Genomic DNA, 144,179 nt, shown 5'->3' with positions numbered 1-144,179 from the left:
CTGAAACCAGGACCCACCAGCCATCCTAATGTGGCGGTGGGTCTTTGGTGGGTCCGCAGAGGATTTTCCGCATCCTCCGGGCCGGCGGTGACTTCCGCCGGCCCAGAGGGTGCGGAAAATCCTCCATCGTAATCAGCCCCTTAATAGGGTACTGAGGAATAAGGGTGCGATTAAAGAGTGTGAGGCCCATTATAAGAAAATGTTGGCACAAAGGAAGCAGCAGTTCAGGGAAAACGCCTGGGAAAGTCTAAAAGGAGAAAGTGTGCAATCTAATATTGTGACATTTCTGAAAATTATCAACACTCCTTTTTTTTGGAGGAGTCTAGTCCAACTTTTGAATCTGTCAACCCTCCTGAGGAGTGGATTGCTAATTTTTCTGCATTTTTTTCTTTAGAGCTGGACAATCTGGCTTTCAGGTTGGCAAAGAACTGTGAAAGTTTTAGAGGAAACAAGGATGGTGGTATTGATTTGACCTTGATGAAGTTATCATTGCACTTTATGGGTGCCGGCAGATGAGGTACTATTATATTTGCTTTTGGGATGTACTCACGTATGCCCCCTCGCTTACTAATATTTTAAATGCAGTCTCGAAAATGGACCCTCCTGTATCCTGGAAGAAGTCAGTCATTGTCACTATATTTAAGAAAGGGCATAAAGCTGACCCATCCTGTTACAGGCCATTTTCGCTCATAGATTGTTTCCTTAAGGTAGAAGGAAGGGTACGCTTGTCTCGACTAGTAGATCGGGCAATGGAACATAATGTACTATGCAATGTTCAAAATGGTTTTAGAAAGGGCATTGGCACTGTAGAACAATGACTCCACCTAGCACTTCTTTTAGCAAGTATACACTGGCCAAAGACAAGACACTACCTCTATCTTTCACGGACCTCTTCTGTGCATTTGTTTCAAATAATCCCTCCCTGCTGGGGGATCTTTTATCAGATTTGGGAGTGGATGTGGATAGATCATTTATTTCTTCTGGCAATTTTATTCTGATACTGAGGCTTCTGCTCAGTATGGCCATAGAGGAGACTGCACCGAGCACTTTAGAGTCGGAAGGGGGGTTAGACAAGGGTGTATATTGGCAACATTTCTTTTTACTCTGCTTGTGAATGGTATTGATACATTTCTGGTTGACAGGCCATAAATGTGCCACAGAGAGGTTCGGACCCCATTGTTATATTGCTCTGTGCTGACTATGCTGTGCTGATCGCTCGCATAAGCAATACATTACAATCACTTTTAGACATTTTTCTGACCTGTATGGAGACCTTGGAGTTTAAAATTAGTAGGCGAAAAAGATATGATATGATTGTGGGGCCAGTCAAGAAAAAGGCCTTCCGTTTTTTATACAGATGTAAAACATCCTGGATACAAATAATTTTTCATATATTGGTAACATTTTTAATTCCTTTAACTCAGAGTCTAAGCATTCGGCCAACAAAAAATGGTATTTTGAAAAATCAATACTTGCGGTGGATAGATTCAATCGGAAGTTAGGACGGATGCCATTATTAGACATTTTGAATATATATAACAGTAAAGCTGTGTCCGGGGTATGTTATGGGGCAGGGGTGTAGGGACACACCAGTGCTGTCTGGTTACAGGTAATGGAAAACAGGTTTCTAGAAAGATTATTAGATGCCCTATGAAGCGGTGTCAAATTACATTTACCATTCAAAGCTTGGTATGCATTTTATTGAGAACTCAATTTACATAGCTTCATTATTCTTATGTCATGTGGTATGGTCTAAACTGGCCGCTGAGCTGAATCAAGAATTACTTAGTGATTGTTTGCTCTTGGATGTAGTTAGCTGCATTTCATGGCTTAGATATATCAAGCCCTGATCTGTTGACTGGGTAGGAGTGTTCTGATTAACTCAGATACTCTGTCCATCACCACCCCCCTTTTTGAAATTATTTTGGCCACTATGAGTGTGGAAGAGTATGCTCAGACATGAGTCCCTTGCTCACTGCACCATCAGGATTCAAGCAAGCCGGGCCGAAGACGGCTGTAATGCCAGAAACCGGTCCCCGGAAGCTTGTTTCCTTTCCAGTGAAGAATTGGCTTGGTAGTTTGGTCTGCCCTGTTCCCATGATGCACTGGGCCAGGGACAGACTAATTTGCATATAGCCAGGTTCTGAACTGGGATGGTGCAGTGAGCTAAAAAACAGTGATGGATCAAGCCCTGATCTGTTGACTGGGTAGGAGTGTTCTGATTAACTCAGATACTCTGTCCATCACCACCCCCCTTTTTGAAATTATTTTGGCCACTATGAGTGTGGAAGGGTATGCTCAGACATGAGTCCCTTGCTCACTGCACCATCAGGATTCAAGCAAGCCGGGCCGAAGACGGCTGTAATGCCAGAAACCAGTCCCCGGAAGCTTGTTTCCTTTCCAGTGAAGAATTGGCTTGGTAGTTTGGTCTGCCCTGTTCCCATGATGCACTGGGCCAGGGACAGACTAATTTGCATATAGCCAGGTTCTGAACTGGGAATGGTGCAGTGAGCTAAAAAACGGTGATGGATCAAGCCCTGATCTGTTGACTGGGTAGGAGTGTTCTGATTAACTCAGATACTCTGTCCATCACCACCCCCCTTTTTGAAATTATTTTGGCCACTATGAGTGTGGAAAGGTATGCTCAGACATGAGTCCCCTGCTCACTGCACCATCAGGATTCAAGCAAGCCGGGCCGAAGACGGCTGTAATGCCAGAAACCGGTCCCCGGAAGCTTGTTTCCTTTCCAGTGAAGAATTAGCTTGGTAGTTTGGTCTGCCCTGTTCCCATGATGCACTGGGCCAGGGACAGACTAATTTGCATATAGCCAGGTTCTGAACTGGGATGGTGCAGTGAGCTAAAAAACGGTGACGGATCAAGCCCTGATCTGTTGACTGGGTAGGAGTGTTCTGATTAACTCAGATACTCTGTCCATCACCACCCCCCTTTTTGAAATTATTTTGGCCACTATGAGTGTGGAAGGGTATGCTCAGACATGAGTCCCTTGCTCACTGCACCATCAGGATTCAAGCAAGCCGGGCCGAAGACGGCTGTAATGCCAGAAACCGGTCCCCGGAAGCTTGTTTCCTTTCCAGTGAAGAATTGGCTTGGTAGTTTGGTCTGCCCTGTTCACATGATGCACTGGGCCAGGGACAGACTAATTTGCATATAGCCAGGTTCTGAACTGGGATGGTGCAGTGAGCTAAAAAACGGTGATGGATCAAGCCCTGATCTGTTGACTGGGTAGGAGTGTTCTGAACAACTCAGATACTCTGTCCATCACCACCCCCCTTTTTGAAATTATTTTGGCCACTATGAGTGTGGAAGGGTATGCTCAGACATGAGTCCCTTGCTCACTGCACCATCAGGATTCAAGCAAGCCGGGCCGAAGACGGCTGTAATGCCAGAAACCGGTCCCCGGAAGCTTGTTTCCTTTCCAGTGAAGAATTGGCTTGGTAGTTTGGTCTGCCCTGTTCCCATGATGCACTGGGCCAGGGACAGACTAATTTGCATATAGCCAGGTTCTGAACTGGGATGGTGCAGTGAACTAAAAAACGGTGATGGATCAAGCCCTGATCTGTTGACTGGGTAGGAGTGTTCTGATTAACTCAGATACTCTGTCCATCACCACCCCCCTTTTTGAAATTAGATATATCAAGAGCATATGTAAAAAGATGGGTAAGATTACTTATTTTACGGACCCCAAAGTACTGCTGAACATCAGTAGAAAAGACTTCAAGATGGCCGTAATTGAGTATAGGAAGAATGAGCGTGCTGCTGTAGAATTTAAAAAAGACTCTGGACTAACACCCTCACTTAGCCTGGGATTCAAACATACAGCGGCTTGGTAGACTACATGCAACATTGTTTTCTGTTGACAAGATTTTGTTTAAATATGGTTCATTTGCTTGTAGCTGTTAGGGACCAGGCCAATGACTTGTTACAGCTACCAGTATATCCACCTGATGATTTCACAGAACAATCTACTTCACATCTTGCATTTTTTGTCATTTTTATTATATCTTGCGAAAGAAGTATATCTTACCTCAAGTGAAGGATTTATCTTCTGTACAATGTAGACCTGCTTCATTGTATTTATAGCTGTTGTATGTTTCTCCAAGTTAACGTTTGATTGTGTGTTGTAAAAATAAGGAAACCTCTATCTGAGATTTTCCCTGTCAATGTGTCGTAGTGATGTGGTGCCCCCGTCTTCTCCTTCTGGACGTGGTGTTTATTTAGGTTTTTAAATATATCTTATTGTAAATTATTAACATGTCTGGATTATGTAGCTCAGTTAATATTATTGTGAATCATTTGTACGAAGTGTATGCATTTTTATTGATGTACTGTTTTAATTGGGGTTCTTTATTGCATCTTTTATGGAGTGGTATTGGCTCCGATTAAAGAGCAATAATATATTGGTATAAAGGAAACAATTTATTTAAATTGGAACATGATAAGGAGTTTCGCAATAGTGAGTATATCTCCACCTCTGTATTTGGAGAATCTTAATAAAATAATGCTCAAACTGTAAAAATCTAACTGGATGTCGGAAGGAGAAGATTATGTAGAAGGAGTGGAAAATCCCTGGCTGTAAATCAGCAATTGGGAGGATGCGAACAATATCAGTGCTTTAGATGCAATTTAAACATGTGAGCATTGAGGGTCAGATGTACAACCATGTCATTTAGCGACTAGCAAATTGCGTTCAATTGCGAGTCGCAATTTGCGAGTCACTAAATGCAATGTACAACAGTGTCTGAGACGCTGTTAGCGATTCCTAATGGGGTCGCAAATTGCATGCCTCATGCATATTTGAAGCACTCCCAATTTGCAACCCCATTAGGAATGGCTGGCCCTCCCAGGTTTGGTGGCCTTCTGGGCTCAGCTGACCTCCATGTCTGGGACTGCTTTTAAATAAAGCAGTAATGCAGCCCGTTTTCTTTAAAGGAAAACGGGATGCATTTAAAAAATGAAATGTTTTCATTTCATCTTTTAAGTGGCAGGTAGTGGTCCCTGGGAGCACTGCCTGCCCCTAAAAAATATTTTCCCTGCATTCGCAAAGGGCAAGGGGTTCCCTGGGGACCCCTTACTATTTGTGAATGCTTTACCACTATCTTGAAGAGGGTGGTAAATTGCGAGTGTTTTGCAACCGCAATAGTGGTCGCAAAACATTCTTTCTTTGGAACGTCCCTTCCTAATAGTGACTCGCAATTCCTATTTAATGAGTCACAAAAAAATTGCGACTCGCTGAATAGGGATTGTACATGGCTCTATTAGATTTTGCATGCGCAAACGGGTCACAAACCCATTTGCGCATGCAAAATAGGGCCAAACATCTGGTCCTAAAATTCTTCCTGAAGGTGATGGCATTTGGGTTGAGTGTGATAGTTTCAGTGGTCAGATTCTAGAGAATGATGGGCTAAGCAGGAGAAGGCCATTGTTCGAAACTGTCCTACTATTGGTTTTTGGAATTTCTAATAGGAGGTGAGGCCAACAGCGGCTGCTACAAGGCAGTATTGCTGGGGTGGGGAGGGAGGAGGGAGTTAAGAAAAGCAAAAAAAGAACAGGGGAAAGACCAACAAAAAGGTACTTACCTTCGCGTCGGCTGCCTTTCCAACGTCCTCGTCCTCTTCGATTGACAAAACAGGAAACACCCAAGCTTCCAACTCCCCTGAGCAATCACATTGCTGCCTTACAGCAGCATTGTGATTGGTCTGAAAGCTGTTGTTCGGTTCTCAGAGAGGGACTCGGAGGCAGGCTTTATAACACAGCCTGGTGGAGAACATGCCAAGTGTGTATGCCAGTTTGCCCAGCCGAAGATGGCTAGCCAATCCGCCATGCACACTTAGGAGAGTGCCAAAACTTCTCCCCCTGCTCTGCGGGTATCAGCCCCACCCGCACCTTAACATAAGCAATAATGAAAAATAAAGTGATAACATTTTTATTATCATTTTATTTTTCCTGTGGGGCGATACTCCCACACCTTAGCGAAAGAGCCGCCCCTGGATGAGACTTTTTTTTCATCATTCATTTGTCTTCTGTGGTTTGGTGGGAGTCCATAGTGGAGCATAGTATGGGTTGTACATGCTATTTTGAAGTTAATGTGTACTTCTAGTTGTAGGCAATTTAGCTGCTCTACTAAAGGAACGATATGCACTGATTTTATTGTGTAAGAGGTCAGGCATTCTGCTTTAGAGAGAGTGCCCTTGAGTGGTTTGTCTATGGATTTGGGAAGACCTGCTCACTCAGCATTACCTCTGCTGGTTTTGCAACAAAGCTTCAACTTTAGTTCAGAAGTCTGTAGAGGGTATAGAGGATATTATTTTCCTTATGAGGTGAAGTTGGCAGGATTCAACTTTCACTAGTGTGTTTATGTGCTCATACTGATTGAAATGCACACATCATTCATAAGATGAAAAGGTACATTAGCGTGCCAAACCTATATTGCATTGAGCTAAATTACATTGCATTAATTTGCATAACAATCCTAATAATACATGAAAAGTGTGCTTGGGCGACAATAACACAAATGTTTTCATCATTAACTCTAATGGAAAATGATTACTATTATGCTATGTGGTGCTATTTAGTGTAGGTGCATTTAGTACCAAATCCTAGTGCCAACCAAAAACAGAAACAAGCAATAGGTAGTAGTTAGGCATGTATATTTGATATCACATAGACATCACCTTTGTCTCCAACAGTCCAGAATGAGCTACAAAGAAGTTAGTAGTATATCAACACCGATATTGACTAGTGCAATGGCCGACAATTAAAACCAGGAGAAGGATGCATAGAGAATAAAACATGTTTCAACTGAGGCTTATATTCTTTGACTTGTTAGAAGACATAAAAAGCAAATGTTCATTCAAATTAGGCCTCAAATGACTCCAACAAGATCCAAGAGGGCTTTCAAGATTTTTACGCACCTCTCTACTCAGAAGGAAATAAACAGTCTGCTGATCTGGTAGAGTTAGAAATTACTAGTTACTTACAAGATATAGAGACAGGCAGCTTAACCTAGGCGATTGTGCACAGCTTGAGATTATTCCAACATGGGACGACATTTTAGTGGCCCTATCTAGTCTGCCTGATGGCAAAGCACAGGTATAGACGGTATTCCTGTGGAATTTTATAAAGTCTATGCACCCCAAATAAAAGACATATTTCTTGATATGGTTACCGCTATATTTAATGGAGGAACACCTCCTGCGTCCTGGTCCAATGCAAAAATCTCCATTTTCCATAAGAAAGATAAATCACCCTTAGAAATGGGCTCTTACAGGCCTATCACTCTGATAAACTGTTACTCCAATGTTTATTCCAAATTGCTGGCAATCAGACTACCTGCTGTAATAGAATCCCTTGTCTCAGAATGGCAACATGGATTTATTCCAAAAAAGGAACTACAGAACACATACGGAGGGCTATTACTCTTTACGATGCTGCAAAAGTGGCGGGAGACCCGATGTCCCTGATTTTACTAGACGCCGAAAAGGCTTTTGATCGGGTCTCCTGGCAATTTCTGTGGAGCATCATGAAAAGGATGGGCTTTGGTTTGAAATTCACGCAGGCAGTGCAAGCTCTGTACCATCATCGGAAGGCCTGTCTAGTAATAAACGGGAGGTTTTCTGAGAGCTCTAATATATCACGGGGTACCAGGCAAGGCAGCCCCTGCTCCCCTTTACTCTTTGCTCTCTACATAGACCCCTTAATTAAGATGATTGAAAAAGAAACGGCAATTCTAGCTATGAGAACACATGGACTAAACACCAAGATCCTAGCATATGCAAATGACCTGGCCATCTCTACCCTCGACACTGAAAATGCTATACTTGCACTAGAGTCAGAGGCACGCACTAAACAGCTCCAAAACACAGATAATAACCAATAGTGAAGTCCAATGGAGTAACAGCCGGATAGTGACAAAAGCTAAATACTTGGGGGATGATATTAACAGCAAACCTGGATAATATAGTTACGGAGAATTTAGCCCCTTTGGCCACTGAAACAAAAAAATCCCTTAAAGCAATTGCCAACTTACATTTAACACTTGTAGGAAGATGTAATGTGGTCAAGATGACGTATTTCCCAAAACTCCTTTATTATTTTCGCTCTATTCCGCTAGAATTCAGTAGGACACAGCTATCAAAATTCCAACAGATATTCACTCAGTTCATTTGGGCTTATGTGCAACCTAGACGGGCCTTAAGGCAACTGACACTACCTAAAGAGCAGGGGGATGGGCCCTACCAAATATAATATTTTATTATTGGGCATCAGTTCTGCAATATAGCTCCGACTTAATTACGGAGCATGCTCATACCCCTGCAACAGGTCTGCCATCTCCATTCCTGTTAATACTGGGGGAAGAGGCGCGAGGCTGTCTTTTCAGACAAATATCATATGGATATTACAAGCGGGTCCGGTTTAAGACACTGATGAACTCCTTTAAGTGTTTTGTGATATACGTAGGATATATGGTCTCGGAAGACTCAATCACTACACCCCCCTCAACCTAAACCGTGACCTGCCTGGCATTTTTGATCGAAGCTACTTAGCAGAGTGGTACAAAGCTGGGATTTCAAAACTAGGGGATTTGATTACCAATGGGAGAATAAGTACTTTCACAGAATTACAGAACAAATATGGCTTAAAACAACAAGAAGGCTTTGTGATGTATTCCTATAGGTTCTGTATAGATCCCCCTATTCCTGACCCTATTCTGGTTAACAAATTAACTAGCAGCCATCCCATGATGCAGAAACCGTTATCTGATTAAGCCAGACCACGGCACAGGAGCGCGTTATCTGATTAGGTCATAACGCTTGCCATCTAATTAGGCAAGCAATATTCCTCCAGCCCCTGATAAGGCATACGGAGTTCTCAAAACAAATCAAACCTATGACAACCTGGGAAAATCCCTGCGGCCATTGTTTTGATTTCTCAAAGAACTTCAGTAAAAGAATGTGCTAACGACCAGCTCGTATGACATCCTTATTGACGTATCTATGTCCATCCTTACGTCAATCTCGGCACCTTACAGGTATAAATATTACCGATATTGCCTTAAGCAAACACACGCGGTGGTGACGAGATCGGAGCAGCGAGACTTGCCGAAGCCCAGCAGAGAGCGAAGCCCACTGGCGCTGCCCCGCCTTCCTGACGCGCTGAGAATGAGACGCTGCTTTCTCCTGCCGAGAAATCCAGCTCCGGCGCTTCCGAGCAGCCCTCGCAGGCAGCTTGGAATATCGAGACCACAGAGGAGAGATACCATCCCTCAACCATCCTAGATTCAAGGTACCGAACTGAATAACCCTTTGCAGAGAATTCTTGAGTCAGGCACTTGGCAAAACAAACTTAACTTAAACTGCTACTTTCTATCCCCGCCCACGTATTAGGCTTAGGTCAGGTACACTGGGGTAGGCGTAGTTAGAAGCACCAGTTGAGTACGATTAGTCAAATGATTTATATGTATGTATCTATTTTATCCATTTTAAAACACCATATGGCTTAGAAACCATATAAATGTTTTTACAGTATTATTTTATACTTCTGCTTTTATTGTATGCACTTTACTTAACCATAAGTATTGCAATAATATCGATTCATTTCTCTTGTACGAGAAAAGAGACTGATCAATAAATAACATCTTTTATTGAACACGCCCGTCTCTTCCTTTTCTCTACAATCTGGTGAAACTAAGAATGCACGTACTGACTGAGTAAAATAAGTTGTCTTTTGTTTTCACACGACTCTAGAGATATACTCTTGATTAGGGGAGAGCAAAGTTGTCATGTTCTATGGTTGTCAGAAACTAAATCCCTTCTTGTCTATCCAGGGAGGTTCAACTCCTCCTTGCCTATTCGAGAAAGTTTCTAGTGAACTCTGAGCGAGCTGGCAAACCCAAAACTTTAAGTCTAATATCGACAGTAGAAGACCTAGTTAACGTCTGGTCTAGGTCTATACTATTGGAGGTATTATTCCAATGCGCAGAGCCTATTGGGATAATAGGAACTACACTACATGGCGCCCAACGTGTTTGGAAAGGCGATAAAACTAACGCAAGACTTTAGAGTAACTCAGTCGTGCTTTTTCACTCAGACCCCTTTTTCCCATAATACTCCAAAGACGTCTGGAGTGGGTGAGAGGTAAAATCCGCCAAACCTCGCAGGAGGGAACTCCTATGTATGGTTCTTGGTTCAATCAACGTTGAAGGATACACTGTTCCAAAATATTGTGCATCTAATCTTTGTTTCCATAAGGAACCTGATCTGCAAACAAACAGAATAACCTTCCTGACAGTAAAATGCCAGAAAGTGATGACGAAAGAGAGAGAGCTAGATTAGCAGCTGAACTAATAGAAGCTGATAATACTATGCAAGAAGCAGACCCGGATATAAAACTCATCCCGGTCAACATAAGAAGATCTATAACGTTAAAACTTATAGACAATGGCCTGACACCAAGAGGTGGTACAGTCATATTCGTAATTGAGGCACACGAATATCGGCAGACAGAGGTATTCTATTCATGGATAAACTTTCCAGCAGCAAATGCTGTAACAAAGGAGTTCCACTATTATAAAATAGAGGAACCTCCTAATGAGTACACTCCTTTCGAGGAAGTGGAAGTACCACTCAAATTCCAAGAGCACCTGCTCTTGTTTAATGGCGCCCTAAAACATAATAATCACATCACCAGGCTCGGTCCACTAGGTAGACCAGGAGCAACGTGGCCGGTCCTAGCCGGATACACACCACATCCAGACATCGAAAGAATGTCTGCAGCAGATGTTTTAGTACAACTAAAACAATTAATTAAAATATATAGACAACTAGTCCAATATGTAATGAGGACTTCAACTATCCAACCAGTAATTAAAATTCCACAGCTGACCCCACATCAGGGGAACACAAATAAAATTACACCACAGAACATACAGTCCTGCCTAGGTAAAGTACCAGCTAAACGGGAACAAATACCATTCTGGTTAGCACAAAAAATCCCCCAAATAGAGGCGGTGTTTCCAGACACCACCCCTGTGGATAAACACAGGATTCTGACTATCTGTCTTCCAATGGGAATCGCACCACACGTGGAGGACTGTGACACTTGGGGTACAGTCTTTGCTTCCATTTACACAAAAACACATGGAGTTCCATCCATGTCAGTAATACCAGATGTGCTAAAACAAATTCAAGACGAATACGGTCCAGAACCCGCTTTAACTCTCGGTATGAAATTACTAAAAGACTTCAAGCAGGTCTCGGCAATATTACTAGCCAACATAAAAGGAGAAGCAGCGAATGTGGCGATTCGCCAGAGGTTAAAAGAGACAGATATAGCAGACCAACCAGCTGAAATTGCCAGAATTATAGAAAAATCCTATGAAGAACTAGGTAGAGATAGTTTGGGTGGAATACCAGTGAAGCCCCAACTAATTGAAAGTCCTGAAAAAATATTTATTAAAAATAATCTAAACAGTTAAAAGAAGAACTGGGATGGAAACAAACAATCCAATCCAAAAGAAAAGAGATTCCAGTCCAGAGGAAGGTCTCCTCGGCGGAGAGAAAGATCTCCGGACCAAGGACCCAAGTCTCCCCAAAGGGAGCCCTCTGTGAAAAGATACAACCTTAGAAATAGGGATAACATAAAGAAACCGGATAGATATCAAGATTTTGATACACGTCCCTCTCAATCTTTTCAGACTTCCTCGCAGAAATCGGAAAGAAGAGGACGATCGGAACCCAGGGAAGGGAACGTCAAGTCCAAAGACAAGGAACCTGCTCATCCAAATAAAAAATTACAGTTTCCAAAGAAGAAGGTAGCCAGTATTAAAGTATTCAACAATGCCGAGAATACTGAGGACACAGCTGAAAAACGGAGAGTGGGCTCAGACAATGCTAGACAGCGCAGCAGAAGTGAGCATAGCACGCAAAGTCCTTATGAATCATCTGGAGACAGTGGACACGAATGAATACATTCAAGTGGAAACTGCAGACACCAGAGTTAGCAACCCTCACAAAATATATGAAATAACTTTACGTATAGAAGGGGATAAGACTAGAAAAATAAGGGGCCTTTTTTGGGATAATCTCTCCAAGGGCTATGACATCCTTCTAGCTGAAAAAGATTGGCCACCAGAGTTTGTCAGGGAGTGCCCACATGGCGATGAAATAATTATGCCTGCCTTCTCAAATCATATTCCAATTCATAAAAAATATACACTTGCAAGAAAGTGGGCAGTAGCTCAAGCTCCTGCTTTATATAAAAATCATGTGGGATGGGATGAGGAATCTCCTCCACACAAAATCCAGTTAAAATCACAACCTACTGCACAAAGGCAGTATCCAATCAAGCAAGAAGCTAAAAAACAGGTAAAAGAAATTCTAGATCAACTAGAATACCAGGGGGTGATTGAAACTTGCACCTCACAAATGAACAACCCTTTGTTTCCTGTCTCCAAACCAGACAATTCATATCGTCTAGTTTTGGATTACAGACACCTTAACTCATGTTGCAAAACTTTTGCAGTACAAAACTCGCATAGTGCTGCACTAATGAATAACATAGTACGCAAAAAATATAAAACAACATTAGACATCTCTAATGGATTCTTTTGTCAAAATATAGCACCAGAGAGCAGATACTTATCAGCGTTCTCAATAAATGGCGCTCAAAAAGAATTCTGTCGGTTACCCCAGGGGTACAAGAACAGCCCAGGATTATTCTCAGCGAGAGTAACAGAGTTACTACAAACATATGATGACGAAGCATTATCTTATGTCGATGACATATACCTAACAGAGGTTTACTTGGATACTCACTTGAAGAGAGTGAACACCATAATACTTGGGTTCGCAGCAGAGGGTTACAAATTCATCTTTAAAAAATCTAGAATTGCCCATCTAACAGTCCTGTTCTTAGGATATGAATTATCAAGTGAAGGCAAAAGCCTGGCTGACAATTTCCTAGAGAAATGTGCCAAACTCCAAGCACCTAGAACACTAAAAAACCTACAGTCAATTCTAGGTTTCCTAAATTTCGGAAGAACATACATTGCAAATTACGCAGAAAGGGTCAAACCCCTTTATGATCTAATAAAACCAGATTTTAAAAAAACCAATTGGACTCAAAAACACACAGAAATTCTGAGATCCTTACAAACAGATATGTTAATTAAAACAAAATTAGAAACACGTGATAACACACGCCACCTTGTGATTCGAGTCATCCCAGGAAGATGCGGATTCACATACCTGACCTCTAACGAGGGAGAAAAGGTACCAATTGCATTCAAATCACACTTGTACACAGAAGCTGAAAAGAAATTCAGCATTAAAGAAAACATTGTTCATGCAGTTCAAACCGCAATAGCTAGAGAAAAAGATACAGCTGACGGTTGACACATCACAGTCAGAACAGCAGAATCAGCCTTTGAGGCATTAACAACCCCGGGTAATTTACCAACAACAGCATTGAATCCGGAATGGATACAATGGGTGAATTCCATTACAATGGACAAAGTAAAATACTACTTTGATCCAGAACTAGAGGAACTAAAATATCTAGAATATGAAAGAATATTCCCTCTGCCAATCGACATTCTGCCATTACGACAGTACGCTTGTGTAATCTATACAGACGGACATGCTCAACCATCCGTTTGGGGAGAACAAGCATACAACCCCACATGTGGGATTACAAAAGAAGTGTGGCGCGGAGGTATACTAAGACCTCTATTAACAAAAACACACTCAGTAGAAACTAATTCAGAACAGCAAACTGAAATAATAGCATTGAAAATGGCGCTAGATAATGCAGATCGCGAATTCCCGACACTCATAGTGTCCGATTCGTATTACTGCGTCAAATCATATAACAACGATTTACAGAAATGGATTCAAAACGGTTACAAAGATGACACAGGTGCAATAATAAAGCAAAAACTGCTTTGGGAACAAATAGTTCTTTTACAGAAAGAACTACCAAGGACTCACGTGATACACTCACTGAGTCATCAGCGTGATGGCGTTCACGTTGCAGGGAATTCATTGGCTGAGAAAGCCACAGCGGTAGCAACTGAATCGGCTTCCGTAGCTAGAAAAAAGCGTGCAGTAAAATACATTGACGGTGAAACAATGCTGGCGGTGAAAACGTCATCAAAAGGCGACTGCTCAGCGTTACCGATCAGTTACCCACTCAAATATACATACATAATCGATGCGAACTCCGTTCCTTTTGCTCGAATCCCTGGAGTGGGGGATAGAGTAATTCCAAACATGGACAGGAGAGGCTTGTTAATAGCAGACGCACATATGGGCGAGGGTCTCAGACACCTCAAACTAAAAGATTCTCTGGAAGAATTACAATCAGTGTACTGGTGGCCAGGCATGAGCCTGCATCATACCATTTTTGTAAAAAACTGCCCAAACTGTAACAGAAATCGCAGTGGTGAAAGAAACGGTATATTACCTTGGAGTTTCACACCAGAAAGGATCAACAATAAAAAATAAATCCCAATATGAAAAATGCGTCGTATTAACATACAGAGACTAGTTTTCACTTATAATGTAGACCCCAACTTTCGGCTGATGCCAGAACTGTTATATCAAGATTTGCAAGTCTATAATGGCATATACGCTAGAAGCATGATACGTACTGACCAATATCTTCCCATTTGCCCCTCGGGTTTGTGAGGAGTGCTTGGCCAGAATGAGCATTGCATTTGCGGAAATCTTCTCACTTCCTTCCTGAGGGATACGGGATGGTGTAAAGAAAAAACCAAAGGCATAGAGCGATCTATAACAGCTAAGGTATTAGGTTCGGGAGCTGGGTGGGTCAAACATCTAATAAGTGTCCAACGTAGTCTAAATAACTTGCCAAGAAATTCTCTGAAGGGATTCAGTCCGTACGAATTATTGTTTGGAACTAGGATGTTAGTCTTAGATCTTGACAGTCAGACTTCAGTGGTGAAAGAAAAAAGCTTTGATATCAAAGATCGTTTGGCTATTTTACAGGACTTAAACGAAACAAGAAAAGACCTGAGCAACATAAAGTTGAAACAACAGCCAATAACCACTGAAGAAACACCGCCTGTCCCAGCAAGACCTATCTGGATTCCAAAAATCGGGGATCTAGTCAGAGAAAAGATCGCGGTAAAGAAGGAATTTGGGCCTTCTTACAGAAAAGCAGTTCCTGTCTTGTCTATCAACGGGACAAGATCAGTTGTACTACCGCCACTTGCTGGTAAAAAGGAGAACCGAGTTGTATCCATCGACCTGGTAAAACCACAATCATGTGGCCGATAACAAACAGTAGGCCAAGTGGACTCCCGATAAGTAGCAGAACACCGAGGTTTGCTACAAATACAGAGGTGCTAACTAAAAGGCTAATCACATTCGAAACACCTACAGAACAACAACAAGGACTATGCAACAATGCAATGGAACTCACACCTCTGAATACCCAAATAAAGACATTTAGTAGAGACACATCAACCTACAATGAAGTGACAAATGAAGCTAAGGAGCTTTTGAAACAGCTGAAAGAAACCTATCTGATTTCTCCATGGATTGAATTTTGGGTGTCCTTTGGTGTATTTATCCTCATACTTTGGCTCATCATGATACTATGCTTGGGACGCTTCATTGAGGGAAAATATGCAAAAATGGACACAGCAAGCCAGAAAATCAACTTGATCCTCAAGCCACACTCGTCTTCACACGTCAAGAAAAGAGAACTTTCTTCAGTCAACTTCACAGCCAATCCTATACCGGGTGGGGTAGCATGGGACAATACTGACTATGAAATTTATGGTCCGGTTGAAATCCTCAAATATCCACACCAAATCAAGATCTCGTTGAGTGACTTTGTAAAACCAAACTCATTTGCTGATTATTGGGACTTTGAAAGTATTAATGACATGATGTCTGATCTAGTGATGTCTGCTAAATTTACCAAACATGATTATTTGCAGGGTTCGTCTAATTATGATAGTATGTACTGCTACAACCACTATGGTAACCATTTTCTACATAAATCTGCACAACCTAGAAATGTTTTAAATTATAATCAATGGGAACATTGTGCAACCCCTCCAAAAGGAAGCTCAAGAACCGTTTATGACAAATATTCATATTTTTCAGGGTTCAATACAAGTAAAGCTGAAACATTTTATTTTAAATTGTCAAATAAGACAGGAACAAAAACCATGCTTACAAACACAAAATTGATATATTCGGACTCATTTTTTGAACAGATGAATACATTTGGTTTTGATTATTGGGATAAAAATGTGGAAGTAAAAAGTGTTTGGGGTACAAAAGAATGGCAAGTACAAGGTATAGAATCATTGTTTAGAGCCTGCATGATCCCAGAACAAATTATATTCTTGAATGAAACTATTCAACAAACTACCTGTCTTGGCCTAGCCAAAATCAAAGACTTAAATAAACCGTCTATTCCAAAACCAACAATGAACAGCAATAACTCTGCAGATGAAGAGATAGACGTAAACTATGTATTAAACCAAAACAGAACAAATCCTGATTGGAAACAATGGTTAATCTGGCCCACAGATACTAATAACTGTCAAGACAGATTCCTGAACAAAACACAGGGGTTCACATTGACCAGGCCAGACCCTAGATATTCCCAAAGACAACACCCAGGGATAATCACCACCTACAGTGTGGGCAAACTCTGCCTTCAATGGCTACAAACTTCCACACTGACAGAGATTAAGCAACACCTAACTTTACTTACTGATGGTGCTGACTTGCGTGATTTCATTATGGGACCGCGCAAACAGCGTCAAAAACGCTTCATAGCAGCCTCTATATATGCAGCTTACAACGAGGCCTGGAAGATAACTCAAATTGAGACAGCAGAAAGTATACGGGAAATTGACCGTATCAATTTGGAAAAATCGCTTTCTGTAGTGGAAAATGGGTTAATGACTCTGTCCTCCAGAATCTTTTCATTGGACAGTATTGTGTCTTCAGCAATCGACATAATATCGCAAGACTTACTGTTGTTACAACACGGTCAGTCTCAATTGCGTTCTATTGTACAGCTTGGCTGGACGTTACAAAATCTGCGTTCAGGCTATGTGCCTTGGCGTTTAATCAACACAACGTCACTATTCAATATCTTTAACCTTACTGATAAACAAATCAGTATGGCACAGAAGGGTGCTGATTATACAATCCTGAGCATTGAGAAACTCGAGAGATTACCATTGACAATGTCAGAACGACCTGTCATTGAATGGATAATACATGGGATAATTAATATTCCGATATCTACTTTCAGGTTTCAATACTGCCAAAAATATATACAGGCTGGCATGTATGAAAAATTGGGAAAAGGGTACATTAAGACAACATGGAACTTGCCCTATTCACATGCATGTGTCAGTAATAAAGGACAGAAAGTGTTTCTTAGTGGCAATAATTGTGCAATGTCACTAAGCGGTACACTTCTGTGTAATGGAATTAGTTTGCATGAAGCCTGTGAAGGGAACTCAAATAACCTTTCATGTCACCAGCTAGGCGCACCTGCAACAGAGATAGAACCATTCTTTACAAGACTCTATAACGGGAGTTACATTCTAATTGTGGATCACAGATGTTGTAGTCTACTGCCCGGGGTTCCTTATCTCGTAAGTACGACTGCGAAGGTCATGTGCTGTGGACGCTTATTGTTCCCCAGCTCCTTTCCAGACAGGGAGGCAAGGGCATGGCCTAACTTGAAAATTACTTCTATTCGAGTTGATACTTTAAGCAGAATGAAAACAGTGCTTCTTCAGACGCCGACCAGGCTCACGTCATCAAAAGAAACGTATGATCTCCTAGTCGCAAGGACGACTGCAGAGACTCATTCATTGTTATCAACTAATTCCCCCATACATTTCGCAGAAATCCTGAATGAAATCTTAAATATTTCTGATACCAGTGGAGTCTCAAATGTATTTAAGACAGTATTTTCGATGGCATTAACACCATTCAAAGCCATACTGGGTATTTTTCCAGACCTCGTCCATTCGATTTTTGGAGGAGTTCCCCTCATTTTGGGACTAATTGCAGGAATCCTATTCTTGGTCCTTATATTTCGTTATGGCAAACCATGTCACAGACAAAACACCCGCGACAAGGGAAGAAACAATCCGAGCCATTGGATACCGGGACCGGATATCAAAAATCCTGGGACTAACCCGGCTTAGAGACCTGAACATGACTTGGTTTCTTTCATTTCGGCCGATATGGCAAAGATGTGTTTTACCTGTATTAAGGTGCATGCTGTGCGGAGAAGAATGCGTGTTGGACACCTGTCTGACGCTACAATCGGATGCGCCAATGGATGCAGAAACATTGTTGGGTCCGGTAAAGGCTCATGCATTGTGCTGCCCTCAACAGCTGCCAATCCTGATGACGGCATTCGTGGAAACTTCACCACTACGATTAAGGGGTAGTGAAGATCAAGATGAAAGCAGCATCGATCAGGTACAACCTTCTGTCAGCAATACTACTCAAAACGTCAATGGAGACAATCATGCAAATGAATGCATGGTTACATCCTTTTCCGAGTTAGTGGAACTCTCACAGGAAGCTGTTGACAGCTTTTTCAGCAGTCTCAATGATATGATGTTCTCACCAGAGCAGAAATAACGACTCTTGAACAAGCTAGCACACGGCGTTCCCGACACCTTGAATTTGGCCTTCAACTTTAATAATAAAGTAGCAAGATCAACTTTTCCTCCAGTCCACGGACAGCAATTTTTTTAGCAGCCCCAAAATATTTTTTATAATTTTTCGGGACACTTATCTTCTGCTTAAAGTAAGAACTATTCTTAGAGAACTAATTTCTGGTTTTAGAAACTTCATAGACATTAGCTGCCCGTTGGTATGTTCATAAATATTATTTTTTGAACTGTGATGAAGTGGACTCGAACTTTTCTTCTGTATTAAGAGCCATTTCATGTGTAATTCTCATATTCGATTACTAATAATGTATACATATGCGTGATCAATTTAGCATTATTCTACTGCTTGAGTGCATATAGTACATGTGACTATTTTTTTCCCGTATATTACATAATTTCGAAATGCATTATGTGTATTTTGGGGTGGTAAGGTATACACGATACTCTACAGTATGTTTTACTATGCCTAGATTCGTAAATATGGCCATAGTTAGCGTGGAGTGGGTGTGATGTATTCCTATAGGTTCTGTATAGATCCCCCTATTCCTGACCCTATTCTGGTTAACAAATTAACTAGCAGCCATCCCATGATGCAGAAACCGTTATCTGATTAAGCCAGACCACGGCACAGGAGCGCGTTATCTGATTAGGTCATAACGCTTGCCATCTAATTAGGCAAGCAATATTCCTCCAGCCCCTGATAAGGCATACAGAGTTCTCAAAACAAATCAAACCTATGACAACCTGGGAAAATCCCTGCGGCCATTGTTTTGATTTCTCAAAGAACTTCAGTAAAAGAATGTGCTAACGACCAGCTCGTATGACATCCTTATAGACGTATCTATGTCCATCCTTACGTCAATCTCGGCACCTTACAGGTATAAATATTACCGATATTGCCTTAAGCAAACACACGCGGTGGTGACGAGATCGGAGCAGCGAGACTTGCCGAAGCCCAGCAGAGAGCGAAGCCCACTGGCGCTGCCACGCCTTCCTGACGCGCTGAGAACGAGACGCTGCTTTCTCCTGCCGAGAAATCCAGCTCCGGCGCTTCCGAGCAGCCCTCGCAGGCAGCTTGGAATATCGAGACCACAGACGAGAGATACCATCCCTCAACCATCCTAGATTCAAGGTACCGAACTGAATAACCCTTTGCAGAGAATTCTTGAGTCAGGCACTTGGCAAAACAAACTTAACTTAAACTGCTACTTTCTATCCCCGCCCACGTATTAGGCTTAGGTCAGGTACACTGGGGTAGGCGTAGTTAGAAGCACCAGTTGAGTACGATTAGTCAAATGATTTATATGTATGTATCTATTTTATCCATTTTAAAACACCATATGGCTTAGAAACCATATAAATGTTTTTACAGTATTATTTTATACTTCTGCTTTTATTGTATGCACTTTACTTAACCATAAGTATTGCAATAATATCGATTCATTTCTCTTGTACGAGAAAAGAGACTGATCAATAAATAACATCTTTTATTGAACACGCCCGTCTCTTCCTTTTCTCTACAATCTGGTGAAACTAAGAATGCACGTACTGACTGAGTAAAATAAGTTGTCTTTTGTTTTCACACGACTCTAGAGATATACTCTTGATTAGGGGAGAGCAAAGTTGTCATGTTCTATGGTTGTCAGAAACTAAATCCCTTCTTGTCTATCCAGGGAGGTTCAACTCCTCCTTGCCTATTCGAGAAAGTTTCTAGTGAACTCTGAGCTAGCTGGCAAACCCAAAACTTTAAGTCTAATATCGACAGTAGAAGACCTAGTTAACGTCTGGTCTAGGTCTATACTATTGGAGGTATTATTCCAATGCGCAGAGCCTATTGGGATAATAGGAACTACACTACAGCTTTAAGTACTTAGCAATTTACAACTTTCTCTCCTGAAAGGAGGGGGGAGCGGCGGGGTTCTTAGAAGTCAAATTCATTAGCATGCTACGAAACCCTATAGCGCCACGAATAGGATTCATATACGCAGCTTTAAACACAAACACACCGGATGACCTTCCTAGAATAGCTGATAAGTGGTAATCAAAGCTAAAGGCACCACATACCTTGGTTTTCAAATCGCTAGAACTCTCGCAGAATGACCTCCTGTCGGCTAAACTAGGGGTGCAACATTTCAAAAACATTTTCTTCCTGTACATAACTCCTAGCAGAATTGCCAAGTGGGGAACAGGCGAGGGGACTTCCTGCCCACGGTGCTCCGAGTTCGGCGCCGACTCTATTCACATGTTTGCCACCTGTCAAAAACTAGCCCCTACTGGTTTTACAATACGGGAATTTTTGGGAAAAGTTGTATCTCACGAATATGCACAAACTCCCACTACAATTATGCTAGGGACATGTGAAACACTTAGTCGGACCAAAGGAGGGGCACTGGTGTTTGTAGCTATGACAGTATGGAGGATCTGTGTAGCTTCAGAATGGAAAGCGGCAGACCCACCACCATTTTCTCAGTGGCTAGCCAGACTAATGGGGACGTATCATGTAGAGAAAGCTCTATACGCTAGAAAAGGGCCGCAGAGGAAAGAAAAAGGGCCTGGATATATGGGGACCTATCACCACCTGGCTTGATCGCTGTGAATAACTCGTTTTCTAACTCCTCTCTATCTCGTCCATCTCCCTCTTTATCTCTCTCTTTCTCTTCATTCGTTTTCCTTCTGCATTATTAGACTCTTTTTTGTTCTTATCTTTATACTCTCTTACTTGTTCCTTTGTATACAATTTAGATGTCCCTGATCAACTTTTGTAAACTTGTTTTTGTTTTGGACAAATAGGGGTGGGGGAGGGGGAGGGACACTACGATGTGATACAATGTATACTATGCAAATATTGAAAAATAAAAAAATATTAATAATAAAGAAAAATTAGGCCTCCTGGAAAAGAATGTATCATCCTTGAGCCAACAACAGGGAAGTCACATGCAAAGCCAGCACATGTGAAACTTCTTGCTGAACTGCCTCTGTTGACCTCTGGTCCTTTCAAGAGTTCCCTGGCACTAGGGCTTGTGTTTTTAACCTGTATTTACTCAATATGTTTTGAAAGCACCTATGATTTTCAAATGCCAGCACTCAAAGTCTTCTAAAGAAGGTCCCACAATAACGCTAGTAAAGACCAGCCTCTTTGCCATCGCCAGTTTACTAGACTTCAATGGTGCCTCAGATTGTGTCATGTCACATGTGTACCACCTGTTGACATAGCAGACATACAAAGGAACAGGGAGCACACACACTTTTTAATGAACGGGCAATATGAGATGAAAACCACTGCTTCACAAATGTTGTAGCCACATTACAACTAAGGACACCTGTGAGAGGCTTGCCTGGTATATGATGAACACTTATGTAAGTGGACACCTTGCACCAGTCCAGACAACCCTTATGGTGATTTAGGAGATTTAGACAACGTTAGAAAGCTCTCTAAGTGGTAGATGCGGAGAGCAACCTTCAGGTTTAGCCCAGAAGGAGTGTAAAGCAGCTTGTTTTATCAGAATGCAATCCTATAGGTATAGATTAAATGAAAAAGAACCACACAATGTATTTATATTTTTTTTATTTATTATATAATACTTACTAACACATAAAGATATCTCCTACCCGGATGTATGCACAATGCACACAATACTTTGCTTAGAAATCACGTAAATAGCACAGAATTCACAGTGCACCCCAGGGGGGACCTAACCATATATGATGAAAGTAGTATAAGAACCACGACTCGAGTCAAGACAATGCCCATACGGTGTAAAAGTGCCGGGGACCCAAGGAACCACCCAAGGAGAGTGACTAGGAACCCCACGGAGATCGTGTCCAGTGCGGGAACACGACTACGTTCTCCGCACAAATCAATGTTGAAGTCGCAGTTTCAATATTAAAGATTAAGGACCCTTCCCAGTGGACCCTGAAGAAACCCTGTGGAAGACAAAAGGTTGGAGAGCCACCCCACCAGTGGATACCCTAATACCCATGTTACCTACCCCAGGGAAGCCGGGTGCATAGGTGTGAAGTGGTGTCAGAAACCGCTGTTGAACCCAATGGAGGACTTCAGGAAAATGCCACTGCTGGAGAAAGTGTCTGGTGGAATCAGAAGGTGGATTCAAATTGAGAAGTACCTGCAAGCAGAGCGGACAAAGTCTATGTCACTCAGCAGTGATCCGAAGACCTGGAAGGCGAATGGCCACGGATGTCGGGCGTTGCAGGAGGGTTGACAGTGACATCGACTCTGCAGCTGTGAGGACCAGGAGATGCTGAGGAAGACCAGGAACCAATGCACAAGCTGCCCCACGTTGGATATCGAATGTTCAGGGGTGGGTGTCCGTCGGGAGCACCAACAAGTCTTGGCAACTGCAAACAACATTGAAGTAGAAGGTGGTGCAGTGTCGGGACAAGCAAGGTCCAGGGGACTCACCAAAAGCAGGGGAGTCAGGGCAGGCCTGAGCAATCAGGGGAGCCTAAAAGAAACAAAGATGACCCTCAACAGGACCAACAGTCTGGAGGCACTGGAGTCGCAAGAGGACCTCGAGCAGCTCACCAGAAGATGCAGGCCACGGTGCAAACGATGCAATGTGCACAGCATTTTTTTCCACTGGAGATGCTTGAGGGTGGGGTACTTAAAGCCTGAAGATCTTACTGAAAGGAAGCCAACAAGCCTTTGCAACTGCAAGTCAACACGGTGCAATGGGGTTCAGTACCTGCGGCTCCTTACGAGGGATACTGGCTTCAAACTTGGTGAAAGGGCAGAGCAGGTCTCGAGAGAGATGTGGAGAACTACCACCTGTGTTTCTCAGCCTTTCTGAATCAGTGTGAGCTTGGGATCAGCAGACCGGTCAGCTTAGTTGTGGTGCCTGCAGATGCAGGGAAATGACTCCTTCACTCCAAGGGAGATTCCTTCAGGTGCCTTGAATGCCCACAGGCCTTGGAAGGTTCCTGTATGGTGCACAGGCACAGACGATGCAGCAGACTGGAAGGGTGACGAAGTTGAGCCCAAACAAAGTCCAGCGAAGTCCAGAGTGCCCAGATGGTAGAAGTTGAAGAGTTGTCTGAATTGAATCGTGTCCCATAATGAATGTAGGGAATTACACCCAGGTAAGCCCTTAAGTATCCTAAGGAAAAGGTTAGGATGATTCGAGGGACCCTCCCGGGAGGGGGAGATTTAGACAGGGTGGAGTATACTCCCATGTCTTTTGTCAAGTTTCGTGCCCGAGCGGGAGCCAACGGCTCCCAGAGCTGGTTTGAACAGGACTATTCAAGGAGGCACTGAATGGGCCCTTCATGCAGAATGTGTGGTGCTGGCAAGCACACCCACCTGGCCCCAATGTACTAAATCCTGTCTGGGAGGTGGTCACACCTCCCTGTGACAGGATGCCTATTGTTCTGCCTTCCCCTGCTCGAGCTTGGCTCAGTAGCAAGAGGGCAGAATCATGTTTCTGGTCGGCAGCAGCCATGTTGTGCTGTTCGGGTCTAGAAGACTGACACCAGGAGCACTGGGAGTCAGAGGCCCGTTCCAGTGCTTGGAATCATACTCCCGCACCATTTACAGTGTGGGAGTATGATTCCAACATGTGTGATACAAACATAATAGGATTAGTTTCAGCCAATTTCGAGATGGTCATCACGTAATTACGAGGTACCTGCTATATGGTGTATGGCTGTCTCACTTACAACCCGAGATAATGAACTCCGAAGGCTGTAGGGGTGCCATGATCATGCAGGGGCAGCCCAGACTTAGAAGCAAGCACCCTGTCTATCAGACACCGCCACCCATATTAGGATTTGCCCTGGGACATGCCTTTCCGCGGCGGCAATGCCACCACGAAAAGGCATACGGTCATTTCTTTGGGGGCCCGTTGCAGGCCCCCAGGGTGAAGGTGGGGTGGGGGTGCACATACGGGGTACCTATGGTACCCCCCGGCATTTGCATGCACGAAGCGGCAGGCACCGCGTGGTGCCTGCCGCTTTGTGCATGCAAATGCACTGCTTGCAGTTTTAACATTGCGGCGGGTGCTGCTTCAAGCAGCACCCGCCGCAATGTTAAAAGTACAGGATGTGACCGCCAGGGTGGAGGTCACATCCTAATTTGCACGGAGGGACCGCCGCTGCCCCTGCGGACGATCCCTCCACCTCTGGGGGGCCGACGGACGCAGGTCCATCCGCCATCTGGGCGACAGAGATTAAAAAATATTTCAAAAATATTTTCTAATTCAGAAAGCAAATCAATACAAGAACTCTCAAAAGTATTATTAAACAAATTGATTATAATAACCCGCCGCCCCTTTCCCAGTCATAATAGATCATTTGAACAGTTGTTGGCTTAAGACTTTTATGACTCAATCTGCCTTGCATTCTGTTCGAAATAAGAATTGCCAGGCCACCCTTTGCCCTCCCTTTCCTGGATTAACTAGCATGAGTAAAAATGGTACTATATCCATCAAAATAAAAGGGAATAGTCGTCCAAAGTTCTTGGAGGCATACTATAGGAAAATGGTGGATGAAGTTGTTCCAATCCTACATTATTATTAGTTCACTTCTCACCCAGTGACATTCCAGTTCAATAACCTTAACCTTCTGTTGTTGAGATATATGATGGGTGCAGAGCAGGAATATCGACGGAGAAATATCTTGGGACCTAAATATCGCCGCCAAAATATTGTGGGGAAGAAACATAGACAACAAAAATATAGTTGACAAGAATATCAACTGACAGGTAAGTAATATCGATTACAAAAATATCTTTGTAATAAATATTGTTTACAAAAATATTGTTAACAAAAATATCGATATATTAATGTTATGTATTTTCCAGGGCCGGACTGGCTACCGGGCAGTTGTGTGTGCTGCCGAGCAGGGGGATGATTTCTCCGTGCTATGGGCGTATTTCGTTGATGGGGACCTGCGTGCACTTTGAAAAAAAAAAAGCAAAACGAATTTCGTTTTGCACACACAGGTCCCCATCAACAAAAGCATCCCCCTGCCAGGGCCGGACTGGCTACCGGGCAGTTGTGTGTGCTGCCGAGCAGGGGGATGATTTCTCCGTGCTATGGGCGTATTTCATTGATGGGGACCTGCGTGCGCTTTGAAAAAAAAAATAGCAAAACGAATTTCGTTTTGCACACACAGGTCCCCATCAACGAAAGCATCCCCCTGCTCGGCAGCACACACAACTGCCCGGTAGCCAGTCCGGCCCTGCTTTTGTTGATGGGGACCTGTGTGTGCAAAACTAAATTTGTTTTGCTTTTTTTCTTTTCAAAGCGCACGCAGGTCCCCATCAACGAAATACGCCCGTGATGTCAAGTCATGCTTTGATTTGGCCATCGAGAAGCAAAAAAGGCTATTTACGGCTATACAAGTGTCCAATATAATATAACTGTCATATCTTGGTGCATGCATGTGGATGACTGAATGTCAGATTGTCTATGTGCTTAAGTTCTTGTAGGTCTGTGTAGATGGGTGCCTGCTTGTTGGTTGTTGCATCTGTGGCTGCACGTGTGTTGGTGTGTGTGTGCATGGATGTTAGTTGGTATGTTGTTGTATTGGCAAACGTGTCTGATTGTGTCACGTATGTCAACATGCTTGTGGATATTATGCATTTGAGTATATGCATTATTTAAAAGTCAGACATTTGTATGTAAATATTATAGTATCTAGTTGCATTTTCGGTTCTCATAACAAATATATATTATTAGAACTAAAACCGCACAGCAGTTATAGCATGGCCACCAGATTCATGTGGACTACAAAAGAGCTTCCTAGAAAGTCAACAAAAACAAGAACCGCATATGCAATTCTATGAGGGTGTTGGGGGAGAAACACCGGACAGTGAGACTCTGTACAATAATGTGTGAGGCGTGAACATGTAATTTAAGCCCAATCAAATATTCTCTATAAAAAATTGTACTCTTTACCTGAGACATTTTTTAAACCATCGTGTGCACACAATGAAATAAGCCATACTTGATCAAAAAAAATCATGCAACACTTTGGAATACAATGTGTCTAAAGGATTTGGTGATTTCTAAACATAACTCTGTACTTGACTTGAGCAGCGTTTAGCTTTATAACTGGGTTCATGTGCCATATTGGCTTTTTAACCAATTCTAACTCATTGATTGTCTCCACTGGCCTTATTCTTTTACCCTTGAGAATTGCAAAATGTTCATCTTACGTTTGTTTTTACAATTTTCGATTTCCAGGTTTCTTTATTTTTTTCTTCTTACTTTTCTTTTTTTATATTTAAGTGTTCTTGCTCTTTGCTGTTTCCAAATACCAGGTTATGTTTTAAGCCTTTGCATGATTGTATATAAAGTTCTTCTGATAAAAACAAAGACAATGATGTTAACTATGAGCCAAGAAAAATGAGGTGGAGAAAGGGCTTACGATGCTAATGCAAAGCTATACATCTGTTCACAGCAGCGAAAACGATGTCGTGTGACATGTTAGACAAGAATTGAAATACAATTTCATCTCTTCAGTATCTGCTGGTCAGAGTGTCTAAGAATTGAGGGCACTGACTGATCCTTTTCAATACCAATAAATCTGTAAAATAGCGAGGCCGGATCAGCAATGGATGAAGAGCTGTCAGAGCTCATCCATCTTTTTATTGAAGAAATGTTGGCTGATTTTGTAAAGATTGGAACAGTTTAAGGAAACTGAATCCAATCTGAAGAAAGAAATTGAGTGCCTAAAAGCGCGGACAAGCACAACCAGTAAAGGGCATGCTAAAAATAACCTAGGTCTGCTCAAATCAGCAGCTTGTCTCCTGGCAGCTGGCAGGAACATCATTTCTTTGTGCAGGTTGAGCATGAAAGGTTTGCCGTGAACATGATAAGTCTGAAGACTCCATTTTTAGAACTCCTAATTGGGAAGCCAAACATAACTAAACCGAAATGAAAGAAAGCTGTCATGGTACAAATTAGACAGTGAGGCGAAAGAGCAGGCATGTGTGCAAAATTAGCTTTCACATTACTGGTAGATGGAATATGGCTTCCAACAACTGTCGAATGTGACTTGTGATGCGTGAACTTAACTGCAAAGCAATGGAGGATTATAAAGAGTTTTACAGTGGGTAGTGAAGTGCAGTAGAAGGTGCAGAGGAGAGCTGGGATACAGAATCTCAATTAAACTGCCCAGATCTCCAGTGCTAAAAACTCCCAGGCTATTACTAGTGTACAGTGCTACCGGTAGCATTATTTTATCTAACTTAGAACAAGCTGCCTGTATACACATTCAAAAATTCTCATAATATTTTGAGCATAATGTCCTTGTCCAAAGTACTGAACATCTGCCCCTTGGGCCTGCCACCTATCAACTCCAGGGAGGTGGCTGAATTAGTTATAGGTAGGGAAAGGCTCAGATCGCGGTCTGGTTGGCTACACTACCCCCTACAAAAGAAGGTCTCAAAGCAAATAGACAACAGAATCCTACACCACTGTACCCAGCAGGCTGAAGTATTTAAAAAAAAAGCTTTGCTTGGGCTTTTGAAGTCACATTACTATCCTAGAAGAGATCAAATTGATCTCTAAACAAACTGTTGTCACTTTCAGACTCGCAAGTGGCTATTCAATGGACGTGAATTCTGAAATGAAACAATTCATGGATAACACAATTGTGGGATTTCTTTTTGCTGTTCTCCGATCAAAGGGGCAGATTTACAAGCCCCTTGTGACACTTTTGCGCTGCCATTGCGTCACGTTGCAACACATTTACAACGTGACACATATAGGGTGATGTGTCATGTTGTAAAGCCCTGCGCCACATTATACCTGCGTCAGGTATAATGTATGCAGGGTGAGCGTTCTGACGCAAGAAAGCCTCGTAAAAGTGACACAGTGAAATCCACAAGATTTCACTGTGTCACGTTTAAACGCCACTGCGTTAAAACCTTATGCCTGCAGGCATGAGGAGTGATGCAGCACAATTGGTATAGGCCTTCCTGAGCATTGCTGGAGTTGCGTCGTGCTTGCGACATGACTCCAGCAATGCGGGATCTTTGCGCCAACAGATGCATGACGCATCTGTCAATCCTTGTAAATTCGACGTATCCATGGTGGCGCAAGGGTTTTTTGTGCAAAGCAAGTAAACTGATGCATCTCTGCTATAACTCAGAGATGAGTCAGTTTCTTGTAAATCTGCCCCATAGTCTTTAGTATGGTTTCTTCGTGAGTTTTCTTCACAAGAGCCCTATAGAAAGTGTCCAATTGTACATTCTGTGCTCAGCAGAGGATGATCAGTGAACAGGAAACCATAATATGGAATTTTTCAACCATTATTAGACTCAACAGGCACTGCGGACTATTGGAAGCATTTAAGTAGCTCACCACTATGGGCAACTGTCCATAATCTAGTAGGGGAGCTACTAAACGACTCAAAAATCTAAGGTCTCAAGTACAAAGGTGTAGTATGGCTGCAAGGGATGTGATTAAAAGTACAGGGTTTGTGACTACAAATTCATTTTTCTTAAAGTTTCAAAGCCCTTTGATAGTCAGAAAATTATTTCCAGGTCGTACAAGGGTTTTTGCAAATCACATCACACAATTCGAGGGGCCATGAAGGAGGCATACACTCCTATTTAGTATTTGCAATGAAATGCAGGCTGGGTTGAAACACTGTTGATTAAAATTACATGTGAAACACGAGTTATATTGGAGGAGACAACCTGATCCACCCAGCGCAGTGTGGTTTTCGTGCCGCTTACAGCTTGAAATGTCGAGTGTCTGGATGCCGGCGGGAGAGCGGCACTGATCATGCTAGATCTCTCCACGGCATTCGACAACGTACCTCATGTCAAACTCCTTAAACGCCTCTCCGACATTGGTATTGCTGGGTCAGCCTGGAACTGGATCAGCTCTTTTCTTGAAATTCGACATCAGCAAGTCTGGCTCCCGCCGTGTTCCTCTGCAGTCTTGCAGGTGCCCACTGGGGTCCCACAGGGGTCATCACTTAGCCCTCTGCTGTTTAACATCTATCTGACTCCGCTGGTTTTTCTGGCGGAGTCCTTGGGGGCGAAGGTGATGGCCTATGCGGATGACACCCAGTTGCTCTTCACCTGGTCAAAAGATGATCACGCGGTTGATTTAGATGAACACTGTCTGGCGGATGTATGACGTAACAACGCATACTTTTACAACGCCTACCTTTACATCGCAAGTTTTACAACGCATACCATTACAACGCATAATGCTTTTGGGCGCTGGATAGTGAATAGTTTAATTTACTATTCCAACTCCAGTCCCCGTGGATAGTAGGGAAGGTGTTGGATAGTACATTAAACCTATTCCCTATCCTAGAGCGCCCCCCAGTGCTATGCGTTGTAATGGTTTGCGTTGTAAAAGTTGCGTTGTAATGATAGTTCGTTGTAAAAGTTTCGTTGTAAAGGCTGTATACCCTGTCTGGCCTCGGTATTTGGCTGGCTGGCCGATGCCCACCTCAAATGTAATGAATGAAAGTCGGAGATGCTTCTCTTTGGTGCTTTTCCGGACAACTTTAGGGAGAAACTATGGCCCTCCGATTTCACCTGCCCATCTGCCAAGAAAGGGGCAGCAGAAAAACCTTGGCGTATGGTTCGATGAAGACCTCAATTTTAAAACCCATATTAGGAAATTGGCAGGCACCTGCTTTGGTCTACTTAAGATCATGAGGAAATTTCTTCCTTATCTCCCGGACAGCACAAGGGAAACGGTAGTCCGTTCCCTGATCCTCTCGAGATTGGATTACGCCAATGCTGTCCTGGCCGGCTGCCCAGGCTTTCTAGTGAAGAAATTACAGGTAATACAGAATTCTGCAGCCAGACTTCTAGTCGGTGTTTCGGCCCATCAGCCTGTGCGGCGTTACCTTCGCGCTCTACACTGGCTCCCTGTGGAGGCCCGTCTTATATTCAAAACACTCATGATAACCTACAGAGCCCTCTACGGTTCGGGCCCAAAATACCTACAGAAACGACTAGCTTTTTACTCGCCTGGGAGACAACTACGCTCTTCCAGCCAGCAGCTGATGCTGACTCCCAGGTTCTCCCGCCATCGGTTGGGCGGCAACTCCCTTTTACGCCGCTCCAGTCTGGCGTGGAACAAGTTACCCTTGGCACTGCGTAACACGCAAGATCCCTTGGTGTTTAAAAAGAAACTAAAAACATTCTTTTTCTAGTGCCTTGCTTTACAGCATTGTCTCTGTCAGTCTTCTTTCTGGATGCAAGCGCCGGGACACTCATGAGAAGCTGAGCGCTATACAAATTTAAATAACATAACATATTGGATTTACTTGTGTTATTGCTATGTATTACCAATTGTGGAGACAAACTTTTTTATGCCATTGGTCACATGTTGCTTTATTCTCATACTTGTTTATGAATTTTTATATCCCTTGTCAATCACCCCTTTGGAGCACCAAGTACATTACACATATTTACATTTTTGGTATCTGTTGGACGTGGCCCTCTCTGCAGGGTCATCCCCAAACATTTTGGCTTCACTCCTATCTTTATTGAATTTGTTTTTGTTGATCTTAGGATTCTGTTCACTTCACCACTGCTAACCAGTACAAAAGTGCTTGTGCTCTCTCCTTTAAATATGGCAAAATTGGCTTACACCCAGTTGACACATTTAATTCACTTGTAAGTTCCCAGTAAAGTGGTGCTACTTGTAAGTCCCTAGTAAGGAGCTTGTGCTCCCTCCTTTAAATTCGGTAAAATTGCTTACACCCAGATAGCACATTTAATTTACTAGTAAGTCCCTAGCAAAGTGGTACTACATGTACCCAGGGCCTGAAAATCAAATACTACTAGTGGACCTCCATCATTTATTATGTCACCCACTTAAGTATCCTTTTTGAACCTGTTCCAGGTCTGCCATTGCAGCCTGTGTGTAGTTTAAACTGGCATTTCAACTTAGCAAAATAAACCTTTCGCCTGGCCTAAACCTTCCTTTTTTAACACATATAAGCCAACTCTATTCCAGACCTTAAACATACCACGGGGCATGGTGCAATGTGTTAAATAAATACTGGACATGTATTCTTAATTTTTATATGTCCTGGTGGTGAAAAAATCTCAAATTCGTTTCTCACTATAGCAAGGTCCAGCTCTCCTATGGAATGGCATTGTGTTACCTTACCTATTACATTTAGTGAGTGATAACGTTTGATTGGAATAAGTAGGAAAGTCATCTTTGATATCTGAGGAGATGAAATTTGAAACCCTCTTTAATGGTAAAGTCGGATTCAAAGTCACAGTTCTGAAAATGTCACTTTAAGAAAGCTACAGAGAATGTGTTCCCGGAGAAATTATATCTGTACTGCTGAACAATATATTGGTCACAAAATGATTCAGCGGCAAATAGCCCATCCCGAACCAAACGGCGTACTGTTTTTACAAAATTAATTTGATATACTTATGGATTTAGGATATTCAGTGTAAAGTACATCAAATTCAGAGACTCATACATCTTGTGCATAATTAACAAATATATACATAAATCAATAAAACAACACATTAAGATCTGAATAACATTAGTTGAATACATCTAGTCCAAGGATCTTACAGAGGTGCAAATTAACCTCAACTATAAAGGTTGTTTAATTCCGCAGTCCTATGAGGCTATTCTCTTCCGCTTCAGCAAATGAGTGGACCGATGCATCAATTAGTGTGATAAATGGAGTTATAGGGAAAGAATGGATCTGATTATATTTGTTTATTATGTACAAGATGTATGTGTCTCTGAATTTGCAATGTACTGCATAACTACTTTAAACATTGCCCTAAAATCAGCCTGTCTGCTTTGTTACAATAGCTACCAGGAGGTTTGAGCTCAGGTTAATTTAGTGACTTTGAAAGACCAACCTGTCAAGGGTTGTGATTGTTCCTTGAGATGGGTAGTCACCCACCCAAATAATAATCCAACTTCTTACACGTGTCAAATGTACCACTGAACGGCCACACCACACTCTCGCTCGTGCAGTATCAGACTCTGGAGTCAATGTTGTAGAATTCCTTGGATGTGGCATGGTCTCCAGGTGCGTCACTTCATCTGTACCTCCTCAGTGACGTAGAGTCACAACACAGGTGTACAGTACAATTGATAAAACTGGGTTTTCACATGTGTCTGGAGAAAAGCAGAGCCCCATATGCGCCTCCCCTGAGTCTCAGAGGGTCTTAAAAAGTGTACTCCAGTGGTGATTTGGAACTCACAGGACTAAAGTCTGAAGGTGAAATATTGGACCAGGACGAACCTGGTTGGTGTATCTGACCCGCGCTTCAGCGGGGTCTGCATGAAATCGTGCTTAGGTTCCAGTTTACCAAAACCATTAACTATCATTGGCACTGTATGCTTCTTGGAGCTAGTCCTACTTAAAACTTTACAAATTCATATCTCTGGTTGCCCTTATTTCAATTTTTTCATTTTTTTGTAATTTTGTTTATTGCGTTTTACTCTATCCTTCTAACTCACTTTACATTTTAACGTTATCAACGTTATGGTACAGCATAATTACTTTACACATTGCCCTAAATTAAGCCTGTCTACTCTGTGCCATAGCTACCAGGGGGTTGAGCTCAGATAATTTAGTGACTTTTAAACATCAACCTGGCAAGGGTTGTGATAGTTATTTAAAATGGGTAGCCAGGGGCGGCCAAGATGGCGACGAGAGCGTTGGAGTAAATCCTCAGCTCCCGCCGACGGCCGATTTCTAGCACCGGTTCTGGCATACCGGGACCCATGAGACGGGGCCCCAGAGCTGTCGGAACTGCGGACAGCACTTACGGGACCGGAGAACCCGTCGGAGGCGAGGCAGCAACGAGATACCGCGAGCGGCGAGCGGCTTGGGCTCGGAGGCCGCGGGACGCCCATCCCCCACGGCGCTTGGGAAGCGGCCTGATCCGCGTGGAGGTGCAACGACCCAGTGCGCCCAGCGATGGCAGATGAGCGAGCCTTGGGTGCCCCGTCCCTTCCGAGACTGCAGCGCACCACCACAAGTGGCGGACCGCCCGGGGTACGGAGTCCGCGTGGAGCCCTTCCCCCGTGGCGTCGGGACAGCTGCCGTGCCCGCGCGAGGGCGTTGAAGACAGCCTAGACCCTAGAGAGCTTGGAGACGCGGCCCTTGGGACAGACGACACCCCGCCTCTCAGTGACAAGGAGGTGAGCAGCAACCACGCTTGCGGCGGTGTCCCGGAGAAGTCGAGAGGGGTCCCTATGAGCTCTGGGGAACGGAGGTCCTGCCCGGGCACCCAGCGTAGCCGACCCGCGAGGCGCAGCAAGTGGCGTGAAGCGCCGCCGACCAGGAGGGAGCCCTGAGAGACTTGAGGTGTTGTGAAAGGGGGCGCTGGGGTGACAGGGCCTGACCTGGAGTGGCGGAGGAGAGCTGTGCTCACTGGGAGAGGGGGCCCAACGCAGGAACTGAGAACGCGGTGCTCACCCGAGGTCGAGGCAGGAGGAAGTGCCTCCCGACAACGAGCTACGGTGCCCAGCCCTTGATGTGGCCTGCGACGCAATTCAGTGGCATACCTGCCCGGGGCCCAGCTGCTCGTGCATTGCTTTCGATGGTCGGCAGTGTGCAGCGACGCCGGGTGGGAGCCATCAGGGGCACGGAGACTCTCAAACCTCAGGGTGCTCAACCCTCGCGGTCCGGGCATTGAAGGAGGCTTAGCACGGGTTAGGACGCAGAGGGAAGGAGAGACACACAGAAGCGGAGCTGGGGCGTCCTCTGACTTGTTATCGGACCGGACACGCGGCGGCGTGCTTCCACGTACATCAAAGAGCTACAGAGGGGCTTTCGTGCGTGAGGATCCCGAGAGAGCACGCTGGCCCCATTGAGACCCGACACCAACCAACTGGCACGCTGAGGGTCGGGAACTATTGGACTGGACAACGAGACCTGGGGCTCCAGGTAATCCGACTGCCAGGAAAGGGGGATGTCTACGGGCAGACCACCCCGTGGCAAGAGAGTGAAAGAGATGTTCGCCAAGTCGCAGTCCCCCCCCCCCGCAGAAGGACGCGGCAGCCCAGACGCCGAAGAAAATGGAGCAGGCCTCGGACGCTGGTGCAGAGCCCATTACGAAGGCCTTTCTGGAGTCCCTCTTTGCGTCCCTGCGAGATGATATCCAGACCTTCAAGACGGAGTTTACCAGCGAAATTCGGGAAGTGCGGCGCGAGATGGATGGCATAGGAGAAAGGGTGGCAGACCTGGAGGTCAAGAGCGACGAAAGGGAGACAGAACTGTCCGCACAGCAACAAGAGATTATCCGGCTGCACGATCAGCAAGTAGATCTGCAACTCCACCTGGAGGATTTGGAAAATCGCTCCAGACGCCATAAGATTCGCATTCGCAATGTGGCCACTTCCGACGCTAGCCAAGATGCGTTCCGCTATGCTAGAGAGCTCTTCAACCATGTGCTGGGACGGCCACTAGACTCTCCTCTACAGCTAGATAGGGCCCACAGGGCCGGCCCGCCCCGCGCGGCAACGGCGCCCCCCCAGACATTTTGGTGTGTGTTCAGGACTTCCGTACCAAGGAGGAGATACTGCAGAAAGCACGCCAGAAACACCCGATAACATTCCAAGGCACGTCGCCGCTGCTGTTTCAGGACCTGGCGGCACTCACATTGCACAGCGCTGGCTCTTCAAGCCAGTCACTTCCTACCTACAACAGAACGATATTCCGTACAGCTGGGGCCACCCCTTCCGCCTCATTTTCAGGCTGGAGAATAAACAATATCAGCTCCGATCGGTCTCTGAGGCCTGCGCGCTGTTAGGAATCGAAGCACCAGCAGACGACGCGGAGGTCCAGGGAACCGCGCCGGAGGCGGACGGGAGGAGGCCGCAATGGAGCCAACAGCGTCGGAGGAAGCGAGTCAAGAAGCCGCCGGCGACGGAGATTGCAGCAGGACAACGCGCTGCGGTGGATGCAGTAGCCACGGACAATGGCACCGGCCCCATGGGATGAGAGCCTCACAGACGCTTATTGATCTGGTTGTCCGTTCTGGCCACATGGCCGTTGGCGGGAGGATGCTCCCGAATTGACTAGTAAGACTACCTTACTTTATTCCTTTTTCCTTTTCATCCTTGGATGAGAGACAATGACAATTTACAGTTGGGGGGGTAGGGGGGGAGTTTGAGTTGGGGAGGGTTTGTGGTCCATGGTCCGATCAATGGTGGGGACGGCCTCGAGACAGGGAGGGTGGAGTCATGGCACAGGGGCGGATCGGGGACTGACGGGCTTGATTACTCTAGGGCTACACAGGGGGCAGGGACGGGGTTGGAACCTTTAGATGAAGAATGACGAGCTCACTATCCTCTCATTGAATGTGCGCGGCCTGAATAATCCTGTTAAGCGCAAAGCGATCCTACTGCTGCTGGAACAGTCAAAGGCGGACATATGCCTATTGCAGGAAACACACCTTCTGCATAAAGATTGTAACAGGCTAAGGTCTGGTAAATTCCCCCATCAATTTTTCTCCTCATGCCCAGTTAAGAAAGCAGGGGTTGCGATCCTAGAGGCACAGAAGTTCAGGGGCAAAGTGCTGGGGAAGCTGGCCGAGATCAAAGGACGCCTACTGGTGTACAGGTTCGCCGTGGGCGACTGGACCCTTACGATTGGCTCGATCTACGGGCCCAATGATGGACAGGAACATTTTATCCACAGGGCACTCACTGATGTCACCGATACAACGGACAGTCACATAGTCTTGGGCGGAGACCTCAATCTGGTCTTCGACAACACTCTTGACAGGTCCTGTCAACGCACTACACAGGTGGGAGCGCTCACAGCGGCAGGCAGAGCCAGAATGCAAGACTTAGGATTAGTAGATCTTTGACGCGAGCTACATCCTGGGGAGAGAGACTATACCCATTTCTCAGCAGCCCATCAAACATATGCACGCCATGACTACCTGTTAGTTTCCACTACCATTACACCGCTGGCCACCAGCGCCGACATAGGAACTGCTTCTCTTTCCGACCATGCACCAGTGACAGTCACCCTTTCCATACCACCTACACAGCGTTCACGTAGAGTTTGGCGCCTCCGAGACTCACTACTACACAGGAAAGCAGTGGTCACGAAAATCCAAAGTGCGATCACTGACTATCTTGCACATAATAGCAACGATGACACCGCGCTATCCACGCAATGGGCCGCGCTGAAAGCGGTCCTTAGGGGTGAATTTATATCACTCTTGACTGCAGAAAATGCAGAACGTCAATCTAAACGGGAGGAACTCACACAGCAGACCAGGGAGTTGGAACAGATCCACCGGAGAACGGGGGCTCCGCGGATATGGAGGCAACTAAAAGCAGTCCGCCAACAACTCGCGGCCCTCGACCTCGATAGAGCAGAGTACGCAGCACTACGACTACGCCACGCTTACTATACGGGCGGGACAGGTGTGGGCGTCTTTTGGCTCATAAACTTCACGAGGTCACACAGCACAGGGAGGTGCGAGAGATAAAGAGGAGCGATGGCGTCACGGCAGACGGACACCAAGCCATAGCGGAAGCCTTCAGCGATTTTTATGCAAAATTGTACACCGCCGACCCTCCTACCTCAAAGGCAGAGATAGAGTTCCTGGCGGATATCCCCCTGCCAAGGTTGACGCAAGAACAAATAGACTGCCTGCAGAGAGACATCAGACGGGAAGAAGTCATCTCCGCCATCTCACGGCTTAAACTGGGCAAGGCTCCGGGACCAGACGGTTTCCCGGCAAGCTTTTACAAGACGTTCTGTAACCAGGTGGCACCACTGCTCGCCCGTCTCTTTACCTCTTTTGCGGGGGATGGAGTGATCCGTAGAGACCTGTTGGAGGCGTCCATTGCAGTGATACCTAAACCAGGTAAAGATCCTACAGAGTGCGGAGCGTATAGACCAATCTCCCTCCTGAATGTTGACCTTAAGCTTTACACAGGAATACTCGCCTCCCGCCTAGGGCCAAGCATGGGGGGACTGATAGACCCGGATCAATCCGGGTTTATTATTGAGCGCCAGACCTCAGATAACACTAAACGGGCCTTCCACCTCCTGGAAAAGGCAGCGCGAACGGAGGGTGAATACATGATGCTGGCCATTGACGCCGAAAAGGCATTCGATAGGGTGCATTGGCCCTATCTAGAGAAGGTGTTGCTGAAGGCGGGGATAGGGCCCAAATTCTGAACTAGGGTGTTCAACTGCTATAAATTTCTGACGGCTAGAGTTCGTGTCAATGGGCACACGTCACCAAGGTTCGACATCGAACGCGGCACCAGGCAGGAATGCCCTTTATCTCCCCTTTTATTCGCCCTATATATGGAGCCTCTTGCACACAGTTTGCGCTCCGACCCGGCGGTGCAGGGTATCAAGTTCGGGGGTGACATCCACACCATAAGCCTGTACGCAGACGATGTGCTGATTTCCCTCGCGAATCCGAGGTGCTCCCTGCCGGCGTGTGTCACGGACCTGGAGAGATTCGGCAACGTCTCTGGCTTCAGAGTTAATATGACTAAGTCGGTGGCCCTCGACTTGTCACTGGCTCCCGCAACACGCGCCCACCTGCAGGCGCAATTCCCCATACAGTGGACATCGGACTCAGTCCCATATCTTGGGATCCACCTGGCGCCCTCTCTTCAGACCTCGGTAGTCCTCAACTACTCTAAACTGCGGCAGAAAATTAGAAGCGAGTTAGGTCGCTGGAAATATTTCCCATTGTCTTGGCTGGGTAGGGTTGCGGCTGTTAAGATGACAGTTCTCCCTCAAGTCTTATACCTCTTCCGCACGATCCCTCTTGCACCACCCCGAGGCTGGATTAAGCAGATGCAGTCAGAACTGTCGCAGTTCATTTGGAATGGAAGGAAACCCCGCATGAAGTGCCAAATCGCCATGCTGGCGCCAGACCAAGGCGGAATCGGGATGCCGGACTTGGCAACGTACTTTCAGGCGTCCCAGCTCCGCTTTCTGGTAGAGTGGGTCCGATGGGAATCTGGGAAGCATTGGTTGTTTCAAGACCAGGCCGTCGCAGGACGGACACTACAGGAAATCCCCTTCATGAGACGGGAACATAGACCTTCCAATCTCTACGCATCCTTCATCACGCGAGTGCCCCTGGAGATTTGGGACCGAGTAGGGGTCAGTCAGGAACTAACCACCCTTCCCTCCCCCCTCACACCCATCGTAGGAAATCCGGACTTCCACCCGGGGCTGGACGAGAAGTCGTTTGCGCGCTGGAAGCCTGCGGGTTGTCGGGCTCTACATCACGTCTATGACGCAGACGGAGTGATTCCCTTCCAACAACTCAGGCAGGAGTTCGTCCTGCCAGAGACGGAAAGGCTCCATTACTACCAGGTTAGGCACTGGGCACTCAATAACCTTCCTACCTTAAGTGGTCTAGCCACTCAACCTCTACGCACTGTTGCTGTATGTGAATAAATCACATTATTCATCTTTTGAAACGAATTTATTCAAAAACACTTTACTTTTTTACTTATTTAATCATAAGCAAAAAATTGTTTTAAAACTTTTTAAGTTGTTAATTTGATTCAAGTCATCAAACAATACATTTATGACATTTCTTCTGGTAAACATACATAAGTTGAACTAATATCCATTGCATATAGTTTTTACAAAACGTGACAAGCTGATGATTGTAGCCCGATGCATTTCGAGTCTTGAGAAACTCTTCCTCAGGGGCCTGAAAATCTTGAAAACCAGATGGTACACCACCTCGGTAAGTTTTCTCTGGAATTTCAAAACTGTCACTCCCTTCCAACTAACGACAACCTTCTTTGCACCTTGACTCCTCTTCAACGTACTCCTTTTCCTCACACAACGATGATTTATTCACATACAGCAACAGTGCGTAGAGGTTGAGTGGCTAGACCACTTAAGGTAGGAAGGTTATTGTCAAGGCACGGATTGAGGACAGACGTGCCACCTCCACAGCACGCGTGTAAATAAAAAATAAAAAAACAGAAAAACTAACTGAGAAGATATAATAAGAGTTACATTAGAGGTGTGCTTCTCCGAGAAATTTATCACTGGGCACTCAATACCACAGTGAGGTCGGCGGCTGACAGACACCTGACTAAATTTGAATACTGGCTGATCTCCCGCACCAATGACAAACAACTGATTTCAGACCTTTACAAGACGCTCATGCAGAAACATAAACACAGCTATAATGCGAGTATGGTGCGCTGGGAACGGGAGCTGGGAAGGAATCTATCACACAGGGAGTGGGAGGGAATCTACCATAGAGCGCGTCATTCAGCCTATCACATGGGACTTACTGACACCCTCACGAAAGTAGCATACTACTGGTATTACACCCCCGAACGCCTGTACGAAATGGATAGCAAACAGGACCCTAGGTGTTGACGCGGCTGCGGTCACATTGGCACGTTAGTGCATGTGCTCTGGGACTGCCCACTTTTACAGGGTTACTGGAGCCAGATATTGGGAGAGGTAGACACACACTTCGAAACAGAAATCCCCCGCTTCCCAGCCTACGTGCTCCTAGGGTTGCCTAACGCACTGACATACCCACTGAAATCACGAAGGGGTCGTCTGATAGCGATCGCACTGGGGTCAGCAGTACAGAACATAGTGGCGCAATGGCGAAACAAACATCCCCACCTATCAGGGGTGGCTCCACCGTCTATGGATGGTTCTGGGTATGGAGAAACTGTTATTGTCCGGGGCGGGGGAGGACGTGAAATACGCGGAGTTGTGGAAACCATTCCTGTCCCTGCTAGCGTCTGAATTCACGGAGGTGATCTGCCCTAAATACCTCCGTCTGTTGAGATTGACAGACACCGGCACAGAACCCAAACCATGTTAACTTACTAGTGCAGATTGAGGAGGCCTAGGCGGCGGCGAAAGCAGACCATGGACCACAGGGAGGGGCGGGGCGGTGGGAGTTTGGGACGGGGGGTAGGGTTGTTGGGGAGGGTTGGGGGTGGAGGGCACGGGAGGATCTGGGATTGTTTACGAGGGGTTCCCCCTCTTTTTCCTTTCCATGTTGGGTGGGGGTTTGTTACTGAACACCGAAGTAAGGGGGTCTTGCAGTGGCTGATGAACCGTGGAAGCATGGGAAGGCGCTCGAAGAGGGACGGTCAAACATTCAGCAGACGTACGGCAGGGAACTGGGCTACGGACCCTTCAACAGACGGGGAAGTAGTGAGGGCCCGGAGATGCTATTCATCCACACTCTGTTTATGACGCGGCCGGCCCTGGTTGGGTTGTAGGTGGCTTGCTGTGTATAAGACTGTTTACCCATGTCGTACTCAGGGGATTGCGCCTTCCTTATTACTGCTCGGTGGATCTGTCCTCGGACAGTTCTTCCGCTCCTACACGTCTCCACTGTGTCTTATTTTCACATGTTGTATCTTCAATAAACATATGTAATACTAAAATGGGTAGCCACCCACCTCAAATAATGATCCGATTTCTAACACTCACTATCTGTACCAGCCGACCTGTCACACTGCCCTCTTGCTCGTATAGTATCAGACACTGGAGTCAATGTTGCAGAATTCAGTGAATGTGGCATGGTCTGCGGATGCTCCATCTCATCTGTGCCTCTTTGGTGACACAGATTCACAACATTGGTCTACAGTACAATTGATGAAACTGTGGAGAAACCAAGGGCCAGATGTAGGTCGGTCGGTAACGGCCGAAAATCTGTATTTTCGGCCGTTACCGACCGGTAATTCAGAAATGGTATGTAGGGCCCTGAATTTTACAGAATCGGTAAATTTACCGATCGGTAAATTTACCGATTCTGTAAAATACCGAATCGGTATTTTTACCGATTCGGTAAATTTGAGATGTAGGTGGGACTCTTCTGAGTCCCACAAGCCTTACAGAATCGGTATTTTACCATCAAATCCAATTTGATGGTAAAATACCGATTCCGGTGTGCATGCACACCTCTGCCATATGACAGGCAGACCTGCCCTTGGGGCATGTATGCCTGCCACATGGCACCCGAGCCTATTTTTGGGGTGCCAGAGGGTGTCAAAGTGACACCCCCTGCACCCTTGCTAAAATCGGTAATTACCGATTCTGTAATTACAGAATCGGTATTGCCCATTGATTCCTATGGGCTTCACAGCCCATAGGAATCAATAGGAAATACCGATTCGGTATTTCCAGATTCGGTAAATACCGAATCTTAAAGATTCGGTATTTACACATCTGGAAATACCTACATCTCCCCCCTTCATATTTACCACTTCTTAAATACCGAATCGGTAAAATTCGGTATTTAAGAAGTGGTAAATATGAATTACTTACATCGGGCCCCAAGTGTTTTATCTGAAGCCAGCCATGTTGGATCCTGCAAGGTCTACCTCCGAACAAGTTATTACAATACTTTCATGTGTCAGAATTTCAGAAACTTCCATCAAATGGCAAAAGACCATCTTGCATTCTCGCGTTTTGGGAGAAAAGCAGTACCCAAAATGTGTGGGTTTGCCTAATGCATCTGATAGCAACAGACAAAACCTGTAGCCATGTGAAGACCACGATGACACTAAATTGACTTCACATGGTCGAATTTCTGACCAGCTTGTCAGCCACAAATGTGGAGTACAGTTTTCATCAGGAGAAGTATGGACTTTTGACGCTGGCTTCAGGTTTCAGAGTTTTCTATCACATGAATATTTGGACATGTCGTTTTTTCACCAAGGCTTTTGCTGATATTCTTGGTAATAGAATGTGGTTGTGTGATCCTTCCAAGGAGCTACAACTTGACCCGAAGACCAAATACTGCAGCCATCCCAAATAGAAAGTGACAGAAAATTGGAGTCTTTAAGCACAGTTTTACATTTGAAGGTCATTTTGTGAAACAAAAAAGTAGCAGGGTCCATGCAAGCTACACCAACCTTGTTTTCCCAGGATCTCTAGGTTTCAGACAAACCCAGGGTTGGTAGGTTTCCCTGGCATCCAGCCAACCCCAGGTGTAAAACCGCAGTTAGACACATCCCAAAAAATTATGGAAATTCAAAATATTTTTTTAAAGTTTACTTAGTGCTTTTTTTATCCATTCCTGCACCAGTCCATAGGACTATGCCCACTAGTGGCATTATGTTTTTATATGAAATGTGCGAAATGCTGGGTGGTAGACTTTTCTTGTTCCTTGATGATTCCAGAACATTCCATCATAAAAATGTGTGATTAGTCTTTAATTGGGCCCAGAGTTTGACTTTGCAGTGTATTCTGTGTAGGAAAAGGTAGTGGGATTCATTGAGTCTGCTGAGTGTTGAGTTTTCAGATATGTCTGGTGTTGGCAGGTTTCCCATTGTGCCGGCCAAAAATCCCTTGACCAAAAATCACAGCTAACCACATCCCTAGGGGTGATTGTAATTTAATGCAAACATATTCATGTTTCCATACTGTGGTTTAAAGCCTTTCCTGTCTGGAGAAATAGGCACACCCACACAACTTTGGTCCTCATTTATTGGGAGGAGTGTAGGAACTCTTGGTGGTAGGACTTCTGTCAGTCTCTCAGATGTGATGTTTGTGGGGCAATTTAGGTAGGTACAGTAGTGAGTTTCATGCAGGAAAAACCACCCTGGACTTCCTTGGGAGTCTAGTTTTCAGTCAAAGCAAGTTTTGGGACATTTGCAGGGTGCCTGCCGACATCAGTCCCAATTGCCACAGCTCCCAACATCCCAAAATTGATTACAATTAAAAATAAAATCATGATATTTCCAAGTTGCATTTTGGGAGCTTTCTAATCCTGGGCAACATTTTTATCATGATACATTTGGAATGCTGGGTAGTAGAACGTTTGTCATTCCCTGTAGACTCTGGAATTTTCTTTACTTAAATTAGTAGAAATTCAGTGATTTTACACAAATGTTGTCATTAGCAGGGCACTTTAGGTAATACGATGTAGAAGAATCGACCATGTCATATGCCCCGGACACCCCCAAGTGTTGCTTTTTCAGAACTGTCTGAAGTTGGTAGGTTTCCTTGGTCCCTGCCAACCATAAGCCCAAATATGAAAGAAAAGCACCAACAAGAATAGCTTTGCTTCCCCAGATATTATTTCCTAGCTTCATATGGTTGTGTATTTGGGCCTTTCCTGTATCATGTATAGACCTTCTCACATGTGTGGGTCCATTAAGACAGGAGATGTGTGGGAACACAGAATTGTAAAACATGCTTATCATCTATTGAATATATCTATATTTGCCTTCCAACTGTTAGTCAGTTAGTACAAAAAACAACCTTTGAAAAATATCCTCATACTTGTCTCATAGTACGGTTAATTCCAAATTCAGAATGGTATGAATATTCTCAATTCATAAATTGAGATTCTTCGACATATTTAAAAAATGCATAGATTTCCTACATACCCTTTTTTCTTCATTAGATTTTTCCTTACCCATTGAGGCATAGTTGGTACACAATGAAAATTCTTTATATGCCACATATCAGCTGATGGCTATGAGTATCTTGTGTTCTTGGATAACAAATACATGCTACAAATCTCTGTGACTGGAAATGTTAAGCAGATGTAACTGTATACTACTTTTGCAGATAGGCCTTCAGTGCAAAAACTTATAGTTGAAAACATTGCCACCAATATCTGATTGTTCATACTTACTTTCACATTGCAACATTAATTTCTGTTTCAAATTCTTGAGTGGTATACACAACTGACACCTGTTTACGCATGGGTCGGAATAAAAACAAGTAGGTAGGTATTTAACGCATCTGCTAATTATCGGTTTCGTTAAATACCTCAACTGTTGTTAAATTTTGGCAGGCCAAACTTGCAATAATTTAACGGGGGAATATCATAAGTTATTTACCTTACTATGCGGATTTTTGTGCGTTAAACACCAAAATCCACGTTATTCCCCTCCACCTCTTTACAGGTGTTATTCATCGCAACCAGATCAATAACGCAAGTAACACCTAGACTCATAATCAGGGCCTAAGTGCCTAAAAAGCAGAGGAAGAGGCAGGACATGCACTCCATGGAGTCCATATTGACAGTAGTGAAAGGACGCAACTCATCCAATCAAAAGTGAGGGCAAAGCGGACATTCTCTATGAGGGACAAACAAAAGAATATGAAGAAAAGTAGGGGTGGGCATAGTTCGTGTAATTCAGTGTAGCATAATTATGCAAAATTAACTAAGATTGCGTATAGTTATGAGAGAAGAGTAATTCTGCACTTAGCGCCATTTCTTTGCATAAATTTGGCCCTTTGTGTCTAAAATGGGTGCCAGAATGCATTTTGCACTAACAAATAGCACTAAATGCAACAGAACACAAATATCGAGCACGACCAACTGCTTGCAAAAGCAGCTCCTTGCGCGCGCTATATGTGCTCTTGGGATGGTATTGTCTCCCAACTCACTCCCAGCAATTAGCACTATTTTCTAAGCTCAAAGTGCACTCTTGCGTCCAAAATCAGTGCAAGGACACAATTTTCAGTAAGAAACATCAGTAAATGTAGCAGAACGTATACAGTGAGTGGGGGCTTATGCTCACTAAATGTGCTCTTGCTGTAGTATTTTTCCCCCAATTTACTATTAGTGACGCAAGCAGGAGTAATCGCGTAATTATTAGTTATTCTTTTTTTTTCCTCAAAATTTTTTTATTGTCATCAGCCACAACAGGCCTTGCAATGCCAGGTTCCCAAACGACACAATATATATATATTCGCGAGTAAGATGTTGACTTTTTGGTGTTGATTAAACAATTGAAAAACAACAACAATATAACATAATGCTCCAACATAGAACTGTAGTGTCATATTACTGAAACATAACACAGCACATGGCAGGTTTAGCCACTTTATTGCTATGTATTACCAATTGTGGAGACCAACTTTCTTATGCCATTGGTCACATGTTGCTTTATTCTCATACTTGCGTATGAATTTTTATATCCCTTGTCAATCACCCCTTTGGAGCACCAAGTACATTACACATATTTACATTTTTGGTATCTGTTCGACTTGGCCCTCTCTGCAGGGTCATCCCCAAACATTTTGGCTTCACTCCTATCTTTGTTGAATTTGTTTTTGTTGATCTTAGGATTCTGTTCACTTCACCGCTGCTAACCAGTACAAAAGTGCTTGTGCTCTCTCCTTTAAATATGGCAAAATTGGCTTACACCCAGTTGACACATTTAATTCACTTGTAAGTTCACAGTAAAGTGGTACTACTTGTAAGTCCCTAGTAAGGAGATGGTGCTCCCTCCCTTAAATTCGGTAAAATTGCTTACACCCAGTTAGCACATTTAATTTACTAGTAAGTCCCTAGTAAAGTGATACTACATGTACCCAGGGCCTGAAAATCAAATACTACTAGTGGACCTCCATCATTTATTATGTCACACACTTAAGTATCCTTTTTAAACCTGTTCCAGGTCTGCCATTGCAGCCTGTGTATAGTTTAAACTGGCATTTCAACTTAGCAAAATAAACCTTTTGCCTGGCCTAAACCTTCCTTTATTAACCCATATAAGCCAACTCTATTCCAGACCTTAAACATACCATGGGACATGGTGCAATGTGTTAAAGAAATACTGGACATGTATTCTTAATTTTTACATGTCCTGGTGGTGAAAAATCTCAAATTTGTTTCTCACTATAGCAAGGTCCAGCTCTCCTATGGAATGGCATTTTGTTACCTTACCTATTACATTTAGTGAGTCATAACGTTTGCTTGGAATAAGTAGGAAAGTCATCTTTGATATCTGAGGAGATGAAATTTGAAACCCTCTTTAATGGCAAAGTAGGATTCAAAGTCACAGTTCTGAAAATATCACTTTAAGAAAGCTACAGAGAACGTGTTCCCGGAAAAATTATTTCTGTACTGCTGAACAATATATTGGTCACAAAATGATTCAGCGGCAAATAGCACATCCCAAACCAAAAGGCGTACTGTTTTTATAAAATTAATTTGATATACTTATGGATTTAGGATATTCAGTGTAAAGTACATTAAATTCAGAGACTCATATATCTTGTGCATAATTAACAAATATATACATAAATCAATAAAACAACACTGATGCCCCCATTAAGATGTCACTAACATTAGTTGAATACATCTAGTCCAAGGATCTTACAGAGGTGCAAATTAACCTCAACTGTAAAGGGTGTTTAATTCCGCAGTCCTATGAGGTTATTCTCTTCCGCTTCACAAATGAGTGGACCAATGCATCTATTAGTGTGATAAATAGAGTTATAGGGGAAAAATTGATCTGCATATATTTGTTTATTATGTACAAGATGTATGTGTCTCTGAATTTGCAATGTACTGCATAACTACTTTACACATTTCCCTAAAATAAGCCTGTCTGCTTTGTTGCAATAGCTACCAGGGGGTTGAGCTCAGGCTAATTTAGTGACTTTGAAAGACCAACCTGTCAAGGGTTGTGATTGTTCCTTGAGATGGGTAGTCACCCACCCAAATAATAATCCAACTTCTTACACGTGCCAACTGTACCACTGAACGGCCACACCACACTCTCGCTCGTGCAGTATCAGACTCTGGAATCAATGTTATAGAATTCCTTGGTTGTGGCATGGTCTCCAGGTGCGTCACTTCATCTGTACCTCCTCAGTGACGTAGATTCACAACACAGGTGTACAGTACAATTGATAAAACTGTGGATTAGCCAAGTGACCTATCCTGAGCCAGCCATCTTGGTTCCTGCAAGGGTTGCCTCTGAAGAATTAATTCCAATACTTTTATGTGACAGAATCCCAAGAACTACCATCAAATGGTAAAAGTTTTACCCTCTTGCGTTTTCACGTGTCTGGAGAAAAGCAGAGCCCCATATGTGCCTCCCCTGAGTCTCAAAGGGTCTTAAAAAGTGTACTCCAGTGGTGGTTTGGAACTCACAGGACTAAAGTCTGAAGGTGAAATATTGGACCAGGACGAACCTGGTTGGTGTATCTGACCCGCGCTCCAGCGGGGTCGTCTGCATGAAATCGTGCTTAGGTTCCAGTTTACCAAAACCATTAACTATCATTGGCACTGTATGATTCTTGGAGCTAGTCCTACTTAAAACTTTACAAATTCATATCTCTGGTTGCCCTTATTTCAATTTTTTGTAATTTTGTTTATTGCGTTTTACTCTATCCTTCTAACTCGCTTTACATTTTAACTTTATCAACGTTCTGCTACAGCATAACTACTTTACACATTGCCCTAAATTAAGCCTGTCTGCTCTGTGCCATAGCTACCAGGGGGTTGAGCTCAGGTTAATTTAGTGACGTTTAAACATCAACCTGGCAAGGTTTGTGATAGTTACTTAAAATAGGTAGCCACCCACCTCAAATAATGATCTGATTTCTAACACTCACTATCTGTACCAGCCGACCAGTCACACTGCCCCTTGCTCGTATAGTATCAGACACTGGAGTCAATGTTGCAGAATTCAGTGCATGTGGCATGGTCTGCAGATGCTCCATCTCATCTGTGCCTCTACGGTGACATACAGGCCCGGACTGGCTACCGGGCAGTTGTGTGTGCTGCCGAGCAGGGGGATCATTTCGTTGATGGGGACCTGTGTGTGCAAAACGAAATTCGTTTTGCTTTTTCTATTTCAGCACACGCAGGTCCCCATCAACGAAATGAGCTCACACCACAGAGAAATCCTCCCCCTGCTCGGCAGCACACACAACTGCCCGGTAGCCAGTCCGGCCCTGGTGACATAGATTCACAACACCGGTCTACAGTACAATTGATGAAACTGTGGAGAAACCAAGTGTTTTATCTGAAGTCAGCCATGTTGGATCCTGCAAGGTCTACCTCCGAACAAGTTATTACAATACTTTTATGTGTCAGAATTTCAGGAACTTCCATCAAATAGCAAAAGACCATCTTGCATTCTCACGTGTTGGGAGAAAAGCAGTACCCAAAATGTGTGGGTTTGCCTAATGCGTCTGATAGCAACAGAAAAAACCTGTAGCCATGTGAAGAGCACGATGACACTAAATTGACTTCACATGGTCGAATTATTGACCAGCTTGTCAGCCACAAATGTGGAGTACAGTTTTCATCAGGAGAAGTATGGACTTTTGACGCTGGTTTCAAGTTTCAGAGTTTTCTATCACATGAATACTTGAAAATGTCGTTTTTCCATCAAGGCTTTTGCTGATATTCTTGGTAATAGAATGTGGTTGTGATCCTTCCAAGGAGCTACGACTTGACCCGAAGACCAAATACTGCAGCCATCCCAAATAGAAAGTGACAGAAAATTGGAGTCGTTAAGCACAGTCTTACATTTGAAGGTCATTTTGTGAAAAAAAAGTAGCAGGGTCCATGCAAGCTAAACCAACCTTGTTTTCCCAGGGTCTCTAGGATTCAGACAAGCCCAGGGTTGGTATGTTTCCCTGGCATCCAGCCAACCCCAGGTGTAAAACCGCAATTAGACACATCCCAAGAAATTATGGAAATTCAAAATATTTTTTTTAAGTTTACTTAGTGCTTTTTTTTATCCATTCCTGCACCAGTCGATAGGACTATGCCCACTAGTGGCATACTGTTATTATATGAAAGGAGGGAAATGCTGGGTGGTAGACTTTTCTTGTTCCTTGATGATTCCAGAACATTCCTTCATAAAAATGTGTGATTAGACTTTAATTGGGCCCAGAGTTTGACTTTGCAGTGTATTCTGTGTAGGAAAAGGTAGTGGGATTCATTGAGTCTGCTGGGTGTTGAGTTTTCAGATATGTCTGGTGTTGGCAGGGTTCCCATAGTGCCGGCCAAAAATCCCTTGACCAAAAATCACAGCTAATCACATCCCTAGGGGTGAATGTAATGTAATGCAAACATATTCATGTTTCCATACTGTGGTTTAAGGCCTTTCCTGTCTGGAGAAATAGGCACACCCACACAACTGTGGTCCTCATTTTTTGGGAGGAGTGTAGGAACTCTTGGTGGTAGGACTTCTGTCAGTCTCTCAGATGTGATGTTTGTGGGGAAATTTAGGTAGGTACAGTAGGGAGTTTAATGCAGGAAAAACCACCCTGGACTTCCTTGGGAGTCTAGTTTTCAGTCAAAGCAAGTTTTGTGACATTTGCAGGGTGCCTGCCGACACCAGTCCCAATTGCCACAGCTCCCAACATCCCAAAATTGATTGCAATAAAAAAAAATCATGATATTTCCAAGTTGCATTTTGGGAGCTTTCTAATCCTGGGCAACATTTTTATCATGATACATTTGGAATGCTGGGTAGTAGAACGTTTGTCATTCCCTGTAGACTCTGGAATTTTCTTTACTTAAATTAGTAGAAATTCAGTGATTTTACACAAATGTTGTCATTAGCAGGGCACTTTAGATAATACGATGTAGAAGAATCGACCATGTCATATGCCCCGGACACCCCCAAGTGTTGCTTTTTCAGAACTGTCTGAAGTTGGTAGGTTTCCTTGGTGCTAGCCAACCATAATCCCAAATATGAAAGAAAAGCACCAACAAGAATAGCTTTGCTTCCCCAGATATTATTTCCTAGCTTCATATGGTTGTGTATTTGGGCCTTTCCTGTATCATGTATAGACCTCCCCACATGTGTGGGTCCATTAAGACAGGAGATGTGTGGGAACACAGAATTGTAAAACCTGCTTATCATCTATTGAATATATCTATATTTGCCTTCCAACTGTTAGTCAGTTAGTACAAAAAACAAACTTTGAAAACTGTCCTCATACTTGTCTCATAGTACAGTTAATTCCAAATTCAGTATTGTATGAATATTCTCAATTCATAAATTGAGATTCTTGGACATATTTAAAAAATGCATAGATTTCCTACATACCCTTTTTTCTTCATTAGATTTTTCCTTACACATTGAGGCATAGTTGGTACACAATGAAAAGTCTTTATATGCACCAGATCAGCTGATGGCTATGAGTATCTTGTGTTCTTGGACAACAAATACATGCTACACATCTCTGTGACTGGAAATGTTAGCAGATGTAACGGTATACTACTTTTGCAGATAGGCCTTCAGTGCAACAACTTATAGATGAAAACATTGCCACCAATATCTGATTGTTCATACTTACTTTCACATTGCAACATTAATTTCTGTTTCAAATTCTTGAGTGGTATACACAACTGACACCTGTTTACGCATGGGTCGGAATAAAAACAAGTAGGTAGGTATTTAACGCATCTGATCATTATCGGATTCGTTAAATACCTCAACTGTTGTTAAATTTTGGCAGGCCAAACTTGCAATAATTTAACGGGGGAATATCATAAGTTATTTACCTTACTATGTGGATTTTTGTGCGTTAAACACCAAAATCCACGTTATTCCCCACCACCTCTTTGCAGGTGTTATTTATTGCAACCAGATCAATAACGCAAGTAACACCTAGATTCATAATCAGGGCCAAAGTGCATAAAAAGCAGAGGAAGAGGCAGGACATGCACTCCATGGAGTCCCTATTGACAGTAGTGAAAGGACGCAACTCATCCAATCAAAAGTGAGGGCAAAGAGGACATTCTCTATGAGGGACAAACAAAAGAATAAGAAGAAAATTAGGGGTGGGCATAGTTTGTGTAATTCAGTGTAGCATAATCATGCATAATTAACTAAGATTGCGCATAGTTATGAGAGAAGAGTAATTCTGCACTAAGCGCCATTTCTTTGCATAAAATTGGCCCTTTGTACCTAAAATGGGCGCCAGAATGCATTTTGCACTAACAAATTGCACTAAATGCAACAGAACAAGCATATCAAGCACGACCAGCTGCTTGCAACAGCAGCTGCTTGCACGCGCTATATGTGCTCTTGGGATGGGATTGTCTCCCAACTCACTCCCAGCAATTACCACTATTTTCTTAGCTCAAAGTGCACTCTTGCGTCCAAAATCGGTGCAAGGACACACTTTGCAGTACGAAACATCAGTAAATGTAGCAGAACGTATATAGTGAGCAGGCGCTTATGCTCACTAAATGTGCTCTTGCTGTAGTATTTTTCCCTCAATTTACTATTAATGACGCAAGCAGGAGTAATCGCGTAATTATTAGTAATTCTTTTTTTTTCCACAACAAATTTTTATTGTCAACAGCCTCAACAGGCCTTGCAATGCCAGGTTCCCAAATGATACAATATATATATATTCGCGAGTAGGATGTTGACTTTTTGGTGTTGATTAAACAATTGAAAAACAACAACAATATAATATAATGCTCCAACATAGAACTGTAGTGTCATATTACTGATACATAACACAGTACATGGCAGGTTTAGCCACTTTGATCATCACACATCACCTCCATCTTATCTATTGCTAATCTATGGAGACTGCTGAAATAGGTTCCAGGCACAGCCCACAATATTCCGCCCACCTTTTCCAAATCTTAGGATGCTTCTGGGGACATCCTCTTGCTTTAAATATTGGCAGTTCTAACCCCATACAAAAATCAAGGCCCTTCTTCCACAGCCCAACTAATGGCGGGGAAGCATCTTTCCATGCCCTCTCAATGTCGTGCTTCGCCAATGTAAGGCCCAAGAGCAATAAGTGGCATTTATATATGTTTCCCCCAATGTCATCACTGATGTGGAGCCGTGCCAGGCGTGGTGAGTAAGGGATATCCAGCCTAGGACCTCAGATAGGCATTTGATGACCCCCCCCCGCCAGAACTTAGACAGTGTTGTACACTGCCACACAGTGTGTATAATGGTAACTTCTGTCATTTGGCAACGCAGACAGAGCGGGGATTCAATCAGCCCAGCGCGCCAGAGCTGATATCGGGTGAAATAAACCCTGTGAAGGTATTTGAATTGTATAAATCGTAATCGCGCTGCAATGGCAGCACCTCGTGGCGATTCCAGTGCCTCAGCCCAGTCTTCATCATCCAGGGGGCCATGATCCTACTGCTAAGCCTCCCGCGTTTTATCAAGTGTAGTGGGGCTATTTGTTACTAGTTTCTCACCCTAAAGAAACTGGACAGTGATGAGCGGGAACTTCGGAAACCGAGTGTTTGCATCTTTTTAACGCTCAAAACTACTCCCTCCCCCGAGCCTTATCTCCTGGGGTCTTCATCCACATATGAGCGTTTTTTATTGAACAAGTTTCGCATGAATCTCTTTCAACTCCTGCTAGCTAGGCCCAAAGGGTACAGTAGAGGTCAAGTGTTAGCACCCTGTGGATGCGACGGACAGTCTCCACCGGATCTGCTACATGTCATGCTTTTCTGTAATTTTTTTGCGATCCCTCGAAGGTATTTCTTAGTCCGCATTTTAAAGAGGATGAATTTTACCCAGGCTCACCCTGCCCTCCTGAATCCTCAACTGTTGAAGAAGGATTGTATATTTTTTATTGTGGGTTATCTATAATCCATTGTGAAAACCAGGTCCTGCTTGGATATGTAGCCATGTGGTTGATGAATCACCTAGATCTTAGCAGCTGAGGAGGGCCAGCTCACTTTAGAAGGAAAAACCAACCCAAGGGAGATGTTTTTAGGGTACTATTCATTTTACCATTATAGATGGAATTGGGAGGTTGTTCACTTCATATTTTATAAAGTGTGCTTTTTAATGAACTCATGTTTTAATGTATTATGGATTTATGCAATGTTTATGGTTTTATCTATGTGAAACTGAATAAAGTGTATTTGATTTACTAGTGTACAATACATCTTGGTGATTTTATGTTCTCCAAGTTCCCCCATAAATACTTTAGCTTCAATGGGATTACATTGACAGTTCCCTGGTGTGCAATACATTGGGAAAAGGCATGGCGGAACTCAAGGTATTTATAGATTTGCGATCTGAGCATTGAATATTCTGGTTGTATTTCCTGGAAGGACACTAGGGTCTGACAATGGAGATTATCCCCCACCCTGGAAATACCTATGGTCTCCCGGCTGGAGAAACCAGATAACACAACCAGCGGGGGAGGAGACTATTGTGCCAAAGGGGTGTTTCTTTTGTTTGTCTGCCCCACCATCCCATTTATTTCAGTGATCTCTTCCAAATCTTAAATACCACGGCGGTAGCCGAAGGCAGCACTTTCAGGGTCGGGCCTGTGTATAGAAACATGTAGAGTTACATATTGCCCTTCTGCAGGCATTTAACTGCATAAGCGGGATCTCTTCTGTCACCATACCACCAGTCGTTCAGGATAAGAAGGTGCAAGGCTGCATAGTATGCTTGGACTTCTGGTGTTGCTATGCCTCCACAGTACGTTGACTGGAATCATGTTTTCAGTGCCACCCAGACTGGCCCACCACCTCAGAGAAAGTGTCAGGGAGTTGAGTTCAATTGTCTAAACTAGACTGGTGATATCAGGTATGGGTGATTTTGAAGCTGGTATAATAGATGGGGCAGTGAGACCATCTTAAAAATGGCAGATCTGCCAAATTGGGAGTGTGGTAGATGTGACCAGGAACGTGTCTTCTCCTTGATCTGCGTCCACAACAGGGCCAAATTTCTTTCCCAGGACACAAGCTGTGAAGACGACAAGAAGACCCCAGGATATATAAATCCTTCTTGCACCGATGTCACCTCGCATGCCCACGAGCAACCCAACCTGCAGATGCCACAAGTATGATTTTCAGGAATTCAAATAGAGCCCAGATGTCTCACCAAAGATCTGCACGATCCTAAGTAGTCTGAGCCCCGACCAATCTGGTCGCGTCAGGGAAAATAATACATCGTTCACATAGAGAGCAATGCAGTTGGAGAGTTCTCTAGACCATTCGATGCCATGGACCTGTACATCTATCCACACCCAGGCCGCGAGGGGCGCCATGGCCAATGCAAAGAGGTATGGAGAAAGGGGCAACCCTGACAGGTTTTCCCCGCCTTATGAAAAAGGTTTGTGATGTAGAGTCTGCTACACAGACAGAAGCGGTAATATTGGTATATAAAAGCTTAATGGTTGAATGTATTTAAGGAGGTGAGGGGCAAAATTTAGTCGACTCAGGAGTGCAAATAAGTATGCCCAACTCAGGGAGTCAAACGCCCTGTCAATGTCGGCCAGCAAGATTGCAGCCAGGTCTTCAAGACAGTCCACAAATGCAATGGCGCTGTGTGCACAACAGATGTTGTGTTGTGTGGCGCGTCCTGGCATGATACCCGCTTGTTCAGGGTGAACTAAATCCATAATATGTGGTACTATGTGATTAACTATGACTTTAGCCAGGAGTTTGGCTTCAACATTAACGAGTGATATTGGGCGATATGAGGCATGTTGTACAGGTGGTAGACCAGGATTTAGAAACACTACTATTGCTGCATGGCGCCAGTCCCCGCGAAGGCTCCCATTTTCAAAGGCTGTATTAAGTGCTGCCAAATAGTGGGACGTCAAGAGGGATTAATATTTTTGATAGAATTCACACGGGAAGCCATTTGGGCCAGGTGCTTTACCCAGTCGCATCTCGGATAATGTCCTCTGGAGTTCCCCCGCTGTTATTGGGACATCTAGCTCCTCCCTCACTGAGTCTGCCAGAGCCCATGGAGGCAGGTTCATCAATAAATGTATGGACTAGGTGTCTTTGTAGGGACATATAGCTTCTCATAATAGCCAGCGAAGCTTGCTACAATTTGTAAGAGATCAGTGAGCACTTCCCCCGTAGATACAGAGATGCTCGGAATAGTCATGGGGCAAAGCATTCTCTGACAGAGGCGATGTAAAAGTGCACTAGATTTATCTCCCCACTGGTAGATTCTGCAACAAGTAACAAGCCACGGCATTCTAGCCTTGTTCGTCAGTTCACTGGCATATAGTTGCAGTGTGTGTACTAATTGTCAACATGCAATGTTTCCATCTTATCTCCTACTCCTAACCTCTAGTTCTATGAGTTAGGCTTCCATTTGTGTCAATTTCCCATGACGCTGCCTGCGCTGTGATGTACAGTATGCTATATGCACCCCCCTTAACATCGGCTTCATAGGTTCCCACAGGGTCCTGGAGGACTCTACGGTCCCGGTGTTCTGTGAATAGTAATCAGAGAAGGCAGTATGTAAATGTGCTCTATGCTGTTCATCATGGCGAGGCCATGGAGATGATCGCCAGTGGAGGGGGGGCGCATAGATTCCAAATGTTGATTTAGATGCGCTGGGGAGTGGTCGAAAAGGCCTCTACGTAGTATCGCTGTCGCATCCAGTCTATGTATGTGAGCAGCGGATAAAAAAACATAGTCGATGCGGGAAAAGTACCTGTGTGTACTAGAGAAATACGTGTAGCCTATTGTCCATCGGGTGTAATCATCTCCAGGTGTCCACCCAGTCCATCCCCAGCACAAGGAGTGTTCTGTAAAGGATTGTTGGCGCTGTTGAACTAGCCTTGTGTAATCAGGGAATATCATAATTGGGTTTGATGTGTAGTGAAGGGTCTCCCGAAGCCTAGTTTGCTGCAGGATAGTGTCCCAGTCTTTATAATAAAAAAATCTGGCAATGATGGGCCAGGGTCGAGCACCGGGCGGTGGTTTCTGTAGCAAGGCCCGTGTGCTCACTCAATTATGAAGCAGAGGGACAGAACGCCAGGAGGAAGCTAGTCCATCAACCATTTAACCAGGAAGCCCTCCATGTCGTTGCCTTCACAGTCCTCAGTGAACCCGAGAGCACCGAGACTGCCCTCATCGCCGCCACCAAAGACATCAGGAACCTGCTGGACAACGGCGATACTGCAGCACTCATCCTCCTAGACCTCTCTGCCGCCTTCGACACCGTCTGCCACCGCACACTACGCACACGCCTCCATGCCGCAGGGATCCGAGACAAGGCTCTGGATTGGACTACCTCCTTCCTCTCCGGCAGAACCCAGAGCATCCGCTTCCACCCATTCCATTCCAAAGCCTCCGAGATCATCTGCGGCGTACCCCAGGGATCCTCCCTCAGCATTTACATGGCCCCGCTTGCACACGTAGCCCGACAGCACGACCTCAACATAATCTCCTACACCGACGACACTCAGCTGATCCTCTCCCTCACCAAGGACCCCATCACTGCCAAAGCCAACCTCCACAAAGGAATGAAGGCCGTAGGCGACTGGATGAAGACCATCCGTCTGAAGCTGAACTCGAACAAGATGGAGCTCTTCATCCTCGGCTCCAACCCTTCAGCCTGGGATGACTCCTGGTGGCTGACAGCACTGAAGCAGCCCCGATACCCACTGACCACACACGCAACCTGGGAATCATTCTCGACTCAATGCTCTCAATGACCAAGCAAGTCAACGCCGTCTCCTCCTCCTGCTTCAACACCCTCTGCATGCTCCACAAGATCTACAGATGGATCCCGACAGATACAAGAAAGACAGTCACCCAGGCCCTTTTCAGCAGACGACTCGACTACGGAAATGCCCTCTCTGAGGGAGCCCCAACCAAGCTCACCAACGACTACAACGCATCCTAAACGCCTCAGCACGACTGATCCTCGACATACCACGCCACGGCCACATCACCCCCCACCTGAGAAACCTGCACTGGCTCCCCGTCAACAAGAGGATATCCTTCAAGCTCCTCACCCACGCATACAAGGCACTCCACAAGACCGGCCAAGCCTACCTCAACAGACGGCTCTCCTTCTACATCCTCAACTGCCAGCTATGCTCCACCGACCTCTCACTCGCCACCATCCTGCGCATCCGAAGAACAACCACCGGTGAGAGATCCTTCTCCCACCTCGCCGCCAAGACATGGACCACCCTCCCACTGAGCCTACGACAGACCCAAGACCTGCTGACCTTCAGGAGGCTACTCAAGACCTGGCTGTTTGATCAGTAGTGTCCCCCCCCAGCGCCTTGATACCCTCGCGGGTATGTAGTGCACTTTACAAATGATTGATTGATTGATTGACCTCACCAAGCGTAGGTTGTTTCTGTGTGCGCAACCCTTCACATCTTCAGCATGCAATGTCAGCCCCTTCGTAATTGTCTCCAGGGAGGACACTTTCTTCTGGAGGATAGATGCCGTATCTTCCGTCGTGGATATTCTAGTTTCCGCTTCAGTTACTCGCTGGACTGCATTGTGGAGATCTTGCCGTAGGAGCATGACATCGGAGCCAACCACTCCGATCTTGGCTTCCAGGGTGTCTCTAGACGTTATGGCATCCAGTATGGCGGCATTATTTGGCATAGATGGTGCCTGGTCTCCTGGGTTGGGTACCTGAGCTGCGGTGCCAGTATATTTGTCCATAGTACTTTGGTGTGCGGCTGCGCCAGAGGGTTTGTCTTTAGTCATGATTTGAGTATTTCTACGGTGGAAGCTGACACTATGATTGTGCAAACTGTGAAACAGAGCGATTCAGCCAAATCAGGGTGGCTGCACAGTCACGTAGAGTATTTAAAGGCATAGGGACTACCACCCAAGACCCCCAGGAGGACAGGGGCAGCAAGTGAATGAAGGATCTCAAATTACCCTAGCTGCTTCGTGCGATGAGTCCTCGTAATAGGGCCATCACAGGCGCAATCAGTGTAGGGCGTCCGCAATGCACAACGACGATGACCAGGCCAGCAGTTGGGCTACCTCTGTGCTCCCAGCCACGAATACGGACTATCGTAGCACCAGGCGGCTGAGTGTCTCATGGGGCCGAGGTCTGTACCACTCATGAATGGAGGACGAGGGCCATGATATCAGTGCTCCCTGTGTACCACAATGCGGGGGGGTTATTTATCAGTCCCACCAGCTGTTTGTTCCACAGCAGGCAGGTTTATGAAACCTAACGCCGTTCCCAAAGATCGGGGGTCTGAAAACAAACTGGCACCCACTTAGAGCTGCTGAAGCCCGATGCCACGACAGGCCATCCATGCTAATCAACTACGCAATTCAGGGTCCAGCATGGCCGCCGATTGACTGGCGCATAGCTGCATCGCTTGCGGTGTTAACAGCACCCTCAACGGGGGAGCACTCTACCGGGTGCAACGCCGCCTGAACCAATTGCACGTCACCCCACGCTGCACACACCATAGGCAAACACACTGCGGCCCGATGCAACCGCCGAGCCCCAGGCAGTTCTCTCTCTGCACCTCCCGAGCATCGGCCACTCACCACCTCACCATCCAAGCCACTCAAGACGGCACCTCAGCATCTGTCCCCAAGCCAGCTCCAAGCCGCAGCCACGGGCCTTACACTCCGATGTTTCCCTAACACTTGAGGCTGAGGATCTTCAGGCCTCAGCCCTGACGCCACACCCGGATCGCCTCACTGGGCTGAGGAGGGGCAACGCAGGCAGGTCCCCGGCCGGTGGGGCAAGGGCACCCACAGGCAACAAAGGCAGCATTTCAGGGGCCGATGACGGCAGAATAATCATCGGATTATGACGGGGCTACAAGAGCTCTCTTACACCCCCAACTATTGGTTATTCTATGTCAAAGAGTAATGCAGATTACCAAAACTAATCTAACATAATTGAAATTCTGCCCAGGTTTTTTGAGAAAAAAGAATTCAATAAAGGGCAGTGAACTTGGGTAGATAAAGTTATCCAATCATAAGCAAGGGGCTGACTCAAATTGCACATTATGTAGTATTGTATATAATGTTATCTGTCTAACAGAGCTGAACTTTAGTTGCAATTATCAAATGTGATCTTGAGCTCACAGCTTAATATAAATTGAGAATCTTGAATGATTATTTATTACTTTAGGTTTCAATAATTTAAGCAAGGCCAAAGAAAGTACTTACCTTCTTTAGTAGAAGATAATAGGTTTGTCTGACAAAAAAGTAAATGTTGGACAAAGCAGCATACCAAGCAGAGAGTTGAACAACTCATGCCTAATGAGGATTACAGCCTATAGCCTAAAAGAAATAAAACTAAGAGCATATCTTGGCCAAGTCATTTAGAGTTGTCAGCAACAGAAACTCTTTTCGACAAAGTTGCCATTTAGCAAAGAGAAAGAAATAAGTTAGTGAGTCAAGGAAATAGATGAACTGGAGCACACACACACATACACACAGCTACTGTTAGACAAGTACCTCTGACAAAAGCAGAACGCACAAATCACAATTCTGGGGAAGCAGTTTAATTTACTTTGTTATGGTTTTCTGTGGTTTTGACTAAATGCAGCTACATGCAAATTAAAGACAATAACAAGTCACAAGTGCGGAGATTTCAACACACTTAAATCCCCTCAAGGAATAATGGGGCATATTATCAAGAGGGTTTATCTCCGCTTTTTTGGCTTTAAAAGCCAAGAAAGCGGAGATAAAATTATCTCCCTATTACCTAGCTGTCGCTAATACCAGTTAGCGACAGCTAGTAGGAGATAGCGACCATCTTGGGCCCCACTTTGCATGTCAGTGATATTTATCACTAATGACATGCAAAGTGAGCGTGCCAAGATGTTAGCGACTGGAAACAGTCACTAACATCGCTATCACCTATTACCAACTTTTGGAGATATTCGCGCTAAGCGCGAATATCTCCAAAAGCTAACACCTGCCCTGAGCAGTTCTTAGCCATGTTATCCAATGGGAGGTGGATAACATGGCTAAGAGCATTAGCTCGGTAATGCATGAATATCGTTGACTTTTCAGCGATATTCATGCATTGCGGCCGTTTTTTATCGCATTTGCGATAAACCTTCTGCGATAAAAATCGCCGCAGCTCAGCGGTAATATTTTGTCTCTAATCAAGCAATAGTGATAATTATCGCTATTGCTTGGTAATATGCCCCAATGTTTTTCCCATATTTATATTGGTTCTAAATCGGTGATACAACTATATTATGTTTCACACATCTATTACAATTTCTCTTATCATTGTATGGTACATCCAATGTTTTTGTGCACATAGATAATAACAAGCTACAAAACATTTACTTAACTTGAAGACAGAGATACACTGTGACATGTTTGAGAAGGTCACAGCCAGATTCGTTATGACTGATAATTTTTCTTGAGAGCAGCTCGTGTACCTGGGTAGCGCTAGGGTTATAAATCACTGCAGTGCTGTCTGAATTTACCACAATAAATATGTTTACTTGGGCGAGGTTGTGCTCGTTTATGCTTTATGGAGGTCTACAATCTGATTTGGGGTCAAGTTTCAGCAGTATCACATCCCAATTGAGGACATTTCTTTGAGGACATAGGTATTTATTACATCTTTTGTCTGGGTACATTGGCATAACTCGGTTTTCTAGGGTGGGTGGGGTGCCTTCCAGTTAATTTGTATTGCTCTCCTAGCCAATGGGAGGACCATAGCCACAAACCTACAGTCTGATTTGTCAGGGATTGGCCTGGTCATTAAATCCAATAGGCATGTTTTTGGCTTGAGTAGATTCATTATTTGAGTCCACTTAATAATTTAGTCAGTGGCCGACCATCAACATGTGTGTGGAGATAAGCATAAGCATGTCTGGGGCAAGCATTTTGTTTTTGAGGGAAAATGCTATAGTATTACTGCATCACGCTGTGTCCCTGTGTCAATTTCGGGTGTAGCACGTAATTTGTCTTGGGTTCTACTGTCAATATATTCCATGCTCTTCCCACTGCCCTATATAGTGCTGTGTGTGTCTTGAACTGTCGAGCAGGGATCTCATAATGTTCTCTGAGCTCCCGGACTGTGCTAAGGGTCCCATATTCATATGTGGCATACTGGTGACGCCACATCTTCTGTTGATTTCATTCCTAACTATGTAAATACTGCCCAGTTCTGTTTGAACATACATGAATTCTGGATTTCCCGGCTGACTCAACCATAGCGCTAACCACTCTAATTGGGCCGCCAGATAGTAAGATTCAAATTCAGGCGCTCACAAACCCCTCTTCCTCTTTAGGTAGACATGGTGGCGCATATGTAGAAGCCCCTATCAGCACCACCACGTCACTTTTACCAATGTTGTGGTGGCGATAGGGGCTGTGCCTTATGTACAAGGCACTTACGGCCCCCTTCCATGCTATGGTGCAGTGGGTGTTGTGGTGGGCGTTCCACCGCAACACCCTTTGTATTTGACACTGCCTCCTATGTACCAGGGTGGCGTACATAGGAGGCAGCGCCAAAATTAAGACAAGGAAAAACCCTGGTCTTAAGTTGGCGAAACGAGGAAAAAATAAATATTTCTCCTCGTTTCTGCTTTTTCCATGTGTGCTGCCTTGGTAGCACACATGAAAAAAGCAAAATGGCATGGTTTGTTTATGTACAGGAAAGTGTCCCTTCCTGGACATAAACAAACCTTTAAAAAAATGCCATTTTGTGACGTTCTTGTGTGCCTCATGAAGCAGCACACATGAAAGTGACAGAATGGCATTTTAGGATTGTTTATGTGCAGGAAGGTACACCTCCCTACACATAAACAATCCTCCCCTGCACGCAGACACCCTTGCATTCTGGTGCAAGGGTGCCTGCGTTGGTGCTAAGTTGCCAAACATAGCGCCATCATAGGGGGAAGTGCAAGGATGCACCACATTCTTGTAAATATAGTGCAGCCTTGCATTTCAGAAGTGGCGAAGCGTGTTGTTAAGCCAAGGAGGCCAGCGGCACGCTCCGCCACTTCCTTGTACATATGCCCCAGTGTCTTCAGGATCACTTTGTGTTTGCCCAAGCCTTAGACCAAATTCACAAGCATAGTCTTCAACTCAGCAAGAAAGTGGCTGTCCAATACTATCCACATATGAACAAAAAAGTATAACAACCTATGCAGCATGACCATTTTAGTGAGGGACACCCTTCCCAGGACTGGTAGGGGGAGCTTGGTCCAAAAACTCACCCATTTTCTAGCAGAGTCCAATCCCTTATTTAGATTGACAGCCAGGGCATCACTTCGCTCCAAGTATATATTTATATTCCAGTACTGGTTCATATGGTGTAATACTCTAGGTCCTAATGTGTCTGGTGGGGTGATTTCCAAATCTGGTCTTTGCATGATAGGATAAATGCATGCCTTTTATTTGCTTACCACCAGCCTTGACAGCTTCCCAAAGTCTTCTAGTGTATGTAGTGCTTGAGGTAATGCTATTGCTGTGCGTCACAGGTACAGTAAGATATCATCAGCATATTAATAGACTACATGTCTATGTCTCCATAATTTCACTCCCATTGCACCTGTGTCTTCTCTCATGTGGCTGGTAAGTGATTAATTGTTTATCATTACTTGAATCATGTCTATACAGGGTCAAGGCTGATTTGCATATGAGCATGTCTGAACTGGTCTGGTGTGGAGTGCAAAAAAATGATGGATTTAGGCCCAGATCTCTGTACTGGGGTGAATGTATGACATTGTTCTGCATTCTGTCCATCAACTGTTGTTTTTGCATTTGTCACCCGAATGGGATGGGTATGCTCACACGTGAGTCCCATGCTCTCCACACCACTGGAGTCAAGCTATCCTGGCTGAAGACGGCTGATAGCCAGAAACCGGTCCTAGGATGCTTGATTCCTGTCCAGGAAAGACAGGGTTTGGCAGTTCGGGCTGGACTGTTCCCATGAGTCACAGGGTCAAGGCTGATTTGCATATGACCATGTCTGAACTGGGGTGGTGTAGAGTGCAAAACAACGATGGTTTTAGGCCCAGATCTCTGTACTGGGGTGAATGTATGACATTGTTCTGCATTCTGTCCATCAACTGTTGATTTTGCATTTGTCACCCCGAGTGGGATGGGTATGCTCAGAAGTGAGTCCTATGCTCTCCACACCACTGGAGTCAAACTATCCTGGCTGAAGACGGCTGATAGCCAGAATCCGGTCCTAGGATGCTTGATTCCTGTCCAGGAAAGACAGGGTTTGGCAGTTCGGGCTGGACTGTTCCCATGAGGCACAGGGTCAAGGCTGATTTGCATATGACCATGTCTGAACTGGGGTGGTGTAGAGTGCAAAAAAACGATGGTTTTAGGCCCAGATCTCTGTACTGGGGTGAATGTATGACATTGTTCTGCATTCTGTCCATCAACTGTTGATTTTGCATTTGTCACCCCGAGTGGGATGGGTATGCTCAGAAGTGAGTCCTATGCTCTCCACACCACTGGAGTCAAACTATCCTGGCTGAAGATGGCTGATAGCCAGAATCCGGTCCTAGGATGCTTGATTCCTGTCCAGGAAAGACAGGGTTTGGCAGTTCGGGCTGGACTGTTCCCATGAGGCACAGGGTCAAGGCTGGTTTGCATATGACCATGTCTGAACTGGGGTGGTGTGGAGTGCAAAAACGATGGATTTAGGCCCAGATCTCTGTACTGGGGTGAATGTATGACATTGTTCTGCATTCTGTCCATCAAGTGTTGTTTTAACAATAAAACTAAAACTAAATTATTTCTTTTATTCCGGTATTTGACAGGTATGTGTATAAAAAATACCTATTTGTAGTTTTAATTTCTTTCCTCATAATATTTTATTTCTCACTAAAATGCGACCCCTTTTTTTCACAGAACGAAATTAAATACACCAATGTGTTGATGCACTTCATGTTGTGCGTAGCTTGCACCAGTTTTGCTGTATTTACGATTGGCGCTGGATTTCCATCCAGGTACACCTATTCTACATCCACTGCATACCCCTTAATATAATGAATAAATGCCAGGGCCAGACTTGCCGTAGTGGGCATCATGTATTTGTACGGGAGGCTGGAAGGCTGGGGGCCGGCTTTGTTACTGGGGGCCGGTTTTGCAATATCGGTTTCCAGTAACAAAAGCAGCAGTGCTGGGCACCGATTTCGATACGCAGCAGTGCTTCATGTTTGCTCCAACACCCCCCCCCCCCTCTCCCCTGGGGGTGGGGACCGGTCAGACAAAATTGACAGAGCTGCTTTAGATACCCAGTTTGGCCCTGATGAATGCACTCTACCTCATGCACTGGAGAGAGCACAGTAGGGAAACACAGAGTGGCGCATGACACATCCGGTCATTGGATTTTTGCATAATTCCCCCTATGCCTATGGGAGTGGCACTTTAAGCACCCATGAGGGTGGGGGCATAATGTTATTGGACCCATATTCATATGGAGCTTTGTAGCCCTCTTCGGAGGCCAGGGTGCGTGGCACTACATTGAAACAACCAGTGATTCTCTTGCTGCATTGTCAGTGTCTTTTCAGGCTCACCTCTTGCATGCCTTGGGAGGGGGTAGAAACATTCCCACATCAGGGGGGAACTCCGTGAATGCACCTCTTGTGGGGGATTCTTGTAAAGATCCCTGGAACCTTCTGTGCCTCTCCCTTATGGCCATCATGGAGGGACATAGGTGTAATACAGGCCCCTGCAGCCCCTATTGTGCAGGTGGTTCTCAAGCCTTCGTGGGCCTCCAACCTTTCATAGAGGCCCCATTCAGCCCAAGGCCAATGAATATATGTGAGATTTGGGAGATTCAGGGGCCCGTATTCACATTGTGCAGGGCAGGCCCCATCATATTGTGTTACGACACTGGGAGGGGGGCACAATAACTATGTGCCACCTTCTAGGTGATGCAATTATTGTATCCACCCCTGTGTTTTGTGTGCATGCACATGCATCAGTAATATGGCACCTACAGTTACACTAATTCAAGCCCAGATATCACACTTTTTAAATTCAAAACAAAAACAGTTCTTCTTCTTTTTGTTAAAAGACAACTGTCCCGGGGGGTAATTCCAACAGTTTAGCTGGTCCAACTGAAATGTAGGGGAGGACGTCTCCTTTTCTATGGTGCCAGGGGAGGGATAAACAGCTAAACTAAAAATAATGTAAAGGCTGCTTGGGAGTGGGTATTGGCTTTAACTGATAGAGTCACTTTTGAAGCTTCACGATGGCAAAGATATATTCTTTAGTAGAGGTAGTGTAAAGGAGTTGATAGATGAGCTGAGGAGTGCATGATTTAATGGACACTTAAAGAAAATGTTTGCACTAGGTACAGGCTGATTGTGTATTGCTAAAATCTATATTTTGAACACAGTTTTTTATCTTAAACCTAGGTAATGCAAGTTTACATTAATCACTCATATATATTTATAATGCTTTCGTTCACAGGCTGGGACCTCCTAGCACTAAAAACACACAAGTTTCATTTCACCACTGCACCAACCAGGATTCAACTCTGGGGCTCTCTGGTTACACACACTGGCATGTCCCCTGATCTTTTTAACCAACAGAGGTTTCATAACATAAAATAGTGAATCCCACGTATTAGCTTAACTTGCATTTATTGTTAATTTAAGGTGTGAGTTCCAACGAAATAGCTATAGAATGTGTTGTACTTTATTGCCACCCCTTAGATCCCAAGCACCCACTCAGTGTCCCAGCCACAGTTGCACTCAGAATCACGTTTCCCATACATCTTAATGCACTTCAACCACTACTAATGACCCTGTGAAAATGTGGACTGCCCACTACACATTGTGGAATATTTGTAATAGTGAGTGCCATGGTGCTCTGATAGCACAGCAAATACATTTGTAAAATGTTGTGGCTGCTCATTGAGCATGTGCAATGTGTGTGTCCAGATAGGGCTCATGGAGTCTGATGTACTAATAAGGTCACTAAAATCCAGTTGCAATTTGTGACCAATATTTTTGCGGCCATCTGGAGTTTTGCTAACCGCCCTATATACTAACTAGGGGGCATGTTACCAAGGGCTTGTATCGCCGCTTTCTCGGCGAATTGTGCCCAGAAAGCGGCGATACAGCTAGAGCCCTATTACCAAGGGCACTTTAAAGTCTGGCCCGAGCCCACTTTGCATGTCAGCGATAAACATCGCTAATGACATGCAAAGTGGGTGTTCCCACGTCCAACCACATGTAAAATGTGGTTGGAGGTGGGAACACCCTATTACCAAGGCAGGCGTTGGGAGACAAAAACCTGCGATAAACTCATTTATCGCAGGTCTCCCAACGCCTGCTCCGACCAGGCGTTAGGCATTGTTAACATGGGGGTGTGGATCATAAAGCTGAATCCACCCCCCCATATTATCAAGGCCCACATTAGCGCATGAAAACAACCTTTGTTTTCATGCACTAATGTGCCATATCGCCGACTATCGCCGGATTTCTGATCGCCTGCCTGATGCGCATTGATAATTGCGCGCTAATTAGGCGATGAAATCCGGCGATAGCCGGCGATACGGAGATGTGCGTTGTGCGTTTTGCAACGCACATCTCGGTAATATGCCACTAAGTTTGCAAAATTACAAATCAGAGTGGGCTGCAAACCAACCTTCTTCATTACTATTCAGAGGTAGTTTGCAAATTGTAACTCATTCATGCAAAATTGGTCACAGGAACAGTTGCCTACAAGCCACCATGTCTGTGATTGAGTTTCAATATTTTTTTATGCAGGCCATTTTACCTAAAGGAAATTTGGATGCTCTTAAAAATAAAAAAATACTTTTTTTAAAGTTTCACTGAGAGCCGACAGTTGTATCCTGGGCTATCACCTACTCCTATTGAATATTCTGTTTTTTAAATCACAAAGGGAAAGATCAAAAGGGGACTCCTTCTCTTTTAACAATGAGTTACCACCTGAATTTGACAGTCGTAAACCATTTTGATACTTTGGATATTGATTGAATATTTGAAAGGAATGCTCACAAAATGCCACTACCAAATTCGGAATCATTATCCATTCACATTCCCATTCCCATTTTAGGATTCAGTAAAACTTTACAGACTCCTAAAATGGAATTCGTACATACCAAAGTCATATTTTGCAGTAACAAACTATCCTATTTTGTTATTCAGAGTCTTTGCAGTGCAAAATAGGTTAGTACATCAGGCCTCTGACCACCTTGGCAGAAAATACTAAACATATAGATGCAAGCACTAATGTGCCAGAATAAACTCTTGGGGGCATATTATCTAGAAAACTCTATAAATATTGCATTTCCCGCTTTGCGTGATTTTGGCCAACTCCGGCTATCGCTGGATTTAGTCACCAAGATATTGCGTTATTATTACAGCATATCTCCAAGGCGATTAAAAATCCGGCAATAGCGGTGAAATGCGGGTGATGGAGCTCAGATTTAATCTGGAGTCAGGCAATGCTTTATTTTTGTGATTCAGACAGACTGCATTTGAATTGACACGCACATTTGGTGCAAGTGGAAACACATGGCACATGAGACATGAAATGAGGCCTAGTAATTTTGAAATACTTGTGCTGAATTAACATGTGGTTTTTTTTTGCAGTGTAGAGAAAAACTTGTGATTTCAGTGCCCTTTTTAGCTTTGAAGATAATCATGGAATGTGTTCTCTCTTCCCAGCTCTTTTTCTTGTAATCTACACCCCTGTTCCTGTCTTAAGAGACTTTGGCTTTGTTGCATATTTAGACCATGTATATTCAGTTCATAACATATCTTTTTCTAATGTGTGTTACTTAACCATGCACCATCACTACACGGGGGCAAAACGCATTTTGCATGAAAAACTATTTAAAACATTAGAGCATGTTGCTATGAGTATGTATTAACTGTGTGCTTTGAAACTATACACTAGTGCTTGTTTTATGCTATGTTGTACATTGCACAATTTTGCATGTTGTGTACAAATAATAAGAAAAGTTGCTTTAACCTAATAGCTTTTGCTAGGTAATCATTTATACAGGGTATTAGTATGGTGGGGTAAACGTAATGGGTTTATTTACATAAAATGAATAGTCTTTTGTGTTTGTTTAGTTTTTGGGCCTAAGATTAAATGGCTGCCTAAGAATCCAGCATGAATGAGAATCGTGCTGATAAACACATGTGCAGGACTGCCAAGTGCCTCAAGACACGAAGGAGTCAAGGCCACTGTGAACAGTACATTATAGTGATCGGGCCAAAGTATCAGTTTTTTTGTAATATGCCCTTCCTGCGTGCGATGTGACAGGACATAATTGTATTAATCATTAACGCTTCCTCTGTTAAAACCGGTATGCTTTGGATTTGTCAATGTGAACAGGATGGTGACACCCTCATGCCATCTATGCTAACCAATCAGGTACAAGATTTTTACTGAAAACTTGCAACATTATTAGTATAGTCAGCCAAGAATTGGAGTATAAATAATGACCTCTTAGGGGGCGTGGGGGTGTATCTTTAAGCCAGGAGGCCTCTGTCAGAGAGGGAGGAGAGAGGAATGGCAGCAGATGAGATCAGCTATCATATGGGTTAGGAACGAGATTGTGCAGTCTGGCAGGAGATTGTGTCCGAGGAGAGATAGAGGGAGGTGGGAGGCATAGGCTAGCCTTGCATGTCATATTTTTGGCAAGGCAGATCACATTCCTCTGAGGACTTGTGAAGGAGGGGCATTTTCAAGGAGCAGCTTTTCTGTCAGACAATGGAGACGGAGAGAGAGAGATGAACAGACAAGGGCAGAAGGTAGGTTTAGATACTAAAATTCTAAGTTCATGCTTTGAATAATTAACTAGTTTTTTAAAGGATTTATTTGTCTTATGCCTTTATTTCTCTTTATGGGAGATTTTTGCCATTTATTAATTATTAATTAGCCTTGCGAGACTCACTCTTTTCTGACTGACATTTTGCGCCACATTTTCTTTTCTACATGTGATCCTTATATGCAGACTGTAAAATGTTCTGTATTAATGCTATTTTTCCTAATTTCCAAATTCTGTAACCTGATTGATATTTGACTAATGAACAAAGGGTCAGAAAACTTCACTTTTAACTAGGAAAATAAAACCCTTTAAAATACTCATCTACTCTTTTCATTGGCTTAAATAATAGTTGTATTTTTGATTTTTCATGTTTATGTAAAGTCTTCTGAAGGTAATACATGGTGTCAAGGGCCAAACACCTTTTCAGCAGAAAATAGAGGTAGATGAGGTTTTGCATTGAGAAATTAATGTGAAATTTCTGCTGGATCACGGGATTATAGCTAGGAATCCAGCAATAAACCTGCAGGGATAGGAGAATCCTTACTGATAGGGAGATGTGGACTTAGCCATACAATCCACCTCCCATGATACAGATAGGAAAGTCAGGATTTTTGTTGACGTTAATTACCGGCGATAACCACGGTTAGCGTGGCTTTTTTTATCGCTTCGCGGTTCTGGGGCCACGTTGGTTATAGAGTGAAGTTGTGTCTGTTAGAGTTTCCATGAAGTGTTAGTCAGGAATGCCTACTTTGCATTTCATTAGCGATATATATAGCTGACATGCAAAGTGGGAAAAAAACGACAGCTAACGCCTGTAATCCTGCGCTAACGCCTGTTAGCGCATGCTTGTTAATCGCGTGATTAAAATATTTCTGTGTTTTTGGCAAAAAGTGCCACAAAAGTGGCGATATTGCCCTTGATAATATACCCCTTGGTTTCATTAGAAACAACTCTGCAACTGTAGGGTACACACTATATTTAATCTAGCTAGATGGAGAGTTCAGGAGTCTCAGTAAAAAACATAACATAAAGGAAGCCAGTGTGAATTCTTGGGCATGAAAAGTTATATAGACATACTCAGAAGGACAAAACACCATGAATAAAAAATGATTATAGGCCTGTTTCAATAAGATTCCATTAGCAACAGGTAATAGGACGATAATGGAAATATTGGCTTGCGTTCTGCCATTTACGAATACACAAATGTGTTGGGTTGAATGCTTGAAATAATCTTAGCCACTGGGAATAACTCAGGCAACATGCCAAGAGGAGCAGGGTCAGTACTGATTTGCATATGTAAATGTAAATGTAGGTGTACTTATATAGCGCAAACCTGTCACCCAAAGGGCATCCTGGCGCTTGCTTAGGGAACCCGTCCTGGTATTCCCCTGTGAGAAACCCCGGCAGGGTGTCCACAAGGTGAAAGCCAGGCATCCCGCCGCAGTGGAGATTAAGCAAGCTATTGCCCAGAGTTGCAGAGTGTGACCCCGTGATTCGAGTAGGCACCGGAGCAAGAATTGTCGAGTCCGTGGAATTTTTGAGCCCGAGACCCGCCGAGGCGGGGAATCGAACCCTGGTCCACGGTCGATCTCAGCTTCCGGGTCTGCCGCCTCTAACCACTGAGCCACGCTTCTCCACATATATGGCAGAGGATATACTGAATTTCAGCCCAGAGTGATCTCAGGTGGTTCAGATTAATTGAAGCATTCCATTCATTGTATTGTTGTTTGCTGCAGTTCTATCATTTATGCCATTGTTCTGAGTTGGGTGATTCCCAAACACAGGAAACTTAAAGGTGTTATAACGGTAACAGATTTACTCTGAGACAATTTTAACCCCCAATAAATCAGGGCTACTTGAAATAACTTGGAAAACATTTTAGTGGCTAGAACCACGTGCACCAGTCAGGTGCATGTGGTTCTAGACACTCAAAAGTTTTTAGATAACATGAGGGTCCTAACAAACTGAAGGTCAGAAATGTTCGGCCACAGGTTTTCTCCTACATTTGATGCAGATTTCCGTATTTTGTGCAATTTACAAATATCACAAAACGTCTACTGGAAATCTGCAACAGATATAGATTTGTAGGCAAACACATGCTTCAAAAATCATTAACTCATGCAGATTTGCCAGTAGGTGTAACATCCATGTAAGCTAATGATAGAAATAATTGAAGAAATCAGAGTATTATTTGAGGGGTTGAGACCCCACCTCAAATAATATTTAGAAACCTTGTCAGGGTGAACCACTAAAGTCACTAACTGAACCTGTGTTTAACTCCCTGGGAGCTTTTCACAAAGCAGTCAAGTTTAATTTAGAAACAATAATGTAAAGTATTTATGCAGCATCCAAACAGTAAGTCAAAAGACAAAACAGGAATAATGTTAATGAAGTTAGTAGAATAGAGTACATTTTATTAAATACAATTAAACTAAAAAAGATAACAATCGAAAAAGTAGAACGGGAGATATGAAATTTTAAAGTTTGCATTTAAAAAGCCAAAACAGGCCAAAGCATCACCCACGGTTATCTGATTGCGCTAGACTAGGTCAGAGTCAAACGTTAAGGCCTGGTTTGCCCCGCTGGACAGTTTATATTCTGACTTAGAAACTTTTATGGAGGAAAGTGGTCGTCAGCAAGTTGTCGATGAAGCAAGCAGCACGTTGGCTCCAAAGCAGGGTTGGACTATGGTGGTTGGCTGAAGATTGTGGTCCCAGTGCGCTAGTCGCTAAAGGCAGGAAAGCTCCAATATTCAGAGTTCTGAAATGTTAATCGACCTTGGCTCGGCATCAGTCTTGGTGAAGTCTTCTATGTTCAGACTAAGAAGATTTTCTGGAAGTCAGTCCTCCTTCCACAGGGAAAACCAGCAAACTGAGTTGACCGACAAATCAACATCAATGGCTGTGACTTTGACAGTGACAGCGGTCTCCATCGGTTCTCCATACAGAATTTGGCAAAAAGTTCATAAATCTCTCCTGAGTCCCATATCTTGTAGTTTGGGGAAAGGAGAAGTACACTTTAACACAAGCCAAGCGTCTATGACCTGTGCCCCCTTCTGCCCCCCTTGGGTTTAGGACTCACTCCAACAGAGGCCAGCAGCAGTGTCCAGAATAGCCCAATTGGTACTTGCTGACTGGATAGTTTTCGCATAAGGGCCTCTGGGAGCATGTTGTGTCCTTGCAGTTTTAACAGGTGCTCGGCCAAGCAACCCTTGGAGTCACTTCTGAGGTCCTGGTTTCAAAGCAAGCAGGTCCAATCTTCCTTCAGGTTCTTCAGACAAAAGGGTAGTCCTTCTTCTGATTCTTCACAGGCCCAGCAGTGTTTTGAGGAGAGGTCTATTGGGTCCACGTTTATGTCCAGTTCCAGCCTGTGAGTGGAGGGCAAGCATTTGTCCACCTCTAAAATAGTTCTAGTCAATTCCTCTACCCCCACTGGATATAGTGCCAGCTTTTGTAGAGAGTAGGCAGGTCTCAGTGTGAGGTTCATCTGCCAGTGACAAGGGGAACATCTTTTGAAGCTCAGTGGGTGGGAACAACTCCCCATGCCATCCTGTCAAGGGAGGACACCCCTCCCCACTCAAAGGGGGCCTTTGTCCACTGTTTGGTAGCAATACATATCTCACCACAGAGGAGCCGTCTGGGGTCAAGTGACAGCTGGCTCTGGCAGGATGGCCGGTTGCTTTAAGGCAGGACTCTGTGCTCTTTACCACTGCTAATAAGTGCTAAAGCGCTTGTGCTCACTCCCCTAAACATGGTAGAATTGGTTTCCACCTGATTGGTATATTTAATTTACTTATAAGTCCCTTCTAGGGTGGTACACCACACCCAGGGCCTGTAAATTAATTGCTACCAGTGGGCATTCAGAACTATTTGTGCCACCCACTTATGTAGCCCCTTCAAACATATCCCCGGCCTGCAATTGCAGCCTGAATGCAGTTTTGAGCTGCCAATTCAACTTGGCAATAGAACCCCTTGCCAAGACTTAAACTCCCCTTTATTGCATATGTAACACCTAAGGTGAGCCCTAGGTAGCCCATAAAGTGCATTGTAAATAAAAGAATTGCCCATGTACTTTTAAGTTTTGCACGTCCTTGTAGTGAAAAATGCCAAAATTACTTTTTCACTACTTTGAGTCCTATGTGTCCCATAAGATAACATTGGGTTGTCTTATTTAATTTAATAAGAGATAATTTTGATTGGGGGCAGATAAGCATTTCATGATTGGTACATATAAAATTGTAATTAAATATCCTCTTTAATGGTAAAGTCAGATTTTAAATTACAATTTTGAAAATGCCACTTTTATAAAGTTTACATTTTCCTGTTCTTAGCCTTTTGGTGCCTGCAACCTGTCTTAGATCTCATGATCTGGAATAACTGGTAGTTAAACTTTGTGAATTTCTCCCAGTCACACAACAGAGGGAATCGTTGTGCCTGAATGGGCCATCTGTCGGCAGGATGGGAGGGAGGAGCTGGGCACAGCTCCACTTGTAACTGATAGGCTGTGCTCTGGCTTCACAGAAAGGACTTATCATCTATACACTCAACTAAATTCTCCCAACTTTACACTCTTCACTTTCTGGACCTGCAGAAGGACTCTCAGAGGACTGCCTGCTGCTGTGGTCTGCTGTTTACTCCACAAAACTGCTTTGCTGCACCTGGAAGGACTGCTTTGCTGCCTGGAGCATGCCTCGAACCCTCAGAGACTTGCCCTGCAGTTTGAGACCTGCTTCTTTACATGAACCCAAGGCTATCAGACTGACTCGAAGGGCTAGTTTGCTGGCCTCCTGTTCAGAGCCACAAAGACATAACAGGCTCCCATCATCTTGAACCCACACTTGGACCCATCCTGAGTGAGTCTTGAGTACCCAAGGGGTATCTCCCCAACCCTGGACCCTTGGTTGCGGTGCTGAAGATACCCAGATAGCCAAAATCCCAAACTTGGAACATAAACTTTTTTTGGCTAAAAACTGCTGTAAGAACCAAGGGACGTCTGGAACCAACCAGCTCGTCTATCTGCCCAAGGTGCATTCCCAGTCGGACTGACTTTGCGGCGGCCCCCTCTACGTTCTTCTCTGCAACATCCAATCATTTTGAGTGGTCCTTCGACAAAGAGGTATCCAACCTTCTGGAACTGTCTTTGGCTATGGCCTCCTGCCTCATCCGACTGGAGATTTTCGACTTCCATAAAAGCAGCTGAGTCCAACCGTAAAAATCTTCATCACAACTTCATCCAGCGGCTCCCCAATGATGACGCTTTTTCTTCAGACAACACCAGCAGCCCTGCTGAACTTTACCTTCTCAAAACTTTTTCCTGAAAATTCTGCTAAATCCGAAATAAGCCCCGACTGGGCTCAATCCAATTCTTGTATCTGACCCACACTCCATTGCAGTTATCCATATTTTTTTAGTCTCACCTGGTCTCACGCAACTAGTTGTCCAAGATATGCGATTTAATCTTTTGGGTGCTAGTTTTTACAAAAAATGTAAAAAATCTTAACTCCAGTTCAGCTGATTGTACTTTTGTTAATTTGGTGTCAAATCGTTTATTAAAATATACACTCATTTTGCATAATTGGTGTGGGATTATTCTTCCGTTCTGTTTTCCCTTCATTGGTGTTTGTGTGCTGCATAACTTCTTTATACTTTGCCTCTAATTTAAGTCTGACTGCTTTTTGTGCCAAGTTACCAAGGATTAAGCACTGTTTAATTTAGTGACTGTTTGTGGTTCACCTTGCCATGGATTGTGGCTGTTGTGTGATCAGGGCTTTCACCACAGTCAACCAGCAACCCAATTTCTCACAGCACTTAATAAAGTTAATAGTGTAAATCAGTGTTATTTATTTATTTATTATGTTTTATAAAGCGCAAACCTGACCATCAGGGTATCAGAGTACTGTACAACAAGTGAGCTGAAGAGGATTGGAGTACATTAAAACACCTGTCACATATGATATTCTGTATAGTAGGATACAAATATAAAATAAGAAACTCTGTACTTAGAGTTCATGTACAGAAGATAATGTCACAGTGGAGGACAGTCAAAACACGTAAAGAAAACAAGAATTATTCTATGTTGTCTAATCAAAGTCAAGCACCACTATAAAGTCATTCCCCCAAAGGATGTGATGTTATTTCATCACAACATTGCGATGAATCCAAACATAAAGTACAATGTTTTTCACATTTGAGTATTAGAAAAACGGGTGCACATATGGTGAAGTGATAGGTGCATGGGAGGGATTGTGAAAAAGGACAGTAGTGCGCCTATATACATCAGTAAATAAATAATAACAAACTATCCATACAGATTCCTGCCAAATGCATTAAATGACAAATCATAACATAGTTGCTGATACACACTCTCTGTTATCTATGTTTGACAATAGAACAATTAAGTGTCGACGTTTTGACCCCTATATAAAACAGAAAACTTTACGCCTTGGGATGGGGTCTTCATTGGGACCGATGCAGAAGGTAGGGTAGTGGGCACCTATGAACAATAGGATGAAGTTAATGGAGTGGTGAGTCAAAACAGAATGTATCAATGGGTCATCTTATTTAGAATAATTTACCAGTAAAAACAGCAAGAGAACTTCAGGCTGGGGATAAGAACGCAGGGCCTGGCGGGCTTCTACGAGAGAGAGAGCAGACAAAGACAAAACCACTAGGATCTCTATTCCAAATGGCGGACAATGGAGTATAAAATAAGAGAAGAAACTTACAAGAAACTTACTCAAACGTATTCACAGATGTTCGTGGTTAGAGGTATGTGGGCCAAGGTTGATCAGTAACCTGTGGCTGAAAAAAATTAATAAACGGTGTCATGATATGTATGCCCCCATCACTTTCTTATACTGAGGAGTATATCAATAGACTGATTCAAGGTCCAACTAATAATCTCTTACTCACATTTAACACCCCCAATATACATGTCTCACTCAATGAAAAGATCAATAAACTTGAGAGGTTAGAGAAAAAAATAATTAATACCAGACTACATGGACATCTTTTGACTACGTACCTACAGGCAAACATTATACCTGTTAACGCAAGTTTAAAGAAGGTTTCAGTTTTGTGGCCAAGAACTGCTTGTGCCACTGGATGGGTCTGGGTGTGGAAAATGCTTTGTAACAAGTTGAAAAATTGATTAAAGAGATTGCGAATTTAAAGCAGGAGGTTTCTGATGACAACGCCCTAACCAATGCCAAGGAGGATTTAGAGCATTTGGAGAAGACCGTCATGGAATTTGAGGTAAACACTCAGGCAGAGAAATTGGATAAACTTTCCAAAGATATCCGATTTTACGAAAAGAAACAAACTTACCCTTACCTGCAGGAGGACTACTTCAAACAAGACCAACAGAGACATTTTACCAACAGAGGCAGAGGAGGTTATAGAGGCAATCGGAGATTCACAACCTTCTCGGAGTCTTCTGGATCAACATGAAATGAGGGGGACCAACCAGGCACCAGCTCCAGTTACCAATATCCGGATATTTGGTACTATCCTCAACCGGGACCTTCTTTTTTAGAGGACGCCCAATGGCGACCCCCGAGAGGCAGGAATACGAATTGGAGCAGGGGCCCAACACGAAGCCCGCCCCAGCAAGGCCAGGGCTGGCACAGAGGAAGACAACGGGGCCAGAACCAGACCCAGAAACAGGTCAGGTTCCCCCACGGAGAGATGCAGACCGGATGACGGGTGTACAGATAGTAGCCAATCGTAAGGATCCAATCATCAATCTATCTACACATGAGTTGACCCTTCATGAGACTATGATCCTTAACAAAGGTTTATACTTCGTACCAATGACATACCCAAATAAGTTCAACGTTCAGACGGAACTGCATTGGTTCTATAGGAAGATTCGTTTGAGGTACCACTTCAGGCATTCACCTTCCTTGCCTGCAACATCTCACACAGGACTGTGAGTTCTTTAAACCTTCACCCTTACCTCCCAGATGGTAACCCATCGATTCCTCACCTACAAAAGAATGGTCCTACAGGAGGCTCTCAAGATATGCTCAACCAAGAAATATGTGAAATACAATGTGACGGCTGCGGAATGCACGGCGCTTGATGGCCTGACAAACAACCATTCCATTGTGATAAAATCCGCCAATATGGGCGCGGCGATTGTGATCCAAGATGTGGATGCCTACAAAAGAGAAATCTACTCTCAACTGAATGACGGGGTTAGCTACGCAAAATTAAAGAATAACCCAACAAAGACGATCAGCACTATGAGCCTACGGACTTCTGAAAGGGGCAAGGAAGCCGGTTTCTTATCTGATTTGGAATTTCAATACCTGAACCAAAAACAGCCTTGTTTGCCCATTGTTTACACCTTACCCAAGGTCCATAAAAACATGGAACAACCACCGGGTCGGCCCATTGTTTCCAAATGTGGCTCGGTTCTTGAGCCCCTTTGCAAAGTATGTGGACTTTTCCTAAAGCCATTAGCCGAAAAAACTGAATCCTACCTTCGTGACACCATGCAGGTGATTAATCTGGTAGATGGCATCCCTTTTGAAACTCAATCACAAATCCTGGTCACAATGGATATCGTATCCTTGTATACAAGTATCCCTAACGCCATGCCCTTGAGGTTATAAAAAAATCCTTGGACAAAAGAACCCTACAGGCACTAGTCCCAACAGAGTTCATTATACAATTGCTGGGAATAGCCATGACACAAAATGTCTTCTATTTTCAGGGGGACCACTATGTGAAGACTTAGGGAGTTGCAATAGGGGCTAGCTTTGCCCCAGATCTGGTAATCTTGTACATGGACAATTACGAAGAACAGGTTTTCTACAATGATCTTAACCCTTTTAAAGACCAGGAGGTAGATGTATCAAGATTCCATTTTGCGATTTCTAAATAGCGATTTTTAAGGAATCGCTATTTAGAAATCGCAAAATGGAATGTATGTAGAAAATCGCAATTTTTTAGCGATTTCTTTGTCTTCCTTATTTGCGCAATTAAGGAATCATTTTCCATGCATTCCTATGGGCCAGGAGGCCCATAGGAATGATTGCGAAATATTTCCGAATTTGCGAATTCGCAAATTGAGAATAATTTCAAGGGTGTAGGGGGGTCTCGAAGACACTCTGCTGCACCCCTGAAATTTACATGAGTGTGCATATGGCGCACATACATGCCCTATGGGCATGTATGTGCGTCACATGCCACCTTCACAAATGCCAAATAGGGCATTTTTCAGTGAAATCGCAAATTACCACCAACTACAAGTTGGTGGTAATTTGCGATTTCTTAACCCAAATTTGCAATTTGTCGAACCCACATACATCGGATTTAAGGAATCGCAAAATTTGCGATTCCTTAAATGCTTAAGCAAAATAAGGAATCGCAAATTTTTGCAATTCCTTATTTTGCGATTTTTTGATACATTTCAAAAAATGCAAAAAAGCCTTTTGCGATTCGCAAAGGCCGAAATTTGCAGAATTTTGGCCTTTGCGAATTGCAAAAGGCTTGATACATCTATCCCCAGGTTACCTGATGGAAGCACTATATAGACGATGTCTTCATGATCTGGACCGGAAGTGGCTCTGAACTCCTCTCTTTCTTTGGTTGGCTGAATGGAAGGTCCACTGACATTCAGTTTACCATTCATTCATTTAAAGTCCTTGGCGAACTGACATCGGACGCCAGGACACTTCCGAATCCGTCTTCTTCCTTAGAATCTTGTACCGCTTTAAACTCTTTTTTCATCGATAAAATCACCACCATCAAGAATTCCATTCCCCACTCACTTTTTCCTGCTACATCAGTCCCATCTCCTGCTAATACATCGACTTTCTCTCAGTTCCCCGTGCTCGACCCGGAATCTCTTGCTAAACTGTCCACTCGTGTGAAATCTGGATCCCGCAAAGACTGCTGCCCCCCCTTTGTGCTTCGCGACATTTGTCACACCCTTCCCCATTGTATCCTTCCCTTACTTAATTCCTCCCTTAACTCGGGCATAGTCCCCAGCTCATTCAAAGAGGCCGTACTGGTGCCCCTCTTAAAAAAGCCTGGCGCCGATCCAGCTGCCCTGGCTAACTACCGCCCCATTTCCCTCCTGCCCTTCCTATCTAAAATTCTTGAGGCTCATGTTACGACCTGCCTCTCACATTTCATCGAGGAGTCCAACTACCTGGCGCCTAATCAGGCCGGGTTCAGACCAGCCCACTCCACGGAGGCCGTGATCCTCGCTGTGCTGGACAATCTTAGACGCAATGATGACAGAGGACAACCCCAAGCATTAGTTTTACTCGATCTATCGGCGGCTTTCGACACGGTGGACCATAACATCTTAATCCACCGTGTCGAATCCGCCGGAGTCTGTGGGGTTGCTCTGTCTTGGATCAAATCCTTCCTAGAGGAGAGGTCCCAGGCAGTTAGCATGGGTCCTTTCCGCGCCACCAGTGTCTCTTCATCCTGTGGAGTCCCTCAAGGATCTTCTGTGTCTCCCCTTCTTTTTAATTTGTACCTTCAACCCCTCCTTCACTCCTTAGGTAAGTGGGATATCACCGTGTTTAACTACGCGGATGATTTACAAATTATTTTTCCCCTCACTTCTCCCGACGCTGCCAACAATTTTCAGACTGCCATGACACATATCCAGCTTTGGATGAACCAAAACCAACTCAAGCTCAATCCGGGCAAGACTGAGCTCCTCCTCCCGGGGAGAAGTGCCCCTTTTTGGGGTCCTCAGTACTGGCCGACTGAGCTCGGAACACCTCCTTCTCCTGCTGGATGTGTCAAGAGCCTTGGAGTCTTGATTGATTCCGGGCTCACTCTCAAGGCGCAGGTGAGCGCAGTAACATCTTCCTGTATGTTCCAGCTCTACAGGATACGGAAAGTCGCTCACCTCTTATCACCTGAAGCCTTGTTGCAAGTCCTAATAGCCCTGGTGATGTCCCGGTTGGACTTCTCAAATTCAATCTATCACGGTCTCCCTAAATCTCTGTTGTCTAGGTTGCAGATCGTCCAAAACCAGGCTGCTCGGCTGGTCTTTAAAATCCCCAAATGGCAGTCGGCCCAACCTCTATTACGCCACCCTCATTGGTTACCAGTGAACGAAAGAATCACTTTCAAGGTTCACTGTTTAGTCTTCAAAGCTCTCACTGGTCCTGCCCCTGCTTTTCTCAAGTCTCTAATCACTTCTTATTGCCCCCCTCGTACCTTGAGGTCCACTCACCTCCTGCTCCTCGTCGTCCCCCGCTTCAAACTCTCCAGATCAGGTGGCCGCAGCTTTTCTTGTCTAGCCCCTAAGCTATGGAACTCCCTCCCTCCCTCACTCAAGTCATCTTGTTCCCTTTTTTCTTTTAGGAAATCCCTAAAAACACTACTCTTCCCCCACTAATTTTTCTTCTCCCCTGCCTTTTCCCTTTCTTTTCTAAATCCGATTAGCGCCAGGAAACCTATGGTGACAGTGCGCTCAAGAAATCTGTTATAACATAACATAACATAACATATGGATAAAGAGACCATTGATTTTCTGGATATATCATTAAAAGCTGCCAACAATTGTCTGTATACCACTCTTTACCAGAAACCTACCGAAAGAAACACCTTGTTACGATACAGCAGGCACCACCCACAGGGACTACATGATAATATGCCCTTTGATTGATTCCTCAGGATCAGCAGAAATTGTACACAAAAAGAAGACTTCTTTATGGAATCTGACGACCTCATTATCAGATTGGTAGAATAAGGGTATCCCAAACGTATGGTGAAATGGGCCAGGAAAAGGGCCTCGCACAACCCGAATCACTCCTTACACCTAAAGAACGCTCTAATGACCATATGGACAGATTGATCTGAGTGACAACTTTTAATTCAATACGCAATGAAATCAGGCAAATTGTTAACAAACATTGGCCGCTGGTGGCTGGTGATTTGCAGTTATCCATCCCACAGATTCACTCCTTTAAAAAGGGCAAAAACATAAAAGACCAGGTGGTCAGGTCCTTCCTGGAGCCCCCGCCTCATCCTACCATCCAATCTATGTGGCAACTTCCGTTGGTAGTTGGTCACTACAAGTGTGAGAGCTGTAAAGCCTGTGGCCTGACAATTGAAAACGAACAGTACAACCACAACAACTGTTCAACTGATCTCAAAATGCACATCAACTGTAACACGCCTAATGTGATCTACGCATTTCTTTGTCCTTGTGACAAAATCTATATAGGCCAAACAAGACAAAAGGTCAAGGCCCGTATATTGCAACACTGCAGTAGGATACTGTGCGGAACAACAGGGGCCCCCTTAGTCGAGCACTTTCAAACCTTGGAACATCCTCTTGAATCCATAAAATGGTTGGTCATTGAAGAAATCGAACTGGGAGTTAGGGGTGGTGACTTAAGCTCCATTTTGAAAACCCTGGAATGTAAGTGGATGGACCGCTTCAACTCAGTCAATAATGGTCTCAACGAAATGGATGTAACCTATGCCCAACTATCTATACTAAATAGGGACTAGAAGATAAATCTTCTATTAACACACACATACTGATAGGAAGGATAAACGCTGCCAACTTGTATAAATGTTCTATACCATGAGAGATATACCTGTGGAGATTGTGCACCAGTTGTTGGACTTGGACAGCTACAAGTCAAACATTCCTCATGCCACTACCTTGGGGCATTGACATACTTGTGATTCAGTGTTAAATGTACTAATATGGATTACATTTGTGTAAATGTGTAAATGTTCATAATTACAAGAAAGGTGTCTCTCAACTTAAATAATGCAATACCCTATGAAAGATATGCATTCCCAGATTGTGCGCCAGTGATTGGACATGGACAGCAGCATATCTAACATCCCTTATGCCACTATCTTGGAGCATTGACATACGTGTGATCTAGTATTAGATGTGCACAAACCACAATTATAGTTTACATTTGGGTAAATGTATAAAATGTTGGGAAACACCATTTCTCCCCTTTCTCACAATACATTTGTGTGTTACTACTATTTAATTGCCTGCTTTACTCGAGTAACAATATTTTTGTAATTATGTTTGTGGAGACTCTTTTGTTTCCAACATCCACCTTGCTTAAAATTGTACGCTGCTATTTGCAGACAGGCAGCATAATAAGTCTTGTTGACAGCAATGAGGGCATAACCAGAATTGCCCGTGTCATCGTCCACGAGGCAATAGGTTGTAAAAGTCACAGAAAACCACTGGCTTTTGCTACGGATGTGCCTAGCATGCACGGGATCTCCCATTATATTTGAGCCCTGTCCCTGGCAAGACCACGGTGTTAGCTGTTGCACTCGTCCCTCCAGCAGCCCGCAGGTATGTTCTTAACGCCGGCCCAGCTGGTGGATTCATTAGGGTTTTGTTTAGCAGTAGCCTTGACATGTGCTTCGCTCTGATACATTGCAACTATCTAAATGCGTAAACAGACAAAGTTTTCAAGTTATTGGCCTTGTTTGATGTCATTCTACTAGCTAGGGCCGCCCGTATTTTCAAGTGTGGCCTGTTTTGACAGACGCTGCCCTTTTAGCTCATACGCTTGTTCCACTGTAACTATTTGGGTATTTTGAAGCATATACGGCTTTTTTTGCCCTTCAACGCAACGTGTGCTGCGCTCCCTGTTAATTGTTAGAACACTCACTATTACATATTATGCGGGTGGATTTAGTCTCGGGTTTTTCAGGTTAGCCAGCAAGACCCTGAGGAGGCGAAGTGACAGCCCCGCTGCAGCGGCGGGCGTGTTGCGACGAATCCGGTCTGTATGGGGAAGAAGGCCACTTGTATGGATTCCGGTGCGTAGGTTCCGTAGGAAGTTTGCTCTCGCAAAGGCACGATGCGACGATCTTTGGAGTTGCGCCGATCCCTGGAGCGACGATGCGCGGACCAGCGATGATCTTCTCTCTCGCAGCTCCTCAATGCGATGGCTTCGGCGATGACTCTCGCAGCGACGTGATGCGGTCCGCAAGCAGGCGGTGCGGCGATTTCACCCCAGCGAGGACAGGCTCTGCGACGACACTCGCAGCAATGTTAGACGTCCCGCACCGATCGGGTGCGTCCCGCAAACGAAGGATGCGACGGCTCTGACAGCGGCAACAGGCGCTGGGACGGTCTCGACCTTCGTAGCAGCGGGAATTTCCTCGCACTGACGGGGATGTGATCCGCAGCGAGCGATGCGATAACTTTTCTGTAGCAAAGTCTCTCAAGCTTAGTTTCCAGCTTCCCAACACAGGTACAACTTCCAGAGGCCCACACATGGGCCAAGCACTCCAGGAAGGATAGAACTCTCTCAGTGGAGCTCAGGGGAAGCTGGGGGTGAAGTCCTTTTGTTCCTGGGACTTCAGAACAGGGAGTCAGCTCTTCTCAGGCCCTTGGAGATTCCTTCAAGCAAGGGCACACAGCACAGAGCAAAGTCCTTCCCCTCTCCTTGGCAGCAAAGCAACAGAAGGGCAATCCAGCAGAGCAACAGCTGGACAATCTTCCTTCTTCAGTTTCAGCTTGCTCCTTGGCAGAGGTTCCTTCTTGATTCAAGGATGATCTGATTTTCTGTAGTCATGGGTCCTGTACTTATACCCCTAAAAGTCTTTGTTCCCTTTGTGCAGGAGTGCTCTGAGCCCGGTCTGAACCAGTTCTGGGTGTTCCTTGAGCACTTTGTTTTCCTGGCCCCTCCCTTCCTTTCAGAGAGAGGGGTAGGGTCATCAGCCACCCAGCAGGAGGTGGAGCCAGCATTGTGGAGGGAAAGCACAGCCCTGGAGCACTTTGTTGACATGATTCCTTCTCTCCTTTCACAGTGCAGGGCAGAGACATCAGACGCACCACAGGGGGGTGGAGCCAGCACTGTGGGGGGCAGGCACAGTCCTATTCAGGCTCAGGTGCTAACTCCTCCCACCACTCAAGTTGCAAATGTAGTCATTCAGCCTAGGGCTGACTCAGCCAGCCTCCTGGGGAATCCCCAGCCCCTGTCACTCTCAAACCAGACAGTCAATCCACAAACAGGCCAAGGCACACAGAAGGTCATACAAGAGAACAGCAACTTTCTAAAAGTGCTATTCTCAAACACAGGAGTTACAAAGCACCTTTCCTAAAAGATGTGTTATTAAATTCTGAGTTCAGGGATGTCAGACTTTTATGTCCTATCTTGTTCATATGGGAAGAAATGCTGGTAGCCACTGTAGCCAGCATCCCCCATGATAGCCTATGGAGCAAGATAGCCTTGCAGCGGTGAAACATGAAAATGGCTGTAATTCACTACCAGAGCATGTCACCTGCACCAGTATATGCTCTACCTTTCACATACACTGCACCCTGCACAGGTGGGTACCTTGGGCCTTCCATAGGGGTGAACAATGTGCACAAAAAGGGAAGGGTTAGGCCTGGTCAGTGGGGACACTGACCAGGAGGACATGGCAATTCACAGACTGCACACAGGCACTGCGGTGGCAGGCCTGAGACACCATTTTAGGGCTACTCATGTGGGTGGCACAATCAGTGCTGCACGCCCACTAGTAGCATTTGTCATCACCAGCCCTGGCACACCCAGTGCGCTTTACTAGGGACTTCATGGTGATACAAATATGCCAATCATGTATATCCTATTACAATACAATTTACACAGAGAGCATATGCACTTTAGCACTGATCAGCAGTGGTAAAGTGCGCAGAGTCCTATTGCCAACAGCCACGGGTCAGGAAAAATAAGGGAGGAAGAAGCAAAAAGTTTGAGGATGACCCTGCAAGAAGAGCCAGTTCCAACATTCACCCTGACTAGATTTTATTAAATGATGTGCTTTATATATTCAGCACGCAAGGGAGGCACGCCCTGCCCCTGTAATGCTGGCTTGTTTATGTGCATTTTGCTTATGTTTCAAACATGCTGTGCCCTGAACTACTGTAGTGATGGGGGCATACATATCATGACACAGTTTATTAATTTTTTTCAGCCACAGGTTACTGATCAACCTTGGCCCGCATACCGCTAACCACGAACATCTGTGAATACGTTTGAGTAAGTTTCTTTTAAGTTTCTGCTCTTATTTTATACTCCGTAGTCCGCCATTCGGAATATAGATCCTAGTGGTTTTGTCTTTGTCTCCTCTCTCTCTCGTAGGAGCCCGCCCGGCCCAGCGTTCTTATCCCCAGTCTGAAGTTCTCTCGCTGTTTTTACTGGTAAATTATCCTGAATAACATGACCAATTGATACGTTCTATTTTGACGCACCGCCCCATTAACTTCATCCTATTGTCCATAGGTGCCCACTACCCTACCTTCACATTGGTCCTGATGAAGACCCCATCCCCAAGGCTCAGTTTCCTGTTTTATATAGGGGTCGCAATGTCAACACTACTTTGTTCTATTGTCAACCACAGATGACAGAGAGTGAGTATCTGCAACTATGTTATGCTTTGTCATTTAATGCATTTGGCAGGAATCTGTCTGGATAGTTTGTTAATATTTTTTCACTGATGTATATATGCGCACTACTGTCCTTTTTCACAATCCCTCCCCTGCACCTATCACTTCACCATATGTGCACCTGTTTTTCTAATATTCAAATGTGAAATATATTGTACTTTATGTTTGCATTCATCTCAATGTTGTGATGAAATAAAATCACATCCTTTGGTGGAATTACTTTATGGTGGTGCTTGACTCTGATTAGACAACATAGATTAATTCTTGTTTTCTTTATGTGTTTTGACTTTCCTCCACTGTGACATTATCTTCTGTAACTCAATTTACCCGGGTCTAGTGGCCTTTTGGATTGCCCCATTGCTACAGAGTACTTAGAGTTCATAGCACAAATTATAGAACAATAGGATGCAGTATAAAATGGGGTGAATAGCAGTTTCAATAACATTCTCTTAAGGCACCTGTTTTTCTAGTAGTATGGCTTTAGCTTCATTCTTAAAAAGCATTAGTGAGGTAATTGCTCTCGTTGAGGGTGGTAGGGAGTTCCATAATTTTGGGGCAGATCCAGCGAGAGTGCATCCTTGAGTTTTCCTTTTTTTGATTCTGGGCTGTTCTAGTATTAGGGATTAAGCACTAATTTAATCCCTTCCTTCTCCTGAAAGCTTGATCTTATTTATCATTTATTGAGAACCAGAGTTATGAAGAGCTTTGTGTATTATGCAAGCCTCCTTCACTTGCATCCTAGCTTCAGCTGAGAGCCAGTTGATGGATCTGAGTGATGATGAGATGTGGTCATACCGATGTGTGAAAAAAATCCACAGAAACCTGTGTTATGGGGAGCACTATTCACTCGTTCACAGTAACGTGATTTGTTTTTTCTTATTTTGCATCCATATATTCAGTCCAACTTAAACATCATAAATTTAACAACCTTATGATTCATCAAAAGTTCAAACTTAATGTATCCACAGTCTTATTGATCAGACTGAAAACCTTAACAAACAAGAAAGTAAATGCTCATCAAACGGTGATCGTATTTCCTTTCTTCAAAGTTGATTTTATTCTTCTTTTTCATCAATAAATGCGACAGTCTGAGTTCTTCAAACAACTCTCCATTATTCAACAAATGAAGACATATCCCAATGCATTTAGGTATGCACCTTCGTCAGGGGAATGCACTATAAGTAACAAAAAATCTATCATGTATATATCAGATAGATACAATATTTACAATCACAAGTTCAACAATTTCATTATTTAGTGAATCGAACAGCAACCAGAAGATCTCCTAGTGTAATCCGTGCATCTTATGTGTGATTAAAAATCATGCTCACAAAAGTTCACCTGCCACCTTTATAAACCAAACCGAAAACGTGGTGAACAGCCCAGTGCTAACACCACCTCCTACTTACTACATTCCAAAAATAACCTTATCTCAACAAAAAACCATGCGAGTCATCAAATATTCTAAAGTACTGGCGGTGCCATGTCTAGGCACTCTTACCTTCACTCAAACAATAAAGCAAAGAAGTTGGCAACGGTCAAAGTCCGTGCTTTTCTTTTTCTAAAAAACAAAGACGATACTCTTAATACACTAAATCCATTGCATCATGACTAGCTTATACATTACAAATAACGCTGGTGCTTACTCGGTCTTCAAGACCCCAATTGTAAATCTTTATGGCGCTATTGCAATCAAGTCGTGCCCTTAATCTGTAACACATTAAAGGAAAAAACTCCTTAGTATTTAAATGGTTTGTATTACCATGTATCGTTATTCTTACTCTATGTAGCGTCATCTTACCTCTGTCTCTTTAGTCAAACGCTCCGCGTTACTCTGGGGTTCTCTCTTTCTGTGGTTTTCTCGCTAGATCGAGCCATGTTCAAAACGCCAGTATATGGCGTCTGACGTCATGCTGCTAAGGGAATCGAAAACGGACTACAGGCTTACACGTCCTCATCCAAAATGGCACCCGTTTATTTACTACTCGAGAAGATACGAGTTGACTGATCCCATTCCATATTATTGAAAATGAAACTATGCTCGTATTTCCAATAAACATAATAAAAATAATAATAAATATAAAAATAAAAATAAAAATAAAAGGTGTATGTGTAAATACAAGTATCAAGAAATGTGAGATTTTATGAGCATGAATGTCAATAACACCTAAATGTAGTATAAAAAACATTTAAAATGCAGATACCAAGCATGTATATTACAGCATAATTTTACAGGAAACAAATCATCTCAATCTTGTCATTGAGTCCATAGGGTGTCAGCGTCCTAAGGGACTTTATCCAATATGTTTCATTTTGTGCCAACAATCGAATTGTGTCAACATGTGGTTTTTCCACCAATCTTTCTAATACAGTAAATTTCAGTTGAGTTCATACCGATGTGTGGCCATTCTTGCCACCTTGGAAAAAGACTTTGGAGGTTTTTCATGACCAGGACATGTATAACATAAAATGTACATGTCCTGCTTTTTAAATACCATTCACCCTGCCCTATGGGCATTTAAAGGATATCTTAGGGGTGGCATATAAGCAATAAAATGGAAAGTTTAGGCCTTGCAAAAGGTTTATTTTGCCAGGTCGAAATGACAGTTTAAAAGTGCACACCCAGGCTGCAATGACAGGCATGGAGACATTTTTTAGTGCTACATTATGGATGGCACACTGAGTGCTGCAGCCCAATAGTAGCAGTTAATTTACAGGCCCTTGGTACATGTTGTATGCTATACTATGACTTACAAGTAAATTAAATGTGCCAATTAGGGATATGCCAATTCTAACATGGTTAGAGAGAAGTGGGAAATCATTTAGCACTGTTTGGCAGGGGTAACCTTCATAGTATTCTACAGTAACAAAATTTGGGCATTAAAAGAAACAAAATTCCAGGAGGCCTTGGAGGAAGGACAAGTTTCCATGTGTAAATGGTTCTGAATAAACATGAAATTATACTGCTTGGACAGGTAAAAGTGTTTTTTCTTTTTTCAGCTCGACTAATAGGAGATCACATACATTATACACATCTGAGTTAGTACAGGGGAGTTCCGAATACAATGCAAATTATACAACACTTAGGGGGGTGTAAGGCTTCCTTTATCCCCTGGTGATATCGGCGGGCTGCAGATGTTTCCCCTGTAGGAGTTCCATGGCCCCCAGACCCTGTTCCATTTCCCGGGACATCCCCATGCTACATAGACTGACTTTTTCTCGGAACATGCACCAATCCAAGACCTCCTTCCACTTTCCGATCATTGGTGACTGATGAGCTCCCCAGTTCTGTGCTATATTTCTTTTTGCAAGCATTACTGCTAATGTCACCAATTGTGTGGTATAAGAGTTAAGGTCAGTTGCTTCCCAAATGTTTAATAGGCACCTTTGTGCCTCGGGCGCAGCTCTAACGCTCGTACATCGCTGAGAATGAGGTGCAATGCTGCTTACTAAGTCTGTATGTGTTCACACTCCCATAGAATATGGAAAAAGGTGCCTTCCCTTGCACATCCACGTCTGCACTCTTCACTCTCTGCTCTACCCATATGCAACAATCTGGGCCCATCAACATACACTCTGAAGAGAATTTTAAGTTGGACCAGCCGTAGTCATGCCTGAATCGCCACCACCCTTGGGGGGGACTGCATCCCGACAGTCTTTCTCATCAAGCTCAAGGCCGTCCCTTTCCCATTTTGCTCAGAGTGACACTAATGGATCCTCTATGTTATTGATTAGTTTTTTATATATTAATGAGATAGTCTTTTCAGTTAAACTGCCATCGAGTATCCTGTCTTCCAATGAGGAGGCCTGTGGAAGGGAAGCTTTTGACGTGAGGTGTGTGTGGAGGGCATGACATACTTGGAGATACCTATAACGTTCTGACTCTGCAAGGTTATATTGTTCCTGTAGGGAGGGGGAAGAGACGATTTCGTCTTTTACCCAGAGATCCTTGATCTGAGTGATCCCTATTAGGTCCCATTTATCGTAGCCCTTAGTTTTCCACAAGTTCCCCAGTTTTTGGAAGTTCCACAGAGGGGTTGCCAGTGTAAGTTGTCCGTTCCACCCAAGATATTTATTCACTACATTCCAGACCTGGACCGCATGTGCAGTGCTAATCCTATTCTTAACCACTGTGCTGCAAAAATGGCAAAGGACTTTGTCACTTTTCTAGCTCAACTTGAATGGCACTATACTATTCCTATGCTTGAAAACTCTGCTAGAAACACAGGGGCATATTTACAAGATAATGACCCAGTGGGGCACTGCAAGCTATCTTGCTGCACTGAGCTGTATCATTTGGAAAGTGCTGGGATGCATCGTATTTACAACAATACGATGCACCCTGTCTTTTTCTCTGTGCTGCCTCACAATAGGCTGCCTAGTGCCAACGCAGGAAGCCTTACACCATGATACAAGGGTGCCTCTTGGTGGCTTCAGTGTCAGAAAGTGTCAAACCGGAGATGTAAAAGTGGTATGTGCAGGTTGGGCACCCTGAAAATATCGCATTGGAATCATTATGAATTTTGAAAATGGACAATAGCAGTTTGGTATTGATTGGCATTTGGAAATACGCAACAGACCACACCTGTAGAGGTTTTACTGTTTTCAATTGCGTAATCTGGAGGAGAAATACGACCGGCATTTTAAGACACATGCAGCCAGATTCATGAAGCAAAAATCGGCTCGCAAAGGGCCAGATTCTGCGAATCTGGCCCTTTGTGAGCGCATTTTTTGCATTTGGGATTCATCATCCCAAATGCAAAAATCGCAAATTTTGAAATCGCTAAATTGCGAAGAATTGCATTTAAGGAATCTCTTTGGCCCATAGGAATGAATGGGGAGTCATTCCTTATTTGCGATTCGCACTTAGCGAATCGCAAATAAGGAAGCAGTAGAAATCGCTATAAATTTTGCGATTTTTACATGCATCCCGTTTTGCGAGGCTTTAATAGCGATTCCTTAATAATCGCTATTAAGGACTCGCAAAAGAGGAGCATGATGAATCTGGGGGATGATCATTTTCAAAAAGAGAGATACTTTCCCATGATCAAGGCTCAGGTGAGCAGAATTGCGTTGGGCAGCATATCTCCATGTGAATAAAGTGCCTGAAACCACTGCAGCCGGACTCACTGTTCTTCTTTTTTCAAGGTGATTAAGAAGTGAGTGCTGGTTTGTTGTTTCAGGAAGCTTCGTTCCCTTGACACCCAGTCATCCTGTCAGGGTCAGAGGCTTTCTTAGCTAAGCATTCTGTGGGGGTTATTATAAAGGAAGCCGGACCCGTCTGCCTTTGCCGTGGACAAATGGGATTATCCAAATAAAAGTGCAGCAACAGCATGCAAGGGATGCAGAATAAATGTTTTCCTCTTGCTGGCAGCAGAGGCAGAAAGTGTAAAAACAAAGATGTAAAAGCAGTAAGTGGAGGTTGGGCACACTGAAAATATTGCATTGGAAACATTATGAATTTTGGCAATGGATAGTAGCAGTTTGTTATTGATTGTCATTTGGAATTATGCAACTCACCACAACTGTAAAAGTTTGACTGTTTTCAATTGCGCAATCTGGAGGAGAAATTCGACCAGTGTTTTAAACACATGGTCATTTTCAAAATCAGAGAGACTTTCCTGTGATTAAGGCTCTGGTGAGCAGAAACGCATTGGGAAAGTGAGCCTTTTTGCCAGCATATCTCCATGTGAATAAAGCGCCTGAAACCACTGTGGCCGGAGTCAGTGTACTTTCTTTCAGAAGGTGATTAAGAAGTGAGTGCTGGTATGTTTATGTATTAGTGTGTTTGTTTGTATCTATATATATTTTTATATTTAGGTAGTTATAGTTAGGACCTAGTTACCATAGGAAAATCGTAATATTCAATTCCCAATAACGTTGGCGCCGATTGACGAATCTTCGCAAAATTTTCAAAACTTATGGCCCGCTTCAGTCCGCTCCTATCTTGAAAGTTTCAGGGTGATTCGGCCAGCGGGGGGCGAGAAAAATATGTCCTCCTTTAGCTTTTTAGAGCACTAACCATAATTTTCATGCAAATAAGACCCCCTCATGTATGTCATTTCTAAAGGAAATGCTCTAGGTATTACAGTTTTGATTACATCAAGATGACGTCAGATGTTCCACACTTTTGTAATAAATATAGAATGTTAGCAATCTAGTTGTTCATTAGGATACTGTTGAGAGGCAGAGGCCAGGGGCACGGACTCTGAAAATTGAAGGCAGGTAGGAGGGTGCAGAGGCAACAATTTGACCACATTGGGCAGGCAGGATGGGCAGTTGCAGCACAACAGACTATGGAGGGCAGTGTAAAGGGGGGCAGGGGCAACAAACCACCAATACAGGACTGGCAAGAGAGGCTGTGGCAATATAATAGACCATTGTGGGCAGAAGGAAGAGGCAGTGGTAGTACAACCATACATGCCAACAGACCAGATTCAGCCAGGAAACGTCCAATGTTTTTAAGCCCAAAAGGGCTTTATTTGATCTGTCTCCTGTCTACAATCTCCTCTTTTTCAATGTAAGTCAAAGGGGAAAATCAATACCACATTTTTTTTTCAAAATCTCCCTCTTACCAAGTTCAAAATGTTAGTAAGTATGGTCCATTGGATCATGGAAGGCAGGAGGGTTTGGGGTAGGGATATGAACTCGGATAACAGAGGACATGAGGGACATGAAGAGGTGCACCAAACTGACCCTACAGGACAGGTATCAGGGTTTGCAGCAGCACAATACACCACACAGGGCATGCGGGACAGGAGTGCAGCACAACAATCCATAGAAAGCAATAGGGAGGGGACAGGACCATGCACATGGACAACAGAGAACAGGTGGGAAAGAGGCAATGGTAGCCAGCTGACCATAATGAACAGACAGGAGAGAAAGCTGCATCATAACGAACCATAAAGGGCAGGAGGGACAGATCAGGGGCATTACAATGGAACAGACAAGCCAGGAGGAAGGGAATAGGGGTCTGCACATGGAAACAGAGGGCTGGGGGTAAGGGGGCAGGGCAGGAGTAGCAAGATGGCAATGGAGGTCAGGCAGGATGGGCACTAGAAGCAAGACACACCATGGAGAGCAACAGTGAGACTATAATGGCATACACATAGACCATGGAGGGAAGGTGGGAGGGAGTCAGGGGCAGCTAGCTGACCACACAGGGAAGATGGGAGGGGCTGTGGCAGCACAGAAGACCATGCATGACAAGCAGGAGGGTTAATGGTAGCACAATGGCTATGATGGGCAAGAAGGAGGGTGCAGGGGGATGCACAAAGGACCATGGAGGATAGAAGAGAGGGTCAGGACCTAGGCACAGACAAGAGAGTTCAGGGGAAGGGGCCTCACAACAGACCATGCGGGGAAGGCAGGAGGAGCAGTTGCTGCACAACAGTCCAGGGAGGGCAGAAGGGTGTGGTAGTAAAATGGACCATGGAGGACAGGAGGAAGGGGGTAGGGGCATCGAATGTGGACAGGCAGGGTGGAGGTGGCAGGCACAGGTTACAGTCATCTGACAATGCTAGGCAGGTGAGTGGCTGCTCAACAGAACACTCAGAGTAGATAGGAGTGCCAGGTCCATGGAACATGGTGGGCAAAAAGGATGGAGCAGGGGCATGCACACAGACATCGGAGGGCAGGGGGAAGGAGAATAAGGGCAGCAAGCTAAGCACAAAGGCTAAGCAGGAGGTCAATGATGGGGCATAGAATTGGGCAATGGAGGGCAGAAGGAGTGGATTGGTACATCATGCTAAATGGAGGGCAGTGACAGCACATCAGACCATGCATGGCAGGAGGGAGGAGCCTAGACCATGGATTCAGACAACAGAGTATAGGGAGGAGGTGGATGGGGCATCAAGCTAACGGTTCAGAGAAGGCAGGAAGGCCAGTGGCAGAACAACGGCCACATAGAGCTGTAATAAGGGAGTAGGGACATGGACTTGGAAAATGGATGGCTAGGAGGAGAGAAGACAGGAGCAGCAAGCTTGGGTGGGGGCAGGACAATGCCAGGCCCTGCTTCCAACACCCCACCATCCATTGCGATATGCATCTTACTTAACGTTAATAAAAAAAACTAGAAATTTGCTGAAAAAAACTAAGATTACAGGGACGGTATAGTTAGACTCAGATTTCACTCATACACAACCAGTGACATTCAGCAGTTATAACTACCCGAGCTAACTATAACTTACGCCAATGCAATGTACTGCTAATGACCTCAGACATTACATCATTCATGACATGGTCAGTTACATCACCCATGACATCACTCATCACATCTCAAATGAGCTGTGAATGGAATGGAACTATAATCGCTAGAACTTTAATTAGGGATAGTGTGTGTATATTAACACCCTTTTTTTATCTTTTCGTGTAAGAACCATTATAATACGCAATGTGCCCAGATTAATATGGCCGATAGCCTTTCACTTTAAAGTAATGTGTAGTCCATTGTTTATGTTGATGTTTGCAATCCTAAGTATGTTTATTATGAATAAATCACGTTGACAAACATACAGGTATGGCAGTCACGGGGCAAGATATGCTGAAATTACATTGTGTTCATATTAACACTTGTTTTCTTTTCTTTATTGTATCAATTCCTGAATTTTCACATCGTGACCAGGCCAATTGGATTAAAGCTTTTTGGATTAAAGTCCTTTGTTAATGTTGGCAACTTTAGGCATTTGTATATTTAAATAAGGATGCTACAATCACGTCTTGTATCGTTATCAAGGTTCAGACAAGCCGAAGCACGTGGATCACGTCCTTTGCAGATTAAATACTTCCAAACTACAACCTGAGTGCTGATTCCTTCCTTGTAAGAGTGAGAGGAGATTAAATACATTTATATATAACATTTACTGAAAACAAACACAAGTTTCAGGGACATTATAGTTAGAAATTAGCATTTAGAAAACCTCAGAACTTTACTGAAAAAAAACAGGTTTCATGGATGTCATAGTTATTGGACATTTCACTCGTACAAAACAAGAGAAATTCGGCCGTCATGGTTAGTTGAGCTAACTATAACTTGCGTCCCCGCAATGCACTGCTGATGATGTCGGATATTACATCACTCATGACATGGTCAGTGACATCACTGATGACATCACTGATGACATCTCAAATTACATCACAGATGACATCCTCCACATAATCATCGGATGCAACTCCTCACACCCTAAAATACATACTACCATTCTCAAAACCATAGACACACCAATACTAGTACAGCTACAATATTCTGTGCACTATGCATGCAGATCTCTAACCAGCTACATACTATTGATACGCTCTTCTAACAACCCAATTAGTACCTATGCAGTCTAGGAATTCTTCTGTCTGTCCCATGCACTTCTCCATTCACCCATCCAGCACTATCTACGTATCCTATCACTCCATCAATACCTAAGCACTTATAAATTCAGCACATACTTTCTTTGCAACACTGAAATTACTCCAGTTATTAGTCGTATACTTAAGCAATGGCGTAGTCACTAACACAAGTGCAGGTACAATATTTTGTACACTATGCATGCACACCTCTAACCATCTACAAACTATTGATACGCTCTTCTAAATACTCAGTTAGTACCTATGGAGTGTGGGAATCCTCCTGTCTGTCCTATGCATTTCTCCAATCACCCATCCAGTACTATCAACTTATCCCATTACTCCACAAATACCTAAGCACTATACACTCTGTTTGTAATACTGTAATTATTCTAGTTACTAGTCATGAACTTATGGAATGGCCTAGCTACTAGCACAAGTACAGCTATAATATTTTGTGCACTATCCAAGCAGACCTCTAACTACCTACATACTATTGATACACTCTTCTAAATACCCAGTTAGTACTCATGCAGTGTAGGAATCATCCAGTCTGTCCCATGCACTTCTTTAATCACTTATCTACCACTATCTACTTATCCTATCCAACAATACGTAAGCACTTATAAATTAAGTGTTCACTCTGTTTGCAGCACTGTCATCATTCCAGTTACTAGTGGTATACTTATAAAATGACCTAGACACCAACACAAGTACACATAAAATATTATGTGCGTAATCCCTACAAATCTCTAAGCAGATACATACTATTGGTCCACTCCATTAAATACTGAAGTAGTACCCATGCAGCGTAGGATACCTCCTGTAAGTCTCATGCAATTCTTCATACCACCCATCCAGCACTATGTTCTGCTAATACCTAAGCACTTATGGGGCAGACTTACAAGCACCCTGCGCCACCAGTTCATCACTTTTTGTAACGTAGTGATGGTGCCAGGCACTCCTTCATATTTACAAGGAGAGGAAAAGCTACCCTGCATGGTTTTTCCTCTTCTTGTAAATACGACCGCTTCATACATAGAACTTTGCGTTCAAGGGGCGTTCCATAGGTGTTGCTGTGGGTGTTCCCACGCAACACCCATAGAACAAGACACATCTCCAGATTTATGAGAAATCGTAAATCTGGAGATGTGTGTGAATGCTGGCGCCATCCTAGAGTTGGTGTAGCAAGGCGCAACGAGGAGAATTGTTTTCATTTTGCCTCATTTTTTCCTCTTTCTACGCATGCTGCATTCCACAGCATACATTGAAAGAGGGAAATGCCTTTACTGATTGTTTTAGTGCAGGAAGGTGTCCCTTCCTGCATAAAAACAATCTCCGCACGACAAGACACAGACATCCTTGCACCATGGTTTAAGGGTGCATGGGTCACCGTATGGCTGCAGTTGGTGCAGCAGTGCATGGGGAAGCACAGAGTAGCAACATATTCATGTACATATGTCATATCCCTGTGCTTCAGGAGTGCCGCAGTGCAGCTAAAGAGCTGGCAGTGTCACGCTGCAGTACTTCCTCATAAATCTTCACCTATAAATTCACCATACACTACTAATGGATTCTTTCAGTCAATCATGCTGTATAGATATATTCAACCAAACCTTCACACATTACCTTGCAATTGTAGTTCTTTCTTTAACCAGATAAAGTAGTTGTAATAAGAACTTTTTTTTCTTCTTTTCTCTTTTTTATTTATTTTATAACAATTTTGTATTTTTTGGTGTGTTTTCAAAAAATGAACAAAAAAAAATAACGAATAAAACAGGAAACTTTTGGAATTACTTATCAGTCCAAAAACAACAAAACAAATTAACGATGGTTGCGTTGCGCAGTAAAAACTGCATCCACAGACTGCTCAACGAAGCATATAAGTTTCTTACACTTCACGCAGTGTTGCTCGAGAAAGGCGAATTCTGGCCTAATGTCTCTGGAGCCAGTTCCCTCGATTTCGCAAGCTGCAGGGCCTGTGGAATAATGGTTCAGAGGGAAACTTTCTTAGTCTGTATCTTCAATTATAAAGGCTGTGGAGGCAGTAAGTAGACGACAATGGGTAATGTTATTCACTACATGGCATATGTGTTAGTGTTGTATCTAGAAAAATAACTGTCAATATCAGCACATTTTGTTTGTATTTCACTTTTCCTGACTTCACCTGTGTGTATATGGCTGTACATTACAATAAAAACTGTTTTGAAAAATAAAAGTTTGGCAGAAAGGTAGGTCTTTGGCCAAAAAAGCACTCTTTTTGTTAAATTGTGTAAATACATTTTGTAGTTGCTGAGAAATGTAAAGAAATTCCCAGTTGTATAGATAGGGACGCGGTGGATTCACGACGCCTCCCGATCTCGTGCTGAGATCTGATTGGCTACCAGCACTTCAAACCAGCAAGTGTTGGCAGCCATCTTGTGACTTTGTTGAGTCACAAGATAAAATGTAAAAAGAAAGAAAAGGGGGCAGGGTGGAAACACCCTGACCGCCTACGCCACTTGGGGGGATCCCACAGGTACCCCCCGTGCCCAAAAAGTATATTTTTAAAATACATTGAGCTGGAGGTGCATTAGATCCGTGACTCCTGCTGAAATTTAAAACAAAAACAAAGCACAGATCCTGCGTGTCATTAAATAAAAGCCCCAGGTGGGCCAGGTCTCAGGGGCAGTCTATGTGGCAATGTGAGGGGATGCCTTTGTGCCACCCCCGTGACCCAGGGACCGCCACCCCCCCAGGAATAATTGTTAAAAAACAATGGCATCAGTGATGTCACTGACCATGTCATAAGTGATGTAATATGTGAGGTCATAAGCAGTGGATTGAGGGACGCGACTTATAGTTAGCGCACTAATTATAACGGCTGAATTTCTCTAGTTTTGTACAAGTGAAATGCTAGCCTAACTATAATGTCTCTGTAACCCTATATATATATATATATATATATATATATATATATATAAATATTACTTTAACCTTCGCTCTTTAACATTCCTATTTTCGTGGAAGAAAGAATACAGACTCCTGTTAACTGTTGCATATCGGTTTATTTGATAAATACTCGGCCATGACGCGTTTCGGCCTAAACAGGCCTTGATCACATGACGTGGCTGCAGAAGTGGTTCCCACCTTTAAAGTGACAAGTGCATAAACAAATGATAAATTAATAGCAAAGACAGACTCATGTTTTATAAGACAATCATATATGGTCTTAACAAGAACAGTACATACCACATTGATATTTATATTAGAATAAATTAGATAATATTACTGTTCTAAATACATTGAATACTTAAATTATGGAATGTAAATTAATAAAATCCAATGAAATAAGTTAGATAAAAAAGTAAAATTTAAAATGCATTATGCATAGACTCCTAAAAGCCAATATCAAGACTGGTAGTGCCTTGGCGACCTTATATGTTGCCTATTGCCATAACTAATACCTTACCCAGCAAAGTTATAATTTGTATAGCATTGGCTGTATACTGTAGCCCCTGTGGGCCTAGTGCATTGCTCTAATCGATGTTAAGAGTTTGTTTAAAGTGCTATAGTGCAATAAAAAGCATCAATGCCACCTAGGATTTTTTTTCATTGTGATAAAACTAAATATCATGTTAAAATACAGGAAACAGCAGCATGTGTCTGGGAAATGTTTCTGCCTGTTGTGATCCCCAACCCTGATATTATCCAATAACTTCATTGAATGAATTTAGATTTAGGTATTTCATTTATACTGGATAATTATGACTTCGGGTATTCTATAGATTGTTATTTTCAGGGGTTTTGCCAGTCTATAAGCCACTGGACTTTCTTCTGGCCACAGTTATAGTTTTTCACATTTTGAGGCATGAAGAATTATGCTAACTAAGTGCAAATCAATGAAACACAATTGCCCATATATTGTCTTCCAAGTGTTGGCTTTATAGACAGGTATAGAGATCCTCACTAGAATTAAGCCCGTGAGGGGTTTTGGTGTCAAGCTCTATGATGTATCGTGTTTCTAGTTTTCTTAGGGCAGCCTCACGATTACTCCCACATCTTGGACTTGAAATTTAATCTAACACATACATGTTCTAAGTTGTTGTTGTGTGTATTACTTTGAAGTGATGTGCAACGGGGTAAGACGGATCAGAATTAGTTATTACCCTGATGTGTTGGAGTATTCGCTTGGGGGCTTGCAACTTGGTGCTCCCCACATATTGTAATCCACAGGAGCACTCCAACACATATATTACATAGACCGTCTTACAGGTTAAACATGTCTTGATGGTGATAGGCCTGTCCTGGATGGGTATAGAATAAGTTGTTTTATTCATACCAAACTTGCACGCCCGACATGTGATGCATTTGACAAACCCCTCTCTTTGTGTTAGCCAATTCGTCATAATTATGGTTTCTGGACTGCTGCTGGCTGAAGCGTTGCTCATGGAGGTGTCTTTTCTAAAGGTAATGGCAGTGCTTTTAGGTAGTGAAGATCCTATGACCGGGTCACTTAATACAAGAGGCCAGTTCTTTTTGATTACACTGCGTAATCTGTCTTCTTGTTTGTTGTATGTGAGAATCACACTTGCTTCTAATTTTTTTTGTAGGGCTTGCCCTGTTTCCTATGATTCCAAACAGCAAATCTGATCTACTTAGGGTTTGAGTTCTTCTAATTGCTGTGTCAATTATACTCTCAGAGTATCCTCTTGCCAGGAACCTTCTTTTACTGTCCATTTGGCTGCCCTTAAGTCTGTATCATTACTACATATTCTTTTGATTCTGAGCATTTCTCCATATGAGATACTGTGTATTAAGTGTTTAGGATGGAAACTGGTGGCATGCACTTCAGTGTTCCCTGCTGTCTGTTTAGAATGTAACCTAGTTTAAATTTTTCTGTTAGCACCTCTACGTCAAGAAAAAAGACTGATTCTGCACTCAGAGAGGCAGTGAATTACAAATTGATGTGATTAACATTGATTTCTGAAACAAAATTGAGTGTACTTTCTTTTGTCCCCCGCCATACTACAAACAAATCATCAATGTATCTTAACCATACAATAACATGCCTGTCCAGAGTTTCCTTGAAGTTTGCCCTGAGGACCAGCTCCTCCCACCATCCCAGAGGAGAAGCTGGCCCCCATCTCAACACCCCAGATTTGTTGGAAGATCTGCTTCTGGAAAAAAAAGGTTGTCTTCAAGGCTGAAAAAATACATATTAACCAACATCTTATTGTGTTGATATAACCAAATTGGTCTGGTGCCAAGCTAATATTCCAGAGCTCTTATGCCATATTTGTGGTGGATACTTGTATAGAGAGTTGTGACATCCAAAGTCATTATGAGATAATCATCTTCCCATGTACAATTGTGAATGTGTCTGAGGAAGTCACTGGTATCTTAAAATGTAAGAGGGTAATGTTTGCACATGTTCTTGCAGGAAATAATCAATATAGTGTGATGCATTCTCCAGAAGACCTTATCTTGCTAAAATAATTGGTCTCCCAGGTGGCTTAGTGGGATGTTTGTGTATTTTAGGGATAAGGTAAATTACAGGCATGACTGTATATTTGTTCTTTAAGTATTTGTGTTTATCCGTACTAAGAGGTCCTGCACTTTTTCAAGCTAGTAACTTAGAATAGAACTCTATCCATGTTCCACGGGTTATCTGGATGTTACTTCTCTTGTAGCAATCCTGATCATTCAATTGCTTAATTGCTTCTTCCATGTAATCTGCTTGAAACCAGATTTCTATGTTGCACCCTTTGTCGGAATTTCGTATGACAATCTGATGATTGCCTTGTAATTTATCAATTAGCTGACAGTACATGAAATCTTGCAGATTGTACTCCCTTTGTGCTCTTCGTTTTTTTACTTGCGATATTACGTATTCATTGAATATATCAATTGAGTCTCGTAGCATGATTGGTTGAAATGTTGATTTTGGTTTAAACTCTGTGCACACTGTCCCCAAGGTATTGAGCTGTTGTTGAGCTATGACCGATTGGGTGGACACTTCCGTGGTATTCAATGTATTTTCATTTTGTAGTTGCTGTAAATCCCGTAATAGTTGGACATCTGCGGCTTTCAGGCTACTTGGACTCGGTGAGGAAACATCGTGTATATACACACAAACATAGATATATTTACTATTTGTGACAAATACTTGCATGGCAACGGCATCGGTGTGGTCAAGGCATAAGCAGTAAAGGCATTGCATGGTAATGCTATGTGGAAGACCATATTTGAGTTCCCTGCAATGGGCCACTAAGGGTTAACACTGTCATATTATAGCTTGCAGATCATTTCATTCACTAGCACCAACCACCGATCACTCCCTTTCTCACCAGTATATCCTAATGAATCCCATCATTGCCGCTTTGACACATGCTGAGGGGACTTTGCTCATGCCACAATGTGCTTCGGGGAAAATGCAGAATCTTCAGTTTGTAATGAGTCATATTGATAATTTGGGGCTGGTGGTCCAAAAAATATTTCCCAGGGAATAAGGTTGGTCCCAGACGAAGAGTTGACTAGAAGTGAAGAAAAAAGATATTTAAATAATCATACAGGGCTAAATTATAATCAAATCAAGCAGTCCCTTGAATATGGCACGTGGGAATACCAATGGCAGTCAGTATGGAGAAATAGGGGAAACCGGCGAGTAACGTTTCCAGAATCCCATGAAGCATGGAGAGATGTAGTCTTAAATGCATTATTGGAATTTGATGGTCTTTAACATGTTAGAGGAAAAAAATATTATCAGTCTAACGAAATATGGCTGTCTTTTGTATTTCTTGATTGCGACAACTGTGTTCAAAACAACACTCAAGAAAGATCCTTGGGTACAGTGTGTCTGTCAGGAGGTTTAATCACCCTGATTTCTACCAAGAATGCACTAGAACTGAAGCGTTTAGAAACTGAAAGCATTTGGCTACAAGCATGTCATATTAATTTGTGTGAGAACTTTGTTAGAATTAATACTATGATAGGTATTAATGCTTATATATTAGTAGGAGAAATGCAATTTAATGCAGAACAAATTCAGCTATTTAAAGTTTATTAATGTACTATTTCTAATATGTATGTAAATACAATATTTACATTAATGGGGGACTTTAATCTCCGTTTGAATTCAACATTTGAAGACCTTGCACGGTGGGATATGTTGAAGGCATACTCCATTCCAAATGCCATCTTTCCGCAGTGTGGTAAATAAAACCGAGATGGCCGCTTTGCAACAGACTCCCCTGCCAGGCAAACATTTTCACAGGGCACCAGAATGCCCCAGTAGACCAAATGAATAGAATGTTATGTGTTTAAGGCTTTTTAGGGCACTAAGGAAGTGGGGAGCGATCAATGGCCTCTATGGGCATCGTTAGGCGGTCCCTTTCGTAGAAAGGGACCGCCCACCAATAGTACGGTGGTCCCGTGGGGGTCATTAGGATGCCCCCGCCACACTGGAGGGCGCATCCTGCATTCTTGGCATTGCGGCAAGCGGTGCTCTCAGCAATGCCCGCCGCAATGCCAAAAAGGCCTGTTCATGGTAGGCACCGCACGGTGCCTGCCATGTTGTGCATGAAACCCCACAACGGGCCCCCAGAGACAAAACCGCATGCCTTTCTATGGCGGAGTCTCCGCAATGGAAAGGCATTCCGCCACCAGAATGCTAATATGGATGGCGGTGCCTGCAAGGCACTGCCACCATATTCCTGGGCTTTTCTGCCCGGTAGGCAATCAGGCGGATTGCCTACCGGCGGAAAACCGGCGACGGTCTTCCCGTCTGCCGGGTCCCCCCACCATCGTAATGTGGCAGGGGGAAAGTCAGGTGGCGGTGAATTTTGGCGGGTGGATCGCCACCGCCATATGGGCGGTGGTGATCCGCCAGCTATCCTAATGACGCCCTAAGTGTGGATATTAACCTGAAAATGATAAGAAGGAAACAGGCTTTACCCTTACAGATCACTTACCCTAAGAGGATGGCTATCAGAATTGCTAATGAACAGCTGGATCGGCTTAGGCAGGTTCAAAGTGAGATCAAGATGCAAATCATGAGGACCGATAAAACAGAAACTGAGAAAAAATATACTCACGTAATAACAGGTGAAGTAAGCTGCTTGAAAACCTTCCCTAAGATTAAAACCGGTATTTCTGAGAGAGGATGGAGAAGGCACAATAAAACAGTGCATTGGTTTGATGGAAGATGAGACAGCTGAGACAAAAATGAGCACATCTTTGAACTTCAAAATTCTAAAACGTTACTCTATATTAAAGGTGGAATACACTGCTAAAATTTTAATAAATGTGCTAAATTATTATGGTGAATTATGAGGAAATGATAAGTGTGATATCATCATAAGATGTACATTTTGGCGGTTGACTCAGGAAGGGAGTGCAAAGGACTTAGGTGTTCATAACCATATTGTTCCCAAACAAGTTTGGGTAATGATTTTGAGCCAACATTACGACGGTAGAAATAAGTGTGGTCAAAACTTGCAGTACTTAGCGGATGAGGAGCTATTGGCTAATTTATAATCTAATTCGATAACAAAGACAATCTCTTCCGCCAACCTAGCAAAAGCTGCTGGCCTGATGATTTGCTACAATAATATTTGATAGTAATACAGATTGGTGAATTAAACTACCACTGTTCCAGTGTTTGAATTATTTACAATAACAGGAAAATGCCCGAATAGCTGGAAAGGAGCAATAATAAGACCAATATTAAGAAAAATGACCCTCTCCAACCTGAAAAATTAAAGTTTGGTAAGTTTTATTGATGCTGGGGCAGAAATGTATGCGAAAGCACTTCTCCAATCTCGTAAATCGAGAGTCCCATTGTCACAAGTTGGAAGATATGAACATTTCAAGGGGATTCTTAATGAGTCTAAGAGAATTACATAGAGGGAACTGGGCTCGAGTGGTGTTAGGATAGGGTCCCTCTCCCTTAAAATCCCTCTTAAGAATGGGTTTCGGGAAGGAAGTATCTTGTCTCTCTTTTTGTACTATTTCTAGCCAATTTCCCTGAGAAACACAAAATACGCATTCCTTCTCACCTAAAATGGGGGGACTGTCCCTTGCTTATTATATGCCAAAGATGTGGCTCTAGTAGATTTGACCCAAATAGGCCCAAAGGAAACAAAGGGGGAGATTCTCAAACATTTTGCACTGGTTTAGCTATGTGACACTAACTAGCACCAAATGTTTTTTTCCAGATTCACATCCCTGTGTAAAACTTGTTTTGCACTGGACAGTACCCAACAGTAATGCAAAGCAGCGTAAAATGATGCTTTGCATTACTTTGCCTCAAGGGGGCGTTACATGGGTGGTACACCCTACTGCTCCACCTCAGACAGACAACATCACTGCCCATCTTCACGAGCAACCGTAAAACCTGGCTCTTCAATACACCTTCTCCTTGATGGACTGGAACCTGCACCTCCCCTCCTCCCCAGCGCCTTACGGGTGAGTAGCCGCGCTTTAACAAACACGTGATTGATTGATTGATCCCATTCAACCACCCATGCTTTTTGACGCTAAAATTAATAGACAGGGTTTAGCGCCAAAATTTAACACTCCTTTCTTTTCTGACTTTGCAGTGTACTGCACTTTACAGCACACATACAAAATATGAAAAGGTGTTTCACTTGTCGAGTATTAGAATTTTGTACAGGAAGGGTGCCCTTCCTGTCCAAAACCTATGGTTGACTCAGGCACGCACCCTAGCCCTATTACGCTAAAGTGGTGCCTGGATCATAGCAGCTAAAAGCTGTGCCGGAACTAAGGAGAGGGAAGGAGAGTGCCTGTCACACAACATAGCATAGCATTTCTGGCCTTTAAGAATCTGGACTGAAGAGCATTGAGTATTTATTGTAAGGAAAATTATTCAGAGATTAACATGGAAAAAAACTAAAATATTAGCTTTAGGGAATAAAAGTGAACCCTCTACATGGTCTATTGGTAATCTGAGGCCGCATTATAGACAAGGCACATTTTCTTTGTTTGCACCGGGCGTGCCTTTTGGAAGGTGCTCCCTCGGGTAAACAATGAAAATGTACCCTATTATGATAAATGCGCTACCACTAGGACAGCTGCAAACTTGCACTGCCCTGGGGGCAGTACATTCGGTGAAAAAATTGGAGCAGCTGCTTTACAGCCGCTCCTTGTTTTCACAGTGCAGGCATCAATGCTCCTGCACTTTAAAGTGGATTAGAGATCCCCTTGCAGTCTGGTGCAGTCTGTGACTGCACCTGCCTGCCAGGGATGTCTGGGGATCCATGGGGCACCCCCTGAGAGCTTCTTTACATCTGTGCCCATGTCTGTAATACGGCACAGGCGCAGAGGCAAAGGAATTCCCTCATTTGGATGGGGCATGTCCCCATGCAAATGATGGCACGCCCCCTGAAGATAGCACTGGCGCTTTATGTGCACCAGCGCTATCTGTATTACAGAAAAGGTTGCACAAGCATCTACAGGCCCTTCTGTAATACCAAAGTGCCCCAAGGACTCGCAAAGTGGGCGCAAATGCCCGTTACGCCCCTGGGGCACTTTCTGTAATATGGCCCCAAGTGGTGAGGAAGTCTCAGTGTGCAAATATTTAGGAATCACCCTTGATAAAAGATTAAAATCTTTAGTGGAAAATGCAGCTAGACATTTTAAGAAAGAAAGCAATGTCAACGGCTGGAGGGCTAGGAAATGTAAAAGGGACTTTGGGGGACCATCATTAAAACAGGTGTTTATCACATATAATGCAATAATGCCCCCCTCAAATCTTATATTGTGTTTAGGGAAATAAATTGATTGTCAGAAAATAGAAGGCGCTGCTTTAAAATATATTTGGTCTTCCTAACTGTACTATGGTCTAGATTCTAAGGGGCCGATTGCGATGTTGGTCGGAAAGGCTTTCCGACCGACATTGTCGGTTTCAATTCCGACCGGCTGATTACAATACAGCCGGTCAGAATTGAAAAATTGAGCATTCTGGCTGTATTTCGATGGGCTCAAGGAGCTGGTTGGCCAGTCAGAAGCCTGCCCATAATCCTTATGTCCGGATTATGATGCACGGTTTCTGCAAGGCTTTCCATGCTGGGCTTTTCTGACATAAAAAGCCTGTCAGAAAGCATCTTTGGAGGCCCCTAGCAGGGTCCCCTTCTGTTTGCTCCTGGTGGTTGTTATCCATCACAAAAAGACTGCCATTGTGCCAACATGTGTTTCGTCTTTCCATAGACTTTGTCAAGGCAATTGGCAAAGACGATCGTTCCTAAAAATCTACGTCAATTCGCAATAGTTTCCTCGTGCTTCTGGTTGCCAAAAATCCACAACCTTTTTCAACGTCTACTTCCCAATAACTTCGTGGGCACCAGTATTCTGTGTCCCATTAATGTTCCTGCTATCTCAAAGTCTGTACCGATTACTCTCATGAAGTTATCGTCAGCTAATATTGAATCTCTGACAGGAACCTTATATAAGGGGGCTGTTCAAAGTTTCTTACAAGTAAAAGAAGTATTGAAAGTCCTGTCAGTTGCACGAGGACCCTGCTCCAATCACAAGCAAACTTCAATACTCAGGGAAGGAACCCGGATACGTTCCGACCCGTATACAACTGTGGCGTTTCCTTCAAGAAAACTTCCGTGTCCCTGACCGCGTCAGGGACACGGAAGTTTTCTTGAATCGGTACAGACTTTGAGATCGCGTGTTCGTCAGGAACATTAATGGGACACAGAATACTGGGGCCCAGGAAGTTAATGGGAAGTATATGTTGAAAAAGGCTTTTTGTGATAAGATATAACAACCACCAGAAAATAAATTGACATCCAATGAGAACAATTACCTAGTGTGGCTCTGTTTCATCTCGGACGATTTGGAGTATTGACTGATCACCATGGAGTGATAACATTGCTTTGGGAATGAACATTTAGGAGCGGTTGGGAACTCTTTGAACCGTGGACATTTGAGACAAACGGATTGTGTGCGGTACACAGGCTTATTTCTAATCACATGGATGGGAGGAAGGAGCTGGGCCGAGCCTCACTTATACCTGATTTAGCTGTGTCCTGCCTCCACCCGAAGGGCTACATACCCCCTGTAGTTGACCTGGATCCAGGACCAAGAAGGGAGGGCATCATTGCACTTCAAAGGCATGCCTCTCTAAGATTCTTCCCACTTCAAAGACACAACTGTGTATAAAAGAAGGCCCACAGACACCACCACTTCAGTGTACTTCTGGACCTGTGGATACTCTTCAGAAAGAACAACTGCTATGTTTCTCCAGGGACTGCCACTCTGCTTGACTGTTGATCTAAAGGAAGTGCTTCCCTGCATGTGCTGCCCTGCTGCCTGCCACCCTCTTGCCTGGGAGAGTAGAACTGGACCTGTAACTTCATCTTGAACCCAGGACCTCAAAGTGACTGAAAGGCCTGTCTGCTGGCCTCCCGATCTGAGCCTCAGGGACATAAAAGGCTATGCAATTGCTCCTGGAATCGTCTTCAGTGAGTTCCTATCCCCCATATGGTGCCTTTCAGATCCTGGACACTTGGTGTGGCTCACAGCCTCATTAAATGAAGCTCTTGGGCTCTGTGCAGACCTGTTCACACCGTTAACCATGCTGCATACACCAAAATCCAGCGCAAGCAGCTGCAAGCCTGTCTCTTCACACAGCAGCATCGACAGCCCAGAGGGACCTCCAACGAAAAGCTATAGCCCGAATGTCTGTGACACCAGGCCTGCTCTTCGCACCATTCCGACTGCTACCTCTGATGCGCTCCTTGCTCATCACAACCCTCTCCAATGAGATTGGGACTCTTGGCACAAACCCTGAGAAGGTAAACCTCCTGCTGGACTCATCTGGGACTGTATTCGATCAGCACTGCAACAAGGTTGACTGAACGTTTGACTCTGGCATGGTCCTGCTCAACCAGATAGCTGCGGCTGGCACTTTCTGCTTTTTGACACTATTTTACAATGTAATCTTTCAAAATTCATAACTCAGGTACTACTGATTGTATGCTTGTCAATTTGATCTTGTTGCTTCATAATATCAAGCTCTATCTCTATCAGTGTTTTCACTGTTTTTCTGTTAGAAGTGTTGCACAAATACTTTACATATTGCCTGTAAGTTAAACCTGCATGCTCTGTGCTAAGCTACCAGGGGGTTGAGCACAGGTTAATTTGGGGTTTACTAGTGCCTTACCCAAGCTATGATTGTGGTTGCTGCTTCACCACGACTCACACTCCAGTCAACCAGTAATGCAATTTCTAATAGCTTATAAATGAAAATACAAGCCAGGCCTGTTGGCTTGCCAATGCTTGTTTTTATTGTGTTATTATTTAATGTCTGTAGTGATGCACATGTATTTTAATACCAGCTTATAATGCCTTTAGCCAGGCAAAGTAATGGGTGAGTGATAAATGTGGCAAAATGTGATAAATGAACATGTTAAAATTGCAAGTGTTATTTCTTTTTGTGACAAATTATAAACATTGATTTGCCAAAAGATGTATGGTGAATGTTATTCATTTAGACCAGAAGGGGATGTGATTGAAAACCGAAAGAACAGATTACCTCAACTGAAAGAGAAAAAGTGTAGTGATCTCCTTTATGGTGCCTTTCTCTGTTATGGAATGCTCAACTCTCGTGGGCTCTGATTTGTGTGCATTCCACAACAGAACCTGGTTTCAATATTTTAAATATGTGGTGAGTTGTTTTCTCTTGCCTCACGGTTGGCTGCTGCACAGTCCCTGCTGCCAATAAAGCTTCCTGTTGATACCTACAACATTTACTGTGAGTTACTTACACATTTATGTGGGGACAATCAACAATGGACTGCAGGCCTCATGAAGAGTTTCAAGATCGGCATTCCACCTTTAGATTGTTACTTCTAAGATGTTGTGACGGTTGAAGCGAGATCGCAGATGAAATTCAAAGCGGATTTGACATTGCAGCTAAAATCCGAAGCAGGTTCATACGATTACAAGGCCAGTCATCTTAAGGTACTGTGTTAAGTGCTCAGCGTTTACGCACCGCAGCAGCAGGTCAACCGTGGGCAGGCACTCACAACATCACGCACGTGTCACACAAGCCGCCATTTCAGGGTCAGGCCCATTTTTGTACAAGTCCAGGCTGAGCCGAGGTGACATCATCACGCATGTCAAGGAAAGTAGTGGCCATTTTGGTAGGACTGATCACGTTCTACGTGCTCTCGTCAGATGCCGCTGTAAATCCTGGTATTCAGGCTTTTGGCATAAGCAGCAACTTTGACACACACTTCTTCCTTAGTGGAGACTTAGTGGAGACTTTACGTTCCAACATCAAAGTTACGCAGCATCGCAGCCATTTTGGATTGGCAGATTTCGGAAATCATTAAGTCTGCATGCTAGCTGAAAACCTTGGCCATTTACATGTCTTCGTCATTCTGAGTTTCAGTATTAGGGCTGACTAAGATGCACACCTTTGACACGCAAGTATCGCGTGTCAGCATATTTTTCACCTTCAATGCGTTTGCCAAAGCTGTTTTCTCCAAGTTTTGGTGACAAGCACACCTTGCAAGTATATTTGTGTACAAGCAAATCAACCTGGTGGCAACTCAAGATGTCTGCAGTAAGTGTCGGTGACATGCACATCTTGTGTGTCATTGGTTGTTCATTCTCAGTTTAAATTCATGAAGTCATCCATACTCATCTATGGTGACACACCCATCTGCTAATTCCATTTGCCTCTTTTTACTTGTTTTTTATACATTCTAACAATGGTGGCATGCACACTGTGTGTAGCACTCATTGCTTCCTGTCTCCGTCTTCAAGTCAGTCATAATCATCCACGGTGAAACGCACACCTTGCCTTGCTAGGCTAGGTTTGTTCTTTTGGAAGAGTTTGTGCTTTTCCAATCTCTTTGCAAAACACACACCATAATCTTTGTGGTTTTCTTGTTTTCGTTTATAAATTTTTTATTGTGTAACTAGTGTACTTCACACTTCTACCATGCAGTCAATTTCTCCTCCTCTACCCTTTCTTGAAGTGCCTGGTAACCCGAAAAAAATTGTTATGATGCATTTTAACTTACTTGGGTGGTATAGGGCAGAAAGGAAAAAGTATCTCCTTCTTCATTCCCTAGGCTTTGAAGGAAGATCAGTGTTCAAACATTTGCCGCCTTTGGTACAAGCCCAAGACGAAGAGGACATTGATGAATATGTTGAGGCAGTAAAGAAATTGGAGTTGCATTTTGATGTTCAACCCAGTCTTGTCGTTATTCAACACAAGTTCTTCAAATGGGAGCAGAGATCTGGAGAAGATATTGATGCTTTTGTATCTTCCCTCCGCAAGTTAAGTGTTGATTGCCAGTTTGATGCATTTACTGAGCAATTGGTCCGGGACCAGTACATTTGTAAGTGTTCTGACAAGTCTATCCAGCAGAAGCTGATACCTATGGGTAATCCCTCCCTCAAGGAGACTATTCACACTGCGCAGAGCATCGAGCTCTCAAAAGTTTTAGTCAAAGAGTTAGAGGACAAACTAAATGTACTGGTGGCGTTTAGAGCCAAGGATGTTAAAAACATTGTTGCCACACGTTCATAAAATTCCTTTTTCAAACAAACCAACTTGTGTTTCCATTGTGGAAATCCCTTGCATGTTAAAGGGAGTGGGGTTGTCCAGCCAAAATGTTATGTGAGGGTCCTGTGGTAAGCTCATGCATTTTGCCAAAGTGTGTCAAAGTGGTAAATGAAGTGTGTCAACTCTTAATGTTGGCAAACAGCTCAACACCCTTTCTGTTGCAATTGTGTCGGATACGGAGTATGTTGAGCCGCACAATTACGCTGTATCCAGGATGAATTGAGAGATACGGTTATGGTGGTCGGTTAGAAAAGTGTTTCGTTGGTGATGCCTCTGAGTCCTTTGACCCTTACGTAGATATTGGGATTGGAGATAAAAAGGTGTGCCTGCTGGTAGATTGTGGTGCTAGAATAACCATGATCACCCAAGAAATGTTTCATGAGGTGTGGGGTTCTCACCCTTTGGAACCTCCTGACAGGGCTCCTGTTTCTTATGAAGGACAGACAAGCTGGCAGGTTATTCTGGGGGACATTCTTGAATATAAAGGTAGGAAGATCCTTGGTAAGGTGTATGTGGCCACCAAGTGGTTATCCATTCTGGGGTGGTTCTATCGAGGTCTTTTTCAGATGGTTCTTAGGTCGGGCACTAAGGAACAGGTCTCTATTGTCTTCTCTAATGATTTTTCGGATAACGTTTTCTGACATTTTCCCTCCATTTTTGGTAGAGGGTTGGGACAGATCAGAGGTTTTACCCATCAGATTAAGGTTAAGGATGATGCTCTTCCCATCAAGCACAGACTCAGGAGTGTCCCTTTCTGTGTCAGTGATTGGCTCAAATACAAGCTTAATGACTTGCGTGAAAAAGGGATTATCGAGCCCATTGAGTCCTCTATCTGGCTTTTTCCTTTGGTTGTGGCCAGGAAACAAAATGGAGATCTTAACGTTTGTGTTGATTCACGAAGTCTGAATACAAATATTTGGATCGATTCTCACCCTCTCCCAAAGATTTTGTAGATGTTGACTATGATTAATGGGTCCAAATGGTTCAGCAAACTCGATCTTTTGTCAACTTACCGCCAGGTGGCTTTGGAACCCTCATCAAGACATCTTACTGATTTTGTGTCACCCATTGGTACGTTTCAATATTGAAGGATGCCTTGCCTCTGTGGTAGCAGTATTTCAAAGGATCATATGTCACATGCTTAAAGGGGTCAAGGGAGTTGCTGTTTTCCAAGATGATGTCTTGATTTATGTTGTATCCAGGGAGCAACACAATGAATCTTTGCACACAGTTCTAGATATCAGGCAAGAAAAGGGTGTTGTTCTTAAGAAATACAAGTTAATTTCCAGGTACAGAAGGTGGAATACTTGGGACATGTTTTTTCAGAACATGGGGTGGAACCGAGGCCTGGTCTAGTCAGCCCGGCACCTACTGATAAGGTTGGGCTCAAGTCATTCATTGGACTCTGTGAGCATTACTCCCGGTTTGTTCCTGGCTATGATTCTAAGGTCCAACCTCTCACCAACATGATGAAGAGAGTGTGGCTTTTATCGGGATGATCTCTGTCAGGAAGTTTTTGAATGAACCAAGACCCAGTTAACTGTACCAAAAATTCTCAAATCTTCTGATCCCAATGTCAGGTGCACCATCACCGTTGATGCCAGCGGTGTTGGTTTAGGTGCTATTCTCACTCAGATTATAGACGGTACAGAGAATACTTTGAGTTATCCATCAAGAGTATTGCGAGGTGCTGAGTTTAATTCTTCTGTCACTGAAAGAGAGCTTTTGGCTTGTTGGTGGGCCATCACAAAATGTCATCTCTGCATTTGGAGTAACCATTTTGTACTACGCACCAATCACAGCCCACTAGTTTCCGTTCTTTCTGGGGACAAAATTAAAGAACACACTCCCAGAAACCCAAGATTGTCCACTAAGTTGCTTCGGTATGATTTTGAAGTTTCTTATTTGCCTGGTAATAAGAATGACAGGGCAGACTTTTTCTCGAGGTTTCCTGTCTCTGATGATGATTTTTGTTAAAGTGAGGATGATGATATGGACAATTGTTTTATTGCCGCCATGGTCATGGACGATATGTGTGCTGTGAGTGAAGAAGAATGGAGGGACGAGTTCTCCAAGGATGTTTTGCTGTGTCAGGTCATTAAGTGTGTTAAGCATGGTTGGCCCAAGGAAAAGAACGCACCGTTCTCCTTACAGACCTTTGGAAAGGTGTCTCTGGAACTTTCAGTGGAGAATGGTATCTTGGTGCGTGTTGATAGGTAAATTCCTCATGAAAAACTCAGAAACAGATTGATTTGTGGTGCTCACGAGCGGCATTTGGGAAAAACACTCACCAAGCGTAGGCTACACAAGTGTTTTTGGTGGCCTCTTGTGGACAAGGACATTGATACCTTTGTGGGTGAATGTGTCTCGTATTTGAATGCTGAAAAAGGATTGAAAGTGAGGACTCCTCCTCTCAAACCTATTACACTTCCAGCTATGCCGTGGGAGAAAATAGTAATTATTCTGGTTGGTCCTTTCTTCCACCCTCCTCTCGCTTTGCTATTGTTGCCGTAGATTACTAGTCCAAGTGGCCTTAAGTCTGTTTCTTTGGTGAGCCAAATTCCAAAAATGTCATTGATTTCCTCAAGGACATTTTCCTGCAGAAGGGTTTCCCTTCTACCATTGTATCTGAGTACAGTTTGTTAGTCAGGAATTTCAAGACTTTCTAGTACAGGGTGGTATTACTCACTCCAAGAGTTCCCTTTATCACCTGCAAACCAACGATCTTGTAGAACGTATGAACAGGGTTTTGAACAACTGTCTCCAGTGGGCCGTTGCTAGCAAGTGTATCGTTCAGAATGCTGTGTGCTCTATGCTTTGGTTCTACCGTACCACTCCCCACACCTCAACCAAGGTTTCACCTTTTCAATTGTTGCGAGGAAGGAAGCCTACTTCCAAGGTGTTTCCTGGATGGATATCAAGGTGGGTGAAGATGGATGCCATTAAGGTTGTGGACGATTTCGTCAGGAAGAATGTTACAAAAACACAGTTACCCCAAAAATGTTACTTTGACTAAAGGAAAAGATCTGTTCCACAAACAATTGTCGTTGGTGACTCTGTGCGTGTGAAGATTCCTGTTCACAGCAAGTAGGGGGACGCTAAGTTCTCTGATCCTATGGTTGTGGATAAAGGTTTGGCAATGCTGTTAGAGTGAGCAACAAACATTGGTGTAAGATGTCCAGGGTTGTTAAATTATCACGACATGCTCCCAACGGTCACTCTTTTATTAGTGTTGCTGATTGAACATTTGGTTGCTCCTTCCTCGTAGGGTTTGCGTAGGAGCAATAGACGACATTCTGTTCCTATTTGATTTCTCTGATTTGTTTTTCTTTTCCCTGTTTGTGTCTATCCTCCCCGGTTCTTGTTTTCTTCATGCACTTCTTCTTTTCTTTTCCCTTTTACTTCCTGCCCCTTACTATTCCCTGTCTGCCCTGTTTTCTCATTTCTTCTTAAAAAAAAGAAAAATTCTGAGGAGGGGGATGTAGTGATTTCCTTTATAGTGCCTTTCTGTATTGTGAAATGCTCAACTCTTGTGGGCTCTGACGCATGTGCATTCCACAACAGATGCTTGTTTTGAACATTTTGAATATGTGGAGAGTTGTTTTCTCTTGCCCCCCGGTTGGCTACTGCGCAGTCCCTGTTGCCAATAAATTTTCCTGCTTATACCTACAACGTTTCCTGTGAGATACTTACTACAAAAAGTTTAGGTACTACCCATTACTTTGCTCACGTTTTTTAGTACGCGGTTTACAGAGTCATCACCGGTAGTTTCAGTTCATACAAAAAACTAAGGGCTCTAATGTGAGGTTGCCAGAGCCTTATTCCACTGGGAATGCTGCTCTTGCTGATTTGCCCGATACTGCTGTACCGTGATTACCAGTTGGGCTTCTAAACTCACAGTGAGCAGAAGTTCAGGTCTTTCTCCATCTCAACCACACTCTGAGCAGCAGGAAAGGAGCGTAATACCCGTTTGTCATCCAGTGGCTTGCCCTGCCTCATCAATCTCCTCACCCTAGGTTCACACACAGCAACCTACTGTATCCCCCATTTTCTATTTGCCACATGCCAATCACAGGTGGGATATGGGAGTAATAAACTCGCTAAAAATTGGGCAAAAGGACCTATTAATTATGTTCCTGCAGATTATTCCCTATTACAGGGAGTTTAACTTGCGAAACACCAAAAGGATGAGCTTGCATTCTTGCAGTGTTTAGGATCACCAAAGATTTGCTATGCAATTTAAAAGTTTATGGGTGGCTTTTACTATTAGGAAACAATATAAATTTTAATAGTTTGTGATACAGATGTATTATGAAGTGCACATGAGCACTTTACTTTCTTTGAATGAGTCTTTGCTGAAATGTTAATTGTTTGCATTCTCTATGTTGATGCCTTGCTTTTATGGCTCCGGCCTGATAGAGATATTATGATTTGAACTTGTGAGTCCTGCTAATTCATAAGAAGCTACCATCCTGAATCATAGATTTTGGCCTGGTACCTCTCCCACTTCAAATGTAGTGCTAAGTGATTTATATTACAACCCACAAAGTCAAATGTCTAGGGTGTTACTTTCTGATGGTTGTGTGGGTGCTTATACTGCGCTGCTTAAATTTGTGATGCACCTGCAGACTTTTATAATGGTGAGTAAATCGGCGCAATGTTTTGCGTAATTTTGCTCCACACGAGTGTACTAGAACAACCTTAATAATGAATCCCTTTAATGACTCTCCAAGGACTCAAAGGGACAGGAGGCCGCATTTTAAGAGGTGCGCCAATTCTGATGAATGCGCTGGCCTGTGGGCAGCCGCAAACTTGCGCTGCCCTGTGGGCAGTGCATTCCTGTGAAAGATGGAGCGGCTGCTTTGAAGCTGCTCCGTGATTTCACAGTGAAGGCGGCAACCCACCTGCACTTTTAAAGGGGATTAGAGATCCCCTTGCAGGTGGGTGCAGTCAGTGACTGCACCTACCTGCAAAGGGATGTTTGGAGGGTCCATGAAACCCTCTTTACCCCCTCCAGAGGGTAGCCATCGGGGGTGCACTGACAGTGCGCCACCATTTAGATGGCACACTTTCAGTGCGCCTCCTGAGAGCTTCTTTGCCTCTGCGCCCATGACTGTAATACAGCACGGGCACAGAGGCAAAGGGATTCCCTCATTTGCATTGGGTTTGTCCCCATGCATTGAGGGGAATCCCCTGAAGATAACAATGGTGCTTTATGTGCACCAGCGCTGTGGGTATTACAGAGGGGGCCGCACAAACGTCTGCAGCCCCATGTGTAATACCAAATTGCCCCGGGTTGCACAAAGCAGGCAAAAATGCCCATTGTGCCCTCGGGGCACTTATGTAATACAGCTCCATGACAGCTCCTTTGTTTCTGTGCCTGTGTCTGAAATATGGCACAGGTGAAGAGGCAAAGGGATTCCCTCATTTACATGGGGCACTCCTCATGCAAATGAGGGAATGCCCCCTGAATATAGAGCTGGCGCCTTATGTGTGCCAGCGCTATTGGTATTATAGAAGGGGCTGCACAAATGTCTGTTGGCCCTTCTGTAATACCAATGTGTCCTGTGGCACGCAAAGCAGGCACAAGTACCTGTTTGTGCACTTTGTGTAATACTACCCCAGATGTACAAATCATTTTGGCACTCACAAACAGCCTAATTCTGCAAATCGGGCAGTTTGCAAACGCAAAAAGCGCTTCGCAAGTTGGGTTTTAAAATTCAGTGTTTGGAAGGGGTGTCTTGAGGATGTCCTTTCGTAATATCGAATTGGAATGTTATGTATGAATGTTTGCGACCAAAATGCAGTTGAAAATCATTTGCAATTTACTGTCAATTGAAAGTTAATGGTAACCCATTTGCAATTGGGAAAGGGTCCCCAAGGGACCACTTCTCTTTTAGGAATGGTTAGAAAAATATTTTTAAGAGCAGGCAGCGGTCCACCTAAAATATTTAACTTTAAAGTTTCCTTTTTTGCTTTTGAAACGCATCTCATTTTCCTTTGGGGCACACAGGCTGCATTTTTTTTACAAAATGCTTGATTTTAAAACAATCACAGGCATGGTAGTCTGCTGACCCCAGCAGGCCACAATCTCTGTGATGGCAGGGAATCCAAATGGTTCACAAATTGTGACCTATCTCACTAATATTCATGAGGTTGGTCTCGTTGCGACCACTACAAATTGCTAATGGAACTCAAAAAAGTTTCATACATTAGGAATAGTGACTAATAGCGATTCGCAAAAATCTCAATTAGGTATTCACTATTCCTATTATCGTACATCTAGCCCAAAATCTTTAAACTATCAATTGTTTGCTTAATGGTGTATCTAAAATCCTGACTATGTTGTGAGTTTGCTAGTGATGCTGATATATTCTACACCAAGGGCCAGATGTGCTAAGATTCCCATTTGTTTTTCTTAAATAGCAAGACCATAGGAATCACTATTTAAGGAATGCAAAACAATGGGGCACATGCATGAAAGTTATATTTTGTCTTTACCAAATAGGGATTTTTAGGAAATCGCTATTCGGTAATCAAAAAATCCAGTGCATCAAAACAGGTTGCAAAAGCGATTCTCTAATTGCGATTCATTAAGAATCGCAAACGTAATTAGGGAATCGCTATTTGCTATTGCAACTCCATTCTTTCCCTTAGGAGGGAATGGTCTTGCATTGCCTAAATTACGATTACCTAATTGGTAATCGCAAATTAGGTCATGCAAAGGCAAGGGTGCCCGGGGGCCTGAAGGCCCACTGAGGCGCCCCTACAAAAAAAAGGTGCCCATGTAAGGCACACACATGCCCTAGGGTAATGTGTGCGCAACATGGCACTTTGAAAAATGCAGTTTTGTGCATTTTACAAAGTATGCACATAATAGCATCAACTTGAAGTTGATGCTAATTAGCGTTTCCTAAATGCACAGTTTGCATTTAGGAAAAAATTCTTACATATGCATTAGGGAATCACAAATTTTGATTCCCTATTTGCATTCTCAATTTAGGTAATCGCAAGATATTGTGATTACCTAAATTGCCAATCTCAAAAACTTTTGTGCATTGCAAAAGGCCATTTTGCGATCGCAAATGGCCAATTTTTGCGATTTGCACTGTTTGCAATCGCAAAATACCTTGATGCATGTGCCCCAATATGTACAAAATATGCGATTCCCTAACAGTGATTTCTGTAGATTAGGAATCGCTATTAGAGAGTTGAAAATAGGAAACGCTATTGCATTCCTGCCTTTGGGCGAAATAGGAAATGGTTTGCATTTCCTAAATTGCGATTTCCATAAAAGGGATGCCCAATTTCTCATTTAGGAAATGCTTTGTACATGTGCTTTACGAATCGCAAATAGGTAATCCCTATTTGGGATTCCTAAATCACTGTCGCTATTTGCAATTTCTACCATTTAGAAATTGAAATTGCGAACAGTTTTGGCCTTTTGTACATCTGAAAAGGTAATTTAGCATTTCTTAACCAGCCGAAATATCGACATGGCTCGTTAAGAACTACTTAATGGCTTTGTATATCTGGGCCCAAGATCCCAATCACAAGAATAGAGAGAATAAACACCTGTCCTTTTGCCATCCGTTGCAACTTTTTTTGGTATTGTAGTGCATTTGTATAGCACATCATATTCTTGATGCACTGAAGTGCATTTGCAGACTAGGCTAAACCAACGGCAAGTGCATCGCTGTTTGGGTGTAGGAAATACTGTGAGGATTTTGGGAGAATCACATTGATGTCATGCATGTACTACAGTCCTGCTTTTATCTTGTCTTGGGTCAATCATGGAGGCAGTGGGAGAAAGAACAGAAACACTTAAAATTAATTTATTGTTTTTAAACATAAAGATGAGTGCTTCTCTAAAGTCAATTTAGGTTTCCTTTAAACCGGGGTGGTTTCTGCATTGGGTCTCTGGGGCTGAACACCTCTGAATTCCTCACATATTTTCTGCATATATGAATAAATTGCTGTATTAAAATCTGGGGCTGCCTGTCATAGCCTGCCTTCTATGCCTCGCTCTGAACAAGGAGCTGGAAGCCAGGCAATAAATCAATTTTCTGCAATGTGATGCACAACGCAAGGTTTACCTCTCCACAGCCCTCCAGTGCCTCGGGAGTTTTTGATGATATCCACTGTAGGTGAGTGTCAATGCAGGCCCCATGGTTTTGGGCACTGGGCTGCAACCCTACATCAGGCCTGACTGTTTCACAGGCATGGATCACACACTTTCGCATTCATCAAAGGGTTGCATGGTAAATGAGATTTGGTGCCTTCTCATTGATTATGGTAAATGTTAATGCTAAACTTGTATTAGATATGATGTGCTGAAACACCTGGTCGCACTGACCTCCCCCACTGTAACACCCCAGGCTGTATCTGTAGGTCGCTGGTCCCTTAAGAAATGGAGCTACTGTTTTTGTTCCCCTGCCAAGCTGATCCAAAAATTGAACCTGGATTTTGCTTCCTACCGAAGTTGATTCAAATATTTTCAGCTTTTGAAAGAATCAGGTGCAAAGGAAGAAATATGGGCATATAGTGTGCTGATTTGCGGTAGACAAGCAAAATAAAAAATACAAATAATTGCTATGAGTATGCATGTTTAGGATTTGGCACACGTACTTGGTGCTTATTAAGGTCCTGATTTGTTTAGATTGATCGGCACATTGATTCTAGAATGTTATAGCCCGACTCTGTACATGTTTTTTGGTTGAATAATTATGGGGATGTTTATGGCAATAAAACAGAGAGTGAAAAGGGCCCTATATTCATGCCCTTAACATTAATACCAAACGCACTGATTAATTTCTGAACAATTAATGTGAACAATTTTGAGGCAATGCATGTCAGCGATTTAGCTCCTGTTTCTATTTCACATGTTTTACTTAATATTGCATTCCCTAAGAGTGCTAGCTATTTCCATCATGTTGTTTCAGTGTTTCTTTCATGCATCAAATTATTTTTGCATAGTGCATACTTTGACTCATGCCAGGCATTTATGGCAGGTCCCAAGAGCTCCCGTGCTGAGGCCGAAGGCAGTGTGAGGTTCTCACAGTCGCTGTCAATGGGTTGGCCACCTTGAAGAGCACACAGAGTAATGGTCATGTAGCCAACTGGCAATTGAAATTCTGTATAAATATGTGTGAAGTAATTGTAATTGTAATTGCATTTATATAGCACTTACTACCCCTGATGTGGCATTGAAACGCTTCTCGGCGAGTAGCATGCTTCTGCGGAACCCAAACAGGATTAGTGGAGAAATAATATAGGGAAATATGAAATCAATTTGAGCAGTGGACATGTGAGTCTGCTAGTTGGATTGAAAATGATAGTTGAGGGATAGAAGAAGGTCCTAGAAAGTGTTTATTTGTAGATCATAGCAGCAGGAGGAGGTTTGGGATAAGAACAGGGAGGAGGGGACGAGAGGAGACGAGTCAGAGGTGAGAGTTTAGAAAGGCTTGTTTGGTAGATCTGAGTAGTAAAAGAGGTTTGAGATGATGCAAGGAGAGGTAGAGGTGGGAAGAGTCTAGAAAGGGTTATTTTGGGGATCATAGTAAGGGTTGAGTAGGGAAGAGTCTAGAGAGGGTTATTTTGTAGACCATAGCAGTCAAAGAGTGGAAGTAGAGGATATATTGAGAGAGGTATGAGGCGAGTTATAGGGTAGGGCACTGGAGATGCTGAATTTGGAGTAAAGTAATAATTATAAAGATAGATAGGTACATGGAAGGTATATATGTATAAGTATGGTAATATATCTAGATTTAAGTTGTATTCTAATCTAATTTATTTATTTGTATATATATATATATATATATATATATATATATATATATATATATATATATATTATTTTTTTTTTAGTGTACCCGCTACATCGATGATTTATTTTTGGTGTGGCGGGGTTCACAGGATGAGGCTGAGAAATACATTGCGGAATTGAACAAGAACAAATTAAACCTCAGCTTCACCAGTAATATCAGCAGGAGTGAGGTATTCTATTTGGACCTTCGGGTCTATATAGAGGATGATGTAATTCAAACTGCAGTCTATAGAAAACCGACTGCGGGTAACACAATTCTGCACTCACACAGCTATCACCCCCGCAGTGTAATCAACAATATCCCCCTGGGAGAGTTCTTGCGGATGAAACGCAACTGCTCGACCAAACAGGAGTTTATCAAAGCAAAGGAACAATCTAAAAAGAGATTTTTGCAAAGAGGATATGGGAAAGGGATCTTGGATCAAGCTGAGGTCAGAAGCAATTTAGTGAGGAGGGAAGATCTACTAATAGATAGACCGAAACCTGCTGAATCCAAAATCAGAATGATTACTGACTATTCAGAGAAGTCACCAGAAGGTTTCAATATTATGCGGAAAAACTGGAACATTTTAAAGACGGACTCTGTAATAGGGAAATCCTTATCAGATTATCCTCTTATTTCTTACAGAAAGGGAAACTCTTTCAAGGACCATTTGGTTAACAGTCACTATGAGAATAGAAAAAAGAAAAAAACGACTGCTGTAGGCTTCTACCCATGTATGAAATGCAAGGCCTGCAAAAACTCAAAAACAGTCAAAGAATATCAAATCCCAGGGAAAAAGAACAAAACAAAAATATCAAAGCTTCTTAATTGTAACACTGATTACACTGTGTACTGCTTGATATGCCCATGTGGGAAAAGATATATTGGGAGCACGGTAAAACCAACTAAACTCAGGGTTCTAGAACATATGAGGGCCATTACCTCGAAGGATCCAAACTATCCGGTAGCTCGCCATTTTGAGCAAGTACACAATAGTAACAGCAACCTACTAACTTACTTTATACTGGACCAACTAGTCAGAACAGAGAGAGGGGGAAACTGGATAAAAAAGCTAAGAACCTTAGAATCAAGATTCATTATCCAGCTTCAGACCAAAACCCCGGGTGGGATGAACAATGAAGAGGATATGTGGACTCACATCTGAAATAATATCATCCTAACCTGCCCTGAGACTATGTGAACCCTGGAAGAAGAAAACACAGAAATGATCCGTATATAAGAACACAATAGTTGTCTGCCCAATCCCTTAAAACTTAACAGAAATAGGAACAAACTCAACAGATGATGGTGTGAGCACACAGCATGGTCAAAATCAATTGCCCATTCAGGGCTTGATTGTACTGAAAATCCGAGATAGAGAATTGTTCCATACACTGTGAACATATGTGAACTATTTGTCCAGCCCAAAACGGGATCGTAGCGGGCTGTATGAAATAATGGCACTGTCTGAATTGGCGCCCTACATTGTGAATACAAATCACTAATCATCACGAATACTACAATGATTATATTAGTGAACAAATTTGTTGAATGAATAACGTGATGGTTTTGGATGTTATGTTAATGATTAATGGAAAATTGTATATAACCTATTACAAGATGGCCGCCACGAGTAATGATGAAATTACTACATATGTGCCGTTTTTTATGTTTATTTTTTAGAACACGTGACAGGGTGTCACTATGGTTTTATTTTAATTCACCAAACAAACCAATGCCAGTTTACACTGACGAAGGCGGCAACGCCGAAACGCGTTTGTGAACTTGACCGAACTGCGATAAGTTTCTGTAAATAAATTACTCGGCGAAACTACGCTACACTGGCTCTGAGTGCTCTTCATTGGAAAAAGAATCCCGAGGACTGTGGGGTTTGGCGTTGAAAATATATATATATATATATATATATATATATATATATATATATATATCTATATATCTATATATATATATATATTACCTACTGGCGGTCGCCAGTAGGTATATATAGTTAGGATTTTTTCTCTATGGGTTTTTTGAAAATTCTATGTCTAATAACTTTGGCGTTTGTGGACGGAATTGGCTGAAATTTTCAGGAAAATGGCACATTTTGTTTCTGAGCAGCCCTTGAAAATTTGGGGGGGGTTCGTCCAGTGGGGGCCGAGAAAAAAGGGGGGTCCCAAAACGTGTTTTTAACATTGAGTTTTCCATAGGGCGGTTGGCCTCACTTTTAGCCCGAACGGCTGAATGGATTTGCACGAAACTTGGCAAAATTGTAGGGACTGGTAGCCCGATGTGCCTTTTGTAGGTCTCAATATATGTGCTCCAGTGGATTTTGAGAAATTAACGTTTAAAAAAAGATATATATCTGTAACAGCGGACCGGTTAGCGCTCTGGTTCGCGGACTTTTCGCGCAACGGAGCTTTGTGAAGCGAAGCTGATTGGTTCTCCGGCGTCTGTCAACATTCCAAACAGTCCGTAGCGGCCGCCATCTTGTCTCTCGGTAGGATCGAGAGACAAGAGGAGGTCAAAACAAAGGGGGAAATAACTATAAGGGGGCATAGTAGATCCTCGCTGACCCCCTAGGTTTGATGTGGAGGTTTTAAAAGGGCCCCGCGGGGCAAAAAAAAACCAAAATAATAATAATCGAACGGCTGAGGATTTGCACGAAACTTGGCAAAATATTAGGGACTGGTAGCCCGATGTGCCTTTGCTAGGTCTCAATATATGTGCTCCAGTGGATTTTGAGAAATTAACGTTGAAAAAAAGATATATATCTGTAACAGCGCTCCGCTTCGCGTACTTTTCGCGTTACGGAGCTTTGCGAAGCTGATTGGTTCTCCGGCGTCTGTCAACATTCCAAACAGTCCGTAGCGGCCGCCATCTTGTCCCTCGGTAGGATTGAGAGACAAGAGGAGGCCAAAGCGAAGGGGGAAATGACCATAAGGGGGCATAGTAGATCCTTCCTGACCTCTTAGGTTTGATGTACCATTTTGCCAAGTTTGGTGTAATTCCGTTCAGCCATTCAGGCTGTAGACGTATGTAAATGTCCTATGGAAAATTGCATGGGGAAAACACATTTGAAAGTGTTGAAATTTAGAACCAATTAAAATGTTACTTTGGTTTTGTATTTGTGTGTGATGAAAGTTAATTGGTTATGTATATATGTCAAATGAGAGGAAACCACAGCCATTTTGTGATACTACTGTCTGAGGTACATTTGTGAGGAATTTTTGGTGGTGAATTTCTGGTGTTTGATTTACACAGTACTAACACTTCTGCTACTTTTAAAAAGGTGAGTTGTTAATTTGTATGGGGAACTATGTTGTACACTTGAAGATAATTTGAAAAATGTTTTCTGTTATTTATTTGCAGTCCTTCTGTTATACTAAATACTTGATAAAGTTAGTTTTATATTATGTATTACTAAAGACGATAAATGAAAGTGATTATTTTTTTCTGCAATTTACAGCAAGCAATTTCAAAATAAAATGGCTCACAATGAAGAGACCGTGGCAATTTCTTTTGAATTGTCCAACACATTGATTGAAATTGAGAGCACCAATAATGAAATATTGTCACAAGGAGGACATGACTTGTATGATTCCATTAGATTGATTGAAATGGACAGCACCAAGAATGAAATATTGTCACAAGGAGATGACTTGAATGATTCCACTACATTGATTGAAATTGAGAGCACCAATAATGAAATATTGTCACAAGGAGGAGATGGCTTGTATGATTCCATTAGATTGATTGAAATGGACAGCACCAATAATGAAATATTGTCACAAGGAGGAGATGACTTGAATGATTCCACTACATTGATTGAAATTGAGAGCACCAATAATGAAATATTGTCACGAGGAGATGACTTGAATGATTTCACTACATTGATTGAAATTGACAGCACCAATAATGAAATATTGTCAGAAGGAGGAGATGACTTGAATGATTTTTTTGATCAATCTCTTGATGGCGAATTTATCGAGTGTTTGGAGACCATAGAGTTACAAGAATCATCATTGGAGACTTTTAATGAGGACATTGCTGATGAGGACATGTTACTAGTTCTTTCAAATTTAGAAAATTCTGAAGAATAAATTTATATTTAGAAATCAAAAATTGTTTGAGACATTATTCATTTTTATTTTTAATTTATGAGGTTGTAGCGAAGTGATTGTAGTATAAAATGAGACTTATAGTATAGAGTGCAACATTTTTATGTTACATGGTAAGTTTACTCATATTTACTTCCCTTCTGCCACTATATTATCTCCAATGTGTATTTGACATGTCTTCTTCATCTCCGGCCTCCTTTCTCTCACTGTGTGTCTCCGATGCATCTTATCGCTGGTATTTTGTGTAATTACAGAAGAGAGTAAAATAAAATAGTTCGGAACGTGAAAAGGGGGCAAAGTAGAGTACTCCTCACCCCCTAGGCCTTTTTAGGCGGTCCCAAAAGGATCAGTTTCTGCTTTCCTGAGAGATTATGGTATGAGTTCCATATACCACAATAACTTGCATTACAACATGCAAGATATCTATCTCCTATTACCAACTTTTGGAGATATTCGCGCTAAGCGCGAATATCTCCAAAAAGTAACACCTGCCCTGAGCAGTTCTTAGCCATGTTATCCAATGGGAGGTGGATAACATGGCTAAGAGTATTAGCTCGGTAATGCATGAATATCGCTGAGTTTTTAGCGATATTCATGCATTGCGGCCGTTTATTATCGCATTTGCGATAAACCTTGATAATAGTAAGGTTTATCTTCGATAATTTCTGACGATGCTTAGTGGTAAAAAATTGGTTGGTAAGCATTGTTAGCGATAAATATCGCTTAACTTTGGTAATATGCCCCAACGTCTGTTAGCGTTCGATTCGGAGGAAATGAGGAAGTGTTGAAAAACATTGTCTGCGCCATCTTGCCTTTTTTGAAATGCCACACTTTTGTCGTGCACGGCAGCCATTTTAGATGTCTTGACCAGACCCACTCTCTGCACGCTGTCGATTCGTAGCATGGCTCCTCACCCTCGTAAGCATCTCCCCCAGGCACTGGTCACCACCGCTCTCTGTCTTATGCATGGGCAATAAACCTCCCCCCATCTGCGCTGCTCTTCCCTGAGAATCACACTCTGTGCCCGCCCGACACCTCCCTTTCGCCCTATTCACTACCGCACCCTCTGACACTCCTCTTTCTCTGTGTCCGATTGTCCAGGCTATCAGCTAGCCCTGCAGATGTAGTTTATGGCCCCAGCTGTAAAGAATCACCCCTCTTCAAAGGAGTTATAGTAGATCAAGGCCCACACCCGATGAGATCCGTCACACCACACGTGTTCCTACTATCTGAAAACCATCCTGTATTGTGATTGGGGAGGGGACCGAGCCTGAAGCGGAAGATTCCAGGAATGACTCTTTGTACATCAAAGTTTTTACAATTATGTGTCACATTAAAAATATATAGCACTCCAACAAAGTAGTAGGAATATAAAACTTTAATAACATATAAATATATACAACAAAACAAAAACAGTAAAAACATTTAAACAACGAAGAGACCGTGGCAATTTCTTTTTAATTATCCAATAGATTTATTGAAATTGACAGCACCAATAATGAAATATTCTTGTCAGTAGCGGTCTGTTGTGCGAATAGTTCCAAGGCAGCAGAACGCGCTGAAATCTAGATGGCACGAAAGTGATGTCTAGTAAGTTGCCGCCCAGCAAAAAACGGCGTGGGGCGCCGCGGGGGTGAGTGAGTCCAGTAGGCACCACAGCTATTCTTACCGGCATTGCAGAATTACTGCTGGGGACAATGCCTGTGCTGTAGCAGGGTCACAGCAGAAACAAAAAGGATTCTGTTGAAGATGTTGTTGGTTTTCAATTTGAAAACAGTTCTGGTGTCAACTGCTATGCTAATGTAGTGGTTAATGTTTTGTTTTCTCTAGAAAATGTAAAAGAGGGGGAGGCAGTCCAAAGTTCCGTTAAAAGGGCAAAGGAAAGGATCGGTGGTTTGAACTATCAGTCAAAAAGGGGAGGGGGTGCAATAATTTTTCCTACCGGGTCACACTGTGCTTTCACCGGAAGTGAGGTCTGCAGGATTGTAGTAATTCAAAGTGAGGCTGGCGCCAGCATGGGAGCGCCGACGTCCCGCGGATACAGTTTCGTCACTCCACGGGCGATCATGGCAGTCATTCCCCATCGGGGGTCGGAGACTCCCGCGGCTCCTCTAGAATCTTCAAGGTCGTGGAGGACTACGGTGGTGGAGTCAACCAGTGACCGGGCCATTTCTTTATGTTGGGCCCGCTCTTGCCAGGTCGACCGCCATTTTGAGAGTTCGGCAGCTACCGGCGATCGCGGGGTCACATGAGCGGACGGGCTCCACCCTGCCGGGCGAGACGTTGCAGCATGGCCACAGTGGAAGAACCGTTATCTAGGTCGTTCCGAAACTGTGCAGCACTGTAGTTGTTAGGATGCCACCGCCTGGAGCGCTGAGGGTGCAGCTGGGAAGTCTCCACCTGGGGAGGCGGGAGAGGCCTGTTCGCACCGTCTCTCCCTCCCAGTGCACCCCACGGCGTCTCGCTTGAGATTTGTTATGGCCGGACCAGGCGATGAGGACGAGGGGGGGGTCGGAGGCATGTGCAAGACATCCCCCCCCAGTGTTGTCGCAGCCATTATAAAAGAAAGAAGTGTCCCGTCCGTCTTCGGGCCGGGCTTCCGGTGGATGTCGGCCGGACGCCCCTGGCTCTGGCCCCATGAACGGGTTTCTTGGTTTATCGGCTGCAGCCGGATCCCGTCGGCCTCGGCCCCCCGACCGTTGGTGGTCGGACCGGAAGAGCATGTGGCGGGACTACCTGCAACTCTCAAGGGCCACCGCGGCCGGACTGGGAGAGAGAGGGGAGGGTCGAGGAGACATTCCCCCCCCCTGCAACTGTTCAGCGTTGTAAAGGCAATCCCCTGGCCGGGTCCCGCTGGTCTCGGCCTCTCCTCCGGCTACACCCTACGTTAGGATCTCCTGGCCGAGGCGTGGCAGCAGGACCTGCCTTATATGGGCTGCTCCCGGCTGGGCGTAGCCGGAACCCTGCCCCACCTTGGAAGTTTCCAGAGTGGGGGTGGATGTTCTACTGACTTGCATTTTCCCTAGTCTATCGATTTTTTTGGCGTGGCAGGCGGTGGGACAGCGAGGGGTGATTTGGTTTCTCTTACTGTTTTTGTGGTCTCTCACCACTGGCATATTTTAACGTTTTCTTGTTTCTAGGACATTAATAGGTTTTATCATTACGTTATGTTATCGTTTCTTTGTTCGTTGTTTAATAAAAGTTCATGTTCATCAGTGGCCTACTGATTTTCGTTTTCCTATTTTTTTCTTTCCAGGTTGTTTCATGGTAAAGTTTCTGTTAACAGGATACAGTGATCACTTCGTTATTATTGCATATGTCCTTTTCACTAGGGGTGCTCTCTGGTCGGGCCAGATGACGTATCTCTAGTAAATGGTCCGGGTGAAAAAGGTGCATCAATCAGTGGGAAGTAGATAGGCATGACAGATTACAACGGGGGAGAACGGTCCGCATTACGTACCCTTTCACTACTTGCAAAGATTTTCCTACGTTTATTTGCAAACAGGGAATACCTCCAAAAAGAACTAATTCCCAAACAGTCAATGTTCGGACAATCAATCAATCAATGAGGAATGAAATAGGTACGACGTGTTAAAGGCTTGCGTTACCTACCCTTCACTATCTGCAAAGGGAGATAGAATATTCCTATTCTTCCTCGTTTGCAGGTAGAGAAGATCGTTAAGAGAATTAACTTCGAACAATTCAATGCTCGATTGAAACAATCAACAAGGGGTACTGTGAACACAAATGAACGCCGCTTATATACATACGCATTGCTATTTTCAACAGGTTGTTCCTAATGTTTCTATTTTAGCGAGGTCAAAAGAGATCCCATTAGTGGTCTACTGATTTTGCTCGATTCCTTTTGTTTTTTTACACGATTTTTCGCTATCTGCAAAGACTAAACAGAGTATTGCGACTCTGTGCTTGTTTGTAAATAGAGAATGAACCAAAGAGAACAATCAATCAAATGGAGAGAGAAGCAGGCACGACGGATTACAAAGGGGGAAAGGGCTGCGTTAACTACCCTTCACTATCTGCAAAGAGAGAGTACTCCTAATAGAAATGAGGGGTGGGGGGCAGCAATCAAAGCAGATCAGTGTGCATAAACACGAAAAAAAAAATTCTTACCACGTACTTGACATTCGACAGCTTATGATATTTGCTATTAAAAAACCATTGAAATTCACTGAAAAAACCATAGGTTATAGACCATATATAGTTAGGAATTAGCATTTACAAAACCTTGAAAATTCACTGAAAAAACCATAGGTTATAGACCATATATAGTTAGGAATTAGCATTTACAAAACCTTGAAAATTCACTGAAAAAACCATAGGTTATAGACCATATATAGTTAGGAATTAGCATTTAAAAAACCTTATTTTACTCACACAAAACCATTGAAATTCCATATATAGTTAGTTGCACTAACTATATATCGCGCACCCGCAATCCACTGCTGATGATGTCACATATTACATCATTCATGACATAGTCAGTGACATCACTGATGACATCACTGATGACATCTCAAATGACATCACTGATGACATCACTGATGACATCTCATTTGACATCAATGACCACATCACTGATGATATCATTCATGTGACAATACAATGCATCTCTTCACACTTTAATATAACCTCTGTTACACCCAGTGTTAAATACAGAGTATAATTTTTGAAACCATTGAACACCAATACTAGTTACTACATACGCACTCAGTGATTCCTATGTTTACACACACATTCACTCATTTACCCATACAATCATTCATACATACAATCACTCATCTTTACAACACTATCATATGCACTCATACACCTATACAGACTCTCACACTCTGTCACTCATCCATGGAGTTACTCACACACCTAGTCAGTCCTGTAAATTATCAATCACACTTCCATTTTCTAATCTATACAGTTAAACATAGAGCACCTTACATTTTGAAACATATACTAACACATAATTACTCTCTTATACAATCATTGATACAAGTACACATTGATCTGCACAGAGTCACACACCTCCCAGCCAGCCACACACACACTCAGTCTCCCATACAAATATTTGGGCAATCAATCAATAACCCATATAGTTACTCATATAGCTACTGATCAACACATGCAGCAGTTTACAGAACAACAGACATAATGATGCACAAATTAAGACAGTTTAGTCACTAACCCATGCACTCAGTGAGACACATTTAATCACTCACTCATACAGTCAGTCACGCACCTACTAAATCCTTCATCCAGACACTTCTACATCTACTCATTCTTCAATATGTAAAACATATTTAAACTTTACAGAAACACACAGTCACTGGATGATGTCATCAGTGATGTCATCAGTGATGTCATTTGAGATGTCATCAGTGATGTCATCAGTGATGTCACTGACCATGTCATGAATGATGTAATATGTGACATCATCAGCAGTGGATTGCGGGTGCGCGATATATAGTTAGTGCAACTAACTATATATGGAATTTCAATGGTTTTGTGTGAGTAAAATAAGGTTTTTTAAATGCTAATTCCTAACTATATATGGTCTATAACCTATGGTTTTTTCAGTGAATATATATATATATATATATATATATATATATTCCTTGTACTCGTCTCAACACCAGGAATTCGTTCCAAAAGAGATGAGGCGAACCCAGTTGCGTGCTGATATTTTTATTATTCTTTTTCACCCAGCACCGCCGCCATGACGCGTTTCGGTCCCACTCGGACCTTGATCACATGACACGTTACATGGGGCAGGCCACAAATTTAAAGTGACAGTGTAACATAATAAAATATAATCATGGACAAAAGACTGTTATCCTGCCATGTTAGAAATTGCTGTAAAATACATAACATTTTAGTGCAAAGCGATGCAAAAACGTATGTGCAAATCATCAATAAATATTTATAATAAATATCCATGATAAAACCAACTTGATCCATTATCAATTGTTAAAAGAAATCTTAATTTATAAAACACGATTAAATAAAATCTGTGTTATAATTCCTAATAGACAAATAGATTGTATCTCATAAAATTTAAAACAAGATAAACATGGATTGAACACAAGGGTTAATACCAGCTTCAGTTACAGCTATGGCAGCAAACTGAGAATAAAGCCCAAGTGGGCATTCACAAATCTTTGTCCGTTCTTAAAATATGTGCCTACCCTAACACCAGATATGTGCAAAATAATAATTTAAAAATCTGTACTTTCATTTAAGCAAGCGGAAAGGATTATTCATTGATGGACACATTACGAAGATAAATATCTAAAAAACAAACTTCTAATACTCTTCACAGGTATGTATAAAAATCCTCGCTGGAATTCAATCCATTAGGGCTTTTTGTGTCCATTTCAAGTATATAGTTAGTTTCCAACTTTCTTAATTTCATATTGCGATCACCTCCAGGTCTTAGCAGGGGGGTACAGTCAACCACATAATACCTTAGCTCATTGGACTTCTTGGCATGCATTGCATTAAAATGACGGGCTACTGGATATGATTCATCCCCATTGTTTATTGCGCGTATGTGCTGAAGTATCCTCTTGTGGCACTGAAGTCTAGTACTTCCCACGTACCGTAGGCCACAGGGACACTCCAGCACACACACAGCAAACTCTGTCTTGCAAGTTAGTTTTTTGTCTATTTTGATAGGCCTGTTCTTAAATGGACTGTGAAACTCTGTTTTGTTCATGCCATGCTTGCACGCCTTACAGGAGGCACATTTGATAAAACCCTTACTCCCCATAATCCACAAGGAATTAGTAATCACCTCAGGACTGCTGGAGACCAGCGTATTACTCATAGAGCTGGCATTCCTGAAGGTTAAGTTGGGAGACCGCGTCAATTTCTCTCCCAATATAGGGTAATTTCTGATGAGAGGCCAATTCTTATTGATGATTTTTCTGATAGCGAGATGTTGATTTCTATATGTAAGAATTAGCCGCAATGGTTGTTCCTCACTAGAGATGTTATTGACTGTGCTCCTGGTAACCAATGCCTGAGTTCTACTCTGTGCGTTGGCTCTATTTGTGGCTTTATCAATCGCTTTGAGACTGTATCCCCTCTCAACAAATCTGGAACGACATTCAGACTGAGCTTTAAAACAGTCAATATCAAGGCTACATATTCTTCTAATCCGCAACATCTCCCAATAGGGGATGCTGCGGATTAGAATGGCTGGATGATTACTTTCTGCATGCAGCACAGAGTTACCTGCCGTGCTTTCTCTATGTAGCCTAGTGTTCAAATGATTCTCTGAGATAAAAATCTCCACATCAAGAAAGAATACAGAAGACTTACTGATGTGGCTGGTAAAATTCAAGTTCGTATTGTTCACATTCATAGAGTCAATAAAGACCTGGGCCTCACTCTCTGTACCCTTCCAAATGATTAATAAGTCATCAATGTACCTTGTCAAGCGTATTACCTGATTGTTTGCAAACTCATTATTAGCTGCCATGAGGACCTGCTCCTCCCACACCCCCATGTGCAGACAGGCGTAGCTGGGGGAAAAGCAGGCCCCGATCGCCACGCCCCTAATTTGCTGGTACACTTGTTTTGCAAACAAAAAATAATTGTTTTCTAGGCACAAAGTTGTGATTGCCAACAACATTTTGTTATGCTCCAAATAACAAATTGGACGTCTCTTTAAAAAATGGTCTACTGCTTTTAATCCATCTCTGTGATGGATACTAGTATATAGTGAGGAGACGTCCAATGATATTAGCATAAAATCATCATTCCAAACCACATTTTCCAATTTACGTAGCAAGTCTCCTGTATCTAAGATAAAGGAAGGCAGAGTCCGCACAAGTTCCTGAAGGAAGTAGTCCACATATTTGCTGGCGTTTTCCTTCAAACTACCACAGGCCGATATTATGGGCCTGCCAGGAGGATTTTCTTTGCTCTTGTGAATTTTAGGTATAAAGTATACCACGGGCATTATCGGATAGTCATTCTTGAGAAAACGGAACTCATCATTTCATAGCAAACCAGTGCTTTTCCATGCTATCAGGCTGGAATAGAATTTTTTCCAGGATGCTCTTACAATCCCCATATCACTACGCCTGTAGCAATCTGTATCACTAAGTTGCCTGGTTGCCTCTGCCATGTACATATTACGCGGCCATAGGACAATTTTGCCTCCCTTGTCAGACTGGCGTACTATTATCTTTATGTTTGATCTTAACTTCTTCATCAATTTAAAATAAGCATCGTCCTTAGCTGTGTACCATTTTTTAACCTCATTTTGGGGCCTATTATGATTGCGGTTTTTCCGCATCCTCCGGGCCAGCGGAAGCCACCGCCGGCCCGGAGGATGCAGAAAAACCGCAGTGGACCCACCAAAGACCCACCGCCACATTAGGATGGCTGGTGGGTCCTGGTTTCCGTCGGCAGCTTTTCCGCCGCGGTTGGCTTACAACCGCGGCGGAAAAGCTCTAATATGGTGGCGGTGTCTCTCAGACACCGTCCGCCATATTAGGAAGGGCTTTCAAAAATGCTTTTCCGCGGCGGGTTTTCCGCCGTGGAAAAGCATGTGTAACTTCACTGCGGGGGACCGTTGCGGGCCCCCTAGGTGAAAGGGGGGTGGGGTGCACATGGGGGGTACCTATGGTACCCCCCTGCATTTGTATGCAGAAATCGGCAGGCACCGCACGGTGCCTGCCGCTTTCTGCATACAAATGCAATGTGTGCATTTTTACCATTGCGGCGGATGCAGCTTGAAGCCGCACCCGCTGCAATGGTAAAAATAAAGGATGTGACCGCCAGAGTGGCGGTCACATCCTAATTGCACAGGAGGGAACTCCGCAGGCAATGCGGAGGTTCCCTCCTGCTCTATGGTGGCAGACGGACTCAGGTCCGTCCGCCTTCATAATCGGCCCCTTTGTCTTTTGTACAGAATTTTAAGTTCCTGTGTCACTTTCTCATGAAAGACATCGATATTGTCACGTATCATCACCGGGCAAAATTTAGATTTTAATTTAAAGGCAGTCAATGGTCCTTGGGCTTGTTCTCTTGGCATTTGACTGAGAGTCTCCATTGTGATGGTTCCTTCGTCTCTCAGCTCATAGAGATCTTGCATTAAGCCAACATCCTGTACTGTTATACATGCTGGAATTTCACTTGTTGCCGCCATTGGTAGTTTCCTTGTTCCTTGCAGGAGATGGAATTTTTTCAATTTTACCTTTCGTACAAACTTGTATAAATCTATTCGACAGCCCGCATATTTGAAGTCTCCTTTGGGACTGAATGATAAGCCCAGTGATAAGGTAGAAATCTCATTTTCAGATAGCTGGACATCCGTTAGATTTATTACAGTCTGTGCATCCTCTATGTGCCTTAATGTGTGGTTTACCGATTCCATTGCGTCTTCACCTTCTTGGTATATATATATATATATATATGTATACATATATACATATATATATATATATATATACATATATATATATATATATATATATATATATATATATATATATATATATATATATATATATATATATATATATATATATATATATATATATATATATATATATATATATATATATATTACCTACTGGCGGTCGCCAGTAGGTATATATAGTTAGGATTTTTTCTCTATGGGATTTTTGAAAATTCTATGTGTAATAACTTTGGCGTTTGTGGACGGAATTGGCTGAAATTTTCAGGAAAATGGCACATTTTGTTTCTGAGCAGCCCTTGAAAATTTGGGGGGGGTTCGTCAAGGGGGGGCCGAGAAAAAAGGGGGGTCCCAAAACGTGTTTTTAACATTGAGTTTTCCATAGGGCGGTTGGCCTCACTTTTAGCCCGAACGGCTGAATGGATTTGCACAAAACTTGGCAAAATTGTAGGGACTGGTAGCCCGATGTGCCTTTTGTAGGTCTCAATATATGTGCTCCAGTGGATTTTGAGAAATTAACGTTTAAAAAAAGATATATATCTGTAACAGCGGACCTGGCAGCGTCCCAGGACGCGTACTTTTCGCGCAACGGAGCTTTGTGAAGCGAAGCTGATTGGTTCTCCGGCGTCTGTCAACATTCCAAAAAGTCCGTAGCGGCCGCCATCTTGTCTCTCGGTAGGATCGAGAGACAAGAGGAGGTCAAAACAAAGGGGGAAATAACTATAAGGGGGCATAGTAGATCCTCGCTGACCCCCTAGGTTTGATGTGGAGGTTTTAAAAGGGCCCCGCGGGGCAAAAAAAAATAATAATAATAATAATCGAACGGCTGAATGGATTTGCACGAAACTTGGCAAAATATTAGGGACTGGTAGCCCGATGTGCCTTTGCTAGGTCTCAATATATGTGCTCCAGTGGATTTTGAGAAATTAACGTTCAAAAAAAGATATATATCTGTAACAGCGCTCCGCTTCGCGTAACGGAGGTTTGCGAAGCTGATTGGTCATTCTGTCACTGGGCTATAGTTGGGCTACATCTGGCTGATATTTGGGCTACATTTGTTTTTTTGTGTGTCTGGCGGCCATCTTTGGGCTACATTGGGCTACATTGGGCTTCATTGGGCTACATTGGGCTACATTTGGGCTCCAACATATATATAGGCCAATGTAGCCCAATATATATTTTTCAAAGTTAATTTTCGTAAAAACCACTGGAGCATATATCTTGAGACATAGCAAAGGCACATCGGGCTACCAGTCCCTACAATTTTGCCAAGTTTCGTGGAAATCCATTCAGCCGTTCGAGCTAAAAGTGAGTCCAACCGCCCTATGGAAATGAAGGAAATGAATGGGTAATTTGTAATTAGCAAATAGCTAATCGCAAACTAGGAATGGTAAAGAATCGCTATTTATTCCTTAAAGTTCGCTATTTAGGAAATGCAAAAAACTTTGATGATACATATGGCGGTTCATCTCTAACAAGATAAGAAGCATAGGGATACATTTATGATGACTGGCGCATCACCAGGGATGTGTTAGTCATTCTGTGCCGCTGTTCCGTCACCTATGGTGTGCTGCATTTACAATGCGGCGCATCATGGGGCAAAAACAGCACAGATGCGTGATGTATCTGTGCCGTAAAGGTGGCGCATTGCTGGAGTTGTATCGCAAGTGTGATGAAGCTCCAGCAAGGGTCGGGGGTGCCCCTGTCGCAGGGTTTCTGTTCTCACACAGAACTGTGGACAGAGGATTGGAACCTCGGCGAATTAGGGTGTCCCAAAACTCACGTTAGTAATCAAAAACTCCTTAGCAAGCTAGGTACAGTGTCACATTGGATATAACAAACTCTCAATGTTTAGACAATCCAGAATATGAACTTATAGTACCTCAGGATACGTGGAACTCATGAACAGTCGGTCGTTATATATTTCTTAGAAACCAGAACATGGAGTTAAGAAGAACACATGTGTATTTGAAATGTTTATTTACTAATGCCGTCTTCTCAGGCGTAGTATCTTAGATAATACAAGTACACATATTATCAGTAGCAAAATTACCAGCATAGTTACTAGTGCATAAAAAGCGAATGGTGATAGTATGTTAACATGCTGTAAATGAATAAGAGTTAGCAACACTTATAAGCAGCCGCGGGCCGTGGAGGGAGTTATGGTGAGGCAGGGAGGCGGGGAGGGGGAGAAGCAGGGTGGAGAATACAAGTACACATATTATCAGTAGCAAAATTACCAGCATAGTTACTAGTACATAAAAAGCGAATGGTGACAGTATGTTAACATGCTGTAAATGAATAAGAGTTAGCAACACTTATAAGCAGCCGCGGGCCGTGGAGGGAGTTACGGTGGGGCAGGGAGGCGGGGAGGGGAGGGGCAGGGTGGAGGGGCAAGGTAGAGAGGGCTCCACCCTGCTTCTCCCCCTCCCCGCCTCCCTGCCTCACCGTAACTCCCTCCACGGCCCGCGGCTGCTTATATCTCACCCTCCCTAATACACATATTATATTATTTGCTAAGAAGGTCTCTTTGTGTTGGTTTAGGGCGTGCCCATACTTTAGTGTCTTAGATTTGAAGGAATCACATCAGCATACACCAGCTCTCTCTTCATGTGAACCGCATCAACTGTTGTGTATGTGTGTTCGGCAAAGCAATATAAAACCCGCCTCATGCCCAGAATTGGCAGAAGCTGCACTTATGTTATGAGTATGAAGTCGTGGAGATCAGACCTCATAACAATTCTGTATCGTGTTGTTCTTGAAACTTTAGCACTCGCTGTACAGATATAGTTTAACAAGCAAAGCAGATAGTAGAGCAATAACATATTATTCTCATGTAAACCACGATGAACTACTAGGTGGAAAGCTAAAGCAACAACTAAGTGTCGTGTGCAGAAGTTGCAAAAAAGGAAAAATGGCGTTTAAACCGGTAATGAGCCCATGCTAACTTAACACGGTGTAAAGATATCCAGGACCTAGATGACACCTCCCCATGATCCGGAAACGAACTGAATAAGATAATAGAAGTGCCATCTCATGAGAGCAGATTGCAAGTTTATATGTGGACGGTCCGCAAGGTAAAGCATTAAAAACTAGGAAAATTTAATGCTAAAGAAAAATAAAACAGCCAAGTACTTTATCGAGTCTTAAGCCAATAGGCAAGGTAAATAATAAAAACTTGACAAATAAGTCAATGAATTGTCAATGAAATGCTAGTACTCAGCATATCAAACATGAAAAAGGTCTATGACATAACTCTGTATGCAAAATAAGCTGCAACAGCCTCCAATAGGAAGTCACCGTCTTCATCCGAAAACAGTTCAGCCATCCAATTTAAAAGCGGAAAAGAACATACGTGCTCTCCCAGCACCGGATCCTCTATCACCATCAGAGGACAGCTCGGTGGGATTTCAAGAAAGCTCTGTTCCAAGAAAGACTGTGCTGCCGCCAGTAAATTCCAGGGACCAAGTAGTCCATGCATCAATGCCACAGCCATAATCCTTTCGCCAGGACAAACCAACTCGTGAGTAATGATAGGAGTCATCAGCTGATTAAAGTCGACGTCAGGAGAAACCGGTCCGCAGAGACACAAATCAATGGCCCAATCGAAATCACAGGTCAGGCAGTGAAATACAGGCTGGACACAGGTGAAGTAGGAGAATCGAAAAGATAATCCATATGCCGTGCTTAATATCGCCAACGGCATTGTGCCATAATATTCTAGCATGCGATTGCGGAACAGTGTCAGCAGCTGCAGGGTGGGAGGTTGCATAGGAGGGACATCCATATTTAAAAATGTAAAAAAGCACAAGAGCGTCCGCTGGTAATGCAAGTAAAAATGCCAATCCACGAACCAGAGTGGAGAAAATAGAATGAAAGGAAGCAGGGATGACTCCAAAGATTTTCTCAAATGAAGTCACGAGACCACTGGTAACAACTTTAAAAAAGTGCGCCAGGGCTTTTGTGGAGGATGCGTTAAAGATAGTCGGAACCATCTTGCTGAAATTGAAAGGCAAATCTGAATTGAAAAGGGTCTGCACCTCTGTACGGGTGTTCGCTATGTGAAGCACGAAAGTTTCACGGGCCGAACTCAAGGCCACCTCTCTCTGAGACAAAAGAGCTCTTATTCTTGCCATGCCGTTGAAATCTGTCCCAAGGTTGGTATTTGTGGCCAGATTGAAAACTCCCTATGTTCATGTGTGGGAGGAAATAGAACATTTCTGCAGCAAATAACCCGTTCACTTACTGTTACGATAAAAGGAATACTTTTAATTAACTCAGAACAATCTTCATTATTGAGCATCAAATAACTACCATTTTCCAACAACTTGAACGTGGGGATGATAGCAGGAACTGGCGTGCCTTGCAACACGCAAGCCATATTTGGTCGGTGTTTGTTGCATGAACCGTGTAACTGTATGTGCCTACACATTAGTGAATGATCTGGCGTCTCAGTGCATTCCTCTCCATTCAGATAAACTTCTTGATCATCTTTGAAACATCTGTATGTGTATGGAAGCGACCAGACCTCATGAAGAAAAGCACTACCTAAAGGTTCATAACGACCTATTGATATATATTTCATACAATTTGAAAACTTATATAAAGCAAAAGGCAGCGTTATTAAACCGTGGATAAGGCACGTTGCCAAAAAACCCGCAATCCTCTGCTGATGATGTCACTGAGCATGTCATGAATGATGTAATATGTGACATCATCAGCAGTGGATTACGGGTAATAGTATCTCTAGTTTACTCCCCTATAGCTGTCTTTCTTTTAACATAAGTGTCTGTTTCCTTCCCTTATACTTACTGTTTTTGGTTCGCTTCCGGTTCGCGTACCGGCGAGCGAACTGGGAAGCGAACTAAGAGAAATAGAGGTTGGCACAGTTCCAAATATTGTACCAATTTTTTAATAACGGGGAGGTAGTTCTGAAAAGAACTTTTTTTTTTATTGTTTTTGTTGTTTTATATTTTTTTTATTATTTTTCGGAACATTTTTTTACTTTTTTTGAATTTTTCTGAACAGTTTTATATTTTTTTGGGTTTTTCTTGGAGGGGGCAATGAAAACGATTCATTGTAAAGGGCTCAACAGGAGCAACAAAGCAAAAAAAGAAGTATTTATTATTTTGGGCGTTTCGTACAAACTTGCATATGATAGTCAATAGCTCTGTTGATCAGAGTGATGCTTCTTTCTCCGTAGGAAATGAATCCATCGTAAAATACGCAGATGTGTTTTACTTCACCAAATTTCATTTGTATATTTGGCACCATCTCCCTGCCCTCTGGTCCCGTTACTTCCGGTACAACAGATCTTCTGGCCATAATAGGGAGATTATCTAGGTCGTTCCGAAACTGTGCAGCACTGTAGTTGTTAGGATGCCACCTAGTCATATGGCGATGCATTGTGTAGTTTCCGAAACTGTATTTTTTCTCGGTTCCTCTGGACAGTCTATCTTGACATATAAGGCAAGTTACGTATCTTGCATTTACTTTTTTCTGACCTTTGGGAATTTTAAAAAATTGCCAAATGAAGTTTTCTTTCCGGTGAGACGTCCTGGGCTGCTCAGGCAAAAACTGCCTCTCTTCGTGCGCGTCGTCCTGTTCCTCTTCTTCCTCTTCTTGTTGAATTATAACTTGAGCAGGTGGTCCACTCTTCCTTGGATGTGGTGGAGGTGGTGGGGAAGCACCAGCTGAAGCTACTAAAGAAGCCATTGCTCAGTGATCACAAAGGGTCTTTCTCTCACAATGATGAAAGTCAGAGTGAGGAAAGAAGGAGGGATTTTCATCATTTGGGAAAAACAAGAGTTCTCAACCAATCAAAAGTGTTCATTTTAGATTATATGACCTAGTCTTACATCATTAGGAAACCAAAAGTGAAATGAACCAATGAAAAGTGTTATTACCAAGTCACATGACTTGCTGTGTTTACGTTAAGCGCTTTGCAGGGCCTCCCGGTTTGCTTCCAGAAACCTGCGCTTTGCGACTCGCTTCGCGTACCAGTTCGCTAACGTAGCACGTCATATGACGTATCACGCGACAACGTGAAACGTCATGCGGACGGGAGGCGTCACGATGTTGTTTTCTAACGCGGCACTTGCGGTAAAGAAACGTTTACCGGCTCGCGGTCTATTTCGCGGCATCAAGGTCAGCTAACGGGAAGCTTCCCGATTCGCGAAGCAGGAACGAAGAAAAAAAAATATTTAAAAAAAAAATTATTCATAAACATATAAAATATATTTTTGGATTTAAAGAAGAATACATTTTACAGCTACAGATATTAGCTGTTAAAAAACCAATGAAATTCACAGAAAAAAACATAGGTTATAGACCATATATAGTTAGGAATTAGCATTTACAAAACCTTGAAAATTCACTGAAAAAACCATAGGTTATAGACCATATATAGTTAGGAATTAGCATTTAGAAAACCTTATTTTACTCACACAAAACCATTGAAATTCCATATATAGTTAGTTGCACTAACTATATATCGCGCACCCGCAATCCACTGCTGATGATGTCACATATTACATCATTCATGACATGGTCAGTGACATCACTGATGACATCACTGATGACATCTCAAATGACATCACTGATGACATCATCTAGTGTCTGTGTGTTTTTGTAAAGTTTAAATACGTTTTACATATTGAAGAATGAGTGGATGTATGGAAGACTGAGTGTGTGTGTGGCTGGCTGGGAGGTGTGTGACTCTGTGCATATCAATGTGTACTTGTATCAGTGATTGTATAAGAGAGTAAGTATGTGTTAGTATATGTGTGAAAAGTATGGTGTTCTGTGTTTAACTATAGATGAGGAAATCGAAGTGTGATTGATTCTTCACAGGACTGACTAGGTGTATGAGTGCATATGATAGTGTTCTAATAATAACTGACTGTATGTATGAGTAATTGTATGGGTGAATGAGTGAATGTGTGTGTAGACGTACGAATCAGTGAGTGCGTATGTAGTAACTGGTATTGGTGTGTCATGATGTCATCAGTGATGTCATTTGAGATGTCATCAGTGATGTCATTTCAGATGTCATTAGTGATGTCATCAGTGATGTCACTGAAGTATGGTGTTCTGTGTTTAACTGTATAGATGAAGAAATGGAAGTGTGATTGATTCTTTACAGGACTGACTTGGTGTGTGAGTAACTCCATGGATGAGTGGCAGTGTGTGACTGTCTGCATAGGTGTATGAGTGCATATGATAGTGTTGTAATAATGAGTGACTGTATGTATGAGTGATTGTATGGGTGAATGAGTGAATGTGTGTGTAGACGTAGGAATCAGTGAGTGCGTATGTAGTAACTGGTATTGGTGTGTCATGATGTCATCAGTGATGTCATTTGAGATGTCATCAGTGATGTCATCAGTGATGTCATTTGAGATGTCATCAGTGATGTCATCAGTGATGTCACTGACCATGTCATGAATGATGTAATATGTGACATCATCAGCAGTGGATTGCGGGTGCGCGATATATAGTTAGTGCAACTAACTATATATGGAATTTCAATGGTTTTGTGTGAGTAAAATAAGGTTTTCTAAATGCTAATTCCTAACTATATATGGTCTATAACCTATGGTTTTTTCAGTGAATATATATATTATTAAACAAGGTGCCCTTAAGCTTCCGGGAGGGCACACGCTTCAAAGTCGACCATCCGGCCTACATGCATGTCTCTTCACATTGTCCCTCAGTTAGTTGTTGTGCCTGAAGCGTTTCGATGCCTTGAGCCTCTCATCAGAGGCTGGGTTTATACTTGAACAGTGAGATCGGCCCTCCTTTATTTTGATTATCTGCATGCGTGTGTTCAATTGCACCCTAAGTGGGTGTGCACTTATTTAGGCAAATTATGTTGCATGCTGGGAGCTCGAGTACTTTCGTTTAGATACTGAAGTTCCTTTGAAGAGCTGTGGCGTAATCCGCTGACTGGGTTCCCTTTGTAAGTATCTTTTAAAAGCAATTTTGTATCCTGGGTAGGATTCGGAACGCCGTGGAGAGTTTAGTTTAAGCAGGACTTGAAGTGCTGATTCGCCATAGAACAGTTCAGTGGCACAGCTTCTCTGTTACTGTTAGTAGAGACGGTGCTCCTCCCACGACGAGGCCGCCGTTAGAAATAAAATTAAACAAAGTCCCCCTGAGCTTTCGGGAGGGCACACGCTTCAAAGTCGAACATCCGGCCTGCATGCATGTCTCTTCACATTGTCCCTCAGTTAGTTGTTGTGCCTGACGCGTTTCGATGCCTTGAGCATCTCATCAGAGGCTGGCTTTATACTTGAACAGTGAGATCGGCCCTCCTTTATTTTGATTATCTGCATGCGTGTGTTCAATTGCACCGTAAGTGGGTGTGCACTTATTTAGGCAAAATATGTTGCATGCTGGGAGCTCAAGTACTTTTGTTTAGACACTGAAGTTCCTTTGGAGAGCTGTGGCGTAATCCCCTGAGTGGGTTCCCACTGTAAGTATCTTTTAAAAGAAATTTTGTATCCTGGGTAGGATTCAGAACGCCATGGAGAGTTTAGTTTAAGCAGGACTTGAAGCACTGATTCGCCGTAGAACAGTTTAATGGCACAGCTTCTCTGTTACTGTTAGTAGAGACGGTGCTCCTCCCACGATAAATATATATATATATATATATATATATATATATATATATATATATATATATATATATATATATATATATATATATATATATATATATATATATATTCACTGAAAAAACCATAGGTTATAGACCATATATAGTTAGGAATTAGCATTTAGAAAACCTTATTTTACTCACACAAAACCATTGAAATTCCATATATAGTTAGTTGCACTAACTATATATCGCGCACCCGCAATCCACTGCTGATGATGTCACATATTACATCATTCATGACATGGTCAGTGACATCACTGATGACATCACTGATGACATCACTGATGACATCTCAAATGACATCACTGATGACAACATCCAGTGATTATGTGTTTCTGTAAAGTTTAAATATGTTTTACATATTGAAGAATGAGTGGATGTATAAGTGTCTGAATGAAGGTTTTAGTAGGTGCGTGATTGACTGTATGAGTGAGTGATGAAATGCGTCTTACTAAATGCACGGGTTAGTGACTAAACTGTCTGAAAGTGTGCATCAGCATGTCTGTTGTTGTGCAAGCTGCTGCATGTGTTGATCAGTAGCTATATAAGTAGCTATATGGGTTATTGATTGGTTGCACAAGTATTTGTATGGGAGACTGAGTGTGTGTATGGCTGGCTGGGAGGTGTGTGACTCTGTGCAGATCAATGTGTACTTGTATCAGTGATTCTATAAGAGAGTAAGTATGTGTTAGTATATGTTTGAAAATGTAAGGTACTCTATGTTTAACTGTGTAGATTAGAAAATGGAACTGTGATTGATTCTTTACAGGACTGACTAGGTGTGTGAGTAACTCCATGGATGAGTGGCAGAGTGTGAGTGTCTGTATAGGTGTATGAGTGCATATGATAGTGTTGTAAAGATGAGTGATTGTATGTATGAATGATTGTATGGGTGAATGAGTGAATGTGTGTGTAGACGTAGGAATCAGTGAGTGCGTATGTAGTAACTAGTATTGGTGTGTCAATGGTTTCAAAAATTATACTCTGTATTTAACACTGGGTGTAACAGAGGTTATATTAAAGTGTGAGGAGATGCATTGTATTGTCACATTAATGATATCATCATTGATGTGACCATTGATGTCAAATGAGATATCATCAGTGATGTCATTTGAGATGTCATCAGTGATGTCATCAGTGATGTCACTGACCATGTCATGAATGATGTAATATGTGACATCATCAGCAGTGGATTGCGGGTGCGCGATATATAGTTAGTGCAACTAACTATATATGGAATTTCAATGGTTTTGTGTGAGTAAAATAAGGTTTTCTAAATGCTAATTCCTAACTATATATGGTCTATAACCTATGGTTTTTTCAGTGAATTTTCAAGGTTTTGTAAATGCTAATTCCTAACTATATATGGTCTATAACCTATGGTTTTTTCTGTGAATTTCATTGGTTTTTTAACAGCTAATATCTGTAGCTGTAAAATGTATTCTTCTTTAAATCCAAAAATATATTTTATATGTTTATGAATAATTTTTTTTTTAAATATTTTTTTTTCTACGTTCCCGCTTCGCGAATCGGGAAGCTTCCCGTTAGCTGACCTTGATGCCGCGAAATAGACCGCGAGCCGGTAAACGTTTCTTTACCGCAAGTGCCGCGTTAGAAAACAACATCGTGACGCCTCCCGTCCGCATGACGTTCCACGTTGTCGCGTGATACGTCATATGACGTGCTACGTTAGCGAACTGGTACGCGAAGCGAGTCGCAAAGCGCAGGTTTCTGGAAGCAAACCGTGAGGCCCTGCAAAGCGCTTAACGTAAACACAGCAAGTCATGTGACTTGGTAATAACACTTTTCATTGGTTCATTTCACTTTTGGTTTCCTAATGATGTAAGACTAGGTCATATAATCTAAAATGAACACTTTTGATTGGTTGAGAACTCTTGTTTTTCCCAAATGATGAAAATCCCTCCTTCTTTCCTCACTCTGA

Source organism: Lissotriton helveticus, chromosome 8 (genome assembly GCF_964261635.1).
Source record: "Lissotriton helveticus chromosome 8, aLisHel1.1, whole genome shotgun sequence".
NCBI lineage: Eukaryota > Metazoa > Chordata > Amphibia > Caudata > Salamandridae > Lissotriton > Lissotriton helveticus.
This window is presented reverse-complemented; position numbering follows the sequence as displayed.